The sequence below is a fragment of the Wolffia australiana genome, chromosome 2 (assembly GCF_029677425.1).
Source record: "Wolffia australiana isolate 7733 chromosome 2, ASM2967742v1".
Lineage (NCBI taxonomy): Eukaryota > Viridiplantae > Streptophyta > Magnoliopsida > Alismatales > Araceae > Wolffia > Wolffia australiana.
In genome coordinates, this window is record NC_135836.1 from 7,250,740 (window position 1) to 7,394,918 (window position 144,179).

The 144,179-nt window shown below is 42.8% G+C and overlaps 4 protein-coding genes across 7 annotated transcripts; 1 reads left to right on the top strand and 3 right to left on the bottom strand.

Annotated features, from left to right (window-relative positions):
* The first annotated feature begins 10,276 nt into the window (after positions 1 to 10,276).
* Positions 10,277 to 74,949, top strand: CPSF160 (cleavage and polyadenylation specificity factor 160). 3 transcript variants are annotated; one of them, XM_078591869.1, is made up of 27 exons: positions 10,277 to 10,810; positions 14,566 to 14,712; positions 15,010 to 15,163; positions 15,787 to 15,922; positions 18,089 to 18,234; positions 18,616 to 18,711; positions 18,822 to 18,874; positions 20,678 to 20,809; positions 20,891 to 20,942; positions 21,064 to 21,177; positions 48,099 to 48,224; positions 48,333 to 48,461; positions 52,979 to 53,056; positions 63,212 to 63,334; positions 63,573 to 63,667; positions 68,465 to 68,658; positions 68,905 to 69,647; positions 69,718 to 69,798; positions 69,885 to 69,950; positions 70,034 to 70,111; positions 70,440 to 70,670; positions 71,296 to 71,427; positions 71,516 to 71,692; positions 72,518 to 72,703; positions 73,214 to 73,599; positions 74,103 to 74,224; positions 74,390 to 74,643. In XM_078591869.1, the coding sequence occupies exons 1-26, from the start codon at positions 10,488 to 10,490 to the stop codon at positions 74,215 to 74,217; spliced, it is 4,293 nt and encodes a 1,430-aa protein (XP_078447995.1). In that variant the 5' UTR covers positions 10,277 to 10,487; the 3' UTR covers positions 74,218 to 74,224; positions 74,390 to 74,643. The 3 variants fall into 3 exon arrangements, with proteins under 3 accessions (XP_078447995.1, XP_078447996.1, XP_078447994.1); XM_078591868.1 differs by lacking the exon at positions 74,390 to 74,643 and adding an exon at positions 74,710 to 74,949 and having other exon boundaries at positions 10,278 to 10,810; XM_078591870.1 differs by lacking the exons at positions 70,034 to 70,111; positions 74,390 to 74,643 and adding an exon at positions 74,710 to 74,949.
* Positions 74,950 to 81,808: 6,859 nt separating this feature from the next.
* LOC144715988 (protein DETOXIFICATION 56-like) lies at positions 81,809 to 83,561 on the bottom strand. The gene is made up of 2 exons (XM_078590961.1): positions 82,645 to 83,561; positions 81,809 to 82,518 (listed from the first exon to the last, which is right to left on the bottom strand). Exons 1-2 carry the CDS (start codon positions 83,559 to 83,561, stop codon positions 82,131 to 82,133), a joined length of 1,305 nt encoding a protein of 434 aa, XP_078447087.1. The 3' UTR covers positions 81,809 to 82,130.
* A 17,365-nt stretch (positions 83,562 to 100,926) lies between these two features.
* On the bottom strand, positions 100,927 to 104,349 carry LOC144716669 (Cyclophilin-like peptidyl-prolyl cis-trans isomerase family protein). Of its 2 annotated transcripts, none has more exons than XM_078591872.1 (6): positions 104,262 to 104,349; positions 103,797 to 103,916; positions 103,596 to 103,670; positions 102,174 to 102,335; positions 101,946 to 102,104; positions 100,927 to 101,204 (listed from the first exon to the last, which is right to left on the bottom strand). In XM_078591872.1, the coding sequence occupies exons 2-6, from the start codon at positions 103,797 to 103,799 to the stop codon at positions 101,121 to 101,123; spliced, it is 483 nt and encodes a 160-aa protein (XP_078447998.1). In that variant the 5' UTR covers positions 103,800 to 103,916; positions 104,262 to 104,349; the 3' UTR covers positions 100,927 to 101,120. The 2 variants fall into 2 exon arrangements, with proteins under 2 accessions (XP_078447998.1, XP_078447997.1); XM_078591871.1 differs by having other exon boundaries at positions 104,251 to 104,338.
* Positions 104,350 to 113,624: 9,275 nt separating this feature from the next.
* Positions 113,625 to 114,558, bottom strand: LOC144715067 (AT-hook motif nuclear-localized protein 24-like). The gene has a single exon (XM_078589947.1). The coding sequence runs from the start codon at positions 114,291 to 114,293 to the stop codon at positions 113,649 to 113,651; it is 645 nt and encodes a 214-aa protein (XP_078446073.1). The 5' UTR covers positions 114,294 to 114,558; the 3' UTR covers positions 113,625 to 113,648.
* Between the last annotated feature and the right edge of the window lie 29,621 nt (positions 114,559 to 144,179).

Consider the following 144,179-nt stretch of genomic DNA (forward strand, 5'->3'; position numbering starts at 1 on the left):
AACTAATAAAGATGATATGAATTTTAGAAAGTGTGAAAAATTTTCCGTAGAAAGCTTAGACTGAGAATGATTTTTGAGAATTTTTTCAGAATTTTTTATCGTCTCTAGGGAGAGATAAAAAATTCTGAATTTAATTGAGTGAGAAAAGGAGAGTAAGAGAGAGATAGCGCACAATGTGGGCGCTTCCGCCGCTGAATGGGCGGGCTGAAGGGCCTCTTGTGCGCTGATACTTCAGCGCTCCGCCGCTGGTCGCGCGGGTGGAGGTCCTCTCATGTGTGGTGGACCAAAACGACGATATCTGGAGTTCCAGATATCGGTTTGACACGTGTGAGTAGGCGTTGGAAATCTTGAGACGTTGGCTATCTGCCTAAGGATAGCCAAGAAGCTTAGGAAAATTCCAGGAGGATATAGGATGAGAAGAAGCATGTAACCTTTTTTGTCACATCCGAAAGGGCCCAAGGTTGTTTCTCCAGCTCCCTACCAACTGGCTTGAGATCCAGGCAGCTCCTAGAAGACTCCTTGCACCTCCAGAATTAAGGTGGACCCAGGAACAAGCTCAGAAAAGAAAGAAAGTGAACAAAACAATACTGAATTCTTGGACGCCCTCGAGGAGGGCGAGGGGGGCCCTTTTATAGGGATACATGTGTTTGTTTCAGCCATGCTTGGTGGTTGGATTATGGATGAACGTCCATGATTGAGTTCTTGAGGCCTCAATCCAGGTGATCAGGCCCCAACCAACCAGATTACAACTGGCTATAGTTAGTTACAACTAACTCTAACCAATGGGAAGGGAAAAGAACAAGTTGGTTAGAGTTAGTTATAAGTCATCACTAGCCCTTGGATTCGGGCTGGAATGGATGGGTGGATGGGTTCCACCTCATGGATCCTGGGCTGGATCTCAACCCTGGGCTCTCCTCCAAACAGGAGATGCCAGCTGGAGTCACCCTCATGTGTCTTGATCAACCTGGAAGCCTCCAAGGACGTTCTAGAAGGTCTCCTTCAAGCTCCTTCATACCAAGCCTATCGATTGAGTCAACTCCACTAGTTAGCATTCATCTTTTTATTCATTGCTCCTTTTGACTTGAAATTTTGTTCCAAGCCTCAAGACTCCTGTCTTGACTTCCCCATAAAATTTTGTAATTTTATGACCATCCAAAGTCAACCTTGACCTGAAGAGTCAACACACTAGGGAAATCGCTAGATTCATATCCCACTTGACCCAATGAGTCAAGTGGGGGTTAGAAATATCCCTCAAATCCTCTTAAAGGTAAATCCCAAACTGTGTAACTTGTGAAATTCATGTCAAAGCATTGATGGAAATATTACGTAAGTAGAAAATGTAAGCTTTTTAATCATTGGGAAAGTGAAAAGGCATGATCTCATTACTATGCAAAATAAGCATTTTTGGCAATGTTGTACTTACTTTTACAAGATTTAAGATGAATAATACATGGAAATGACTACCCTTATTTGAGTTTATGAGATATTCATCATCAACATCAATGGTATCCCCCATCGATGATCCTTCTGTCAATGTTTTACTCATCAATGATGCTTTTGTGGTCATCTATGCCCATCGTTGTTGCTGTCGTCATAAGACTATTAATTGTACATTACACAAGTTTATATTTCAGTATATTAAATAAAATATTGATTAGGTATTCTAACTAAATTTTTTCCCTTCCTACAATATCCAAATCGTCATTAGTCATCATCCGTCATCTAATCCTCATTTCCGTCTTCAGCCATCCATTCATCATTTCCGTCATCAGTCACTCGTCATCTATACATCATTTCCGTCATCAGTCACTTGTCATCCGTTCATCATTTATGTCATCACTAATCTATCATCTCAAATAGATGACTGATGATGGAGACGATTCTGTCCATTCGACAATTCATTGGGAAAGACAATGGCGGATGATATATTTGGGACAGAACAAATGACAGTCTATCATTCGTCCGAATTAGATGACGGATGATGACTAAGGGGGGGTGAGAGAAAAACAGAGAGATAAGAGTGAGAGAGAGAGAAAAGTGTGTGTGTGTGAGAGAGAGAGAAAAGTATGTATGAGAGATAAGAGTGAGAGATAGAGTAGCTTGTGTGTGAGAGAGATAAGAGTGAGAGATAGAGAAGCGCGTGTGTGTGAAAGACAAGAGTGAGAGATAGAGAAGAGGGAGGAGTGCGAGAGAGAAAAGAAAAAAGAGTGCGAGAGAGAAAGAGAGAATAGAGAGAGAGAGAGAGAAAGAAGAGAGAAGAGGAAATAGTGATAGAGAGAAAGACAGAAGAGTGTGAGAGAGAAGAGAGAAGAGCAAGATATAGAAATAAAAGAGATTAGTGAGAGAGAGAAAAATAGAAGATAAAAGAGTGGGAGAGAAAGAAGAGAGAAGAGTGAGAGAGATAGGGAGTAGTTTCGCCCAACCAATATTTGTCCCATATCCGATATCGGACAGCCGATATCCGATATCGGGAATAAAATTGGGACGGTGCCTGTTATCGGATATCGGATATCGGTCGATATCCATCTTTAAAGTGTGGGCGGATATTGGTGATGGATACCGAAGATGTAGGGACGAGATGGATCTCGAATATCAGATATCGGTTTTGATATCCTTATATCGTTCACCGATATCCGGATATTTTTTTTCGAATCCGTCGCAATCTTATATTGTAGATTTCTAAAATGTTTTAAGGTTTAAAGTTAGTCCAGCCGTCTTTTATATAAAGCCTTCTATTAAGTTGTGCGCACAAAAGAATGATTCATGTCAGATTCTTAGAGAAATGCACTTATAACTTTATACTGTCCAAATTTGTATAGGAGAACTATACTACAATAAAAGTTTATACATAAAACCCATAAAAATAATTTATTTTTATCCTTTATCGGTCAACATTTAACCTATATTTTTTTATGGGGACTAAGGAATATCTAAAATGTTTGTCTTGAAATTTGAAAAGAAACTAGAAGCTAATTTATATTATAGTTTTAGCATGTATGTGGAAGATGTTTACTTATCCTCCACTAAAAACCTGATAAAATGAAGAAGCTTGTTGGCAAATGTTGAAATTTCCAAAATTAATGCCCACACTTGTTGAAATTTATACAATTAAATATTAAATATGTTGAAAATATGTATATTACTAATTTTGAAGTTCCCACGTTGGGTAAGTGTAAATTGTTAATGTTGGAAATTTCCAACATTAAACATGGTGAATTAATTGCAAATTTTTAACAAAAGTTGTTGCAAAATTTTTAACAAAAGATGCCCACACTATTTGGTTCTTTAACATGGTTTATATACCTAATAGTTATATTAGTGAATTAAGTGCAAATTTAAAATATGTATATTACTAATTGGGTAAGTGAATATTTTTAATGTTGGAAAATTCAAGAAATTTATAGGAAAATGTTTTAAATTTTATTGCAAAAGATGCGTGCAACAAAATTGACTCCTTATGTAATATTTAACCGTCAAAATACGTCCTTCGCCTGAGAATTTCCCCACAGCTCTGTCAAAGGTTTGTGCTTACTTTATCATCACTTGCATAGCGAAAGATAACAGATAAAACACGAGGATTATGTAAAATATGCATAAAAGGTAGTCAATGTAGGCGATGTGTACCTCGAGCAGATGCGACTAACCCATCTTGGCCATCTTCGCCATCCGAACCCAGTTCCACATTAGTGTACCATCAGTTGTTGTCCGTCCGCAGACAACACTTGACAGTGATGAAGGTTTCGATGGTTATCAACGACCAGCGTGATCTCTTGTATGTGACAATAGTGTTGCCCGCCGAGAACATGCGCTCAACACTGGCGCTTGTTGCACATACGGACAACAGCTTCCTTGTAATGGAGGCAAGTAAGGGGAAGCTCTTCGCCCCTGTGCTGGCCCACCAAGATAGTGGGGTGAACACTAACTCATTAGGCACGACCTCTGTTAGGTATTGGTTGAACTCATCCAATACCGACCTCGTTGACACTAATGCCGGTTGAACTTTTCGCATGGTGCTCTGTAGCCAAGTGTCCAGCTCTCTACCTTTTGAGTGTTCATGTGCAGTATGCCCACTCGTTTCATGCCTCGGCAAGTCACATGCTAACAAAGATCGTACATATGCAATGGTTGCTTCTCTGACGCCCTGACGGAGCATTGCCCGTTTGAGGAATGGGTCCATCAATGCCGCGCCGATGATTGCATCATTCACCCACAAGATTTTTGCATACTATGCTAGCTTGTGTTGCATCACCTTACACGCTTGTGCCTTGTTAGAACAATCTCCTTCATGCAACCGTCATACGCAGGTGAAGAAAGTGTCCTCTTCGATTTGCTAGACCACCTCCTTCATGTGGTGCATGAGGCCGTCCATGAGAAATAATACATCACTTATGGCCTGAATCACTATCTGGCAAACATGATCGGTGGATATAGTGAACTGCCCAAGGATGCGACAAAATTCTTTCACCAACTCCCACTCGTCCTTTGACATCTTCATCGCCTTCCCCTTTCGGCCAAAATTCTTCGACATTTGATCCACGACATCACATTTCTTCACGGCAGCAGATAACATAGCGTAAGTGATGTTCCAGTAGGTCAGATAGTCCAACATGACTATGTTAGAGTCCTCGACTTCGGGGTAGTCTTCACATGCCTTCGCATACTCCTCTCTCCGTTGCATAGAGCTCCGAATACTACACACTAGTGTCCACACCTTCGCAACTGCATCACCCAAACATAACAGCCGGCGTGCTCCGTCATTGTCGTAAAACGTTGAGAATATATCTCCAAGATCGTTGTCCTCATCACTGTCGTACTGGTGTGCTGTCCTGCTCACGTCGCCTTCGTTGGGCTCTAAAACGTGGGCCGAAGGAAAGTCGAAGCTTTTCATTTCCCCTTGGACGACAATGTTCAGAATGTGTGCAACGCATGGAACGTGCCTTCTAGCGCTAAACATCATGTTGACGCTCTTCATCTTCTTCGCAATCAATGACAACATTCTTTTATTCGCAGAGGCAATGTCAGTAGTCACAGCGTAAACTTGCACAAATAGGGTCATGTATAAAATCACATGTTTAATTACTAAGATAAGTTCAATGTTGAATGAAGACCTTTGGGCACAGATAGAATTTTTCTAGGACCTCGAGAACGATGGACGCCATGTTGTCCCCATCGTGGTTGCCGACGATCTTTCGGATGGCAAGGACCCGCTCTCTGTACACCCATTTCTCGTCCTCCCAATGAATGGTGATGCCTAGAAGTCTAGTACTGTTCTCTGCAGTCCACGCGTCTACAGTGACGAACACTCGGTCTTCATTCTCCCATAGCTTCTTCACCTCTTCTTTCATGCGTCCATGCATTTAGATCGTCCACTACTTCATACCTTCGCACTAGGGGCATCCAAGTCCAGCTGTGTCGCGTAGCGCCACAGCTCCTTGAATGCGACATTATAGACAATACTCCATGGTGAAGCAGCCATACATATAAACCGTGCAATGACATTCTTCGTCCCATATGGCATATGCCCTCTTATCACTCTTCATTGGCTTGGCTCTCCCTGATGTTTGCTTTGCATTGCTTCCGTTATACGCAACTTATAAGGGTCGTCCACCACCAAGCCCTTAAGCTCAGCATGACGCTTAAGATGAAATGATTGGAAATGTCTCCAAAATATGTTGGTGCTCTTGTCGGCCTGCCGCTTGATTGATTTCCTCTTATTGTGCGGATTATTCTCACGGCACAGTAAGCATGCATAGTACCCATCACTAATGTGTTCGAAGTAGTTAATGATGACTAAACGGTTCGAACGAGGGTGACTCTGTACGACACAAAATGTTCCCGCATCTGTACCTTCAGTACCTTCAAGAGAACTGGGTCCTGCCCCAGAGCAGTCATGGGGTGTGGCACTACCTCTAGGTGGGTTCATGGTTCTGAGAAGCATAGTATGGTTAGCATTAATTGTTTCATACATCAATGCATGTTGATGAGCTATGCTAAAACCTATAAAGAAGGTATGCTTAAAACAATTGTTTCGTTGTTTCTCCTGCATAAGAAGAGTTCGGAGATCTTTTTGAGAGAAATTGAGACTGAGAGAGAGTGAGAGAGTGAAAGAGTGAAAGAGTGAAAGAGATAGAGATAGAGAGAATGAGAGAAATACAGAGAGAAAGATATGCAGAGTGATAGAGAATGAGAGAGGGGGAGAATGAGAGAAATTGAGACTGACGTAGAGTGAGAGAAACAAGGAGTGAAAGAGTGACAGAGAGGGAGAACGAGAGAAATACAGATAGAAACAATCGCAAAGTGATAGAGAATGAGAGAAATGGAGACTCAGAGAGAGTGGGAGAGACAAGGAGTGAAAAAGTGAGAGAGGGAGAATGAGAGACATGGAGAAAGATAAAGAGTGAGAAAGAGGGAAAGATTAAGACAAAGAGTAAGAAATAGCGTGTGTTTCATTCTTTCAGATACAGAAAAGGAATATGAGACAGTGAGACAGAATGAAATACAAATAGAAAGATAAAGAGTGAGAAAGACAAAGAGAAGGTCAGAGACACAGGGAGAAACTGAAATACGAAATTAAGAAGCAACCCCATGTATAATTTATATACAACTATACATTATACAATTCTCTTCAACTAGAAGCTTAGTATAGTGGGCAATATCACAGATGAATTAAAATCACAAGATAGCAAAAAACGTAATGGAAAGAACTTGAATTGAGGAAGAAAAAAGAATTGAAGCTACTGAATACATATACTTTAATTTGAAATAAAATTCTTTGAATAAATGCAACCAGAATGGAAATCACAACATTTTAATTAGTAGGAAGAAGATGAGAATTGAGAATTGGCTGATGAAGAAGAATATGAGAAATAGTGGAAGAAGAAAAAGAAACATAAATTTCTAGGGCAAAGGAGAAGAACTAGAATAAGAACTTACCCCCGTCCGCCGTCCGTCGATTCTGCCTTTGTCGCCATCCGCCGATGCAGCCGTCTGCTGTCTGCCATCCACCGTACGCCAGACCTGTTGCCTTCGCTAGACCCTTCGTGTATTTTTTATTCAAACTTTTGAATCGAAAGAGATTCAAAAGTTTCGAATCGAAATATATGAAATACTGTTTTCGATGTTGGATATCAGAATTCGATATCCAACATCAAAAACTGATGTCATCATCCTACCCCCTGAGACAAAGGTGGATGATGACATCGAGACGGATATCGATATCCGATATCGGCACTATAGCAACAGATATCCGATACCTATATCTGATTTCCCTATATAAAAAAAATGGATACTGGAAATTCCCTGTCTGGTATCTGATTCAGCATCCGTCTCGATACCGTCATCTGCTACCGGTATAGGGACGGGCGAGCACTACTAGGGAGAGAGAGAGATAGAGAGATATACATAGAGATCGAGAGGGATAGAGAGAGATAGAAAGATATAGAGATGGAGATATATATATATATAGAGAGAGAGAGATATAGAGAGAGAATGATTCAGAGATATAGAGGGAAATAGAGAGATGGAGAGATAGAGAGATAAAGAGGGATAGAGAGAGATAGAGAGGGACATAGAGAGATAGAGAGGGATAGAGAGAGATAGAGAGGAATAGAGAGAGATTGAGAGGGATAGAGAGAGATGAGAGGGATAGAGAGAGATATACAGATAGAGAGGGATATAGAGAGATAGAGAGGGATAGAGAGAGATAGAGAGGGACATAGAGAGAGATAGAGAGGGATAGAGAGAGATAGAGAGATAGATAGGGATAGAGAGAGATAGGGGGATAGAGAGGGATAGAGTGAGACAGAGAGATAGAGAGGGATAGAGAGAGACATAGAGGGATAGAGAGGGATAGAGTGAGATAGGGAGGGATAGAGAGAGACATAGAGGGATAGAGAGGGATAGAGAGGGATAGAGAGAGATAGAGAGGGATAGAGACGGATAGCGAGGGATAGAGAGAGATAGTGTGAGGGATAGAGAAAGATAGAGAGAGAGAGATAGAGAGATAGAGAGATAGTGAGAGGGGTAGAGAGATGGAGAGGATAGAGAGAGACGGAGGGTGATGAACTCAAAATTTGCATTGATTTGTGTCGTTGTCATGTTTTGAATTCATGCAATAGATTTATATTTTCCTCACTAGTATAGAGACAAGGGTCGAATCCTCAGGGAGCCTACGTAATGAGGTTAGACGACTAATGAAGAGAAGAAGAGAAACTTGTAGGTAAGAAAATGGAGAGGTGTTCTATAGATTTAAGGAAGTTAAAACAAGATTAGTTGCCGTAGTAATATTGAAATGAGAGGAATAGGTTTTACAATTTTTAGGAGCTTCTTAGAGAAAACTTCCCATAGAGGAGTTCCGCAGAATACTTTATGGGCATGAATGGTGGACGATTTTGATGAAAATGGAGAGGAGAAATGATGGATATGGAAATAGAGACGAGGATAGATCTCTTTGTGGTAGAAATGGTAATGAATGAATGGTGGAATGATGGGATGGAGTGTGATATGGAGAGATAAGAGAGCTGGAATGGGTGGATGTGAAGGATGATGGAGATGATGCTTTTTTAGAGAATTTCGCAATGAAAATCAAACCAAACCTAAGATGAAAGAAAACAAACATAATACAATATCCTTGGAGGGGATTACAAGAAAATCTCTCGTCAGAATCCTCACACAAACCCCGTTTTTGATGCCATTCCTAGGCCGGGTGGTGATTGATCCGCTACGATGTCGAGCTCTACTTGATCTCCTTCCCCAGAGCAAACTTGAGCATCTAACAATGCCAAAGCTTGGGCCTATGCTTCTCCCCCTTTCCTGTTGGCGACCTGGAGTCAAAGGACTGCCAAAAGACGCAAATCGAAGAGGGAAGAAGGCTATTTTAAGAGTTAGGGGTTTCATCAACACAAATGGCATAAATTGCATTTATGCCTTTGCGATCTTAGAAGGATAGGAAAATTATACCTAACCCCCCCAACGAAAATAAAAAACTTAAAAATGATTTAAAATTTATTTAAATAATTTATAAAATCCAGAAAATTGTATTTTGTCTTTAAAAGTTCATTTCCTTATGATTTTTGAACCCGAAAAAATTACACAAATCAGGAAATGTCATAACATCATAAAATCACAACAAAGGCAAAATTAATCAATTTAATTCAATATAACATGCAAATGTAGTCATTTTGAGCCAAATATGTGTGTAAAATGGATGATTTTGTCATAAATTTGCACGTGGGATAGAGAGGGATAGCGAGGGATAGTGAAAGGGATGGAGAAAGATAGAGAGAGAGAGATAGAGAGATAGTGAGAGGGATAGAGAGATAGAGAGATGGAGAGGATAGAGAGAGATCGATATGATAGAGAGAGATGGAGGGATAAAGAGATAGAGAGACAGAGAGAGATACAGAGAGATAGAGATGGATAGAGAGATATAGAGGGAGATAGAGAAATGGAGAGATAGAGAGGGATAGAGAGATAGAAAGGGATAGAGAGAGATAGAGAGGGATGGAGAGAGATTGAGAGGGATAGAGAGAGATAGAGAGGGATAGAGAGAGATAGAGATAGAGATAGAGAGATAGTGAGAGGGGTAGAGAGATAGAGAGATAGATAGAGAGCGATATAGAGAGAAAGGAAGAGATAGAGAGGGACAAAGAGAGATAGAGAGTAATAGAGAGAGATAGGGAGGAATAGGGAGAGATAGAGAAAGGTAGAAAAGGATAGGGAGAGATAGAGAGATAGAGAGGGATCGAGAGCGATAGAGAGCAAAATAGAGAGGTAGAGATAGAATGGGATAGAGAGGGATAGAGAGCGAGATAAAGAGGGATAGAGAGAGCTAGAGAGGGATAGAGACACATAGAGAGATAGAGTGACACATAGAGAGATATTAGACACATAGAGAGATAGAGAGAGACAGAGAGACACATTGTGAGATAGAGACAGATAGAGAGACTCATTGCGAGATAGAGAGACATATAGAGATATAGAGAGACATATAGAGATATAGAGACACATAGAGCGACAGAGAGAGAGAGACACATAGAGAGATATAGAGATATAGAGTGACACATAAAGAGATAGAGAGGTAGAGAGAGATAGAGAGACACATAGAGAGATAGAGAGAGATAGAGAGAGTTGTAGAGACAGAGATATAGAGAGATAGAGAGACACATAGAGAGAGGTATAGAGAGATATAGAGAGAGAACGTCATCGTCATCTTCATAACTAACACGTCATCGTCGCTGGCCAGTGGCCACATCGAACAGTCCGATACTCCTAAGAAAGATGTTCTACACACTATACTCGGCTTACAAACCAGAATCCCGCCATAAACCTCGAAGCTTGCCGGGAAGGCGCTCTCCCCTTCTCCTCCTCTCTCTCTAGCCTCTCTCTCTATCCTCTTTCCAACCTCTCTCTAACCTCTCTCTAACCTCTCTCTAGCCTCTCTCTATACTTCACCCCTCGGCCGGCGGAGAAGCGGTCGTCGATCGAGAATGAGCTACGCGGCGTTCAAGATGATGCACTACGCGACGGGGATCGAGAACTGCGCGTCGGGCTATATAACCCACTTGCCGTCGGATTTTGCCGCTCGAATCCCTTCTGCGGTGGCCGACGATCTCGATGCGGACCTTCCCGTCTCCAGAATTGCTGGTCCTTTTCCGAATCTGGTGGTGACGGCCGGGAACGTTCTTGAGGTTTACGTTGTCAGGGTTCAGGAAGATGAGGGGAGGCTCGCCCGTGCTGGCGCCGATGCCCGTCGTGGTGGGGTTATGGACGGGATTGCGGGTGCCGGGCTCGAACTCGTTTGCCATTATAGGTGCGCTTTGTTTCGTGGAAATGTCTGTGTTTTTTCTTTTTTTTTTTGTTATTGGCCTCTGTTGAACGCGGATTAGATGTGTTTTGTTTAAGAGGCTTTGTTTGTTGTAGGATTTTTTATTTGGAGTTTGTAGTCGCTGTTTCATGGAAATGTCTGTGCTTTTTTTGTTTAAATGTTTTTGGAACATGAATTTGATAGAGACATTTGGTTACGAGCCTTTGTTTGTGCTGGAGTTTTTTATTTGGAGTTTGTAGTCACTGTTTCATGGAAATGTCTATGCTTTATTTGTTTTAATATCTTTGGAACATGAATTAGATAGAGGCATTTGATTATGAGCCTTTGTTTGCGGTAGAATTCTTTATTTGGAGTTTTTAGTCACTGTTTCATGGAAATGTCTGTGCTTTTTTTGTTTAAATATCTTTGAAACATGAATTAGATAGAGGCGTTTGATTAAGAGCCTTTATTTGTGCTAGAATTTTTTATTTGGAGTTTTTAGTCACTCTTTCATGGCAATGTCTGTGCTTTTTTTGTTTAAATGTCTTTGGAACATGAATTTGATGGAGACATTTGGTTAGGAGCCTTTGTTTGCGGTAGAATTCTTTAAGTGGAGTTTGTAGTCACTGTTTCATGGAAATGCCTGTGTTTTTTTTTGTTTTTTATCTCTGTGGAATTCGACAGATTCGAGGGATTTGACGAGCTTTTATTTCTGGCAGAATTTTTTTGTTTGGAGTTCTTAGTCTATGTCTCAAAGAAACGTCTGTCCTTTTTTTCGTTAAATATCTGTGGGACACGGAATTGAAGGATTTGACGATATTTTATTTCTGGAAAGAATTTTTATTCGGACGTTTTTCTTGGAAACGTCTTTCCCGTGTTCATTAAAAATCTCTGTGGAACACAAAATTAGAGTCAATTTTCTTTTGTAATATGGCGTACTACATGCGAGTTTTGGTTCTTCTACTGTCTTTTATTTGGACTTAGTAGTCAGTGTTTCATGGAAATGTCTGGGCACTTTTCATAAAAACTATGAACGGGTCACGAATTAGACAAGAGTTTATTTTGTGCTGTGGCGTACTACAGACGAGCTTTTGATTCACCTAGAATTGTTTATTTGGACTTCTCAGTCTACTCTACTGACTTTAAATAATGTTATCACTAATCCACTTTGTTTGTCATTCTGACGCAAACTTCCTCCTTTCCCGAGGATAGAAATTTGTACTGGGAACATTTAAAGAACATTCGAGTTCTGGATAAGCTTGGCCGTTTCCAAGCAAGTGAGTGATTGATAGAATTAATACCGTCACATACGTTAATTTTTTATACATTTCTTAGAGTATGAAGGGATAAACATCCAAAATCCGATTAATTATCAAACTCCATTCTCTATCAGATTGCATCAGTTACATAGGTTTGGTTTGGTACATTCGTTTATTTTTGTGTGGGGAAAGTTTCAGTAATATCCAGGTTTTGTACAGAATGAAGAGTAATGTAATGAGGTGAAAGGGGTTCCGTGAGAATCTATATTTCAAAGAAGGATGAGATGGTTCCCAGAAGCCACGGCAGAGTGTGTTCTGTGCGCATGGGGTGGAGAATAACGCTCCCATCTCTTCTTTAAAGCTGCATTTGCCTGCAAAGTGTGGACTTACCTGTCAACAAAAGGGTGGTTTTCTCCTCATAAAAAACCTTCTGGGACTCTACTGTGCAGTGCAGCCAGGGGGCAGGAGGAGCGAGGTCAGCCAGGCTGCATGGGACAACATGATTGTATCGAAATGAGGTTATTTCAAGGGAGGGGAGGTGTTGCAGGACAGCATCACATTAGCCGTGGAGAGTGTTCCCTCTTCTTTGTGAAGAGGGATGTGAACATAGGGTGTAAGGCCCTTCAGGTCTCGTTTGTATACATTGTCCAAATTTATAAATCTATCACATCAGGAGGATCAATGATCTCTGTTGATCTTCCCCTCATTATTAAATAAAAGGAGTTTCAGTCAATATACCTGTAACACTCTTATCTCCGAGTTTCTCAGGTCCTGTGCTTTAGAGTTTTAGCTCTTAGATTAAATACTATGAGATAATTAATTCAGGAAAGGAGTCTTTTTTTCCAAACTTTTTCTGGCAAAAACACTTTTTAGATCCAGCTTGTGATTTGCAATTGGGACGCCTTTCCTTTTATTTTGTGTTACCCATTTAGCTAAATTTTGTTCTATTTTGATGTCTAACCCATTGCAATAGTCTTTCCTCATGCTTGTTTGCATTTGGTTTTCCTTAAATAAATTAATGTCAAACATTTGTTTAACAAAGTGTCAAAGATCTGAGTTCTGAACGTTAGCCTGTTAACTTATTGATTTATTGTAAAGTTATCGTGTTACTTTCTACGTCTGGCATATATTTGCGTCTCAATACTTTATCTGCTGTCTCTTGGAGTAAACGAGGTTACATACCTGTCAGTCATCGCATAACACGAATTTTGTGCTATATCTGGTAGCATTTATCGTGTTTATCAATTTTTCCAAAACCAATTCATCATGTTTATCTCAAACATGAAACAGAAACTTAAAATGATCCATTGGCGACAATTCTTTAACTACCTTAAAGCGTTGTGAAAAATTTCCTGCTCAATTCATTTTGAGGACACCTTTGGTTGTAAACGCCAATGGGGAATAGCATGTTTCTATAATAAGGTTTTCATGGTCATTTGTACCTTGGGCACTCTTGATACAATCCCAACAAGAGAAGAAATGTCGTACGTTATTTTACGGGACTTTGCTAGTTATATGCTTTAATTTGTTTCTAGTTTATGGCAAAAGTTTTATTGTTACAAATGTTGTATATACTCTAGTATTCATGAACACGCAAGTATTGTCTATGGATGGGAAAAATTGTCACCGTCATCCAAAAACCTGTAATTTTCATCATCGTTGTCATTATGGGCAGCATTAACGGTGAAAATTTTGTTGTAGTCTGATGGATTCTTTTAAAAAACGTATCTTAAGAGACACATTAGGCAGGCTCGACAGCATGATACATGTGCGGGGAAGCTCGCACATGAGGAGAGCGTCGAGATCTTTTTTCAAAAATGTGGTCAGGTCGGGAGTGACGGAGTAGCTGGAGTGGGAGAGGCTGCAGTCGGGAGGGAGGCCTCCAGAGCGGAGATCCTCAGTTTGTCGTTTTTAGACTATTCTGCTCCTTTAGTGCGAGATACAATTGATTATACTGCTTGGACTTGAAGTCATTTTCCGCTCATTTGGTATTTCTTTTCAAGAAAGGTCACACCAAAGTTCTTGATACTGCCTTGGCGCATCATAGTCATCATCATCCTGCCGCCAACGAATGGCAACGGCAGTTTCACATATTGTCATCTGAGAGAGGTTTGCCAAGTGACGATGATGAGAGTCAATGATGAGGCAAAATCTTCATCGTCATTGTCATGCTATCATGGATAGGATACTAATGACGATGATGATGATGATTTGATCATTGTCATTGTCATCTTGGTGAGTATGAATGACTGGAAGGAGGATGACTCATTATCGTCCTCTCATATCATTACCGCCGATGGTGAACACCAATATTATCTTCTCGTTAACTTTTTGATATATATATATATATTTTTAATTTGAAAGATTGATATTTTCTTGTTATGTCCAGTTTTTTTTCTATGATTAGTCAATGTGCGCATTACAGGTCTTTTATTTCTCTTTATCCTACTAGAATACCCAACAAATCTGATAAATGTCACTGATGGCTCTTTGGGCCTCTAGGTTGCACGGAAATGTTGATTCAATGTCTATTCTATCCCCTGGGACAGACAATCGGTCCAAAGAAAGAGATTCAATTGTTCTCGCCTTCCAAGATGCAAAAATTTCTGTTTTGGAGTACAACGATGAAATCCATGGATTGTGTACGAGGTATGCCTAGAATTGTTGTATTAGTCTCTTTCATTTCTGTAGAATCCCATTTTCTAGAGGGATGGGTAAAGATGCTTCAAACCAGAATTACCTAAATTGTTTTATCCTCTTCTTACATTTGGATTTGATCAAACCTGGTGGCATAGTGATGTTAATGGTTTGACCACTTTTGAAAAAAAATGCCCACACGTCTTTCGTGGGCCTTCCTATTCCTGCTTTTTATTATGTTGTGGCTATTGATGGGATGTCCTTCTATTAAGATTTAATTTCTTAGTAGTAAGTTGTATTCTTTTGCAGTTCAATGCATTGTTTTGAGGGACCGGAGTGGAATTACCTGAAGAGAGGCAAAGAGTCATATGCTAGGGGTCCTGTAGTCAAGTCCGATCCCCAAGGACGGTGTGGTGGAGCTCTCATTTATGACCTGCAAATGGTTATCCTTAAGGCCGCTCAGGTGCAGTCATCTTCTACCAAGTTTTCCTACAAAAGTTCTCTCTTACCTTATTCTTAAGTTTCTTTTAGATCCTTTTCCTTCAACGATGAACTTTACTGACCATAACGTGAGATGAGTCTCAAAACTTGACGGTCTTCTTGTGGCCTTTTACATGACCAAACATCAAGTTTCATGATATATCCATCGTGTAATATCCATTGCTTTCGCATTATTGAGCCTGTTGGCATTGGCTCGACGAAATTTCCATCCTCTGTAGTTTCTCATTAAGTTTAAACGATCAGTTCTTGCTTAAGTTTTTTTTTAGTTTTCAAAAAAAAAAACTTTGAGTCTGGAGTCAGTTCGTGATAACTTTGATAACATGTCGGCTGCAGATTTCTATCTGTATACGATGACATTTATTTATTGCTTTGGATTTTCTTGTCATTGATTTGAATCTGTTGGCGTTGGTTAGTTGAATCACATTTCCCTTCTTCAATTGGTATTTCATTCAAATTAAGCAAACAGCTCTGGTGTTACATGACTGGCGTAGATTTCTATCTTCATGTGATCACATCCTTTTTATTGTTTTCGATTTGTATTCCATGGAGTTAATGCTAATTGGTTGTGACCTGCCTTCATCTTAGGTTGGCCACGGTCTAGGCGGAGAGGAAGAAGTTTCTGCATCTGGCTGGCCCTTCTCGGTTTCTTTTGAGTCTTCGTACATTATTAACTTGAGGGAGCTCGATATCAAGCATATTAAGGATTTCACATTTGTTCATGGTACTTGTGATTCACGCTTGATATTTTGTTAATTGAAATTATGTGTAGCTTCTATAGTTGGTGGTTACCCCCATAATTCATTGAATGCCCATTTGGTAAAGTTTTTATTTTCTTGTATTTTCCATTTTCATTCATAGAAAAATCTGCTGGACGGAATTCTGTGGATTCTTTTGACTTGAGAAGGAAGCAAATCGTCACTCACACGAAGTTAAAGAAATTGAAATTGAGTGGGAACCGGAATTTTGCTTTATATTCACTCTGTTGCATGTAGATTTTCTCTTGTGCCAATTGACCTTCTGTCACAAGGACAGGATGGCGGGAAGAAGACTCGTGAATGAACAAATGACAAAAAGGTTATCTATTACTCACAAAAGTGTAGAATATATACAACCAGAGATACGATGGGTAGCCATAAAAGCGATATATCTGCCAAGCGTTGATTCATGTTGATGTAGATGATCCCTTGAATCCAGGCCTCATGCTTTTCTTTGATTCATGGTAGTCAATCTCGAGATGCTGAACCTGATCATGTGGGAGACTACAGGCGGATATATATGTTTTCAAAAGTTATCTAAGGCGGTCACTCGACAAAGTGGTTCATGGAGGATATATTATCCTAGCCAAATTGTCTGGGCCTAATGAGGGGGATTCTAGTTCTTGAAGAATACCCCAAATCTAGAGAACTTCATATATGCCATGTGCAAGGGCTCTAAATTCAGTCTCTGTACTGGATTGAGAAACACCATTTTCAGAAAAAAACATTTGTTTCTTGCTGCACCAGGTATCGTGATTGCCATGCAAAAGTGAGCAATAGCCGGTAGGGGATCTGCAGTCAACCTTTGATCCAGCATGATCCGAATCAGCATAAATTTTTGAGAGTCGATGGTTTACGTTGCTGGAAATTAAGGTCAATCCCAACCGCCTCCGTCAAGTACCAATGCATTTGATGCGCAGCCTGCAAGTAAGACAGTTTTGGTTGATGGATTAATTGGTAAATAATATATATATTTTTGACGAAATTGGCAAAGAATATTGACAGAGTAGGAGACATTTGGCTGGGTGTGTGCGAAATAGATAAGTTTACCAATCATACTTTGATAGGAAAAATGTATCCATATCTGTGTCAGTGTCATCACATTTAAGTTAACAATATACGTCTATAGGGCTATATGTAGAGGTTGTCATTGGAGGTGTCCGGTGTCATCCAGTAAATCATAATTATATTTTTGTTTGGAGAGAGTGATATTGCTGGATATTCCTAGATGTCCGAAGAATGTAAAATGACCTTAGATTTTAATGTCAAAATGGAAATGAAGCTGCTGCCACAATTTGGTGATTCCAGAGGAATCATTCCTTGTGTAATAATGTCATCAACATAGAGGATCAAAATGACCACATTCCCAGATGAGGTATGTGGGCAAAAAAGGAGGATGATTGCCGTTGCATTGGCAATATATATGTTTTCTCTTGGCTTGAGTAAAACTCTCAAAGCAGGCTCGGGGATAATTTCAGACCATGTAGCACTTTTTTTAGACGACAATCTTGTCCTGTGGAGCTATAATTTTCAGAAGTTGGCTTCATTTAATCTTGTTTAATTCACGATGGAAAGAAAACATTTCTGACATTTAACGGGTGGAGATCCTAGTGTTGATTGGCCACAATGAAATGAGAATTCTGGCACTTTTTGTCTCGGCTACGAAGCCAAATGTTTCCACATAGTCAATGCCTTATTTTTGGGCATATCAGTGCGCAACCCATCTAGCTTTGTACCAGTTAAGTTGACCACTTGCAGTATATACTTCACGGTATAGAGCCAATTGGTATCGAATCGGAGTCTTCCTTGCAAGGAGAGGTAGTTAACGCCCAAGTGATACGGCAACACCACAATGAAGTTGTATTCAAGGGAGGGGCTGCCTCGATGAACAGTGATCTGCAGAATGTGGAAAGGTTTATTTCCTGCTGGTTTTCAATGGAGTTTAAGGTGGGAAGCGGACCAACCTGATCTTTCATGTATTTCACGTTCAAATATACTAGCTGAGGGTTGATCATTGATCTTGAGCGATCTTCCTCTTTTCTTAAAAAAATTCATTGCTCGAGTTAATTATGAATGGGTGAAAACCAGTTATTTGATAGCCCTTGAAACATCTGCTCCTTTTTTATGAATAGGATATATTGAACCGGTTATGGTGATTTTACATGAAAAAGAACTTACATGGGCTGGGCGTCTCTCATGGAAAAGACACACGTGCATGTTATCTGCGCTTAGCATCAATACGACTCTGAAACAACATCCTATTATTTGGTCTGCCGTGGTGAGTTTTAGCTTAATTATTTATTTATCGTTACGATATGCTTATGACGTTCTTATGTTTGTCATTGTTGTACCTTTTATGACAGAAGTTACTGTTTACGATAAAATTTGCTTGACGATGATAATTCTAATTTATCATGATCAAGTTTGTTCATCTCTATTTCTCTCATGATTCGAATCTGCATTTCTTGGCCACACAAATTTATTCATGAGCGTAGACTCCTTTCATTAAGGTTAATGACATAGGCCAGTTGTTTCTTGTTTTTCTTTATGGATGGACCTCCATAATTATCATTTCTTGAAAAGGTCTGCTTATCTTAAATCTTGAAAATCCAACAGAATATGCATTCATGTTAACTTTTATTTAATCTTGGCTTGCCAGAGTCTTCCTCATGATGCATACCAACTTCTACCGGTGCCTGCACCCATTGGCGGTGTTCTTGTAATTTGTGCAAATTCTATTATCTATCACAGTCAGGTCAGGTGATGAATAATATGTATATTCATCAAGTATATTGCCTCTGCAGTCCACTAGTCTTTTCTTTCCTATTGTCTTTTTTTGCTTCACATAATTTTTATTTTCTTCAGTCATCTTCCTGCGCACTGGGTCTGAACAGCTTCAATGTTCCTGCAGAAAACAGGTCTTCTCTTCTATTATTAGCTGCATACGGTTTTTTTTCTCTAATATTATATTTTGCCATTTTCCTCCATACCTTATCTCTGTTATTCTTAGCTGATCCAGAACAATTAATGCTAATGATATTGCTTTCCTTGGTTGAATATGATTTCATCCCTTTCTGATTCGATCCCTAATCCCCTAACCTCCTCTTAGGGGTTGTCGTGTCTTTTCCCTTATGCTTGTCTCCCTTTAAATAGGGTTCCCTCCCTTTTGGAGGACAGCACGAGAAGTGTATGTTATTGGAAGTACCTGTCCTTTCTCCCCTCTACGTCCAAACCTCATCCCTCCCCCTGTGATCCCTGTCCCTCGCGATTGTTCTCCTCTTCACCCCGTCTTCAGGCGGCTCGTCCTCGCCCAATCCCTATCCCTCTCCTCGACCATTCCCATTCTCCTCTTCATCCCGGGAAATCTCTTTATCATCGCATTACATTTGGGACCACATGTCCCGATTGGGATCATATCACTTTCCTATGTTTTAAGCGTTTTAGTAAAGTTTGGATGTGAACAAGATGCCTTGTTATAATTAATGATGAATAAGGTTTTCCCAGATGAGAGATATCAAACTAGATACTTTGTATTACGCAGGATCAATTCAACTTCAATTGATTTTTCCCATGTTGCATTTGCCTACAAAATTTTCTGATTAGGGCATGACGATCTTGGTTATCCTCAACTTTAGGTTTGGGAAAAAATTCCTTTGATTTTCTCCCACGTAGACTTGTATCGTGACTGATCATTTAACTGGCCCTGCAATTTTTACAAGTGGCATCAAATTTTTATTCAATGTTGCCCTGGTTATGTTCCATCCATTGCTCATTTTCAATGATGTCTGCCTAAAGCTTTGAGGGCATTAATAGAATACATCAAGGGAAGTGGTGAGTGTGCTGTAGCAAAGGAGCCTGTGACAAGAAATAAAGTTTTATTGGGGATTTAGTTTCATTTTAATTCACTTTGATTGCCATTCAATGGGATTGCCTTTCGATGGAACGTTGGAGATTTAGTGTAAGGTTTAGTTATTGTACAACTTTACAAATTTGTTTTTTACATTTCCTAACTTCAACATTGTCATATTGTATATATCCGCTTACTTTCTTTGCTGAAGATCACAAAGAGTAACAGTTGACAGGCCTCCAAAATCATAAGGGCTTCTTGTTAACCGCTGTATCATTGGTGCATCTCTAGTTGCCATTGACACTGTCTAAGGTTTGGAAAGGAAAACATCATCGTACCTCATATTAGGATTTGAGATAAGTACCAGTTACCAGATTGGGCCCATTATTACTAAATCATATGGTGCCGAGAATGAGGAAGACATGAAAAGAGGGCCATAATATTGAACATGAGTTCACGGATGACCCAATACTGGATCAGAAAGGAAAATATAAAGACAAAGAGATGTAATACAGATGCCTCTATCTAACACTTCTTAATGTAGCATCTTGTGCTATCATGATTTAAATAACGAAATGTTGTCTCCTAATCCTTCATTATAGTGACATCAATCAGAAAGGATGCCCAGATGTCGTGAACTATTTTCATGAGTTCTATCTAAATATGAATTAAGTATTTCATGTCTAGATGGCATGAATGTTTTCTAGTTATGCTATTGTCCTGATTTTCTTAAGTTTCCCAAGTGACCTTTTTCTTCTTTGCCATCATTGTTTGTGTTCAAGAATGCATATCATACAATGCGTCAAAGAATTTATTTACCCTTTTCTAATATACGAAAGGATTTCTTGTTATACATAACCTTGTTTCATTTCAGTTCTGACATGCCACGCACAAATTTTTCCGTGGAGCTAGATGCGGCAAGGGCAACATGGCTATCTCGTGATGTTGCGATATTGTCAGCAAAAAATGGTGAACTACTATTGCTTACGCTCATTTATGATGGAAGGTAGACCATTTTGTTCTGATGGGCTTTGATATGTTTCAATATTGTTACTATAACTCTAAACCTTTTTTTTATTTTGGGAAGAGTCGTCCAGAGACTTGATCTTGCGAAGTCCAAAGCCTCTGTACTAGCCTCAGTAAGTTAAAGAAAGACACATTTTTCAATTCACGAAGAGAAGCACTTTAGTCTTCGTATCACATAGTTTTACTTTTGTCTTGATGGGAATTTAGGCTCTAATTTTCTTTGTTTTTTCAAAGGGCATTGCCACAATTGGCGATGCATTTTTCTTCTTGGGCAGCCATTTGGGTGATAGCATTCTTGTGCAGTACACTTCTGGGACATCCTCGAGCTCTGTCAATGGAATGGATGAGGTTGTTCCTCCTATCTCTTCCAAAATTTCGCCCTCATTGAAATAATGCATAACAGATTCTGCGTCTTATTTAATTTGCTTTTCTTGTATGTTTTATATTTCTATCTCTTGCATTTTATAGTTGAAAGAATTCTTTTACTCCTTTTGAATAGTTATAGCCATCCTTTTAGGAGGGTAGACAAGAAGTAAATCTAAGTTGAGTTGTTCTCTTTGTCTCCTCCATGCGATGCCCATCCCGACAGTGACCCTTTCTCTGAGTGACATCCATTCAAGCAGCCCCTCTCGTCTCCTCTTGCCAGCATCCATCTGGACATTCCCTCCCGCTGCCAATGATCATTCTGGTGCCCTTTGCCTCTCTTCCCCTCTACCTGATAAGAACTTGTGGGTTCTTACCTCAGATTGTTCCATCATTGTAAATCAAGCTAGTTTTTTTTTTGAAGAAATGTAAATCAAGCTAGTGAAAGGTTAAATCAGGCTACAGCTACTTGCTTGTTTTTTCCTTCGAGAAACTTTTGTTTGCTGGCCTGAAAACAAATGCCATATTTGACAGCTTGGTTATGCCATGATAATTCGGTTATTGCATATTAAATAACAGCTTGGTGTAGCCCTCTTCTTGTGTCAGAATAGCTAAATCAGATTAAAGGGGCCTGCTTTGTGATGATAACGATTCTGGGACCACTAACCAATCCGCGTTGAAAGATTTGGACTTATGAATCAAGCAGCGAAGTCTGCTTATGTTGGAATCGTCATGGGAAGGACTAAGAATATTAAGGGCCAATTCACAAGCTGCAAATTGCTGATAAAATGTCCTCATTGTGGGGGCAGTGAGGACTTATCAAAGGAAGAGATCCAAGCATGCTGGGAAGACCTGAATGGGTGCTAATTAATGAGGGGCGTGTCAACCAGGCTATAAATAAGACAAAAAGAAGGGAATCCACAGATCAAAAATTCAAATTTCATGAAGCGTGGAGTAGGCAGCGGTGGCACAGCTGAGAACTGGATCAGCAGGGAGGAGTTCCTGGCTGCCAGAGGGAATGATATACCATCAGGTTCCCCCTGCCAATTTGTATCTTTTCCTATATTTCTTCTCTTACAGTTGATCCTCGTCTATTGGACGATGGATCATTAGTTTTCTTGTATTGATATTATCTATCTGTGAGAACTTATGTTGGAACTCAGATTGAGACCGCAAGGACTTTTCCCCTAATTGATCGAAATTCTCAGTGATATAGTTGGGGCAAGGGAACGGTCTGACCAAAGTTCAGTCAAACCAGACCATATTGAGACCGTCCTTTTTAGAGTAGACTGAACTTCTGGTCCGATCTGGCTTGTTTGTCAGACCGGCGAAAAGACTGAAAGAGAATTACTATTATCATTATTATTCTTTTTTGAACTATAACAAGGGATAAACACCCGACAAATCGGTGAACCTTCCATCAGGACCTTGCAGGCCCTTCACCCTCCGTTCAATCATCTTCAAAATCTCCCTTCACCTCCCATCGCTTGAGAGGACCATGCTGCCTTAAGTCCTTCCGCTTCATGTATAGCTCCATCTGTAGAAGCCCTTCTTCCTCTGAAAAACACCTCATTTCTATGCAACCAGATGGCCCACAACACGGCTTGTGCTCGGCCACCTTGTTTCCTATTCCCTCGCTATTCTGTGCCGAGTCCCAAAAAGCCAGTTCAGATGTCACCTTCATCCTTGAGAGTCTCTGGCTGGCCCAAACCGTGCGAGCAAAGGAGCATTCAAAGAAAAGATGGTTGCAATCTTCTTCCTCATTTAAGCATAGCACGCATTGCGACTTAGTATCTGGGTATAGCCTTTTGCGAAAGACTTTTGTCATTAATCTTTTTCTTGTTAGCAGCCATCCAAAAAACCTCACCTTCACTGGGTCTTTTTGGCGCCATATGAACCTGCATGCGCTGACTAATGCCATACCTTCCTCTTGCCCCTCCGGTATCATCACATAAGCCTTCTGGACCGAGAAGGGGCCATTTGTCCACGCCCAACTGTCTTGTTCCCCATCTTCTGGTAGTAACTGGAGTAGGGATACAGTCGGGGGAATATCTCACTAAAGTTGTCCCGTGGCGACCATGCATCTCTCCAGTATTGGAATGTCGCCCATCGCCTAACTTGGCCAAAAAAAAGCCTCGCCCTCTTGGAAAGACCTGTCTCAGCCCTTGTCTGAACGGCGATGCTCCATGATACGGATGTCTTTCTGTCCCAATTGAGTCCCCTACCATAGATGTCACACAATAAATTGATGACCAAAGCCTCTCGTGGATTCTTAATTCGCTCGACCCATTTGGTTTGTAGTGTCGTGTTCATACTCTGCATGTGTAGGACCCCCAGACCTCCCATCTTTATGGGACGACATACCTTATTCCATGCCACCATCGCAAGGATGGCCCAGATCCTCTCCATAGAAAGCGCCTCATCATGCCTTCTATTCTCTTCCCGGCTCCCATGGGCATCTTGAACACTGAGAGATAGAAAATCGGAATGGATGATAAGACTGACTTCAGCAGCGCCAATTGTTCCCCTCTCGATAACACTTTTGCTTGCCAGCCGTCGAGTCGTCTTTCCACCTTCTCAATGACCGGTTTCCAATCAGCTTTCGTCATCCTCTGTCTGTCAGTGATAGGCCCAGATATCTCATTGAAAGTCGCCCAATTGGTGTTCTCAGAATCTCCGCACACTGTGCCTCCTCTTCTGGCGATAGCCCATTGCACATAAAAGCTGATTTGCTCCTGTTTATTTGAAGTCCAGAGAAATCTGCAAAAAGATAAATTATTGTTAAGGAGGAAGAGAAGAAGATAATGACATAACCCCTAAGAGTGTACATAGGGTATATATACCCTAAGAGAGAGAGAGAGTGATAATAGGGAGTAGTATCTCACTAACACCCCCCCCCGCAAGTGAAGTATGGATGTCGTCCATGCCGAGCTTGGACACTGCATGCTGGAGAAGTGGTCGAGAAAGTCCCTTGGCCTACAACTTAGCCGAGCCGACACACAGCCCTTTCCACTGCGCATTTATCGAACAAAGGTTATCTTCAGATAAAGAATCCGTGGTGAACTGTCCCATACCTTCTGCGTGTCTCATGTGTGTGGAACCAGGTCTTTTTCGGTTCCAGCTTAACTGAAGTAGGTAGGGCCGCTCCCGCTTTCGCGCATGTGACCCTTACTTCGTAACTTTTGCCGGGGTCTTACGGTCTCTGAGAGAGAGGGGATAACCACCTAACTAAAGAAGAATAGTGCTCTTTATAAGAGTAGGCGTGGAGAGCTTTTTGCGGGGAAACTTGCAAGTAATGTTTGGGGGGAGGCGGGCGTCGACCCAACATTATGAGTATTCGGACTATAACAGTTCCGATGAACAGTCACTCACTTTTGACAGTTATACGATTCCAGAAGATGATCCAGAATTGGGTCAATCACGTTTATTAGAAGTGGACAATAGTGTGGTTGTACCAGCCAAAACTCATCTACGTATGATTGTAACACCTGCTGATGTACTTCATAGTTGGGCTGTACCTTCCTCAGGTGTCAAATGTGATGCTGTACCTGGTCATTCAAATCAGACCTCCATTTTGGTGAGGACATCGGCGGCTTGATCAGCTGAGGCAACAAATTCCAGATCAAAGATCCCCTCGTCCATGCGCTCCTTGAAGAAGTAGCGGTGGAGTTCCATGTGCTTGATCCGGCCCTGCTGACCAGGGTTCTTGGCCAGAGCAATTGCCGACTTGTTGTCGCAATAGAAGTGGATCGGGCCAGAATACTCCACACGAAGATCATGGAGGATCCCGTAAATCCACTGGCCTTCAGAGGCCCCATCGGCAAGTGCTCGGTACTCGGCTTCAGCACTGGAGCGGGACACTTTGTCCTGCTTGCTGCTCTTCCAACTGACGAGGCTGCCGAAGACAAATGTCCGCATCAGTGTAGACCTTCACGGTCCGTTCCATACTCCGAGGGAAGAGCAAGCCTTTCCTAGGGCAGCCCTTTAGGTACGCGAGTACCCGGTTGGCAGCCTGGCAATGGATCTCCCACGGAGAGTGCATGAACTGACTGAGGAGGTTGACAGCGAAGCTGATATCTGGCCGAGTGTGCGTCAAGTAGAGGAGTTTCCCCACCACCTGCTGGTACTGATAGGCGTTCACCGGGGCCGAGTCCTCCGCCTTACCCAACTTCACGTTAGGATCAATGGGAGTACTCACCGGCGCACACTTGGTCATGCCTGTCAAGGCCAGTAAGTCGACGGCATACTTCTGCTGCGACACAAAGATCCCCCGGGGGGAGTATGCCACCTCAAGGCTGAGGAAGTAGCGAATTCGCCCGAGGGCCTTGATCTCGAACTCCTTGGCCAACGCAGAGCTGAGGCGGCTGGCCTCGGCAGAATCGGACCCCGTAATGAGAATGTTGTCGACGTACACGGCCACAATAGAGACACCAGCAGGACTGTGACAGAAGAAGAGGGAGGCATCCCCATTGCTTTGAGTGTAACCCTCGGTCTTCATGACCGAAGAGAACTGGCCGAACCACATCCGCGGTGACTGCTTCAGTCCATAAAGGGACTTCCGCAGCCGGCAGACGGTACCCAGGGGGCCAAGGGAATACCCGGGGGGCTGCTGCATGTACACCTCCTCCGTCAAATCACCATGGAGAAAGGCGTTCTTCACATCGAACTGCCGGATCATCCACTGGAAATGAGCCGCAAGTGCCAAGAGAAGACGGACGGTCTCCATCTTCGCCACGGGAGAGAACGTCTCGAAGTAGTCCACGCCATAAGACTGAGTGAACCCCCGAGCCACAAGTCGAGGCTTGAGGCGTTCAAGAGTACCATCCGCATGATGCTTCTTGGCATGTATCCACTTACAATCCACCGCCCGCTTGCCAGGAGGGAGGGGAACGACATCCCAAGTGTGGTTCTTGAGCAAGGACTGCATCTCCTTGTGAAACCCTAGAAGGGTTGAGGGAGAGGAGAAGAAGGATGATCGATGAAGGAAGACTAACAGAATGACATGCGGACCCAAAGGGTTACATGGAGGGTATTTATACCCTAGGAGAGTAAGTAGGAGAGAGAGAGTGATAATAATAATAAGTCCACACTAACACCCCCCCGCAAGCGAAGTATGGATGTCGTCCATGCCGAGCTTGGACACTGCACGTTGAAGGAGAGGCCGGGACAGTCCCTTGGTGAGGACATCCGCGGCTTGATCGGCGGAAGCAACAAAGTCGAGGTCGAAGATCCCTTCGTCCATACGCTCCTTGAAAAAGTAGCGGTTGCGCTCCATGTGCTTGATCTTTCCCTGCTGGTCAGGGTTCTTGGCCAACGCAATCGCCGACTTGTTGTCGCAGTAGAAGTGGATCGGGCCGGAATACTCCACACGAAGGTCATGGAGAATCCCGTAAATCCACTGGCCCTCAGAGGCCCCATCGGCGAGTGCTCGGTACTCGGCTTCGGCACTAGAGCGGGACACCTTGTCCTGCTTGCTGCTATTCCACGTGACTAGACTGCCAAACAGAAACGTGCAGTACCCGGTAGTGGAACGATAATCCACAATCGATCCAGCAAAGTCAGCGTCGGTGTACACCTTCACTGTCCGATCCGTGCTGCAAGGAAATAACAACCCCTTGCCGGGGCAGCCTTTGAGGTACGCAAGTACCCGAAATGCTGCCTGGCGGTGGATCTCGCGTGGTGAGTGCATGAACTGGCTGAGGAGGTTGACGGCGAAGCTGATGTCGGGTCGGGTGTGCGTCAAATAGAGGAGTTTCCCCACCAGCTGCTGATACTGGAAGGAATTCACCGGTGGTGAGTCCTCCCCCGTGCCCAACTTCACGTTGGGGTCAATGGGAGTACTCACTGGCGCACACTCCGTCATGCCCGCCAGGGCCAGCAAGTCAACGGCATATTTCTGCTGAGACACGAAAATGCCCCGTGGGGCGTATGCCACCTCAAGGCCGAGGAAGTAGCGGAGAGGCCCAAGGGCCTTGATCTCGAACTCCTTGGCCAAGGCAACACCAAGGCGACCAGCCTCTGCAGAATCTGAGCCGGTGATAAGAATGTCGTCAACATAGACCGCCAGGATGGAGACACCAGCGGGAGTATGGCGGAAGAAGAGAGAAGCGTCGCCGTTGCTCTGGGTGTAGCCCTCGGCCTTCATCACAGAAGAAAAGCGGCCGAACCATATCCGCGGGGACTGCTTCAGTCCATAGAGGGACTTCCGCAGTCGGCAGACGGTGCCAGGAGGGCCGAGGGCATATCCCGGAGGCTGCTGCATGTACACTTCTTCCGTCAAGTCGCCATGAAGGAAGGCGTTCTTCACGTCGAACTGCCGGATGACCCAGTGAAGATGAGCGGCCATTGCCAAGAGGAGACGGACGGTGTCCATCTTCGCCACCGGAGAAAACGTCTCGAAGTAGTCCACGCCATAAGACTGAGTGAACCCCCGGGCCACAAGACGCGACTTGTAGCGCTCGAGGGTGCCATCGGCACGGTGCTTCTTGGTGTGGATCCACTTGCAATCCACCGCCTCTTGCCCGGAGGGGAACGAGATCCCAAGTGTGGTTCTTGAGCAGGGACTGCATCTCCTCGTCCATCGCCGCTTTCCAATGAGGAGAAGCAATAGCATCGGCTAGGCGGCGTGGGATAGGATCCGACTCGATGCGAGTGAGAAACAGCCGGTAGGGAGTACTCAGCCGGTCGAAGGAGATGTAGTGGGACAAGGGATACCGCGAGTGCGGGTGCACTCGCGGACCCCTGTCCGGCGGGGCGATAGGCCAACCCAACTGATCGTCATCATCGGGAGGGGGCTGGGAGGACTCGTCCGACGGAGGAGCGGAAGCATACGTGGGAAAAGAGGACCCCTCTCCGGGAGAGAGAGCGAGCTCACCGGGAGGGGAAGGAGAAGAAGCCGCAGATGGAGTGATGGAGGGTGTCTCCCCGAGAGGTGTGGATGACGACACACCGGGGAAAGAGGGAGACACGGGTGGAGGCAATGCGGGCGGTAGTGGCAGAACCGCCAAAGGGGTGGAGGAAGGTGGCAAGGCTGCCGGAAGGGGCAATGGGGTAGTGGAGGAGAGCTCCGAAGACCCCTCATGAGACGACGCCACTGGAGCCGGAGGTAGGTCAAGTGGAGGTGGAACATGAGTGGATGGTGAGGGAGCAGTGGGCTCCAGAACGGGAAAGGGCTCCAAGTGGGGAGCCACAGGAACCTCATCCAACGGGAGGCGGGAAGAGGTGTCACCGGCGAGGCTCATGTTCGGCAAAGGTGACGTTTGCCGAGATGAAATACCTGCGAGACGGCGGATGATAACACCGGTAGCCTTTCTGGAGGGAGGCATAACCCACGAACACGCACCGGAGGGCACGAGCGTCGAGCTTCGTGCGAGTGGGGGAGGTGTCGTGCACATAGGCGGTGCAGCCGAAGACCCGAGGAAGGAGGCCGGTCCGAAGAGGAACACCAGGAAATGCCGCGGTCAGCCGATCGATGGGACTCTGAAACCCAAGGACATCGGAGGGAATGCGGTTGACGAGTTGGGTACCCGTTAACACCGCGTCGCCCCAATATGGCCATGGCACGTGAGAGTTCACCAATAGAGTTCTGGCCGTCGAGGTGACATAGCCGATGCGACGTTCGGCCATGCCGTTCTGCTCCGGTGTCGCCACGCACGAGGATTCGTGAAGAATTCCCCGTTCGGCAAAGAAGGAGGTGAGATCGGCATTGATGAAGTCACGGGCGTTGTCCGACCGGAAGCGCTGGATGCCGCGTCCAAACTGGGTCTGGACCAAGGTGCAGAAATGCCGGACCGAGGCGGAAACTTCAGACTTCGCAGCCAACAGATACGTCCATGTGTAGCGGGTAGCCTCGTCAACAAGGATCAGAAACTATCGATGGCCTTTCAGACTCGCCTGCGGGGCTGGTCCCCAAACATCACTATGAACGCGAAACAACGGCGTCAAGGTGTGGGACGTAGATGGAGAAAACGTAGACTGGCGATGCTTGGCCAACTGACAAGCTTCGCAAACCACTGTCTGAAGATCTAGTCCAGTACACAACGAAGGAAAGAGTCGCTTCAAAGTAGAAAAGGGAGGATGGCCCAGGCGCTGGTGGGCCAAGTGAAGTCGGGCACGACGCTGCTCATCAACCGGACGGAGGCCACGAAGTACCAAGAAGCACTGCGAGCGACCCCCATCATCCAACAGCAGCAGCCCGTTCTCCCGTCTAATGGCTGTAGTCCGCCCCCCCTTGTCAGAAAGGAACATGCCGTCAGGTTGGAGATGGAACGAACAGAAGACATCATCAACCAGACGCTGTGGTGACATGAGGATAGCTCGCAGGTCGGGGACATGAAGGACGTTGCGGACGACACCGAGGCCATCTACATAGACTGCCCCGATACCAGCCACGCGAAGACGCCCGCCACCGGCCGTGAGAACTGTACGACGCCCACTGTGCCTCTCGTAGGATACAAACCGGTCATTGAACGGGGTCATGTGGTCGGTAGCCCCCGAATCAAGTACCCAGGTTGTATCCGAGACGATAGGTGAGTGAAGTGCCGTATGACCACAGTACCACTGATCAGACACCGGAGAGGAGAACGCACCGAAACCACCAAAGTGAGCGGAGGACTGGGACTGCATAGCGGCCAGCTGTTCCCGAAGAAGAGCCATGTCGGCCTGAAGCTGATCCATGGGAGACGGGGAGGTACTGCTGGCAGGAGCGGACGAGGTGGCGGCGACCATCGCCTTCGAGTCGGCTGCCTTCTTCTTCTCTTGATCTAGCTTGCGACGCCGGCAGAAACGACTGCGGTGACCGGGCTTGTTGCAGTAGTTGCACACCACTGCAGAGGCCGGCGGGTCGGAAGTAGAGGCGGAGGAGGAAGTAGACTGCCGAGTGAGAAGAGCCGTCGAATCAGGAGAAGGCTCGGCAGAGGAACCCTGCAGCTGGAAGTGGCTCTCCTCCTCCTGGAGTTCCTTGACGAGATCATCAATCGACGGGAGGCCTTCGCGTCGGTGGAGTGCTCGACGACGAATGTCATCGTATTCCTTGTTGAGGCCGTTCAGGAATCCCAGGAGCCGGAGACGAAGTGTGTTTTGATAGGACACGCAGGTCGGGTCGTCAGTCGGCAGGTAATAGTCGACCTCTTCCCACAGCTTCTTGTGGGCCAATGCGTAGTCCGAAATGGACAATTGTCCTTGACGGAGGCTGTTGGCGCGCTGAACGAGGCTGAAGAGACGCCAGTTGTCGCCATCACGACCACAATAGGCGGCGGCCTGGTCCCAAAATCCCTTCACAGTAGTCCGATGCGGGAACCGGTCACGGAATTCGGGAGCGAGGGTGTGAATGTACAGCCAGCCCATGATGAAGTTCTCTTCGGCTTCCCAGGCAGCGAAGTGCGGATGGGTCGGCGTGAGCGGTGCGGCAATGCAGCGTTTAAACAGTTGGCGGGCCTTGAGGGTTGTTTCGGCGAAACGGCGCCAGAGAGGATGTTCGGGCCGCGGCGTGTCGACTCCGGGACCATCGGAAGTGGATGAACCACTTTGTGAGACAGCGGCTCCCGCTGAAAGTCAACGTCCGAAAAATCAGTCGTCGACGTCGCTGGCGACAGGGGGTACTCGCGGCCCCTCTGTGGTGGAGTTGCCGGAGACGGGAGGAGTGTCGTCCGCGTCTGCCATGACAGAGTTGGCTGCTCGGTGGCTGGAGTGCGGACTGGCTGCTCGTGCGGCTGGTCCGCGCGCTGGCGGCGCGGGCGGCTGGTCTGCAGGCTAGTTGCTTGGCGGCTGGCGTGCGGGCTGGCTGCTCGGGCGGCTGGGCGCGTGCGGCTGCGCGAGCGGCTGGTCCGCTGGCTAGCTGCTCGGTGGCTGGCGGCGGGCTGGCTGCTCGTGCGGCTGGTCCAGGCTGGCTGCGCAGGCGGCTGGTCCGCGGGCTAGCTGCTCGGCGGCTGGCGTGCGGGCTGGCTGCTCGTGTGGCTGGTCCGCGCGCTGGCTGTGCGGGCGGCTGGTCCGCAGGCTGGCTGCTCGGCGGCTGGCGTGCAGGCCGGCTGTTCGTGCAGCAGGTCCGCGGGCTGGCTGCGCGGGCGGCTGGTCCGCGGGCTGTTTGCGCGGCGGCTGGCGTGCGGGCTGGCTGCTCGTGCGGCTAGTCCGCGTACTGGCTGCGCGCGCGGCTGGTCCGCGGGCTGTAGCTCGTGCAGCGGGTCCGCGGACTGGTTGTGCAGCGGCTGGCGGTCGTCGGCAGAAAGCTTCGTCGGAGAACCAGCAGTCGATCAAAATTGCAGTTAGGGTTTCCCCTTCCTGCAGGATCGAACAGATCCTTGGTTCACCGGAGTTCTGCCGGAACTAGGGCGATGTCAAACCCTAGTATCAGATGCCCAAGGGCTCTGATACCATGTGAAACCCTAGAAGGGTTGAGGGAGAGGAGAAGAAGGATGATCGATGAAGGAAGACTAACAGAATGACATGCGGACCCAAAGGGTTACATGGAGGGTATTTATACCCTAGGAGAGTAAGTAGGAGAGAGAGAGTGATAATAATAATAAGTCCACACTAACACTCCTCGTCCATCGCCGCTTTCCAATGAGGAGAAGCGACAACATCGGCTAGGCGGCGGGGAATGGAATCCGACTCGATGTGAGCAAGAAATAGCCGGTAGGGAGGACTCAGCCGGTCGAAGGAGATATAGTGAGATAAGGGGTAGAGGGGTGTGCGAGTACACTGACGAACCCCTTTTCAAAGGGCGATAGGCCATCCCAACTGAGCATCGTCACCAGTAGGTGGGTGGGATGGGTCGGCCGACGGAGGAGCGGAAGCAAGAGATGGGAAAGTGGCACCGGGAGGAGAGGATGACTCCCCAGGAGGGGAAGGGGACTCACCGGGGGAGGGAGATGATGCACCAGGGGAAGGAGATGATGCACCGGGAGAAGAAGTATTAGGAGAAGGAGTCTGCAAGGAGGCCGGAGGCGAAGGTGGAGAAGTGGAAGCTAACTCCAAAGACCCCTCAGGGGAGGACACGGGAGCAGATGAAGAAGTTCGGGGAGACGGATCCGGAGAGGTAGATGACGACGGGAGAGAAGTGGTCTCCACAAACGGGAAGGGTTCCAAGGAAGGAGTCGAGGAAACCTCATCCAACGGAAGGCGGAACGAGGTAGAGCCACCGAAATAAGACTCATGCTCGGCAAAGGTGACGTTTGCCGAGATGAAGAACTGCCTAGACGGGGGATGATAGCAACGATACCCTTTCTGGAGGGAGGCGTACCCCACAAAGACGCACCGAAGGGCCCGAGCATCGAGCTTCGTGCGAGATGAAGCCGTGTCGTGGACATACGCTGTGCAGCCGAAGACGTGAGGTAGAAGCCCAGTCCGCAACGAGAGTTGCGGAAAAGCCGCGGTCAGCCGATCCAAGGGGCTGCTGAACCCGAGGGGCTGGGAGGGGATACGGTTTACGAGATGGGTACTCGTCAAAACCGCCTCACCCCAATAAGCCCACGGGACACTATAATTCAGCAGAAGCGTACGAGCGGTCGACGTGACATACCCGATCCGACATTCTGCCATACCATTCTGTTCAGGTGTAGCCACACAAGAGGACTCGTGTAGAATCCCATGATCGGCGAAGTACGCGGCCAAATCAGCATTAAAGAAGTCCCGGGCGTTATCGGAGCGGAAGCGCTGGATACCCCCACCAAACTGTGTGTGAACCATGGCGCAGAAATGGCGTACTGTCAGGGTGACCTCAGACTTCGCAGTCAGCAAATATACCCAGGTGTAGCGGGTAGCCTCGTCAACAAAGATCTGAAAGTTGCGGTGGCCCTTTAGGCTGGCCTGCGGGGCTGGTCCCCAAACATCACTGTTGATGCGAAACAGCGGAGTCGATGAGTGAGACGTGGGCGGAGAGAAAGATGAACGGCGATGCTTGGCCAGCTGGCAAGCGTCACACACAATCGTCTGAAGGTCCAATCCTGTACACATCGAAGAAAAGAGACGCTGTAAAATGGGAAATGGCGGGTGACCCAGCCGCTGGTGAGCCAACTGAAGACGTCCTATGCGCTGCGCATCGACCGACCGGAGGGGCCGATGCACCAGAAAGCACTGAGAGCGACCCCCATCGTCCAACAACAGCAGCCCATTTTCCCGCCTAATCGGTGTAGTTCGGCCCACCTTGTCAGACAGAAACATCCCGTCAGGCTGAAGGTGAAGTGAACACAAAAGTGCATCAACCAAACGCTGAGGAGACATAAGTATAGCTCGCAAGGCAGGAACATGAAGAACGTTGCTGACCACACCGAGGCCATCTACAAAGACTGCCCCAATACCGGCCACACGCAGACGTCCACCTCCAGCGGTGAGAACTGTACGGTTCCCACTATGCCTCTCGTAGGATACAAATCGGTCATTGAACGGGGTCATGTGTTCGGTTGCCCCCAAATCAAGAACCCAGGTCGTATCCGTCACGAGAGGCGAGTGAAGAGCCGTATGACCACAATACCACTGATCATACGGAAAGGAATGAGACGCACCGAACCCGCCGAAATGTGCCGTGGATTGGGTCGGAGTCTGCATGGTAGCCATTTGGTCGCGGAGACGGGCCAAATCTGCCTGGAGCTGCTCTAGAGTCGTAGTAGAACCAGTGCTGTTGGAGCTGGAAGACGTGGACTGGGCGACCATAGCTTTACCTTCCTCGGCCTCCTTCTTCTTTCGGTTGTCGTACACCACTTGCAAAGATGTCCAGGCTTGCTGCAGTATGAGCAAACAATCCCGGAGGCAGCCGGCTCTGCAGTGGAGGCAGGGTTTGGAGAGGGAGGCCGAGTGAGAAGAGCTGTCGAGTCACGAGACGCCTCCGATGGGAGAGTGCCAAGGATCTGAAAGTGGCTCTCCTCCTGGAGTTCCTTCACCAGATCATCAATCGTGGGAAGTCCTTCCTTGCGGTGTAGGGCACGTCGACGAGTGTCATCGTACTCCTTGTTGAGACCGTGGAGGAACCCCAGAAGGCGAAGGACGTTCTGGAACGTCTTGCACGTCGGATCATCAGGCGGCAAATAGTAGTCCACCTCGTCCCAAAGTTTCTTGTGTTCCAATGCATAGTCCGAGATGGACATCGCCCCCTGGCGAAGGTTGGTGGCCCTGGCCACCAGCATAAAGAGCCGCCAATTGTCCCCCTCTCGTCCACAAAATGTGTTCGCCTGGTCCCAAAACCCTTTCACTGTCGAGCGGCGAGGGAAGCGTTCACGGAACGAGGGAGTCAGGGTGTTCGTGTAGAGCCATCCGAGGACAAAATGTTCTTCGGCTTCCCACGCAGCATAGTGCGGATGGGTCGGTAGAAGAGGATCCTCCGTACAATGCTTGAACAATTGGCGGGCTTTGAGAGTGGTTTCGACAAAATGACGCCACTGGAGCAGATTCGGTCCCTGGAGACACATTGAGTCAGGAACCAAGGGCAGTGGATGAGTGACCTTGTGTGACAATGGTTCCTTTTGGTAGTCTGCATCCGTGAAGCCCCTGGACATCAGCGAAGATGTGGAGGCTGGCTGACGTGTCTGACCCATGGAGTGGAGGTCATCCGACATCAGAACCGGTGCGGCTGCGGCTGGCTGCGGCTGCGGCTGCGGCTGCGACTGCGACTGCGACTGGCTGGCTGCGGCTGGCTGTGGCTGCGGCTGCAGCTGGCTGTCCGCGGCTGGCTGCGGCTGCGGCGGCCGCGGTTGACGTCTCCGGTAGCTCCGCGGGCTGGCTGCAGCTCGTCCTGCACAGGGTCGATGGTCTAGCCAAGCCTAGGGTTTGGCTGGTTCGTCGACCTGGCTGTGATCTGGTTGCAGCTGATCAGTCGGTCACGCCACGGGTTCGCTAGACAGCGAGAGGGTGATGTCAAACCCTAGGTTGAAGAGCTCTGGAGCTCTGATACCATGTTAAGGAGGAAGAGAAGAAGATAATGACATAACCCCTAAGAGTGTACATAGGGGGGTATATATGCCCTACGAGAGAGAGAGAGAGTGATAATAGGGAGTAGTATCTGTTGTGGAAGAGAAGAGGAAGATAATGACATACCCTGAAACAGAGTACATAGAAGGGTATGTATACCCTAGGAGGGAGAGAATGATAGTTGGGCTAATGGGCTTATAGAATAGGGCCCATTAGCCCATAGTAGCTAGTCTCTCACTAACACCCCCCCGCAAGCGAAGTATGGATATCTTCCATGCCGAGCTTGGAGACGGCACGTTGAAGAAGTGGGCGGGAGAGGCCCTTAGTGAGGACGTCCGCTGCCTGGTCGGCGGAGGCAACAAAATCAAGGTCAAAGATCCCTTCGTCGACTCGCTCCTTGAAGAAGTAGCGGTTGCGCTCCATGTGCTTGATACGTCCCTGTTGTCCAGGGTTCTTGGCCAACGCGATCGTCGACTTGTTGTCGCAGTAGAAGTGAATCGGGCTGGCGTACTCCACGCGGAGATCGTGAAGGATGCCATAGATCCACTGGCCCTCGGAGGCCCCATCGGCAAGTGCGCGGTACTCGGCTTCGGCACTAGAACGGGACACTTTGTCCTGCTTGCTGCTTTTCCAGCTGACAAGACTGCCAAAAACAAACGTGCAGTAGCCCGTGGTAGATCGATGATCCACAACGGAACCGGCGAAGTCAGCATCAGTGTATACTTTGACGGTCCGGTCAGTACTGCGAGGGAAGAGCAGGCCCTTGCCGGGGCAGCCCTTCAGGTACGCAAGAACTCGGTGGGCGGCCTGACAGTGCACCTCCCGGGGAGAATGCATAAACTGAAAGAGCAAGTTGACGGCGAAGGCGATGTCAGGCCGAGTGTGCGTCAAGTAGAGGAGTTTCCCCACCAGTTGCTGATACTGGTGGGAATTCGTCAGTGGTGAATCCTCCCCTTTGCCCAACTTGACGTTGGGATCAATGGGAGTGCTCACCGGTGCACAATCGGTCATCCCAGTCAGTGCTAGTAAGTCGACGGTGTATTTCTGCTGTGAGACGAATATCCCACGAGGAGAGTAGGCCACCTCGAGACCAAGGAAGTAGCGAAGAAGGCCGAGGGCCTTGATCTCAAACTCCTTAGCCAAGGCGGCGCTCAGGCGGACAGCTTCAGCAGCATCAGACCCCGTGATGAGGATGTCGTCGACGTACACGGCAAGAATGGAGATCCCGGTCGGGCTGTGACGGAAGAAGAGGGAGGCGTCTCCATTACTCTGAGTGTACCCTTCGGTCTTCAGAACGGAGGAGAACCGCCCAAACCACATGCGCGGAGACTGCTTGAGTCCATAGAGAGACTTCCGCAGGCGGCACACGTGACCGGGGGGGCCGAGAGAATAGCCCGGCGGCTGCTGCATGTACACCTCTTCCGTCAGATCGCCATGCAAGAAGGCATTCTTGACGTCGAACTGGCGGATGATCCAGTGGAAATGGGCCGCAAGAGCCAAAAGAAGACGGACAGTCTCCATCTTCGCCACTGGTGAGAACGTCTCGAAGTAGTCTACGCCATAGGACTGAGTGAACCCCCGAGCCACAAGCCGAGACTTGAGGCGTTCGAGAGTCCCGTCCGCATGATGCTTCTTGGCGTGGATCCACTTGCAGTCCACAGCCCTCTTGCCAGGGGGAAGTGGAACGACGTCCCACGTGTGTTTCTTGAGGAGAGACTGCATCTCCTCATCCATCGCTGCTTTCCAAGAAGGAGAGGCGAGAGCATCGGCTAAGCGACGAGGAACGGGATCGGACTCGATGCGGGAAAGAAATAACCGGTAGGGAGGACTCAACTGGTCAAAGGAGATAAAATGAGAGAGAGGGTATAGGGAGGCCTTAGTGCACTGACGGACCCCTTTCGGTAGAGCAATAGGCCATCCCAACTGATCGTCACCATCGACAGAAGGAGGAGCGGAAGCAAGGGGGAACTCCCCGGGAGGAGCAGGAGACGACACATCGGATGAGGAGTGTATGTCGGCGGTAGGAGGGGAAGAGGAGTTGGATGGAGACGAGGGCTGGTCACGGACGAGTGACAAGGGCGACTCACCGGGAGGGGACGAGGATGGTGAACCGGAGACCAATGGGAGAGGAGGAGTTGCCAAGGGGGGAGGGGCAGGAAACGAAGACGAAGTGGAGGACACGTCCAAGGACCCCGCAGGGGGAACTGAGGAAGAGGAGGCAAGGGGAGAGAGATCATGGAGGGAGGAGGGTGGAGTGGTGGTGGTAGACTCCACGATCAGACGGGGCCCCAAGGGAGGGGCCGAAGGAGCCTCATCCAGCGGAAGGCGTGATGAGGTAGAACAGTCCCCAAAGTAGGGTTCATGCTCGGCAAAGGTGACGTTTGCCGAGATGAAGAAACGCCGAGAGGGCGGATGGTAACACCGATACCCTTTTTGGAGGGAAGAGTAACCCACGAACACGCACCTGAGGGCGCGAGCAGCAAGCTTTGTGCGCGTCGGAGAAGAGTCATGGACGAGGCCGCAGCCGAAGATACGAGGCAAGAGCCCGTCCTCGTGGAAGCGCCCGGAAGGCCGCAGTCATCCGGTCAAGGAGCTGGAGAACTCCAGGAGCGGGTGGGGATACGGTTAACGAGATGAGTACTCGTCAAAACCGTGACGCCCCAAAACGCCTAGGCGCCGAGTCCAACAGCAACGCGGCGCGCTGTCGAGGTAACATAGCCGATCCGCCGCTCAGCCATGCCATTCTGCTCGGGGGTGGCCACACAGGAGGACTCGTGGAGAATGCCCCGGTCGGCAAAGAAAGAGTCGAGGTCAGCGTTGAAGAAGTCCCGAGCATTGTCGGACCTAAAACGCTGGATGCCGCGACCGAACTGCGTCTGGAGCATGGTGCAAAAATGTCGAACATTCTGCGCAACCTCCGACTTCGCAGTCAGAAGGTAAACCCACGTATAGCGGGTAGCTTCGTCCACAAAGAGTAGGAAGTAGCGATGCCCCTTCAGACTGGGCTGTGGGGCCGGCCCCCATACATCACTGTGGACGCGGAACAGCGGGGTCGTAGTGTGAGATGGAGAGGAAGCAAAAAGAGGATCTACGATGCTTGGCCAACTGACAAGCTTCACAAATCACAGTCTTGAGGTCCACGCCCAAACATAACGACGGAAACAAACGCTGTAAAGTAGAGAAAGGTGGGTGTCCAAGACGCTGATGCTCCATCAGAAGACGACCCCGACACTGCTCAGCCACCGAGAGTAGAGTCCGGTGCACCATGAAGCACTGGGAGCGGCCTCCGTCATCCAGCAGCAGCAGTCCATTCTCCCGCCTAATCGGTGTAGTCCGGCCCACCTTGTCAGACAGAAACATACCGTCAGGCCTGAGGTGGAATGAATAGGAGACGGCATCAACTAAACGCTGCGGAGACATAAGAACTGCCCGCAGGTCGGGAACATGCAGGACGTTGTGGACCACACCAAGACCGTCCACATAAACTGCCCCGATGCCGGCCACACGAAGACGTCCACCCCCTGCCGTGAGAACAGTATGGCCACCCTGATGCCGCTCGTAGGACACAAACCGGGGAAGGAGTGGAAACGACATATGTTCGGTGGCCCCCGAGTCAAGGACCCAAGTAGTATCGGAGACGACATGAGAGTGAAAAGCCGTATGACCACAGTACCATTCATCGGGAGGGGAAGGAGTGGAAGATGCACCAAAACCACCGAAGTAAGCCGTGGATGGATTCTGCAGGGCTGCCATCTGGTCACGAAGTCGGGCCAAATCTGCCTGGAGCTGATCCATGGTCACTGAGGAGGCGCTGGCGGAGGACGAGTCAGACTGGGCCACCATTGCCTTGCCGTCGGCGGCCTCTTTCTTCTTTCTCCAATCATTCAGGCGCTTCTTGCACTTGTTCTTCCCGTGGCCCAGTTTGCCGCAATATGAGCAAACCGCCGTCCCAGCTGGTGGAGCAGCGGATGTGGGCGTAGGGAGGATCGCCGGGGGCTTGCCGCCGGAAGAAAGTGCAGACGCGGTGGGGGCAGAAAGCAGGGCGGTCGACTCGCCCGGAGGACCGGAGGAGGGAGTCCCATGGAGGAGAAAGTGACTTTCCTCCTCTTGGAGCTCCTTCACCAATTCCTCAAGAGCAGATGGACCTTCTTTGCGGTGCAAAGCACGACGACAGACGTCATCATACTCGCGGTTCAGGCCGCTGAGGAAGCCCATGATCCGCAAGAGGAGCACATTCTGGTACGTCTTCGACGTCGGGTCGTCGGGTGGAAGATAATAGTCTACCTCATCCCACATCTTCTTGTGGGCAAGTGCATATTCAGAGATGGTCAGCGTCCCCTGACGGAGATTGCTGGCTTGACATGCAAGAGCATAAAGGCGCCACCAGTCGTTGTCCCGGCCACAGAAGGAGCGCGCCTGATCCCAGAATCCTTTGACCGTTTTCTGATGCGGAAACCGGTCGCGGAAGTCGGGAGCCAGGGTGTACGCATACAGCCAGCCGAGGACGAACTGCTCCTCAACGTCCCACGCCGCATGGTGTGGGTGGTCGACTGTAAGGGGCTCTTCAGTGCAGTGCTTGAAGAGCTGACGTGCTTTCAGGGCGGTTTCGACAAAGCGCATCCACTGAAGGAGATTCGGGCCCCGTAGGAGTGTCACCTCCGGGACCGATGGGAGCGGATGAGCCACCTTGTAGGACAAGGGCCTCTCGGCGAAGTCAGTCTCAGTGAACGGCATGTTGGTTTCGGTGGCGGCGTGCGGTGGCAGCTGGCTGCGGCGCGTGCACGCTGCTGCTGTTGCTGCGGCGTGCGACTGCTGATTACTGCTGCCCAGGCGCGCGGCGGTGGCGGTTGCGGCGCGGGCGCGCTGCGGCTAGGGCTGCGGCGTGTGCGCGCGGCGGCTGGCGGCTGCAGCTAGGGCGGCGGCGTGCGTGCAGCGGCTGGCGGCTGCGGCTCGGCGCTGCGGCTAGGGCTGCGGCGGGTGCGCAGCGGCTGGCGGCTGCGGCGTGGGCGCGCTGCGGCTAGGGCTGCGCGCGTCCGCAGTGGCTGGCGGCTGCGGCGCGGCGCGCTGCGGCTAGGGCTGCGCGGCGCGCGCGCGCGGCGCGCTGCGGCGCGGCGCGCGGCTGGCGGCTGCGGCTCGGGCGCCGCGCGGCAGCTGGCGGCCGCGCGCGCGCGCGGCGCGCGTCTGGCGGCTGCGGCTCGGTCACGCGTGGCGGCAAGCTGCGCGCGGCGGCGCGCGGCGGTTGCGGTTGCTGCGCGTGCGGCGCGGCGGCCGCGGGCAGCTGCGCTTGCGCGCGGCGGCCGCGGGCAGCTGCGCTTGCGCGCGGCTGTGGCTGGCTGCTGCGCTTGCGCACGACGGCGGCGGCTGCTGCTGCACGAGCGGTAGCGGCGATGTCAAACCCTAGGTGAGGAGCTCTGGAGCTCTGATACCATGTTGTGGAAGAGAAGAGGAAGATAATGACATACCCTGAAACAGAGTACATAGAAGGGTATGTATACCCTAGGAGGGAGAGAATGATAGTTGGACTAATGGGCTTATAGAATAGGGCCCATTAGCCCATAGTAGCTAGTCTCTCACTAACAGTATCTCACTAACAATTATTATGGATAAATTATTATTGATGAAGAAGGTGGAGTCATCAGCATACTGAAGCAGGGGAATTCCATTTGATTGCTCGGATAATTGATAGCCTCGCGGCAGGCCCTTTGTGCATGCTTGCTCAGTACAAACTGTGAGTGCACCCACTGCCAAGACAAACAAGAGCAGTGCCAATGGACAGCCTTGTCTCACGCCACGTTGTGGCTGTATTTGGCAGCCTCCTGGTCGCTCATTTACCAGCACCGTGCAAGAGCGCGATGTGATGCATCTCTTCACCCAGACTATCCATTCCTTGGGAAAGCCCCTCCTCTTCATGGAGGCCCATAGGAAATCCCAGTCTGAAGAGGCGTACGCCTTGGCAAAAAATCGACCTTCCACATGAACCCTCGTGTTCCCTTTGTCTTCCATGCGGCTAGTATTTCCCCGGATGTTACTGCACTATCCACCAGTAGCCTGCCAGGAATAAAGGCTGACTGAGCGGGTCCAACCAGTTCACCAATGCCAGCACCTCGGCAAAAATCGGATAGATATAATTTGACAACGAGATGGGTCTAAAATCTTCAATTTTTTCTGCCCCTTGACCTTTCAGCAGGAGAAATATATGTGATCTATTGATCTTCTCCATGCTTCCTCGTCCTTCTCCAAAGTCATCAAATGTGGCCATCACATCTGAACCAACCAGATTCCAGCATTGGCTGTAAAAGAACACTGGGATGCCATCTGGACCTGGAGCTCCCTCCCCATTCAACCCCTTAATTGCTGCCTTGACCTCCACTTCTGGAAATGGTTGGATCAGTTCCGCGTGCAATCAGAATTACTATTATTATATTTTACTAAGTCATATGGTGCTCACACTCTCTCTTGTTCTATCTCTACCTCTCTCTCTTACTGTCTCTCACATTATTGCTCCCTCTCTCTCTCTTCTTGTAGCACTTTCTCTCACTTTAATGGTCATTCTCTTGCTCTAGCACTTTCTCTCACTTTATTGCTCTCTTTCTTGCTCTAGAACTTTCTTTCACTTTATTGGTCCCTCTCTCTCTCTCTTGTTCTAGCACTTTCTCTTACTTTATTGCTGATACGTTCTTTTCAAAGACGTATAGAAGACATTTCAACAAACAAGTAAGATGAGTAACTCGCTCGTGTGAAGGAGGCACACGTGTGAGTTCAAAATCCAGAGACCTATAAATAAGAAGGAAATAGCAGGATGAGGACATTCTTTTTTGGTTCAAGAAATGGTTACGCCCTGCTGCTGAAGCAGAAGGCTGGAGCAGAAGGATCTGCGACCAGAAGAAGGGGGAAGGATTTTGTAAATCCTCCGCAACAAACTCTACACCATTCCCCATTACTGGCATTTTCTTTTCACCGTATTGAGGTTTCTTCCTTTTTTTCTGTTGGTTCGGAATTGTGGAGAACATTATTAGTGAAGGAATTTTCTGGTTATCTCTATTGAAGAATACGATCTACCAATCAGATCATATCAATTTCTCTCTCTGTCTCTCTTGTTCTAGGACTTCCTCTAATTTTATTGCTCTCTCTCTTTTGCTCTAGTGCTTTCTCTCATTTTATTGCTTTCTCTCTCCTTCTCTAGCACTTTCTCTCATTTTATTGCTCTCTCTTGCTCTAGCTCTCTCTCATTTTATTGCTCTCTTGCTCTAGCACTTTCTCTCCCCTGTTTTGCTTTCTCTCTCTCTCTCTCTCTCTCTCTCTTTCTCACTCTCTCCCTTGTGTGCTTGCTCCCCCGTAGCCCTTTCTTTCTCACTCTCTCTCACCCTCTCTCTTTCATTCGCTCTCTGACTCTCTCTCTCTCTCTTATACCGTCTCTTTCACTCTTTTTCTCTCTCTGGCTCCCTACCTCTTTTTCTGGCTCTCTCTCTTATACTCACTTTCATTCTTTCTCTCTCTTTCTGGCTCTCTATCTCTTTCTCTTGCTCTCTGGTTCTCTCTTGTTCTCTCCCTCACTTGTGCCCGTTTTCTCTTTCTCTCTCTCCTGCTCTCTCCCTCCTCACTCATGCTCTCTCCCTTGCTCTCTCTTTCGCTCTCTCTTCCTGACTCTTTCTCTCACTATATCTTACACACTCTCTATGGCTCTATCTCTCCTGTTCTCTCTCTCTCTCTCTCGCTGACTCTTTCTCTCACTATATCACACACGCTCTCTATGGCTCTATCTCTCCTGTTCTCTCTCTCTCTCATCGACTCTTTCTCTCACTCTATCACACACTCTCTTTATAGCTCCCTCTCTCTTGTTGCTCTCGCTCTCTCTCTCTCTCTCTCGCCGACTCTTTCTCTCACTCTATTACACTCTCTCTATAGCTCTCTCTGGTGCTCTCTCTCGCTCTCTCTCTCGGTCTCTTTCTCTCACTCCTTCACACTCTCTCTATGGCTTTCTCTCCTGTTCTCTCTCGCTCTCTCTCTCTCGGTCTCTTTCTCTCACTCCATCACACTCTCTCTATGGCTTTGTCTCCTGTTCTCTCTCACTCTCTCTCTCGGTCTATTTCTCTCACTCCATCACACTCTCTCTACGGCTTCGTCTCCTGTTCTCTCTCACTCTCTCTCTCGGTTTCTTTCTCTCACTCCATCTCACTCTCTCTATGGCTTTCTCTCCTGCTCTCTCTCTCTCTCTGACTCTCTCTCACTCTCTCGCTCTCTCTCTCTCTCTCTGACTCTTTCTCTCACTCTATCACACTCTTTCTCTATGGCCCTCTCTCTTGCCATCTCTTTCTCTCACTCCATCACTCTCTCTCTATGTCTCTCTCTCTCTTGTTCTCGCTCTCTCTCTCTCTCTCCGTCTCTTTCACTCCATCACACTTTTTCTATGGCTCTCTCTCTCTCTCTCTCTCTCTCGTTCGTGCTCACTCTCTCTCTCTCCGTCTCTTTCTCTCACTCCATCACTCTCTCTCTCTCTCTTGCTCTCTCTTGCTCTCTTTGTCTCATTGGCTTTATCTCTCTCTGTCTTGCTGTCTCTCACTCTCTCTCCGGCTCTTTCTTTCTCTCACTTTCTCTCTTGCTCTTTCTCTCTCTCTCACTAACTTCCCCTTTGGCTCTTTCACACACTCTCAGACTCTTGCTCTCTCTTTCTCTTGGGCTCTTTCTCTCTCTCTCTCTCTCAGTTGCTCTCTCTCGCACTCGCTCTTTCTCTTCCTCTCTCTCATACTCTCTCTCTCTTTCTCTCGGGCTCTTTCTCTCTCTCAGTTGCTCTCTCTCTCACTTGTTCTTTCTCTTCCCCTCTCTCATACTCTCTCTCTCTCTCTTGGGCTCTTTCTTTCTCTCTCAGTTGCTCTCTCTCTCTCTCTCACTCTTTCTCTTCCTCTCTCTCATACTCTCTCTCTCTTTCTCTCGGGCTCTTTCTCTCTCTCAGTTGCTCTCTCTCTCATTTGCTCTTTCTCTTCCCCTCTCTCATACTCTCTCTCTCTCTCTTGGGCTCTTTCTTTCTCTCTCAGTTGCTCTCTCTCTCACTCGCTCTTTCGCTTCTTCTCTCTCATACTCTCTCTCTCTTTCTCTCGGGCTCTTTCTCTCTCTCAGTTGCTCTCTCTCTCATTTGCTCTTTCTCTTCCCCTCTCTCATACTCTCTCTCTCTCTCTTGGGCTCTTTCTTTCTCTCTCAGTTGCTCTCTCTCTCACTCGCTCTTTCGCTTCTTCTCTCTCATACTCTCTCTCTCTCTCTCTTGTTCTCTCTCTTGCTCTCTTTGTCTCACTCGATTTATCTCTCTATCCTGTTGTCTCTTACTCTCTTTCTCTCTCACTCGCTTTATCTCTCTCCCTTGCTCTTTCTCTCTCTCTTACTGACTCCCCCTTTGGCTCTTTGTCACTCTCTCTCTCACTCGTTTTCTCTGGTTCTTTGTCTCTCTCTCTTGCTCTCTCTCACTCTTGGGATCTTTCTTTCCCTCTCAGGGGCTCTCTCTCACTCGCTCTTTCTCTTCCTCTCTCTCACTCATTCTCTCCCTCACTCTCTTGCTCAGTCTCTCTCTCTCTCTTCATATCCCTCTCTCTGTTTCCCTCTCCTTCTCTCTGTGTCTCTCTTTCCCTCTCACTGTCTCTCTCTCACTCCTCTGTCTCTCTCTCTGTTTTGGTCTCTCTTTTGCTCCCTCAATCTCACTCTCTTCCCTCTCGCCCTCTCACCATCTATACTGAATCTCTTTTCTTTCACTTTCTCCCTCTACCCTTCTCTCTCTAATTCCCTCTCACTATCTCCCTCTAACCACCTATCTCTCTTTCACTCTCCCTCTCTCAATCTCTCTTTCCCTCTCTTTCTCTCCTGCTACCCAACTCTCTCTCTTTCGTTCCCCTTTTTCTCATTCTCTTTCTCAAACTCTCCCTCTCATTCTTTCCATATCTCTTATTCAATCTCCCTCTCTCAGTCTCATTTTCCCTGTCATTTTCATTCCACCTTTTTATCTCTTATTCGATCTCCCTCTCTCAATCTCTCTTTCCCTCTCACTCCCTCCCTCCTCCCTTCTTCCTACTATATGTCATTCTGTCCCCCTCTCAAATTATATATCTATCTCTTCACCCCTCACTCTGTCTGCCTCCCTATCTCTCTCTTCCCCTCTTACTCTCTTCCACTCTCTACCTTTGTATCTTTCCCTCTGCTTCTCTCTCTCATCTCTCTCTTTCATTCACACTCTCCCTCTCTCAATCGTCCTCTTTCTTTTCTTGTGAGTCTCTCCCCTTCTCTAACTCTTTATTTTTCCTCCTTATCCTCCCCCCATCTCTAACTCTTTTCCTTTCCTTCCTGTCTCTCCTCCTCTCTAAGTCTATCTTTTTTCCCTCTCTCTCTATCTCCCTCTCTGATTCTATCCGCTGCCCTCACACTCTTCCCCCTCTCGAATTATCTCTTCCTCTATCCAAATCTATCTATTTCCTTTTACTGTCCCCCTTTCCCGCTCTTTTTAGAACCCAGGTTTCTAACGCCATTACAGTCCATTATCATATATTTTTTTTGTATCTTGCTTGAGAAATGTAATTAACTTGAAAGGAAGACAAGTTCAGTGGAATCCATTGAAAGGTGAATTTTATGTTTTTCAAGATTGACTTATGAGATTATTTTTGTATTGGAAATTCATGTCAATATTTTTTTATCGCATTGGTTACACGAGCATAACTGCATGTTTATCATTTTTTTTAATATTAAAAGGGACAATCAACCAACAAGTCGGTGACCCTCCCATTAGAACCTTACATGCCAATCTCAGTCTATCCAAACATGTTCAAACCCTCCTCTCTCCATTCACTACCCAAGGAAACCAGGCTGCCTTAAATCCCTCCAACTCATGGATTGCCCATCGGTGGAAGGTCCTTCTCCTGGACAACACCTTGTTTCTGTGCAACCATATGACTCAAAGTGCTGCCAGCACCCATCTTTATCTTTATCTCTATCTATATCTCTATCTCTATCTCTATCTCTATCTCTATCTCTATCTCTATCTCTATCTCTATCTCTATCTCTATCTCTATCTCTATCTCTATCTCTATCTCTATCTCTATCTCTATCTCTATCTCTATCTCTATCTCTATCTCTATCTCTATCTCTATCTCTATCTCTATCTCTATCTCTATCTCTATCTCTATCTCTATCTCTATCTGAACCTTGCTTTAGGGCTCTGTTGTGGGCACATTTAAGCAAGGAAATGCTTCACCCAACGTGCCTTGTGGCGACCATGCATCCAACCAAGCCATCACGTAACTTGGCACAGAAGAAGTTCCACAATTGGGGCAAGATATATCTAAGTCCTTGCCAAAAGGGCGACGCTACTTGGAATGGAGTTGCTTTTCTCTCCCAATTCAACCCCCTGCCATAGTTGTCCCTCAGTTTTTAAATGGTGAGGCCGTCTCAGAGATTCATAATCCTCTCCACCACTTTTTTAGCAGTGCTGTGTTCATACTTTGTATGTGTAACACCCCCAATCCTCCGGATTTGATAGGTCGACACTCAATGTCCCATACAACCATTGTGAGCCCACGGCTTTGTTCTGTCCCAGATCCTCTCCATAAGAAGTCTTATCATGCATTCTAGTCTTTTCCCAATTCCTGCTGGCATCTTGAATACTGAAAACTATGACATTTAATTTTTGTTTGTTAAATATTAACTTTGATCTCTTAATTTTTGTTCAAAACTATGGCATTGACTAGTCAACCCGACCAGACCAGACCAATCCTTGACTGGACCAGGACGGGAAGGAACTTCAGGTCTAGGTTTAGGTTTCTGTAAAATAGACTTAGATCAGACTGTGATGACCCTAGTGGGGCCATATCAGTGTATTCGAGATCAAAATCAAGGGTATGTCTTATTTAGGTGGTGCAAGGCAATTTATGCTTAATCCCAAATGTCCTGGAGGAAGCCCAATGAGTACTTGACAATTTATATGGTCTTGAACCTTTGGGGAATTGTGTTCACTGGATACCAAAAACCCTTAGGGTTGGATCACTCTCCTTTGCCTGGAAACATCGTTCCACCTGGTACTTTCCTTCCCTCTTCTGGGCGACTACCTTTCCACCTTCTTGGAAGGTCATGATCAGACAAACATTATATTTTCATTGGTGTCGGAGGCTGGGAGGAGCACCACTGGTGCAGGAACTTCAGCTACTTACTCATACATGTTGATTTGTGTATCCAGTGAACACATCACTTAACCACCAGCACTCTGCCTAGAAAAGAGCCCAGAGTGAGCGAGTAAACCTTGCTAGAATCCCAGGATATCACGTCAGATGTACCATCTGATGGATCTGCCAAAACGGGGCAATTGAGCTCAAAGGACATTCTTCATCCACTTACCCTAGACCTGTTCAGTGGAACCAACTTGTATCACTTGCAGTTTGTTGTACTGACCCCGACCAAAATGTATACATGGAAGGCAGTCCTAGATTGGGTCCCAATGACTTCAGCCCAGGCTGACCTGGTCCAGTCCAAAACCCTCCCTGATGTTGACTGAGCGTCAAGCTAAATAGTGGATTGGGGGGGGGAAGGGGTTTGACGGCAAAGCAATTTACTTGTTAAACTCTACACTTATCCATCCTATTAACTTCTGCTTCAACCTTAACACTACCTCATCCTTTCTTCACCAGCCAAAAGATGAGGGCCAGTGAAGGACCATGGCAGGATGTCAGATTTTCTTTAGTGATGATTTATCTTCCCATATTTCCTTCTATTTTCACTCCTTTACTCGGTTGTGAACGTTATTCTGGATCATGAACCATTTTGATAATATTTTGGGAAGTTTGCATCATGTTGGATTTTGGGGTTCTACCAAATAATGATGAGAAAAATAACATTTACTTTAGGCATCTTACCAGATTCTTTCATACGCTCATCTCATATCAAATTGCTACTAAACATCACTGCGTTTGTTTTTTTGTATTTTCTGTCATTGATCTTATATGAAATCGTATCTATCTAATTTTCATTCTCCGACCAATTTTCAGGCTGTTGACATTGATATGGATACTTTGCCTGCTAAACGACTGAGAAGAGTCCCATCTGATGGCCTTCAAGATAGTGAAGATATTTCGTTTTACAGCTCTGCTCCGAGGAGCTCAGAAGGATCACAGGTTCTTGTTTTTTAAGTGTTGTTGTAGGCTCCCATTAATTGCTTTCATAATTTTTTGGCTATCACAGTTTTGAAAATGCTATTGATTTGATGTCTGTTTTCCCTGCAGAAGAATTTTTCTTTTGCAGTTCGGGATTCCCTTGTCAATGTTGGTCCTTTCAAAGACTTTACTCAGAGTCTAAGGCTTAATGCTGACCGCAATGCAACAGGAATTGCAAAACAGAGCAATTTTGAGTTGGTTTATCTCTTTCTCATATTTTAATTTTTATTCCATGATGAATTTAAAAATGTCAATTTATTAAAGATATACGTTAACCCTTCTGAAATACCGTTGTATTCTTGAATCATCTACTCTTGATCTTTTCGTTGTACCAGACCCATCTGATCAGCTTTCTTTCTTCGCACGGAGGTTCTGGCATTGATAGCCAAGAATGATCACATAAGTTTCTGACGTCTTTTTGCTTGTCAGACGGTCAGTTTCTGATGATCTCAGACTCTCTATAGTTATTTTCGGGATCATTGGACAGTTCTTACAAACACAAATTTTCTGTGGGTCTACCCATAGAACGTTTTGATTCCTGAAGTGCCTTCGTGAGGGGCAGATCTTCCTGAGGGTGGTAATCCGTGGACTGCTTTCTCTCTTCGGGAAGTGCTTCAAGCGAGGATGTTATACCTTACAGGCCCAAGTCAATGGGAACTTTTTCTTCAACGCATACATTCAGTTATTGTGGTGAATAATTGTCGATGATGACTCATATATTCTTGGGCTATTTTCATCTATTTTCAATTCTCTCAATAAGGGGTTTGAAATGGCGTATAATGCTTGTGAAGAGTTGTCAACAATAGCATCTCTCTTAGATACACCAGCTGATCAGCAAGCTTTTCTCTATGATTGTCATGGACCTCAGGTTCTTCTCAAGTTTTGGTTCACTGGTAAAGATTTATTCCAGTATTAAGACTTGGGGACTGAATTATTCTCGAAGGCAAGTTAATGATACATATTCTCGAAGGCAAGACATTCACGACGGCTGGTGGACAACAGGATTGCATAAAGTTGTGAAGAGTTCATGTAACCTTGATACTGCAAAAGGGACTTGAAAAGCTAGATAACTCTGTTTTCTCTCTTCATTTTGAGGTCATGAATGTTGGGAGATAACTTATCTTATGTACCTGGACCTAGCCCCTGCATTCCTCATCTCTCTCTATTTCTCTGTTCTATCTCTTCAGGCCCATGTATTCCTTAGATTTTCTCGGTGGCAATTGGCGATGGCCAGCCTGATCTCAATAGTTTTATGGATCGCCTCATGTGAAGATAAGTTATTTTATTGTATGTAGTGTCAGCAGACGTCCACCTTTTTTTATTTTTCACTCTATCTCCTCATCGATCTCTTAAAGCCATGCATTTATTGTTACTGGATATTTACCCTTATGAATCTGATTATGTTGGATTCACCATATCAGGTCCAAGAGACCCGGTACGTGTAAAACCCAGTATAAGTACTGGGTTATGTTCTTTAACATAATGGTAACTCTTATTGGTTGAATCTCTTCTATTTCTGGCAACTACTGTTCGGACAAGTGGAGAAGAAGCTTCACCATTGCTTCTCTCCGAGATCAGCTGGAAGCTGACATGTTGTGGTGTGAACTATCGGGGAATAACCATGGAGATCATGATGAGTCTCTGTTGTGTGATTTTGATGGCACTCTAATTGTAATGTAACCCCCATTCCCTCAGCTACTGGAATCTCAACAGCATTGACCCCCATGGCCACGATCCTGTGCGGTAGTGTCACCTGAACTGTTATGATTCGCGGCCTAAGCAGTAACTCTTGTAGGTACTGAAGATGCAGGAGCCTCACTAGAGATGAAAGCTCAAGTAAAACATCTGAACTCTTAAGATTAAGAGAGGACAGAGCTCAATGCATACAAAGGCTGACTTGGGACTGCCTATATTCGGCCTTCACTCACAGAGAAAATAGGCCTATGTATGTTTTGGGTTGAGGTTGCTCTAACTGCAGTTTACTTGCAACTGCCTCGTGTTCCATCCCGGGAGCACCTCATACTCCTAGATAAGCTATCTCATCACTTGTCTTACATATCTTTGATGACCTACCTTTTACCTCGTGTCTTTGGGTGGCTATTTCCTCATGGCTAGAGAAAACTGAATCACAAAGGAGTCCACTGTCTACTTGTTGCTATTTGTCTATCCAGAAGGTTTACAAATGTAATTTTTTTTTTTTTTTGAAAACAAGGTTTACGAATGTAATCACCCCCACTCCCAGTAAATTTTCATCAATCAGGCTGTTTCCTTCTACAAAGCTTGTCTTACCCTGGTCCATCTGAAGCCTCGACACCCTCAAAGTTTCTTCTCCGAAGTCCAGTGAGTTTGTTATTTTGGCTCCTTCAGCTACTGTTTCTCCACTTCTCTGTGCTTCAGAATGACAAGCCTACTAACCATGGCCGTCCTCATTTTGTGCTCTCCATTACTGACCTCTGTGATGCGATTTATCCATGTATATTTTGGTTGCTGCTGCCTCCTTCTAATGCGTAAGGTCCAACAGTTTTGAGTTTCCATGACCCGTGTCCTTCTGGCTTGTCTCTCACGATCCAGCTCAATCCTTTTATCCTTTGGTTAATTACCTTTCCTTCCATCACCTGTCAAGCCTCTCCCTCCTATAATGTCCATCTGACTACCCTAGATTCTATTCCTGTTTGTCAGACTTAGTGACATCATGCCATATCTAACTTCAAGCTGTGGAGAAGAGCCAGACCTGGGAACTGACCTCTCCTCCCCATTTAGCCTGTGGTGGGTTTCGGATCAGGTTATATTTTGAAATATTACTCTGACAGCCCAACTGGTTACCAAGGGCTATACCGAACAGTTTGTCATCGACTCTCAACTTACATTTTCTCCGGTAGCTAAGATGAGCCCGTTCCTAACTTGGGGTTATTGGTGACATACTCCTCTGGGATCTTTGTGCAAGTAGAAATACATTTGATATGCTCTAGGACCTTGGCGAAATGGTTTCTTTGCCACTTTATGCTCCTATCGAGGACAACATTTGTTTTGTGAATCTTGAAGATGTTGAGTCTGTAGATCAAAAAGCCCATGAGAGATTGGTTGGGAAGCTTATCTTCTCCACACTAGAACTGGCACTGCCAGTGCAGTCAATGATCTGTGGCAGTTTATACATGCCCTTAAGATGCCTCCTCTTCATACGACTATCCTTATTTTCTGGTACAGTTAAGGGACAGTGGGACATGGGCTTCTCTTTTGGCAGGACAGTGGCCTTCATGTGTTCTATTTGGATATAGACAATGCTGGCTTTCAGGCCACTCATCAGTCCACCAACGGTTACTGATAGTTCGAATATAGGCCTGTTCTTCTCTGATGTTACTTGCTAGAGCTGAGGGGAGAACCCTGTGGCAGGCAGGGTTTTCTCAAATAAGCCAAAAGTCTTTTCTCTTTCAGTCCGAGCTGGGATAAATACTGGTCTGTAAAACTCACAGGAGGCCCCCGCTTAACTAATTCCTAATGTGGGAATAATTCAATTAAATACATCTCACATTAGGCACTTACAATCACATGCCCACTCACAAGACCTTTAGTAACAATGGACAGAGATCGCCACATACACCGTGGCCTGTTTACATCACTTAAGGAATTAAGAAAGGACGAACGTCTCCTGATCATCAGCTATTGCACTTTGGAGGAACTTGATTACCTGGTGCAGAAGCAGAATTTATGGTGTTGGCTGGAGGGATGTGTAAGGCTATATGGATCAAGCATATGCTGGCTGAACTTCTCTCCTGTGACTGCAAGGTGCAGTTTTGTGACAAGAAATCAGCTATCTGAAATATGTCCCACATAATCCTGTTCAACATGATCACACGAAGCATACCATTGTGGACCTGCAATTCCTTGATGAGAAGCTTAAGGGACGATTTCTGTACCCATTTATATTCCCCCTTATCAGCAGAGACAGAAAAAATGATGAAGGGCGTCTCTGCATCTCATTTCCATGATCTCTGTGGCAAGCTGGGGGATGGACTCATCTGTAGGGCAGATTTTGGGGGGGTCTTCTTCATCTTGTATTTCTCTCCCTTATTTCTTATTTTCCACTTTTTCCTATTGTACCCGTTCTCCACATTGTACGAATTCTAAGCCATTCTGGGTTCTCTAAAAGAGAGTGCTTCCCTTTCCTCATCTCTGGGATGTTTTATATCTCATCATCCGCTGCTTCTTGCCCTCTCACTCGCAAGATTTGGGCTACGAACTCAGACGATGGTGAACCCGACATCAGAAGAGGCCTTCTGGGACTCTCTGCAGAGACTCGGTTTCAGACAAAGAGAAGGGGGGGCAGAGCGTTGACAGTGTTTTGGGGAATATGACGCCACAGAAATGGAATATGACATGATCCTTTGTGGTGGGACGGCCTCTACGGATGGGCTAGCCCATGAGGTGGAGGGACAAATGGCATCATGGTTCCCTGAGTCCGGAAAAGAGAAGGGAGAGGATAAACCTCTTTGTAATAGAGCCTAAAGGCTCAAGGCATGTAATCGGTGGGTGGTTACAGACCCTTGTCAGGTGACCGCCTATTTTTTTTTATTAAAAAAATATCATCGGCAGCTTCTACAAATAGGGCCAACAACTTTCTCCATTCTGTTGTCAACGTTGAGAATACATTTCTGTGAGCTTTATTTTATCAAACCCTTTGCACAAATGTGGTGAAGTCATGTATTTTGATATTTCAGGTTTCTTGTGGTGGTCATGGGAAGAATGGTTCTTTATGTGTTCTTCAACGATCAATTCGACCTGAACTTATTACTGAGGTATGAGTCCTTCAATTCGTCAATTTCCATGATGCTTTTGCTTGTCAAGTGTCACGATTCTTGTTTCTCCTAAAAAGAAACCAGACTGCGCAATTGTCTATCTAGTGGGCATATATGAATTTATTTTTAATTTTATTTTGAAATTAAAAATTAATTTATTTTTGAAAAGAGAGAGAATATCATCCCCAAATGTTGATCAACCAGATATTACTATTTTATGAGCAGTAAATACTTAACCGATCAACCTGGTCCTTTTTCCATCCATTACTCCCTCCAAAACCAGTAGGAAAGAAATCCTCTACATAATGTAAGACAGTGTCCAATGAGGTGACCCTTCCCTTGAGCACAAATTTGATAGAGTGCAGCCACAACGCCCAAAGGACCGCGAGGAACCTGCAACACGCCGTGTGTCCCCTGCAAGCTCTGCCCCCAATAGATTGCCAGCGTGCTTCGTCAGATTTAATGTCCACTCCAGTGAGCGTCTGCGAGTTCCAAATTGCCTGGGTGAACAAACACTTGAAGAGCAGATGAGAGTGTTGATCGTCGATCTCCCTTGCTACACACTGGGGCGAGCTCAGATTCCAGGGTTACGGTGGAGAGAAAAAATAGAATGGAGAAACAATTCCTTCACACTGTCTTAGGTTTTCCCATACTTATGGGATTACAAGTGGGACCACATTATTGGCCCTATTGATATAAAACGAGTTAAGAAGGGCAAATAAGGAAGAATAATAAAAAACACGGTCGACTAAGAGCCATTCTCGTCTCCTTGTGTGCATACAGGACACTCTGGCGATGCGTTTAGGTACATGCGCTTCTGGAGGCCCCAAGTCATAACTTGCTTCTTGAGGAGTAACCATCCAAACATCTTCACTTTTAGGGGAACCTTCTGTTTCCATAAGCGTCTGCACATACTAGTGACTGACCCCTCTGGTGTGCTTGCGCTGAGCATCTTGTACACTTCCCTAGCCAAAAAAGATGGGCCGCTCCATACCCACCCGTTCGGTGTGCTGTCGTCGCCCTCAAGTGTAATATTGCCTGTCGCATGCTTGTCAGTGCCTCCACCCTCTGGTCCGACAGAACAACCTCAAAAATTGGATTCCATGGGCTGTCCCACCAGTCTCGTAGGAACACTTAAAGATTCTGGGTCTGGGATAATAGACATGGAAACTCCTACAACGTACCAGGGGCCAATCAGTCATCTGTCCAATAACAGAATAACGCTCCGTCCCCTCGTCTGGCTTCAAAAAACCTCTGAATTTATGGGAAGACCTGTCTAATACCTACCAGAAAGTGGAGTGTGCCTCTATGTAGAGCTGCCTGCCGTTCCCTGTTCATCAATGTGCCATAATTGTCCCTCACGACCTTGGTGACCATGTGTTCCACTGAACCCATAATCTGACGTGCCTATTTTGTCAGTGGACGTCTCTACTTGACCCTCCTTTGTGGGTTGATCCATCTGCACTATGGTTTCCCATCCACTACACTGAGAAAGAGTGAGAGGTCACTAATATTCTAAACTACTGCATTCATTCCCATGAGAACCCTCTTTTTTATCAAGGTCTGTAGGAATTTCCAATGAAGAGAGTCATACAACTTTGCAAAATCAGCCCACAAAATGGGGGAGCTGGGAGTATTGAAATTGCAAGATCTCAACCTAGCATTAGTGGCCAAGTGGGTATACAAAGTAATGGGACAGGATACAACTATGGGTCCACGAGTTTTGAAAGACATGTATGGCTCAAGCTTGGACTGGGAAGTTCATGGATATCCAGTCTGAGCAGCCCCTGCATTCTGGCAAGGGCTGAGCCATGTGTTTTCTCAAGTCCGTGAGTTCTTTTAAGCTAAGCTAGGAGATGACACAGCATTCCGGTTTTGGCTAGACGCATGGTCCCCCCAAGGCACATTGAAGATAGAAGTCCCGCGGCGGTACGCCCTTGATAGGACCCCCCAGGCCACAGTTAGAGAGTACTGGATGGCACATGGACCCCATGCCTAGGTGACACCCTATCTGACCAAAGGATGGAATATTATACGAGGTTGTAACAAACCCTAATCCACCAACGCCGTTGGGAGGGACACAGGATGGGTGGAAGTGGATAGACGCATTCTTCTCCGTTCGAGATGCTTATGGGAATCTCAGTTGCAGACAGACAGGGGAGGAACCGAGGATCCTCTATATGTGTCACATCATATAGCGACAAAGGTTCACACTTAAGGTGAAAATTTTCTGTTGGCTGCTCCTCTGACATAGGAGGTTCTGAAAGAAAGTCAGCAAGCTACCTTGCTTGCATTCTTTATCTTTTCTCCTTTTCTTTGAAGACTAGTGACGAAGGTGGTTTTTTTTTTGAAAGAGATGACTCCTGGAAGCTTCGGAGCTGTATGTGCGCAAATGGTAATGAAAATTGCTCTTACCTCTTTTTTGACTGCTCCTTTGCCCAAACTTTTAGGACCTGGGAGCCAATCATTTGGGGTGAATGTCTCATCAGAGGAGGCCTTTTGGGACCCTATACAGAGTGTATCACCCAGGGGGCGAGAGGGAAGAGTTTGACCCTTCGCAGAGCTATGGGCGCTATGGCTGCACAGGAACAAAGTCATCTTTAACGAGTAGGAAGCATCGACCGACGTTGTGGTAAAAACAGCTGCAGGTTTTACTGCTGTATGGTTGTGGTACATGTACGGCCAAGGCCCCGGCCTGCCTTTTAGGCCCTACATGTACTTAACACTAAGATATATTTTTTGGGGGAAGGGGAGGGAGGAAGACGAAGGTGACACGGAAGATCGATTGAAGAGGAGGGAAGGTCGAGGAGAGGGAAAGGGGAAGATGCAGCAGCATTCGCAGCGCCTCGTGCAGCAGCAAAGATCGGGAATTGGGGGAATCCTGGGAGGGGGCCCCCGCCGAGGGCGCTGCGAAGGAACCGCTATGGGATCGATCACGCTCGACCTCTGCCCTGGGCTCGGCCTTGGACCTTTTACTCTAGGAACTGCTAAAGTTGGACATTGTGATCAGCTTTCCAGATCACGGTTTTCACCTTCGCTTCGATCCCTGGTCCCAGAAGGGCAACGAGAGCGCGAGCGCCCGAGCTCGCAGATGACGGGGGAGCGAGAGCGATCGCGGACGACGCTGTAGTCGTCGCGGGGCTGCTTCAGAGGGAGAGGGGGAGTGCAACAAGGGAGTGGCGAGGCTCGTGGGTGAGCGATTGAACTCAGCGAGGGAGGAGCAAGATGGACAGAAGGGCAAAATGAAGAACGGGGAGAGCTGGGAAGAAGGGGAGAGGGGCAAAGAAGGCCACCTTATGAGTGGTCGAAAGGCGCGGGTGATCAGGGAGCTCGGTGGTCGGATGTCGTGCGGGGGTGGACCTGCCGCGCGGGTAATGAGGCTGCAAAAGATGACGGAGGAATCGAAGACCTACCCGGCGGAGGAAAGGGACGGAGGTGGTTGATACGGCCGATGGGAGAGGGGGAGGCAGTGGAATCGCCAGTGGCAAGCGATACCATCACCCAGGCCGGGCTGGGGTGACCTGGAACGAGCAGGTTGGACGGCAAGGAGGACAACCCAAACGATCCGGTGTCCTGTCGGCTGATCCACGGCAAGAACTCAAGAGAAGGTCATGGGAAAAAAGAGAGTCTGATAGGGGCTATCGAGGAAGCGGAAGGGAAGGAGTCCTAGAGGAAGGGGCAACTATAGACGAAGGCAGGAGAATACGTCAAATTGCTCTCCATGGGGGTGGCGGCGGAGTGAGAAGGCGAAACGATCAGGAACTGGAGCATAAAGGAGAAGATAGATGGAGGATCCTCGGCAGTGTCAGAGGAGAGAGAGGAAGTACGGAGAGGTGGAGACGATCGGGCCAGCTGTTGAAGGGCCCTTTTGTCAAGCCGAGGATAAACGTGCAAAAATTTTTGAGGGGCAGGAGAGAGGGAGACAGAGATCGCCGGGATGGTTGCCGTCAGCCAGATCAAGAAAATGGGAGAGGAAAAGGAAATGGGGGAGGAGGAAGCGGGTACCTCGACGAAGGAGAAAATAAAAAGCTATACCGTGAAGTAGAGGACGGTGAAAGGAGGCAGATGGATCGGAGAGGCGACAAGGGAGAAGACAAAATTTCTGAGTATTGTATTATGCCAATCATAAAGAGAACGCCGGAGTACACCAAGGCTGATCAGCACAAGGGGGTTGCAAGCGGAATACACAAGCATAAAAGGCAGTGGCGAGCGACAGATCTGGCAAGTGCTAAGAGATATGGAGGAAAAAACATGGCTTCCAACATACAAGGAAAACAAAACAGTGAAGGTTCAGAAGAGGACGAAGGTTGGGTGGTAGCCGACCGCCGCAGAAGGAGAAACAAGGAGGTACAAAAGGACGAAGTATGGAGGTTAAAAATATGCTTCAAGTGCCTAAGGCAAGGACACCACGCATGGGAGTGTCAAGGTCCTGTTGTCTGCAGGAACTGTCGAGAGGCAGGCCATAGGCAGGCTAACTGCAGAGAGAGAAACGGATATAAAATTCCCAGAAAGGACAACGGCGGTAACGAGACAAACTACAATCAGAATGATCAGCTAGAGAGTAGACGAAGCCTGGAAGTACATGACAGAGTTATCAGAGAATGCCTAATAGGAGTAGTCAAGAAAGGAACCCCGCATGTGGAGGAAGTAAGATGAGATCTCTGGGAGAAGTGGCCAAATCTTGAGAGAGCAGAACTCTGGGAGCTGGAAAACGGGCAATTCTTTATCCGTAGAGCCTCAATGGTGAATTACATCAAAATCAATGGGTGGAAACAACAGATTGGCAAAGATGTAGAGATACAATGGCGGAGAGTCCTCCGCAGGACGGAGCCCCAAAGGAGACACGAGAGACGTCTATACTAGAGGCACGGGACATTCCGGTGGGGTACAGAACCAGGCCGGTGCTGGGGACGATGATTAAACAGTTTAGCAAACTTCGCAATATCATCTGAACCGGACTTGTAGCCGGTGATCCAAATTGTGTGATAATGGATGTGGAAAGGTTCAAGGGGGCAGTGATTCCACCTGTGGTCAGATTATGGGGCCCTAGGGGGTCTTTTGAGATCAGGCTGGTTACGAGGTCGCCACCACCCCCACCAATTGCAGGACCAAGCAGGGAAGAGACTGGAGCTGACAAGGAGGAGCACACAGCACAGGAGAAGCAGGCCTCCGCAGTAGGTGAAGGGAGTATTAAAGAAAGCCGAGATCAAAACAAAACAACACACAACACTATTATGCCGCCACAAGGGGAAGAGGGGAGGCAAGGGGACAGTAATAGCGCAGGCCAAAGCGAACAGTCGGCAAAAGAGGTGGTAATACCAAGCCTGGAGCAGAGCGCAGAAAGAAAAACAATCAGGAGTCAGAGGCCTTCAGAAAAGAGTGCAGTAGTGAGAATGGAGGAACATGAAGTAGAGATGAACAAGGATAGTACAGAGATACAACCGACACAGACAAAAGAAGGGGGAAGCTCAGGAGCCAGTATGGTATATAGGCGGAAGAGGATAGAATTGAATCAGGATAAGGGGGTTGTGAGGTGGATGAAGGCCCGGAAAAAGTGGCTGGTGGGAATTAATGGCAGGGGAAATGATGAAGAACTCCATGAGCAAAGCACAAAGACTTACAACACTTTCGAGAGCACAAGATGTGGAAATGACTGAAACGATAATGACAGACTCCACCGACAGTACAATTGACGGAGAGGGGGACCCAGTATTGAATAAGCAGATAGAAGAGGTTGCGGTGGAAGTGGGACTGCAGCGTACCCGGGGGGGGGGAGAGGGGAACCCAACAGTCAGTCATGAAGTGTCTCTCATGGAACGTACGAGGGCTCCACGATGAGCGGAGAAGAGGGATAATCATAAGCTATATGATGGAGTGGGGGGTCACAATAGCCTGTTTGCAGGAAACAATGTTGGAAAGCTGCGAAGCAAGAGTGTGGAACACAGTAGGTCAAGGTTGTCTCGAGGGATTTCTGGCGATAAATGCTGTTGGAAGATGGGGGGTGGTGGTGGTAGCCTGGAATGATACAGTGTTCTCTAAAGTAGAGACATGGTCGGGGGAGGCGACGGCAGCAGTCAAACTAAGAAGGACAAGCGATGATTTTGAAATGGTAATAGCCTCAGTGTATGGGGCAGCAAATCCAGCAGGAAGAAGTGGGCTATGGGAGGAGCTGGCAGAGGTGAGCTCTAAATTTCAAGGACTGCCAATGCTGATCGGGGGAGATTTCAACGTGACATTAGAGGCAGGAGACAGACCAAATGGCAGGGGAGGCCTAGATTACGACTCATCAAATTTCTGGTCACTCATTGCAGAAGCACAGATGCAAGAAATGGGGCCCTTGACTGTACTTACACATGAAGGAGCATGGCAGGTGGAGGGAGAAATTCTAGACTTGACAGATTCCTATGCTCAGTAGAGTTGGCAGAAAAATTCCCAAACGTAGACGTAAGAGCGTTGCCAAGGCCGCTATCAGATCACACTCCCATGGTGTGGGCAACGAATGAAGGACACAGACGGGCCACATACTTTAAATTGGATAGATTGTGGTTTCATGAGGACAAGTTCAAAGAGACGATAAATGCATGGTTGGCAATTCACAAAGCAGGGTCGGACACAGAGACACTCGCTGAGAGAGTGAAAGGTCTTCGCCAACATTTGATGGGTTATCGCCACCAAGTTTAGGAAAATAGGAAGAAGAAGAGGAATGAGGCCCTGTCTAGGATACAACAACTGGATGAGTTGGAAGACACCAGAAACCTAGAGGGAGATGAGGCCCTAGAACGCAAGAAATGGCAGGGTGTGGTTGCTGAGGAAGACAGGAAATTGGAGATGGACTGGAGACAGAGATCAAGACAATGGTGGCTTCGTGAAGGCGATGCGAACACACGATTTTTTCACCTTGTGGCAAATGTCAGGAGACAAATTAATCAGATATTGAAGATAAAAGTGGGAAATCAGATACACACAGGAGCGCAGGCAGTGGGACGAGCCATTGCAGATCATTTCCGATCTTTCTACAAAAAATGGAAAAAGAGCAGATAGAAGTGGTGTGGAATGGGGGCACAAAAGGTGAGTCGGGAGCATCAAATGGAACTGATTCGACCCTTCTCTGAAGAGGAGGTGAAGGCAGCAATTACGGGGCTGAACGGAGAGGGAGCTCCAGGACCTGATGGCATCCCAGTGTTCTTTTATAAGGAATGCTGGGATTGGGTCGGGTCGGATGTGATGGCCATGATTGATGACTTCCGAGAAGGTCGAGGGAGCATGGAGAAGATCAACAGGTCCCATCTACTCCTGTCGAAATGTCAAGGGGCAGAAAAAATTGAAGACTTTCGGCCCATCTCTTTGTCAAACTCAATCTATCTGATTATTGCAAAGGTGCTCGCGAACAGACTCAGGGCAAGGATAGGAGAGTTGATTGAACCGGCACAATCAGCATTCATCTCCGGTAGGCTACTAATGGACAGTGCAGTAACAGCGGGAGAAATATTGGCAGCATGGAAGCGGAATGGAACCAAGGGATTCATGTGGAAGGTTGACTTTGCAAAGGCATATGACACAATCGATTGGGATTTCCTGTGGGCCTCCATGAAGAGAAGAGGGTTCCCTAAGGAATGGATAAGGTGGGTGAAAAGATGCATCACCTCACACTCTTGCACGGTGTTAGTAAACGGACGACCTGAAGGAGGTCGTATTCAACTACAAAGAGGTGTGAGACAAGGATGTCCACTGGCACCATTACTGTTCGTCCTGGCGGTGGACGCACTTGCAGTCTGTACCGACCAGGCATGCACAAAGGGACTGTTACGAGGGTACCAAATGTCGGAGCAAGAGCATAGAATCCCACTACTCCAATATGCTGATGACACCACCTTCTTCATCGAAGGGTCAGTGAGAGAAGCGAGAAATTTATCCATACTAATTGACCTGTTTGCAGATTTCTCAGGACTTCAAATAAAAAGAAGCAAATCCGCCTTGATGTGCAATGGGCTATCGTCGGAAGCGGAGGCACAATGCGCAATGATATTGAGAACGCCGCTCGGGAGTCTGCCGATGCGTTATCTGGGCCTACCATGGACGAAGGGTAGGCTGATGAAAGCAGATTGGCAACCGGTTATTGAAAAAGTGGAACGACGGCTAGAGGGGTGGCATACAAAAATGTTATCGAGAGGGGGCAGATTGGTGCTATTGAGGTCTGTATTATCATCCATTCCACTCTTTTATCTCTCAGTTTTCAAGATGCCAACTGGAGTCGGGAAGAGAATAGAAGGTATGTTGCGGCGGTTTCTATGGAAAGGCTCAGGAGCAGAACAAAGCAGGGGACTCGAGATGGTGGCTTGGGATAAAGTTTGCCGGCCCACCAAAATGGGAGGGCTGGGGGTCCTACATATGCAAAGTATGAATGTGGCTTTACTAACCAAATGGGTGGAGAGAATCATGAATCCCAGAGAGGATCTTGTCATCAAAGTACTCCTGGATAGCTATGGATAGGGGCTGAACTGGGGAAAAAAGGCAGAGCCGTTCCACGGAGCGTCGCCTTTCTGGCAAGGCCTTCGCCGGATCTTCCCAAGAGTACAAGGTTTTTTCTCTGCCAAGTTAGGCGATGGGGCGACTTTTCAATTCTGGAGTGATTCATGGTCGCCACGAGGAAACTTAAGCGAAACGTTCCCCCGACTATATGCTCTTGCACGTGATAAAAAAGCCCGGGTTAGAGATTGTTGGGATGGAACGTGGAACCCGATCATCCTGGGGGCTTTATCTGACCAGCGCACGGCTGAATTCATGAGCATGCAGCAATCTGTAATCCATCTACGAACTAAGGAGGGCGAACAGGATAGCTGGGCATGGGCAAAAGGCCCCTTCTCAGTCAAGCAGGCTTATTTGAAGATTCGGACGGGGCGAGAGGAAGACACGTCGCTGATCAGGTTATGCAGGTTCATATGGCAACAAAAAGTCCCCCTGAAGGTGAGGATTTTTGGATGGATCCTGGCACGGAAAAGACTCATGACAAGAGTCTTTCGCAGAAGACTATATCCAGATGCAGTGTCGCACTGCGTGCTCTGCTTGACTGGTGAAGAAGACTGCAACCACCTGTTCTTTGAGTGCACGTTTGCGCGCACGATTTGGGCCAGCCAGAGTCTGACAAGGATAAAGGTGACATCGGAAAGGGCTTTCTGGGAATCGGTACAGAAATTCAGAGGCAGAGGAAACGGGGAATGTAGTCGAGCAATGTCGGTTCTGTGGGCCATCTAGCTGCACAGAAATGATGTGGTGTTCAGGGGAAGAACGGTTTCTACGGCAGTAGCTATACATGAAGTGGAAGGAATTCAGGCAGCGTGGCTGCTGCGACTGCCAGGAGGAGGGGGGTGATTTTGTAGGGATCAAATCGTAAAGGGAGGGGGGTGTAAGGGGCCTTTGGGAAGTCCACCGAGTTCTTCGGGTGGTCATCCCTTTTTGTACTTCAAAAAAAAACACTAAGATATTTTTTATCTCATTGGGAGGGTCACCAAGTTTGTGTGATCTTTCCTATCTTTCTTTAAAAAAAGAACCAGCCCACAAAAGCGTTTAGTCCCATCTCTCTACCACACCGTTATAATTTCACCTGCTACTACTGCACCATTAACTAGTTGTCGGCCTGGGATGAATGCTGACTGAAATGGTCTGATGAGGTTTCCAATCATCATCCATAGACAGTTGGCCAAAACTTTCGACATGATGAGATATATGGATTTAATCAAATAGATAGGCTGAAAATTGCCTACTCCAGCAGTCCCTTGACATTCCGTTAGAAGAAAAGCAGTTATCTTGTTCAAAAACATTCTAGAAACTTGACAATCACGTCAAGCTATTTGATCTTCTCTTTTGAGTTCCATACATTGATTAATTTAATAAATTAATTTGACCTATCAAGGATAGAACCTATGATATACTAGAGCAGGAGGAAGTACCAAGATTTTTGTTGCTATGGTGTCTTTGCATACTTCATGATCACAAATGATATTGAAGAGTGTATATTTTTTGTTGCATGAATCTTGTTCAATGCACCATGAAATTCTTCATATTCTCTATATCTCTCTTATTTTTAGAAGTCGTATGAAAACTTCCTACTGTTGATCTCTTAGATCTATTTGATGCTTATTTATTGAAAGTTCGCAGGTTGAGTTGCCCGGCTGCAAAGGGATTTGGACTGTGTATCACAAGAGTTCCCGTGGACAAGTCTTGGCTGACGATAATGAATATCATGCCTATTTGATTATTAGCTTGGAATCCCGCACGATGGTAATTTTTATTTATCAGCTCTCGCAAAATTTTGTATATGCAATGAAATCTAACCATTTTCGCTTTAATCCAATTCAAAATTAGTTATCAATGAACTCTGTATTTCCAAGTGTATTCATCAATGAAGTTTTTAAAAGGTTTGGAGCTAATGCTATGGTTTAATTTATTACCAGTTTCATTTTCATGATTTTTTTTCTTTGTGGACTTGTTAACTGTTTATGATTTTGTGGCATTTTAGGTTCTCGAGACAGGTGAGATGCTGGGAGAAGTGACGGAAAGTGTCGACTACTATGTTCTGGGAAGCACAATTGCTGCTGGGAATATGTTTGGAAGGTAAGAATTGAAAGTTATTCTATAACTTTTCTTGTGTTTCATTCCTTTTAACTGCATTTATTATTTCCCATAATCGTGAAAAGTATAAGCGCTTCAAAATATTTATATAGATTTGAGCTTTAATCATGAGTCATACACTCCGTTGGTCAAAAGTGCTGAACAAATGTGAGGCCTTCTAGTGTCAAAGGATATCAAATATCTGTTCTCTGGAAATCAGTCAGGTATGGTGATATGCTCACTTGGAAGATATCGTTGAATTGCTAACAGAAGATGCCTTGAAGAACTTTGACCTCGCAAAGAAATCAAGAATTACCAGAAATAGCACGTGTTCTTCCAAATCACAGACGGGGTATAATATTTGGAGGTCAAGAGGGGACTGGAGAATGAGATGCAGAATGGGTTAAGAACAGGTGGAAGAGAAAAGAGTGGAAGATGGAAAAGCAAGTTGTGTCAGTCTTGCCACTTTCGGGAACTGAGAATTTCCAAGCTCCTGGCTGAGGTCGCCCTTCCCCGAGACTGCCTTCAAGAAATGTCTCTAGTCGCCTGTCATCCAGTTATTTAGAGTCCTGCCCATTCCCCCTCTCACACGTGGCTTTTAGAGCCACATGTAAAACGATGCTTTTTCTTCATCCTTTTCAAGTATGTCGGGGTGGAGGGGGGTGTTTTGCATCTCATGGTCTCCAGGAATTTGGAGATACTAGATAAAATTATTCAAGTTTTCCAATAAAATTAATTATGTATACTGGTTTAGTTGGAAGATGAAGTTAGCGGAGACAGTGAAAATGCAGGGGATCATTAGAGATAATGCCGTCTCTGACAGAAATATTTTTTAATAAAAAAGGACTACATTGTAATGATACAGATTCCAATCCAGATTGGCAGCCAAGGCAGTGAGGATACTCTCAGTATGAGTTTCACAACATGTGCCAATGCCATCTCATAATCAACTCCATTGGACTGCATTTAGCCCTTGGCTTTCTATACTTTATTTCTATCCAGGACTCGTCTGCTCTGGAATTAACTCTATAGACATATCCTGCATCCTATTGGTCTGTTACCATGTGGAACACTAACAACCTCCCAGGTACCATTCTTTATCAACGCTTCCATCTCCTCATCCTTTGTCTTCTTTCCATTTTTGTCTTTTTAGTGCACACTGCCTAGAGTTTGGTATTGCCACAAAGTAACGCATTGATACCTGATAAAGTTGGATAAGAGATACCTCTTTCTCTTAGTACAAACTCCTTTTCCTTTTTGCAGTGCAAGTATCCATCAATGATCATCTTCTTTTTTTTTTTGAAGAAAATAGGGCAGACCACCCGAAACCGGTGGCCCACCTGATACTTTAAAAAAACAAAGTCATGTACACATCATTGACAGATATGACCACACATCCTGCTTTTATCCCCCTACCCCCCAAAAAGATATTAGTGCCTCAACGTCAAATATGACACTCTCGACTGAAGCCTTTCCTCCCTTGAACACCACTTCATTTCGGTGCAACCATACCGCCCACAGTATTGCGAGAATTCTCCCCCACTCCATTCTGCTCCGGTATCCACCCGTCGTGACTGATGCCCAAAAATCGTTGTCTGAGGAGATATTCACCCCTGAAATCTGCTGCGAGGCCCATACTCCTTGAGCGAGGTGACAAGTGAAGAAAAGGTGTGAGCAGTCTTCCTCGCCCCCAGCACACAAGGGGCAGTCGACGGGCTCCGCTGGTGCCCACCTCAGCCAATAGACCCGTGTGACGATTTTCCGTCTCCTCAACAGCCAGCCGAAAATTCTCACTTTAAGAGGAATCTTTAGTTTCATCATTATGTGACCTGCCTGTCTGACTTCTGGGTCATCTCTCGCCACCGCTCGAATCTTCAGGTATGCATCCTTCACCGAGAAAGGTGGCCCTCACCATACCCATCCGTCTCGATAGTCTGCTGATGGGCTGAGAGGTAGGAGGATCTCTTGCATTCCCAACATCAATGATCATCTTCTACTCCATTTTCTGCTGGGATAACATTTTCTGATTCCTCCTCTCTGTTGTCAAGTTCTTATCTGTATTATTACTGGGTAGTAACAGAGCCAGATATTCAGCTTATAGTGAACTTTCTTCAGAGTCAACTGGGATTTCCACACTAGTTGTTTGTTGATCATTGAATTGCAAGACTAGGTCTTGAGTCTTGGTGGCTGAACTTTCCAGGGTAGGGAAAAATTTGTCCATGAAATGTGACATCATCAAAAATAAAAAAACGTTATTGGGTGAAAACACCTGTTGCCTTTCTCGGTTTGAGAAGAGCCTAAACCCACACACTTGACCGCCTCAGAACTGATTTTGTTGCCTGGATGGTGAATGTGGACTAACCTCATGCATCCAAATATTCTAGCAATCAGATTAGTCTTCAACAGAGTAAGGTGGCTTTCCAAATTTGTTTTTTTCTTGCAGCCTGATAATAATATGTACTGATGTAAACACTGCTTCCCCCCAAAGATATTTAGGGGCATTGTAATGTAGGACTAGGGCTCTTGTGGTTGTCATCACATGGTCAATTTTGCTTTCTGCAACCCCATTTTGTTGTGGTGTATTGTCCATGGGAGGATTCATGCATCTAGCTTCATTTAAGAAGTCCCTGCTAATCTTGGTTCTGAAACACTTAGCTAAAAGCTCATCATGACCTGTGTCACCTCCGACTTTGGCCTGAGCAGATGGACCTTAGCTATCTCTCACTTTTTCTCTTTCTCTCAGTCTCCTGCTCCCTCTCTTTCTCACTCTTTCTCCCACACACTGTTTCTCTCCTTCTCTCACTCGCTAGCTCTTCCACTTTTTGTCTTTCTGATCTCTCGCTCTAGTTCTGATCGACAAGTAATCACTGTTCTGATCGACAAATCAATACAGAGAAATTTTAAGGCATGAATGATAAGTGTTATCCGATAAACCTTTCCACTATTGGATATCAAAACATGAAATTCAGTAAAAATGTGGAACATCTGAGGATAACAGGCCCAACTGCAGATATCATAAGGAAATTTACTGTTATCTGTTATCGATATTCAATATCAGATATAGATAATATAAGCCCAGTCTACGAATGATGGTGGGACAAAACCCTTAACAATACCTTTATCTGACATCCATTTTCGTATATGTTACGAGAATGGTACAATCCTACTTGGGGGCACCAGGAACAAGTTGTAAATTTGAATCTCACAGGATAATATGAATATCCTTTTGAAGATCAGGAACGTTTTCATAATTATGGAGCTGGCTCCTCAGAGATTCATACTCAGTATTCAAACCCATCCAAAAAAAATCAGTTAAGGTACGCTTCCATGCCACAAGCTCATTCACACATTCTGGCATGGTCATTTAACCTTGCACCAGTTTGGTTGCCTGGGTCATAAGTTCATATACTCTCCAGTTATGATTTATGCTTGAGTAGTTATGCAAATGATCCCAGATTTTCATTGCTGTCTTCAGAAAGAGGAACTTCCAAAACAAATCTTTCACTCTGCCACCAAGCACCAAACTGATAAAAATTCCTCTCTTACAATGTAATGTTCTCAATTGACTGTTCCACCAAGGACTAACTCACAGAAAAGAAGGAAGACTGGAGTTGACTAGAAAGAGAGTGAGCTGAATCGATATCCTCTCATGATTGCTGAGATTGAGGGGGATCCGCCCTCTCTGGTCCTGAAACTGGAGTATTTCAAACCTTGACTCTGCCACGTACTTCTGGTCCCAACACCTCCCAATACAATCTTCCAACAATGTGGGCCTCATCATCACCAAAGTAGGTGTTCTGATACTATGTCCGCAGCTGGAGTTAAAATGTGGGCCACTCGTATTGGGCAGTCCTTACTGGGCCTATTGAAAAGACCCCTTTCAGGCGAGCCTCATAAAGGCATTTACACAGAAATACAAATTATATGGTATAATAAAACAGGAAAAACACACAAATACACTTGGCTGTGGACAAATCCTTTGACCAGAAAAGGCAACCGCTGAACTTCCTGACATAACAATTTTGTTCAGTGCCCTGTCAGAATTGGCATCCTTCAATCCCTTGACCACAAGAATCAGGCTTACAAGGGGACTGCTCGATTACTGAATATGCAAAAGGTGATTGATTTTCAAACTAATTTATTAATTTTAGTATCCTGGAAATGATTATATCTCTAGGACCTAGTATTAACTGATGCCATGTTGACGTCATTGGTCTACTCTGCATTTTGGAAAGAGAATTCAAGAAGTGCGAAAGAAAAAAATATTTGGAAGAAAGAAATACCCCGGTCAGCCAAGAGTGCTGTGGAGAGTTCCATAGAGTAGTTTTTTTATTTGAACTGGGCAGGGTTTCTACACTTATGGCTATGCACATATTTTAATTCATTATGTAGGTCCGTAGTGAACCTCTATTATTATCATCTTTTTTCTCGCATTCCCATATTTAATTTTTATTAAATATTTTTGTTCTTTTCTTATCTTATGAGATTACGTTACTCCTGTACTTTGGGTTGCCGGTTGACCGGATCTTAGAAAAATAATTGTTGCAGCTATGTTTCTTTATTGTTTTGCTCTTTCATATTTTGCAATTAAATTTACAAACAAAATATACTGTGATTACTGGCTTGTTCGTATTCATATATTGAAAGTAGTTAATAGAAAAACATATTACCATTAATTTTCTTGTTAGAGACAAGGATTTTAGGGACTCTGTATGTTCTGTCTGATACTCTTATACAATCTATTATTTCTTAATTAATTGTTGGATATGGTTTTTAATGTTGAATGTTCACTTGATGCAGGCGTCGAGTTATTCAAGTCTTTGCTCATGGGGTTCGAATCCTTGATGGTTCCTACATGACGCAGGAGTTGAACTTTGCTGGGCAAAAATCTGGATCCACTGCAAACCTTGAAGTGACAGTGGTTTCAGCTTCCATAGCTGACCCATATGTTCTGTTGACGATGTCGGACGGAACTATAGAACTACTTATTGGAGGTATTCAATTGGATATATTAACAGACTTGATGCCTAATAACTGCTTTGAACAAATGAAGGATATTTTCGACCTTTATAATATTATTGTATCGTCTTTCTATTCGCGTCCCAATAGTTTGGGCCAATTCTTGAGAAGGAAAACATTTATTTCCCTCTTCTGGCTCTAGATTTGTTCACTTCTGTTTGCCCTATTTTTTGCTGTTAAATTACTTTTAGTTTTCGATCTTCTGATTTTTTTTGTTGCAGATCCGGCCAACTGCACTGTCTCTATTCAAAGTCCGTCAAGGTTTCCAGTATCACAGGATTCGATTTGTGCATGTTCTCTTTATCATGATAAAGGGCCAGACCCATGGTTAAGGAAGGCAAGTACTGATGCATGGCTCTCTACTGGAGTATCCGAGGCCCTTGATAGCGCTGACGGGTCACACTATCAAGATGATACATACTGCTTAGTCTGCTATGAAAGTGGTGCTGTTGTGCTCTTTGATGTGCCCTATTTCAACTGTGTGTTCTCAGAAATCAATTTTTTATCAGGAAAGTCACATCTTATGGATACTTCCATTGATAAATCATCTAACAAGCTGAAGATTGAGGGTGGTGAAGATAATGGGAACCCAATGAGAAGAGAACTACTTGAGAGCATGAGGGTAGTCGAAATAGTTATGCACAGGTGGTCTGGTCAATATAGCCGCCCAATGCTTCTTGGCAGACTAAATGATGGGACTATACTTTGTTACCATGCCTACGTGTATGAGGGCCAGGATGGATCTCCTAAAGAGGACACATCTTTATCTTCTTCAAGACTTAGGAATCTAAGATTTGTCAGGGTTTCATTAGATTCATTTACACGGGAGGAGCCTGGAAGTTCCTTTGGAAGCCAAAGAATCAACATCTTCAAGAACGTTGGAGGCTATGAAGGCTTATTTCTATCCGGCGCCAGGCCACTTTGGTTTATGCTCTGTCGGGAACGTCTGCGATTGCATCCTCAGGTGATTTATTTAAGCCTATGTTCTTAAATAAAACTTAATGTCTAATGACCCAAGTTTAATTATATTTCAGCGCTGTGATGGATCTGTTGTGGCATTCTCTCCTCTTCATATTGTGAACTGTAATCATGGTCTTATATATGTCACGTCTCAGGTAATCTTGTTTTTAATATATATAAGAATATTAGTTTAGAGCACGTGCAGGTTAAGCCTCAATCGCTTCTTTTGGCTGTGGAACAGGGTTTACTAAAAATATGCCAATTGCCATCCGTACTGAACTATGACAATTATTGGCCAGTTCAAAAGGTAGACTTTCTGGCTCCGTTCTATGTTTTTTGTCTTACCGGACAAGAATATTTGATGGAGATGGCGATTCTTTTTTTCTTCAGATTCCACTAAGAGGAACTCCGCATCAGATAGCTTATTTTTCTGAGAAAAATATTTATTCACTCATAGTATCTGTTTCTGTAAGTGGCGGTTATCTCTTTTAGATGTTTCTTACTTGAAACATGATGAAATATCTGGTCATCTGATTTCTCAGTTGTCTTTTTTTCATTAATGAAAAACTAGTTATAGTATGGTACCTACGCTTCAACGGATTTTACTTGTTTAATAAAACGAGAAATTCTTGCATGTGAATAATTCACGTTTTCCCTCTTTCCAAACTTGGATATGATGGCAGAATGGGGAACTGTCGATGAATTGACCGTCCTATTTCATGACTTTTGATTTGTATGATGTCATTTCATGGACAACTTTTGATTTTGGATTCTTGGCTAAAATTTTTGTGGTCAGGTCATGCGGCCACTAAGCCAAGTTCTTTCTTCCGTCATGGATCAAGAAACTGCTCATCCTCTAGAGCATGAGCCCTTAGGCGTAGATGAGATGGCAAAAGGTTATACTATTGATGAATTCGAAGTCCGTGTCTTGGAACCAGATAAGTCTGGGGTTCACTGGGAGACTAAAGCTACAATCTCTATGCAACCGTCTGAAAATGCCCTCACTGCGCGCATGGTTACATTGCTTGTAAGTTTGCGTGGTTTTTTTCTTATCTTCATCTTTAGGTTTTTTTTTACAGTAAAGAAACCAGCAATAATCGCTGGAGTAATATGCGAAAAGAATCAACACATTGTATTTGAAAATTCCAGAGTTAGGTTATGATTTGGGTTTTCCTGTATGGCAATGACGGATGACGATCACAAGGTCCTATTGTCACTCTTACTCAGGTGGTTACAGACTCGACGGGTGACTGCCTTTTATTTGTTTCAAAAAAAAAACTGTTATCGTTATCATCATCACCATCCTTTCATTGTACTTGATATCCGCTATATCTCTCTATCTTGTGAAGGCCGTTGCTCTACCTTTCTCTCTCTCTCTCTCCCTCTCCCTCTCCCCTGAGTTTCTTTCCGATTTGTCTCGCTCTCTCTATCATTCTCCTGGGAGTAAGGCGCTCAAATAAAAACACAAATCTTTTCTCTTATTCCATCTCTCTTATGATATGCACTTCTACGTGTTCCACTTCAAGTTATATTTATTATACTTCTAATATGATGTTATTTTAGTTTACTGGTCATGAAGTTCAACTATTTTGAAAAGTGAGTTTGGTAATTGAAGGTTATACTTTTTTTAAGAAAAAAACTCCTGTGTTCAGAACTGCACAACGAAGGAAACTGAGGTTCTTCTGGCCATCGGCACAGCCTATGTTCAAGGAGAGGATGTTGCAGGGCGGGGACGAATTCTTCTCTTCTCCCTTGGAAAAGATATGGATAATCCTCAAAATTTGGTACCCTGATTTCTCGAGAGAGAATTAGCAAAATGGTACAACTTACTTAACATTGGAATTTGGTGACTAATTTTCGGTTTTGATGCAGGTTGTAGAAGTCTTCTCGAAAGAAATTAAGGGAGCAATCTCTTCATTAGCATCTCTCCAGGGGCATTTATTGGTTGCTTCTGGCCCCAAGGTCACGCTGTATAAGTGGACAGGCACAGAGCTGAACGGTGTAGCATTTTTTGATGCTCCGCCTCTTCACGCCGTGAGCATGAACATTGTATGTGAAACTATTGATTCCTTGGCATCCAAGTCAAAATATAATAAATATTGGTTACTATGGGAAGGCATTAGATGTGAAATAAACTCCTCTCTTTCATTTTTCATTTTGAGTTTGATTTTCGAGGAAAAAACTCTTAAATCATCACATGTTTTCCCAGGCTGTTAACCGGAGGATATAAATGGCTTAAATTCGATCCTAGATTGCTTTCTTGTGGATTTCAATCCTTTGTCGTCTTCCCTGGTAGTCTTTCTAGAAAGGGTGAAATCTAATCACTGACCTACGGCTTGCTTTTACCATGGATAAAGACGAGAGGACGGTGACAATTCATTGTCCTTGTTATTACTTTTCATTGAGAAGATGACGAGTTCATCATCCTCATCTTCCCTGGTCAAACTGTTGACCCGTGATGATGACGACTTGTCTCCGATCTCTCGCATATTTCTTTATTTTTATTTTTCCAGATGACAAGGATGTCACCTTTCTAAATTTCTTCGAAAGGTGATTTTTGCCTCAGTCACATCGTCCACAGGCAATCTGTCCGTCTTATATTGCCCCTATATTGCTCCTTGCAGATGATAAACTCGTCATTGTCAAATGGTAGGGCCCACAGTGAGTCCTCTCAGTTACCATGCAATGAGTCCGGTATTTTTGTCGAATATGACGCAAAACCTTCACTGACCTCTAGTTCCCTTCTGAAGTTTGTCATTTCTTTGGAGATTAGATGTTGTCTGTTATATTTCTTCTTCATTCTAGGTTAATCCGGCTTTATCTTATGCAAATTTCATCATATTCAGCATTAAGGAGGCTTTAATCTAATTTCAGGTGAAGAACTTTATCCTGCTGGGTGACATCCATAAGAGTGTATATTTCCTCAGTTGGAAAGAACAAGGCGCACAGTTGAACTTACTGGCGAAAGATTTTGGTTCTCTTAACTGCTGTGCTACCGAATTCTTGATCGATGGCAGCACTCTCAGCCTTGTTGTTTCTGATGATCAGAAAAATATCCAAGTAAGCATACTACTTTGTATATTTATGGGTATTGACAAGTTATTTATCTTCCCGGTCTAATATGCATGGACTGAATTTCTTACTCAAGTGATGATATTTTGTGGGAGAATATTATGAAATAGTAGACGTTTCTAGAAAGAGCCACTTAACAAGTGAGAATACCTTACTCTACCATGCTCATGGACAACATTTTTAGAACTCTTCATTCATTGTTTTAATTTAGACATTTATAGATGTGGAAGGAGGTTCCTGGAGGAATCCGAGCCGTTGGATAAATGAATAGAGAGAGAGGGGAGTGAGAATTTAAGTAAAGAATAACCACCTTACTCTACCATGCAATGAGTCCGGTATTTATACCAGACAGCTACAAGGATGGACTAAAGGAAAAAAAAAGAGAGAGAAGGATGAGATTAAGAGAAATGAAATATATGGCTTCTAACAGGAGTGCTGCAATTCTACTTATTTATTCAAAAAATGGCATTTGTTGATCATTAGTTTTCTTGTGTGCAGATATTCTACTATGCTCCAAAGATGTTGGAGAGCTGGAAAGGGCAGAAACTTCTTTCTAGGGCAGAATTCCACACTGGTTTGCACATCACCAAGTTCTTGCGCCTGCAGATGCTGCCCACTGTCCTTGACCAGTCTAATCCAGGCCCAGGATCCGATAAGACTAACCGATTTGCGCTATTATTTGGGACCCTCGATGGGAGTATCGGATGCATCTCTCCTCTTGAAGAGTTGACCTTCCGCCGACTCCAAACCCTCCAGAAGAAGCTCGTTGACTCAGTCTCCCATGCTTGCGGGCTAAATCCTAGATCTTTCCGCCAGTTTAAGTCAAATGGTAGGGCCCACCGGCCCGGCCCAGATAACGTTGTGGACTGCGAACTCCTCTCTCAGTAAGTTTTCTCTCTCTCTCTCTCTCTACTTGTGCTGAATAAGATACCTGAGTGGATGATTGTCTCATTCTATATTTATTCAACATAATCATTACTTATTCCAACTTGGAAACAGACTATCTTAAAAAAAATCGCTGGTTTCGATGTTCTATTTTATTGCATTAAAAATGGTATTACTTTGATTTGGAAAACTCATACTTCAGACTAAGGTTTGTGGACGGATGACCAACAGAACGGGGTGGAATCCAATCTGTGATCAGTCATCGGTCCCAACTTTGGAATGGAAACAGATTTAAACCCTGTACGAGCTCCTGTTCCATCCATCCCCTTGGACAGAAACAGAACGAAAAACAAGCCCTGTGATGGTTGAATGATATGAAGCCAGTTCAGTCTCGTCCCAAACAGTAGTTCGCCGTATTTCACAAGTCTTGCTTCAGACAACCTTTTTATAACGAATTTAGAAACAAAAAAAAGCTAAAGATCTAAGCTGGGAATTTTTGTAGCTACGAGATGCTTCCGCTTGAAGAACAGTTGGAGATCGCTCAACAGATTGGAACGACAAGGGCGCAGATCCTCAACAACCTGAACGATCTTCACATCGGTACAAGCTTTCTGTAGGATCACAGTATGTAATTCTTCACTCACAAGTCTATATTATTCTATCATTGGTGGCGGAATTTATCGGTTTTATAAACTTTTGCAACAGTGGGTTAGTCGCTTGGATGTCAGCCCATGTCAGAGTCTTAATCAGTATTTGTTAATTCCAGTGTTCATCCTTTTCTTCGCACAGGGGAGGAGTCTTTATGTGTAGACCTGCAGGGAATGGTCTGATGGTATCAGAATTTCGGAAGGAAATTTATGCAACATGTTTTGATACTAGCTGTTTAAGTTATGGTTTGATTGGGTTGTGGTTTAAGGCAAATTCTCTTTTTGAAAAAGAGGGAGAGACATAACTAGACCCCCAATTACAACTATTTCTGATGATTAGAACTTCATGTTAGTTATATCGGGGCTGGAAGATTTATATATAGTTTCATCCGCCAAGATCATGTTTTTTTTCCCTTAGCTTCTGATTTTGATCTTAATTGAATTTCCAAATGTTCATTTCAGGAGAAGTTTCATCATTGTCCAAATTTTGGACGTTTCGGAAAGTGGCTTTAGAGCTGTTGTATCAATTTTATTATGTTAGGCTTCTTAATTTGATAGATGAAGGTACATTCTCTCTTAAAAATCTTCTTATTGTGTTTGTTGTATCCCATGAATATTTGAATTTAGAACAGCGAACTATTTGAAGAAGGGACCGATAACTAAAGCTAATAGTTGATTGAATCTGAGCAACTGTTTATGCAAGATGTAGGTGAAGATCTTTCTAGTTTTGACTGTATAGATCTATGTATTATTTGGTTATGATTTAAGTTTTTTAAATCATACTGCCAATCTAAACACCATCCATCACACGTTGTATTGATATACTGTATTCGAATTGATAAATTGCATTGAAAATCTTGATTTAAAAAAAGTAATGGAGGTTTATGTTTCAGGAGCAGAAAATGGTAGAGTTAAAGTCAAATTTTAAAAATTTTCTAAGGGACTTTTTCATAAAAGTTGATATGAAATTGGACGTATTTGAGTTAGGATTTAATAAGAAATTTTGTTTCATGTGATCCACGTGTCTGAAGGGTGATAAAAATTCGAGGTTATAAATGTGATATATTTAGGAATGCCAAAATTCATCTTTGGGATACTTCCTATAATTCTCTAGACATTAATTTGAGAACTTAATTGCTAGTTTTTATAATTCTGAGAACCAAAGAATAAGTTTGCATTGATAAGAAAATTGATATCAGACGCTGAACCAGAAATTTTGATCACAAGTTATGGCCAACACATATAGGGATCTAGTAAAAAGCTTTGAATAAGATACTAAAAACAGTAAGTTATGTTTTATATCATGAAGATTCGCATCAATAGTCAGGTTGATCAAGGTTTCAGAATTGTTGAGCTTGTACACTATCCTTAAAATTTAATTATTGTTTAGCAGATATATTTGACCTAACACTACTTGCCAAAATATAATTTTCCTGAGAGTGCTGAGACTTGACAATGATCACGAAGACGAGGGATGTCAACAAATACAGTGAATCCATTGAAGATATGGTATATCATAGAGCCTGAATCACATTATCTGGCTCATTTCATCTCGCTGATATAAAATTTAAAAATCTATGAGACTTATATCTTAGAAACTAATTTACTAAAAGAAAAAGGCATAGATTAACATAGACTGCCTTTATGGTTGAGGTAGTACATTATTTCTTACCGAGGGTATAATAAAATAGATGTGAATACAAAATTTACTAATTAAGACATTGACTTGGAGCGATTTGTAAGGCAAAAACAAACTGCTATGTGACTAGACACTCAATTTCAATGATATACCAATTAAATAAAACCATGATTGGACTTAAGTAAGCTTCTAGTCAATGTTATCACAAATTTTAATCAAATTATCAATCATTTGGTTCTAAATTGAATCAATTAGATGAGTGTGTATGAAGTATGTCTGATAGGATACATTGCATTTTGCTTGTATAAGATAAGGATGACATAATTATCTAGTTGGAGGAATTATTTTATAATATTTATAATATTTATAAACAAGCACCCACATCATCACCTCCTATGGTGGAATAATTTAGATTATTTATGAGATATCAAATTATAGAAACTGGGAAACGAGATTCAGTTGAAAACCATTTTAGCTCCACAATGGCCATTAGTCTTATCAGTTTATTTTCTAAAAATAATATAAACTTAAAGAATTTTATTTATATAGATGTCAAGTTAATCTTGGGACACACTATATGTTAAAAGATATGATGTAAATATACATGTTTGACAACAAAATTTCATGGATATGTGCAATGATGAGTTGGTTATTATAAGATAATTGTATTGTGATCCCATATCTTTAAACACATATTCTAATCATCCGAATTCATACGATATTTAAGGGGATCAAAATATCCATATATAATAAAATTGTCTGTTCCTATTCATATGTGGACTACGATTGATATTGTTGCCATTAGAGTGGCGATAATAAGGAGAGATAGTGGTGCTCTTCAGAGGAAAAGTTCACAAGTTTTATTTACATGGGTACACCTAGAGTTTTTGCCTAACTGTCAACTAGATTGATTCAAGTCATTGTTGTGTAAGTGGTACTTAGACATGAAACATCAATGTCATACGGTGAATGGAAATCTATTTTGACTATTACCTAAGATCCTTGATCATGAGATTTCAAGAAGTTTTTGTAGGATGCAGCAACAAGTTCGCGAAGGTGATTGAGTGGTCAAGATGGAATCATGCGTCTTGGTATAATAGGATATTGACTTAAAGAAGATAATACAATGAATTCCTCAACCAAGATAGTAGAAATATTGGATAACCTTTTCCCCTTTGTAACATGTGATGTAGCTTGACCCCTTGTTTTGGCAACATGAATAATTGGTTGGTTTAAGTAAATATAAAATTACTTAGTCTATATGTTAAATATAGTTAACTAACTAAGCAAATTAAGGGTATTGGGTGTAGGAGGTTATTAAACAGATTGGTTGATCAAGTCAAACTTTTTATTGTATTTTGGTTCTTATGTTGATTCAAAATTAGAAAATAATATTTATAATAAATTTTCCGCTTAATTACTATATAGGAGCTGGTCCAGAAGGAGCTAGGAATTACTATCTTCTTTATATATTAAGAAATAACATAAATGAGTTTACAAGACAAAAATATGTGTTTTTGATTTTCTAGGATTTGGACTCTAGGGATTTTCATAGAATTAATGAAAATAAAATAAATCTATCAATTAGTAGTATCGTTTTTATATAAATTTATTATTTTTATTAAATTTTGAATGCGTAAATATACATCTTTCATTGAAATCAAAATCTAGGTGATGTTGGGTTGGGTGGCTCAGTTCAGCCAGTCCAGCAGTGAACCATCCTATTTTTAAATGGGGTTCCATCGAACCATTGGACGTGCCACTAACCCCTAAGTGGGTGTAAAGGTCTGTTTGCCGCTGAGTGAATTATAGTTTTATTGACTTTTATATATGTAGATGGGGTTTAGAGAGAGTAGGGACTGCTTATGGAAGATAAAATATGGGAAATGAATAGATAGATAGAAATAAATGAAATAAAAAAATATAATGTAGATAGAGTTTGAATATCCAAATGGTTGATTTTTTAATCAAAATTTAGCGGTATAACCTATAGATAGAGATTGTTATAGTGAGGAAAAAGGAGAAATATTTTTTAGACAGAAAATGACGTGATGAAAGGAGAAATGATGGAAAATAATACGAAAATGTGAATATAAGAATAGGAGGACATAATTAACATTTTTTAAACCTTGATCATCATCTCCTGAGTCCTCAATGGATATTCTAACGTTTAGATCCTTATATTCCACAAGGATCTGGTATTTTTGAATGCTTATAATAGAAGAGATTAAAATAAAATTTTATGAAACTTACATTAATAAGGTTGAAAACCTGGATCCTGGGGATCCTTGTCCTACTGGCTTAACTCTATTGGATCATGCCCTTAAAGAGTGTAAAATAAAGTAAAAGAGAGTATTTATGTATAGTATTTCATTATTTCAATACCTCTTCATGGTTTTTTATACTATTTTTTTTTCAAATTTCCCTCCTTTTCTTATTGGTTAATAGTTTCTCATTTTAAGTTTTGGTTTCTCTCTATTATGATGTCTTCCTGGGATAATTAGATGGATCTTTTTTGGCCCAGGTTCCTCTGATTGATACATTGAAATAAACCTTAATTTTAACCCGTTAAGCCCATTTCCAAATAACTTTGCTCCAAGAAATTATCTACCTCACTTCAAATTCACCATTTTATTCCTGTAAATTTCTACACAAGGCAGTATAAAATATCGATCTGCAATATAAATTCTTGACTTCACAAAATGAAGCATGATTAGTTAAATATGTCCATTATGTTCTGAAACTGAAATTTATAAGTGATGTAGGAATATTAAGTTAGTGCATGTATTAATATGATAAACTAAAGTTTAATGAGTCCTAAACTATATTAATTCATAAAAATTTCATCATTACCATGCCATTCTACAAAGTATTAACTTTTACATTAGTTTGAGGTTTATTATGTATGTTAACCTTTATCAAGGACAAAACATTTGAAATTGATCATATTTATTTATTTTAATTCTTTCAATATTTAAGTGATTGAAAAATGAAGCAAAGATGATAAAAAGATCAGAAGAATTGAATTCAACTTTTAAAATTTATCTAATTTGACTAATCAAGTCAAATAAATGGTTCTTATAAACTTACCAGTTTGGTACTAATTATTTATTTCAGGTGGAATGGATTTAAAGAAGATAAGATACCTTATAGAATATTGTGGAAAATTTTCATTTAAAAGTACCTTATAGATTTAAACATATGAAATATCAAAGTTATTGTAATTTTCTGATTTTAATGAATTTTCAGGAATTAAGAAGGTCAAAAAAGAAGAATTATTGACAAAGGTCCTCAGTTGCAGTAAAAAGAGGCTATTCTGCCAAGTGGCGGCATTCTTGTGAGCCAGCACAGCAGAATTGTGACATTAAGTGCCTAGGTGACATAAGGGTTGTCCATAGGTGGACGTCAATAATCAAGAGTAACAGATACTGGTTTGTGCATTAGGGAATTTCAAACCCCTATCAGCAGCACCAATTATATTCTTAATTTAAAAGGAAAAATTTCTCATGAGGGGTTAATTGTTTTAAACTTCGAAGTTGGTGCATGTGGATGAATGTGAAACATCAGATGAAAATATCCTATTCAAAGATTTTTCAAAGAGGAAAATATTGTGGAGCTCACAGCATGTGTGACTTGGCCACTCCTGTTGCATGACATGCCATCATCTTAACCATTTAGTTTCACTAAAAAAATCAGAAGGCTGATATCTCCCCAGTTTATATCAATGTATTTAACCCTCTATCCCTCCCTTTCTCTCTTAGACAAACTTATCTGAAAAATCTTCTATTGGTGGTGTGCCTATCCCAGCTTCTTTAATGAAAGTTAGACTCATTTGGAATTTTGAGTCAGAGATGGTTGTCTTGGAGCAAAAAGTTCATAAATCCATCAAAAGAGGAGAAATAATGGACACCAACACTCCGAAAGTCCCCAGAATGGAAGAATGAGGTAATTAACAAGCTTGTGATTTGATTTAAAGGCTATCTTTTAGGATTCTGGGCTGGGATGATTAAATCCTTGTGTATTTTGATCTAGATAATGTTTATTTTGCGGTAAGATTAATTTTTTTCTGTAATTTGGATAGTATCATCACCATTTTCCCCAAAATTTTCATGACTCTTCATGTCATGTGTGTCCAAGGGTTTCTCCCTTGTTTCGTAGTTTAACTTTATTATTTTGGTGGATATAGGTTTTTTCCTGAGTGATCTTTACGTGGATACAAAATTATGCATTTGTGATAACTGAATAATTTTTACTCCCCCAAATCTTTATTTTTCCATTCCAACCATACTTGAATTGTGATTTTTAGGCATTGAGTTTTGATTGTGATAACTCAATAATCGAACCTCTAATTTGAATGATTTTTAGTTCTTTCAAATTCTCTCTTCTCATTTTTACAATCTTACATTTCCGGTTCAATTCTGACATCATTTGCAAGGTTAAAAATTTGACTTGACTAGCCTTCATAAATAGGGTCCTTTTCTAATCATTAAATATAGAAATATATTAAAAATTCCAATTTTTTTTAATGAATTGTCATTTATATATGATCATTATTCTTTGTAGTTATAACCGCTGAAAATATAATTATCTTAACATTATATTTTCTTCCCTCATTTCACCCAAAGTCAATGGGTAGGTGAAAGTCAACAAATTGAATTTACCATTGATTATCTCCTTATTTAAAATATTAAAAACTAAGAAAAATGTATTCTACTGTATGTGGTATATAAATATACAAATTGTAAGCTTATCTTTGAAATTAGTGAGTTGACTTGGGCAGTGCAAGCACACAAGTTGATATTCTCACTAATTTTTTCCTTTTATTTTTAATCCTTTTTGCATATTTTGGTTAAATAGGATTACTATATGATATACTTATATTAGTAGTTTGATATTATGTATTTATCTAACTTGATATAGTTGACTGAGTCAACGGTTTGAAAATTTCAGCCCTTGCTGTGTGTGGATTTGACCCATACTCATCTTCATACAAGAGTTGACATTTCAAGGAAATTTTGAAATTTATACTTGGTTGAGGAATTATATGTTAAAAGAGCTGCCCAATTTTTCCTCATCCGTCCGTGGTCTTGAAGCCTCATTTCATGCTTGCCCCATGCATGCCCCATTGTTTACATGCTATGTGCCCAACTGTTTCTTATGCACCCCTGCACACATGCTGTTTGTGCACTTGCGTGTGACCAAGTATCTCTGTCCTCAAAGAGAGTGTGATTGATTGGCAGTTTTCATGAAGCCACTCTCATTCTCAAGTTGGAATGTTTGATGCTCGCTTCATGCTTGAGGGGGAGTGTGAGAAGCCCTCTAGGTCCACTAATTAGAGCTATCCCTACCTCTCTTAATACATATGTTTCTTTTGTCCTAAATGGGGTATTTTCTATACAAAGGCATACAATCTCTCATTTAAAACTTATCCAGTCTGTTGCAATGGTGATTCTCCTCTTGGACGCACTCTCCTCCTGGGCAGCAGGGATGCTCCTCTCGCCCAACCGCCGTCTCTGCTATTCCCGGACTGTGTTTTTTTCTATTTTCCAACGATAATTTTGATGTCTTGAGTTTAAACCTAATTTATTTTGCATCTCCTATATTATCAACCCCATTAAATTTACTTCTTTATGATACTAAAGGGGATTATCATATTTATTTATGACATCTCTTCAAGCACACTTCTCGCATTGTTACTTTTTGAATGCTATGATAGGAACAAGCCCATTAATCTATCTTTTTATTGTTTTCTTTGTCCTTTTGAAATACTTTTTATTGTGTTTTCCCTGTTTAACTTAAAAGGGGACGTCACAGATAGGCTATGTAAAGCCCTCCTGTGACACCCTCATGGAGAAGTTTTTAGAGAAGAAATATTTTGTTACAAAAGACAAAAGGGAGAAGAAATGTTTTATTGCCTCGTGGTAACACTATCTCTGCTTGCACGTACTAGCATGTAGCTAGTGCATCATCCTTCTTGCCCTGTCTTCATCTTTGACGTCTTTGGCAACGTCTCCATCACCTACATAACTTTCCTGGGCATCCCATTTCTCAGTGATTCAGGAGTCATAAAAAATTGGTAAAAAAAACTCCCTTCACAGCTTCAAGGACTCACAGTCAGCTACATATTTCAGCAAATTTCCTTAACCATCACAGCAGAATCACAAAGTTCCCATCAGGGTCACCGGAATTTATAACCTCTCCATCTCTCAAAACCCAGCAGGGAACTTCACTAACAGGCTCAGCTTCAACCTCCAACACCCAAAGACCTGCCATCTTCTTCCTCTTCTCTCCTCCTCCTGACCAGCTCCTGCGCCTTCCTAGCCTGCTCCTCCCAATCACTACCCAAAACCAAACCCCCCAGCAAACACACAGCCACAACAGCCCCCACCAGAGCCCCCACCAGCAGCCCTGCAACTCCTAACCTAACCCTAATCCCCAGAACTCCTCCCAAGGGCAACCCAACCAAGTAAAACCCACAAACGTTCGCCCACACACCAAGCCAAGGCCTTCCCATCCCTCTCCCAATCCCTGCCAATACCACCAAAGGAAAGCTGACTGCATCCACCGCCGCGGCCACCTTCACAGCCTTCTTCACTCCCACCGCTACTTCCGCACTCTTCACACCGAAAACCCTTCCCCACCGCTCTCCGGCCAAGCCCATGCACGCGCCGCCCACGGCACCGGCGGCGGCGCCCGCCGCCGCGCCGACCCGCGCCGCGCGGCGCGCGCCGGCGCCGCCGGCGCCGCCGAGCTCGTACGCCACCCGCGCGCCGGCGCCGCCGAGCTCGTACGCCACCCGCGCGCCGGCGCTGCTTCCCAGCGCCATCATCCCCGCGTAAAAAAGATAGTCTAAATTCAGCACCAACCCCAGCACGGCGATAGCTGTGCTTGCCCTCGGCAGCTTCCCCGCCATCAAGATTAGGGTTTCGTAGCACCACCACTCGAGACACGTGGCGAGACAGCAGGGCCCCCCCAGCTTCGCTAACCTCAGCCATAGCTTCTCTACCTTTGCTCTCTCTTCCTTATCCTTCTTCTTCTTTGAGTTGTTTATAACTACGTAGAAGAGGAGGAGGAGGGCCATGCAGAGATCGCTCAGCCAGAAGGCCACGGCGACGCCACGGAGGCGGAAGGAGAGGGAGAGACGCCACGTGGCGGCGACGTGGACTGCCAGCGCGGCGAGGGAGCTGAGTAGGACGGGGAGGGTGTCGCCCTGGAAGGTGAGGTAGGCTCTGAGAGGGGCTAAGAGCGCGGTGACGGGGAGGGCGGGGAGGAGGTGCGCCACGTATGCCCTAGCGACGTGGCAGAGGGGTTTCTCGTTGGGGAAGAGGAGGAGGAGGAGGGGGTCGGCGGCGAGCCAGAGGAGAGAGAGGGGGGCGGCGGCGCAGAGGAGGAGAGCGACGGCGGTGGTTAGGGTTTGAAGGAGGAGGGGGCGGTTCGCGGCGCCGTGGGCTTGGCCGTAGACCGGTTCGACCGCGCCGGCGAGCCCGGTTAAGACCGAGAAGCCCGTAACGTTGGCGAAGGAGGAGCCGAGAAGGCCGCCGGCGAGCTCGGCGTCGCCGAGCCGGCTCAGGAACAGCGTGGTGATCGCCGTTCTCGCGAACCAGGCCAGGTTCGTTAACGCCAGCGGAAGGGCCGTCGCGAACTGCCTCTGTAGCTCTCTCGCTATCTCCTTCATCTTCTCTCTCTAGATTTCTCCGTTTCGGTCGTTTTTTTATGGTGTTGGGGTCGGGAGGAGCTTGTTTGTTTATTACATGGAATTCCACTTAAGCGATGCTCTCTTTGGGGGTTTATCTCTCTAGATTTCCTCAGTTTTGGTCGTTTTTTTATGGTGCTGGGATTGGGAGGATCTTGGTTATTTATTACATGGAATCCCACTTAAGCGTAGCTTTCTTTGGGGGTTTCTCTCTCTAGATTTCCTCAGTTTTGGTCGGTTTTTAATGGTGCTGGGGTCGGGAGGAGCTTGGTTATTACATGGAACTCCACTTAAGCGTAGCTCTCTTTGGGGGTTTCTCTCTCTAGATCTCTGTGGAACGGAGGCAGAGAACGCATGTAGTAACGTAGAAGGAAGTTGATTGTTCTTATTTGGGTCTTCGGTTGGGGAGTGGCTCTCTTATGACGTGGAACTCCACTGAGCCAGAGATCACTCGTCATCCTCTCTCTCTCTCTAACAGAAGAAGAGCCCATGAACTAAGGTAAAGAAGCCTCTAAATTTTTTTTGGAATCGAGAAATTCACAATCCATGAAGGGTTACTCCACTCAGCGACCTCTCCTTCCACCAACTTCATCGTCTCTCTCTCTCGAGAATTGTTTCTTTGATAGAAGGAGAAACCATGAAGTCACGTTGATTAAGTTGGTTATTCTTTTGTTTGGCTTGGATTCGGGAGAACCACCGCCATCGCTGTTAACTCCACTGAACCTCAGCTATCCTCTCTCTCTCTCTCTAGATTTTTTTGGTATCTCTTTTTCTGTCTCTCTCGTTACTGTAACAGAAACGAGGCGGTGAACCAATGAAGTGACGTAGAAAGAAACTTTGTCACACTTCTTTTGCTATCGTATTCGAACCACCTCATAACCATAACCATCACCATCATCATCATCATCTATCTCTCTATCTCCTAGATAAAATATGAGCTGAACCCATGAAGTGACATAGGGAAGACATCAGATCAGAAGGTTGTCCAACGATCGGATGATTCGATCGTCTTGTAATCTATGAAAGAAACACAAATCGACGAAGAAATGTAGAAGGATGATCATTACGAACAAATTTTCGTTTTTTGTTCAAAGTTCGTTCTGTTTTTCCCCTTTTTATGAGCTCAGATGATCACACGTTACGTGATTCATACTGGCTAGCAGTTAAATGGTCTGCCAGCTAATGATAATAAAGAACGATAAGTATTTTTTCTTTTTTCCACTATGTCAGTCTAACTTTATTCTTCTGCGTGAACTAGAGACGTGATAGAAATCGATATTCTCCAAGGAGAGATGGAGGAACAAGATGAATGAAGAAGAAAATGAATTAACAGCAGGATAGAAGAGTATAGCCGTTAGGCTGTTCGAAGTGAGTTTGCGATACAGATCGTCTCCTTTTATAGAGGACTCATGGGGCCTTAGGGCGGTTGATGTATAAATGTTTTCTCGATATGGGACGGAGCCATCATTGTCTCTGTCTTGGAACACTGTGAGATATCTCCTTTGGCGGCTGGAGATCTTCTTGGTTTGGTCGAGGGGGTTCTTCTCGAGCCTTCTTGTGTGTCAGCACACAGTGAGTCATCGTCTGAGTTGGCACGTGGGCTGGATTCCTTGACACTCCCCGACAAGCTCATCAGAGGGACGAGGTTGAACTTGGAGCCCAGCCAGAGGAACGATTGCTTCGGAAGGCTCTTGGTCAGGATGTCGGCTTGTTGGTTATGACTGGATGTGAACATGATTTTCAGTTGTTTGGCGGCCACTCTTTCTCGAACGAAGTGGAAGTCAATTTCCACGTGCTTCATGCGAGCGTGGAACACCAGGTTTCGGGCGAGGTACGTAGCTCCGAGGTTATCACATCACAATGTGGGAGTGCCAACAATTGGGAGCTGCAATTCCTGCATAAGTGAAGAGATCCAAATGAATTCCGAGGTAACGTTAGCCATGGATTTGTATTCTGCTTCCGTGCTTGATTGTGAGACAGTGGATTGTTTCTTGGAGCTCCAAGATACCAAATTTGGCCCGGGGTAAATGAGGTAGCCGCTGGTGGATCGCAGATCTTCGGTGTCACCTGCCCAGTCGGTATCGCTGAACATACTTAAAAAAGAGTTAGAATTTTTTATAAGAAAACAATCCAAGATTACCGCTGCCTTTGAGATACGTAAGAGATGTTTAACAGATTTACAGTGTTCAGGACGCGGTTGATGCATGTGCTGGCAAGCTTTGTTGACTACGTAGAAGATATCTGGTTGCGTGAGCGTAAGGTATTGAAGAGCCCCCACAATTTGACTGTAGAGGGTGGCGTCGCATGTGCCTTCACTAGGTTTGCTTAGCGATGTGGGGGCAGGAGTAACCGTTGCATTACAGTGACTCATGTTGGCACGGCTAAGGATAGTGGATAAATAGTGCGATTGAGAGAGAGCAAGACCAAGTGGGTGAGGAGTGAGTTGAATGCCCAGAAAAGTTTGAGCTGGGCCGAGGTCACGGATAGCAAAAGCTTTGTGAAGAGAGAGGAGAAGAGAAGTCACCCCCTGCCGATCTGAGCCGAGGACCAGAAAATCATCGATGTAAATAAGAAGATAGATGCGAGAGGAGGGTGATTTTGAAAAAGAGAGAAGGGTCAGTACGAGATCCCTAAAAGCCGATGCGAAGAAGAAATTGAGAGATTTTAAAAAACCATGCGCGAGGGGCCTGTTTGAGGCCGTAAAGAGATTTAGGAAGGAAAAAAACGTGTGAAGGGAAGCGAGGATGCGCAAAACCTGGCGGTTGGCGCATGTAGACAGTTCTGTGAAGGTTTCCGTGAAGGAAAGCGTTGGAGACGTCCAACTGGCGAATGCACCATCCGTGGGAGATGGCTGTCGCGAGGAGAAGACAAATGAACGTGATCTTGATGACAGGGCTGAAAGATTCAGCGAAGTCAACCGCGAGAGTTTGACAAAAACCCTGAGCGACGAGACGTGCTTTATGGCGTTCAATTGAGCCGTCGGGGTGACGCTTGAGATGATAGATCCTCTTGCAGCCGAGGATGCGTGCTCTGGGAGGCGGTGGAACTAGAGTCCAAGTGCCATTTTGGATTAAGGCCTGATATTCAGAATTCATGGCTTGACGCCATGCCGGGTGTTTGACGGCTTCATCGTATGAGGTAGGTTCAGGAGCGGAAGTGGCGATGGTGTGGCATTCGGGAGATAAGGTAGTGATGTTCATTGGTTGGGTGTGGGCGTAGATGTCTTGCAAGGACTGATGAGGTCGAGAGGGGGAATCATCGCTGGAAAGTGAAGCTGTGGAACGAAGGGAGCTGGTGCCGTGGGGAGAGTGGCGAGGGTTCGAAGTTCGAAGTAGTTCGGGATGTGCGTGGCGTGGTAGGTTGTGTGACGACAGGGGATATTTGAGGGATCAGTAGAGGTACAGGATGGGGTGCAGGTCCAAGGATGCTGGGTGAGTTTGATTTGGTCGAATTTGGAAGACCAGGGAAGGTGGGTTCATCAAATTGAACATCTCAAGAGATGTATAGTTTACCGGATGCAATGGAGAGGCACCAATAACCCAAATGATGTGCATTGTAGCCCAAGAAGATGCACCGTTTGGACTGAGGAGAGAGTTTATTATCTGCATAAGAGCGTAAGTGAGGGAAGCATAGACATCCAAAGGTTTTGAGAAAACGGTAATTAGGCTTATGTTTATGTAGGAGTTCGAATGGCGACTTGTGGGTGAGTAGTGGAGAAGGAAGCCGGTTGATCAAATAGGTGGCAGTTGCCGCAGCTTCATCCCAATAGTTGTAAGGTAAGGAGGTATGGTTAAGCAGCGTGAGAGCTGTTTCGACGATGTGCCTATGCTTCCGCTGGGCAGTGCCATTTTGTTGCGATGTGTAAGGGCACAAAATGCGGTGGTGAATGCCATGTTGCTTGAAATGAGAGTTGAGGGCTTGAAATTCGCCCCCCCAGTCTGATTGGAAGGCGAGGATTTTGGAAGAAAATTATTGTTCAACCAAAGATTGAAAAGCGATAAATGTGGAATGTACATCACATTTGGATTTTAATGGAAAAAACCAAGTGTAGCGACTGAAGTCATCGATGAAAATTACGTAGTAAGGAAAATTTAAATGCGAGTGGACAAGTGTCGGTCCCCACAAATCCAAATGGATGAGTTTCAATGGTTTGAGAGAGCGAGAATAGGAAGATATATATGGAAGCCTATTGATGACTCTAAAATATGTCATCAAATAATCAAGTTCTCAAGTTTAAATTCATTACAATTATCTTGTGAATTCATGCTAAGTTCATGCATATGTATTGTTTTATGAAATCACTAACCCCACTTGATTCTTTGAATCAAGTGGAATATATTTAACGTTTTATGGCTAGTGAACATTCAGAAACAGGTTAAGAAGATCAAGGAAGAGAGGAGGATCAACAGAAGTGGGCAAAAATTCGAAGTGGCAAAAATTACGAAAATGCCCCTGGGCATGACTTAAGAGAAAACCTATAAATACTCTCTTGAGAGAGGAGTTTAGGTGTTCAGAATTTTCTCTAAGGAAACTAGGGCTTGGAGAAGAGGATTTCTGCACCCTCCAGGAGCTGATGAGCTTTTGGAGTTGGAGAGGAAGAACAGACTGAAGATAGCTTGGATTGAAGAACCACGCCTCGCCGCAAGGACGTGACACCCGACGTGGGGAAATCGCAAGCTTCAGCCCTGTAATCCCTCTCTTCTCAGACAATTTTGGTTGGGTTGGAAGAGTCACAAGATCTTCCAATGTTTCCCAACTGAGGATTGTTTCGTTTAGATTTGATTTCAGTTTAAACTTTGTTCCTTTGTTGTTCAAATCGTCTTCCCCAAATCTTCCAAAAGAACAGAACTCCTCCGCATCTCCACCACGCCGTGTGCAGCAAAGCCGCCGCGCTCAGCCGTGCACAGCCGCACGCAGCACGCAGCCGCGTGCACCCGCGTGCAACTGTACGCAGCACACAGCCGCGCACAGCCGCGCGCAGCCGCGTGCAGCCGCGCACAGCCGCGTGCAGCCGCGCACAGCCGCGCGCAGCCGCGTGCAGCCGCGTGCAGCCGCGCACAGCCGCGCGCAGCCGCGTGCAGCCGCGCGCAGCACAGCTGCGCACAGCCGCACGCAGCACGCAGCCGCGCGCAGCACGCAGCAGCGCACTGCTGCGCACAGCCGCACGCAGCACGCAACCGCGCGCAGCACGCAGCCGCGCGCAGCACGCTGTTGCGTGCAGGCATTCCGTGCATAGGCAGCCGCCGCGCGCTGCATAGTCAGCGCCAGAGGCCAAGCCGCGCACACCTCGCGCAGGTTATCCCTGCACGCAAGGTGTTCGATCCTTTGCCCCAAAGGGCAAAGGATCTGTCTACAGAGAAATTCTCTATAGACGGCTTGATTAAGTTGCACTTTAACGTACTGAAAAGGAATTTCCTGCTGTTTTCTTTTGCTCCCTGTGGATCGACCCTCACTCGCCCTAACTTGTGAGGTTTATAAATTCGTTGAATAAGCTTAATCCTCACACATGTTACTGATAAATAACCAGTAAAAAAACACAGTAAAATTGAGCTTATCACTTATCGCTTTTTGACAATGCACAGGCAGGATAAACGTAATGTTTAGAGAGTTGAGAGAAGGGTAAACCAAACCGTCTAATAATTTTTTGGAGGATGCTGAATGAAGGATGACCGAGGAGTGGTGCCATGTATGGGGTGAACCGTGTTCGCCGACGAGGGCTGCTGAAGATAAAAATGGCGTAAGCTGATACATGCCGTCTTCAACGCAACCCTTGAGTAGAACCTGTCCGTTAGAGCTGTCTTTTACAAGATAGTGTGTGGGATGAAACTCGAAAAACACATTATTGTCCTCGGTGAATCGACGCACAGAAAGGAGATTACGTGTTTAAGATTTAAATTACGAAGATGAGTGGGTATAATTGTGTGACCTGAATGATAAATTTGGAAACCTGATCCGTCTCCAATGTAGATTTTGTCTTGTCCTGAGTAGACTTGAGGTTCGAGAAGCAGGTTTGGGCCGACGACGACGTGGTGTGTGACACCGCTGTCTAGGTACCAATGGGATGATGGTGCGACCGAGGATGAAGTGCTATAGGCTTGTGGCAGTGGATGGAGATGTTGTTCATATTGGGGAGGAGTGCATATATATTTCCTTCGTGTGTCTGGAGAGGTGACTTGGTTCACATGAGGATCTTGGGGAATGTACATTCGGTTAAACCGTTCGTAGCATTCCAAGGCTCGGTGTCCGGTCCGTGAGCAAATTTGGCATTTTGGAATGAATCGTCCATCCGTATTAGTGCGCCCTGCTCCTCTTCCGTTTCCCCTACCAAAGCCTCCACGGTTACTATTTGAATTTTCGGTTGGCTTACCTTTGCCTTGACCGGTGTTTCCTGGGTTTGCTTGAGTAAGGTTGACAGTTGGAGGGGACTAGATTGATTCTTTGACAGCTTGGTGACATGCGAGCATCGCTTCATGGTCACTAAGGTGAGAGATGACCATGTTCAATGACATGGGTTCTGCTGCTGCTCGAACCGAGGCAATGACCAGAGCATATTGAGTGCTAATTCTTGAAGGAGAGCTCGGACCATCGTGCATTGGTCGACCCTTTCCCCAGATGCTGAGAGGGCGCTGCCGATGTAACGAAACTGGGAGATGTAATCTTCAAGGCTTAGGCTTCCTTTGGTTTGGGTGTGCAGCTTCCTGAGTAGCTATTGCAGTCGTGCTTCAGCGGAGGAGACGAAGTCCTTCCCCAATGTGTCCTAGATGGCTTTTGCCGTGGGAGCTTCGGTTACGCACCCAATGACATTTTCTGTCATTGATGCGAGAAGAAACCCCATGACATGCTGGTTGTAGTAACCACCAGTCGTCTTCTTCATCCTCGGCATGGGGGGGCGGTTATGCTTCGATGTGAGAACTGAGTCGATGAAACTTTAGTGTAGGTATTACCTGTGTTTTCCACACTATGGAGTTCTCTCTTGTGAGATTGACTGAAGGTACCATTGCATTTGAGATCCTTGTTGGACCTTTGCAAGAGGAGTTCGTTCTCCGAGCTGTTGAGGACTCATCTAGAGACGATGAATCTGAAGCGCTTTCATCGTTCAGGTGCAGTGCTTCAAAAGTGGACTCCGGCACTGGCTCTGATACCATGATAGAAATTGATATTCTCCAAGGAGCGATTGAGGAACAGGATGAATGAAGAAGAAAATGAATTAACAGCAGGATAGAAGAATATAGCCGTTAGGCTGTTCGAAGTGAGTTTGCAATACAGATCGTCCCCTTTTATAGAGGACTCATGGGGCCTTAGGGCGGTTGATGAATAAATGTTTTCTCGATATGGGACAGAGTCATCATTGTCTCTGTCTTGGAACACTAGGAGATATCTCCTTTGGCAGCTGGAGATCTTCTTGGTTTGGTCGAGGAGATTCTTCTTAAACCTTCTTGTGCGTGAGCACACAATGCGTCATCGTCTGAGTTGGCACGTGGGCTGGATTCCTTGACAAGACATTCTTGCGATCTTCCCTTCTATTCTTTCCATCAGAAAGTGGTCTTATCATCCTACCCATCCAATTTCTTCATCGGTCATCGTCTGGAGAGATGGACCGATGACTGAACAATTACATTCAGTCATCAGTCATCTGTCACAAATGAATGAACGTCACAAATTAACAAAAATGAGGGGGATGACTGATGAAACCAAGGATGTCGTAACTGTGAAATTTGAAAAGACCTTCGTATACAGAGAAGTAGACGATTATCATTGATGACGCAGATGACGAACGTGGATGATGCGGAGAAAGATCATCAACGACATGGGGACAACGACTGTCAACGACTGTCAAATGATGGGGACAACGACCATCAACGACATGGATGACGCCCCACGACGCGGGACGACTGCCTAGGAATTAGGGATCGTCAAACGTCATCTGTCACGTCACACGTCACCGTAATGGAAACGTGACGGTGACGGTGACAAATTGGATGAGGCGTGACGGTGATGGCGACGCGTGACACGCTGAACATAATGGTGACGTGATAGTGGCGGGATACTCCGGACGCGTAATGTGACGAAAGTTCTGTCACGGTTGACGACCGTGATGGGATTTTAATGCATTTGAATAATGAATTTAGGGACAGAAAAAGATTAATTTTTATTGTTTTATAAAATACAATTCAATAATTAATTTGTTGCCAGGAAATGTGTATAAAAATGAAGGATTTTGTGACTTATGGTTTAATATGTTGTGATAATCAAATTATTGACGTAAAATTGGGAATAATAAATAATTTAATAATTAAGTTCTTGGTTGAAAATTTTAATACTTAGTGAGTTTTTCTTGAAAAGAATTTAATAATTATTTTATGAATGTGAAGTTATGACTGTAATAATTAATTTGTTCACAGAAAAGGTAAGACATTCATTTTTTTTTAAATACATTTAAGTAATTAATTTGTTGCTGGGGAATGCTAGAAATTATTCAAGTAATTAATTTATTGATGGAGAAATTAAGGATTTATTGATGCAGTCTTTAATAGAATTGAATAATTTGTTTAGGGATTAAAATTTTATATTTACATTTTAATAATGTAAATTATGAATATAAGAATTTAATAAATTAATATATTGTTGGAAAAATGTAGTATTTACTGACTTATGGTTTAATATGTTGTCATAAAATTGGGAATCTAAGTAATTTAATATTTAAGTTATTGATTGAAATTTTTAATATTTAGTGATGTTTTTCGTGAAAAAAATTTAATAAATATTTTTAAGAATGTGAAATTATGAATTTAATAATTAATTTGTTGGTGCAGTCTTTAATAGAATTGAATAATTTGTTCATGGATCAAAAAGTCATAGTTACATTTAATAATGAATAATAATATAATAATAATATAATAAATTAATATATTTATGGAAAAGTGAAGGATTTTGTGACTCACCAGTCACCAAATGACTTTCATTTCCTTTACTAGTCTTGACTTTCATCAATATAATAATACTGATGACAAACCAAAATGAATGCTCACGTTGACAAAGCAAAATGAAGATTTACTGTCTAACAGAAAATAAAAAAAATGTTCAACAAGTTTGCAAACCGTTACAACCTTTGAATGTTTACAGCTCGCCGTTAAAAAAAATCAAGAGCCAGTAAATGCTCCTTCATCCACAAAGATTCCTGGGGACTTTTGCAGCATTGGGGCAGTAGTTTTCTCTTTCAGTGCTTTCTGTCTCTCCCAAACAACGAAGAGATTGAGAGAAAGCACGAGAATTGGAAGGCCGGCTTTGTGGGGAAGTTGTGACAATGGCTTTGTGGGGTAGAAGGTACAGCTGAACGCTTGCCATCCTACAAGAGAAGATCCACAGTCCAATAAGCAATTAGGAACCAAATAGTCAGACGCATTCATCCAAATTTAATCGTCTTAATTCGGGACACAATGATCTCAACTAAAATTTAAACTTAACTATTTCCAATGATAAATAAGACATCGAATCACATTATCACATACAGGGTAGATTTATATGTAGTAGGCTAACGAGTTAGGAGGAGAAATGAATAAATAAAATTGAATGAGCTGGCTGGAGAGTGGCTGGTAATGAGCTGTCAGTGACTTGGTTGATAGAAAACGATGAAAAGAGTATATTATATTATACTCTTCTCCCCGATCTTTATGATCGTGTCTGACTTTTCGTAAAGCGACGCACACACGATTTTATTTATGGCCTTTAACGTCTCTCCTCAGCTCCCTCTGCACATGATAACTACTTTAAACCAAAACCTCTCTTCGTTTCAAAATTATTCTAGAAAAAATTGTGTTAGCTAAGAGAGATATGCAGACACAGAGTCATTGAGAAAATAAAAGTGAAAATATTTTTTTTCAAAAAAGAAAATTCACTGGCCGGACAGCGATTGTCTAGCCAAGTGCTCGCTGTAGGAGGCCTGCCAACTCACCAGTGGTGTCTCTTCTATATTCAATACAGACTTGGAAAAGTCTTCAACGTAGATGACTCTAGCAGTCCAGCTTGCCTTCGTATGATGCAATGAACCCTAATGTCGTTTTCGAAGAATCCATGTTTGCTCGATATGCATACTTTGGGGGGATTAAATTACTTAGCAGGTTTAACCCTAGTGCCATATAGAAACATAAGTCAGAGTCGATGTTGGGTCGCACTTGTGTTGTTATCCTTGTATTCCTTCAGAGTTGATGGTCGGCTTTTCCACAGGCAGGCTTGAAGCCCTCTAAATTATTTAATTCAGCAGATAATGATGATTTTGTGGAAACATCTTTTACAGAAACCTAATAGTTTCCATGTAGAACTCTCACTGACAAACCTCCACTCAACATTTTGTGCCTAATGTTAGATTGGGGTGAGTAATTGGCAAATGCCCAACCTAGAGACTCGTTAGCCTATTAGAGATAAATCGATGTCTTATTTGGAGGAGATTTCTTTCACCTGCCTTTTCCTTAACATGAAGGAATACATACAGGCCAGAGACATACAGTGGAATTAGGAGGAGAATTATTTCACCTGCCTTTTCCTAGCATGAAGGAACACATACAGGGCAGAGACACCCACAAATAAATAAATAAATTGAATATCTTGGCATGAAAAAATGATAACATAACACAGCAACACCTCAAAATGGATTTAAATATATTGATTGAGAACTCAAAATGGATTGCGAGTTAGTTTAGTTCTCCAAAAAATGTACCTACGCTCTAGGAAGATATCGGTCGGGGAAGAAGAATGGACGAGTCAATTTTCCCAACCATGATTGTCGCTGCTGCAAAAAAATTGTTCAGTAAAATTACATTAGAAGATTGGATCGATAGAAGTAAATTATTTATATTAGATTTAGACTAGTCTTTGTCGTCAAAAAAGTCATTCACATTGTCTCCATCGCACATCTGAGCATTCTCGACACGTAACCAACACTTGACTGTGACTAGGGGTTCGATGCTTTCAGCAGTAAGACGTGGGTGCTTGAAAGTGACGATTGCAAGCCACAGGTAGGTTCATGCACCTATGCGTGCCCACTATCCCAATGCTGTTTCGTTGTCCTTCCTCTCCATTGATTGTAGATACGCCTCCAATTCCTCGGCTGGAGTTGGTACTCGTCGTTCCTTCTCCCTAGCTGGCGCTATGCCATCAATAAGTTCTGCGAGCCAGTCCTCATCCTTGAGGTCGCTACAAATTATGTCTTCCTCACCATGTTTGGGCATAAGTCGGCGGACAAATGCCAATGCATCCTGAATGCTCCCTTGTTGAAAGGGTCAAGAATTGCAGCTGTTGTCATCGCTCAGTTTTTTGAAATCATCTTCACATACTTCAACATCTTCGACTTCATGCTCTGACAAGCTTTGCGGATGGAAGCAATTTGAGCAGCGGTCATCCTTCTTCCCGATGCGAATATCATAGACGTATCAAACTTGAGCAAGATTGTGTCGATATGTCGCATCAGCGCCTTCAAGATGTGGATCACTTCCACGACTCTCACTGTCTTCGAGCCACTAACATATTTAGTCATCCTATAAAAGGCCCTAGAATGTTGCGGAAGTCTCCCAACATTTTCCACTCTTCACGTGAGATTCTCATGTCCTTATCTGTCACCGACATGATTTTTAACGTGATAAAATCCACGACTTCTCGCTTCTCCAACGCGGCATGCAACATGTCATGCGCACTATTCCACCGCGTTGGGCAATCTAATGGGAGTTGGTTGTGATTCTTCAAAATGTCATTGCACGTCTTTACGTACCGGTGTCGTCGTTGTGTCAATGTTCTGATGCTTATCACTAATTGCCAAGCACGGGAAATCGTGTCCCCCAGGACGAGGCCACTATCATGAATGACCATTTCTACATGACTTGCCACAGCCTCGCGCACGACGTCCAAATCGTCTGTATCAGCATTGTAATCAGGTTCATATGATGCATCTACTGCGCTGTTGTCAGCAGTCCTTGGAGGAGGTGTAGTTACTGATACACGTAATGATTGCAACGCAGCCTGGATGATGATGTTCAACACGTGGGCAGCATAGGGGACATGTCGGTCCTTAGTGAAACGGTCATCAATCGGCTTGAGTTCCTCTGAGAGTAGTGCTATCATCTGCCCGTTACTTGATGCATTGTCCGTAGTGATAGATCCAACCTGCATGCTAAAAACGTTAGTTTTGCAATAAGGTAGTACAAACATAAAATGAAGCCATACTAGAAGTTATCAATGTCAGCGAAGGTCAATGACGTTGACATTGCCAATTATAATAAAAGCTTCCAAAAAAATTATCAATTGAAATTCAAAGGTTCACAGCCATATAAGATAAGTAATGAGACTTTGAACTCATTTATTTTGATACTTAATACAGTTTCAGTGAGCATAATTATCACTATTTGAGACTGAAATATAAAATTGTACATAAAAACAAGAAGCCAAATACCTACGTTGCCAAGACGAGTAGATTCCTGTTGTGTCTTGATCCTGAATTCCTGCCTCTCGACTTTTGAAACATCTATCAGTAGATTAGACAGCACTTCTATGCACTGCACAAATATACAGAAAGAAGAAATTCAACAGCATGAGTACTTTGGTAGTATCAATTTTAAAAAGTGACAGGGCACCATACAAACAATACATTGACAATTGCAATTTATTTAAAAATTAAGAAATGAGAAATAGAAATCTAGAAATTGAGAAGTACAATCAATTTCTTTGAATTGAAGAAATCGAAATATGGGGATATCAGAGAATCGGAGATAGAGAGATAGAAAGAGAGAGAATTTGAGATGGAGGAATTGAAAGATAGAGAATAGGAGATAGGGGGAATTGGGGATGGAGAAATAAGGAGATCGGAGAGGGGTTCCAAAATAAGGAGATACCAACACTTTCTGCAAATATGTCTGAAATCGAAGGTACTACGGAACGAATGCATCTCTAAATACGATATTATACTTCCATTTTTCTGATATTGAACGACATCTATCGACCAAAATTGAAATGATCTGGCAATAACTTCTGCAGTTAGAGGCACTTGGATTAATACGATATCAACATCCATTTCTCTCATATCAAAAGACATTTATCGATCAAAACTGAAGTAACCCGGCATAATTTCTGAAAAGAAGGCACTACGCCAATAATGCATCTATAAATACGACATCATCCATTAATTTGTCTCGTATTGAAGGGCATCCATAAATCAAAACTGAATTTATTTAAATACAATATCAGACATCCCTATATCTCTTTCCCTTTATCTCAAATTTCATGAAAAACAAAAAGTTTTGCACAACTCACCGTTAGAGAGCGAAGAATTGCAACTTACCTGAGAAGATCAACATGATCTTTGACGGTCGAAGTTCCGACTTCGAGTTCGACTTCGACGGGCTTCCGACTTGGAGTTCCAACTTCCGAATTGGCAAGTTCTGACTTCGAGTTCGAGTTCCGACTTCTGACTTGGCGAGTGGTAACTTCTACTTCAACTTGACCTAAGTGGACTTCGACTGTTCGACGCAGAGAAGTAGAATTATTTTACTATGATTATTAACATAGTAAAATAAATAACATTGTTTCCGTCACTGGTGACGGTTACACGTCACGGTGATGGTGACGTGACGGAACGAGGATCAAGGGAGGAGTGACGAGATGGTGACGTGACGAAAATTTCATCACATCACCGTTTGTCACGAATCGTCATCCATTCCGTCACGTCTGAGGCGTCACGTCCGGGACGTGCCGTTCCCTGCCCAGGATATGGACCATAAACGATGATGACGGGAAGTATTGTCGATCACGCTAACAATGAGGGTAAGACAACTGTTGGGGAAAAGGATGTGGATGAATACCATCAATGACTCATACAACGACCATGGAGGACAGGGATGATGACTGTGAATGAGGGGTGCAACAATTATTGATGACCCTGATGGAGTTGTGATGATAATGACCAACGTTGACATGGACAACTACTGGCAATGACAGGGACAACTACTGTCGATGATGATGACACTGACTGATGAGGACAGGGATGATGATTGTCCACAGTGTGATGACAATCACTGCTGATGACGACCACAAATGATGACAGTAGGATGGTGACCAATGACAGCGAGGACGATGATCATCAGTGACGGAGATGACCATTGATGACAACAGGGACCACGGCCATCAATGTGGGGGGCGAGACCGTCCTTGATGGAGATGGTAATTATTGTCAATGATGGGGATGATGACCATCATGAACGGGGGACAAAAGCACCAGGGATAGGGATGATAATGTATTCAATTGAGATGAGGACCATCATGGATAGGGACGATCACTGTTAAGGGAGATACTGATCATTGTTGACCGAGAAGATTGGGGCAATGGCCTTTGACGACATGGACTGTCATGTCAGTCATCAACTTAGATGGTGATGGTCATTGATGGAGACTGCGACTGTCATCAAACTGTTGTCCACATCGAGCCCTCTCACTATCTCTTGCAAGCTCTCTCTCTCTCTCCCTTTCCTTGGCTCTCTCGTTCATTGTCTCTTTTTTATTTGCCTTCTTTTTCTCACTTCATCTCTCTCTATCTTCTCGCTGTCACTTTCTCTCCCTCTCTTGATTGGTTATACTCCCTCACTCTCAATCTACCCAATTTTTTGTTGTTCTCTTATGCATGCTCCCTCCTCATTCGTTCTCTCACTTTCTCTTTCTTGCTCACCCTCTTTCTCTTTTTCTACCTCTCTTTTTGTTTCTCTCTCTGTCTCTCTTAATCCTTTTCTTGCTCTATTTCTCTTCCTCTCTGTCTCTCTTTCTTGATCTCTTGCTTGCTCTCTTTCTATTTCTCTCTCTCTCTCTCAGTTGATCTCACTCTCTTTCTCTCTCTATATATCTCTATCACTTTCACTCTCTATATATCTCTATCACTTTCACTCTCTCCATCTGTCTGTCTCTCTCTCACACACACTGTCTCTATCTATTGCTCTCTCTCTCTCTTGATAGTTCTCTCTCACCCTCTCTTTGTATATTTAGTACATTTCATCATCCCTCTCTCTTTCATCCATTCTGTTTTTTATCATGGATGAAGGATGATACAATAATGATGACAGAAGTGTGATGATGAAATAAAAGGAACTGATGATGATTCAAACAAAACAAAATACCGTGGTTGGACGATTGAACGGATATCAGTCCAGTCCCATTTCATTCATCTGAAATTGCGATCCGTCTTTCATCCAACAAGTATAATGTTGTTAAGTCTCTCATCATTCTAGACATTTATGGAGGAGTGGGGGCTCAAGAAGTGGGTTTGCACAGGGAAAAACTTTCATGGGTATTTCTCACTAAGGACTTTGGATCCTTTTATACTTAACGTAGTTTTTCATAAAAATCCTTATAATTGTATATCATGCTTCATCCAAGAAAACTTATGCATGTGGCCCTATAAGTCCATTGACTAGTCAAGTTTATGACTGCCCATTAGCTCTATAATGATAAACCCGAACAGTAACTATATGTGACATACTAATTAATTAATATTCGATAGAGGCCTTTTCAACACTTGCATTTAGTACCATGGAGTTCACAAATACCTATCATGACACTGAGGATGTACTTGCACTGGAGACTCCTTCAACATCACTGCTTGGATGGATCATGGGTTATGTGTCACAATTTTTCAGCTTTATTAGAAACTCATAACCATGAGTGAGGAAGTACAGTAATAATAAGATAAACTTAGTAAACCTAACAGGAATGCCCTCCCCCTCAGACTGCCCAACTCAATGTGATTCCATGTTTGGCATGCAGGTGGATGTGGTATAAAGTGAGAGGTGTTGGGCAACTCAGACCTCATCATGCACAAAAACTTGTGCCCGCTCAATATTTTAGGCAAGAAGTAGGATGCCCTAGCAAAGTTCTCAGATTGCTTTAACTATTCAACACCATCACTAACACAGCTAGAAGGACCAAGACTTTGATGGTGATCAAGGTATTTGATAATATGTGCTTCTAGAAGGCGCATTTGTTCAACACCAAGGAACTTTACTCAGGTGGGAGAGGGACTTGCAGCAATCCTGATATTTTGATTGTACAGTATTTACCCCTCTTGGTTGCATGCTGTGAAATGGAGTAGAATCTAAAGAAGTATATGAAAATCATGATACAAAACCTGCCATTTGAAACTTATGTGTTGCTTAACTCCCACTCAAAGTTGGAATCCGTCAATATTGGCTTTAAAATTTTAGTGATGATGTACATGTAGTTACTCCATGACGTACCTTGTGTTGACAAATGGGACAAAAATAGGACCAAAGATGGAGAGGTTCAAAAGATTGATGTAGAGGCCCCCAAAGAGAGTCAAATAGATATTTTGAAGATTATAGTAAGATGCCCAAGTGTGAATCGAGATGTTGCTGACATGCAGGGCATGTGTTGGTATAAAACTGCATCCCCCTTCATGCTTGGAGATGATGCAATCCATGCTTCTGTTACATGTGATACATCCAAAGAGTAAGCACTCCTTCCAACTTTAACATGACCTTGAAAATTGTGTCCGTAAAGGTTATCAAACCTTCCATTGATCACCACTTATCTGACCTATGCATCACACACAAGCACCTTTCATAATGTTTTGATTTTTGCCACTGGATATTGCTTCTCTCTACAACATTTACACAAATATTTTGTGTTCTAACTTGATTTCTAATTTTAAATTCAGAATTTTTTATTTCATTCATCAGTCTTTGATAAAAAATAGCATTTTAATTTTTTTAAAAATAAAATTAGTTCCCCCATAAATTTTACAAGTTTTTCATCAGCATGGTGTATTTAATTCATCATAATATTTAATACATATTTAAAATGCAGAACGAGCTCAGGTATAATGGTTTGTCTCACTTGATTTTAGTGGGGGTTGTGGGTTGTGGGTTCTGGCACTTGATGTAAATCAAGTTTTTTTTGAAATCACATAAATTACCAAAATTGGATGATTAATGACTCAATTAAGATTTAAATCAGACCAGATCAGCAGCAGATCATAATACAAATATGCACAAGATTCAAAGTGATCAAGGAGGCATTATCTGATCATGATCAGGGAACCATGATCATTCAAGTTCCCAGATCAGGGAATCTGTTATCATAGATTGTGTAGATATGATCTGATTGCTACACCCAAGATTAAAGAAAGAGGACAAGTGGAGAGAAAAGAGGAGAGAGATGAACTTGGATCATATATTTTTTAATCAGTCGTTAAGCATTAAATGGGCACAGTCAAGTGGATTGAGATTGTAGATTGATCCTGTGGGTCCGATCTAGGATCACATCATTTGTTATATAATTTAATATATTTTATCATGATCCAGAATAAACTTATCTCTATATTCTAAACACGGGAAGAAGTACAAAATATTCAGTGAAGTTGGAAGATTCCATGTTTCTAGTCACCGTATTAGGCTTGCTTGACCAAGTGGATGATTCCAAGTAAAATGCATCTTCTTTCTAATCTTCAGGAATCAAAAATGATAGCTGAGAGTCTCGAGTTGAGGATCACCCACACTACCCAGCAAGCGGGTTTGCATGGATCGTCACACGATTTAACCTGATCTCTGCCAGAGGACGATCACCGGGGCCAGTTTGTGTCTTCAAGATCAGAAAACAAAATTAAGATTAGTAAACGAAAATCACATGGAAATTAGAAATACACCACAGAAGATAGCAGCTGAGAGAGAGAATTGGAGAGTGTGAGAGAGAATGTGTGTGATAGAGAGTTTGTCAGAGAGAGTGGATGTCTGAGAGAGAGAGAGTGTGTGAGAGAGAGGGGAGGCAGGAAAAATGAGATACCTAAGAGATTTAGTGGAGAAAGACAGAGAAATATAAAGACAGAAAGATAGATGTGGCAGGAACTGGAGAAGAGTGAGGGATGGAGAGAGACAGGTTAAAAGAGTAAGCGAGAGATGGGAATAGATGCATAAAAAAGAGATATGTAGAAAGAAAGAGGGAAAAGAGAGAGGGAGATATACATATATATGACGACAGAAAATTTAGAGAGACTGGAGGAGAGAAATATATGAAACTGATAAAGATAGAGAGGGAGAAGAAGGAGAAAGATAGAGGACTGGAGGAGAGAAAGAGATAAAAATGACAGAGAAAAGGAGGGAGGGAGAAAAAGGAGAAAGATAGAGAACTGTAGGAGAGAAACAGATAAAAATGAGAGAGAAAAGGAGGGAGGGAGAAGGAGAAAGATGACTAGAAGAGAGAAATAGATACAAAATGACAGTGACAAGGATTGAATGGAAGAAGAGGGAGAGATGGAAAGGTAGATAGATAGATAAATAAATATATATATAGAGAGAGAAGAGAGAGAGAGAGAGAGAGAGAGACCTTCTCCATCAAGTCAAGAACTTCAAACCCGTGAATTACTCTTCCAAACACTGTGTACAGTCCGTTCAGATGCGGTTGCTTCGCGTATGTAATAAAAAACTGGCTCCCGTTGGTGTTGGGCCCACTATTTGCCATAGAAAGTATCCCTCTTGCATTGTGCTGACTCGAAATTTTCCTCCGACACTCAATACAAGCTCAGGCAATCAAATTAACGCAATAAAATTGTACCTTGAGAGACTCCCGGATCTCATCGTTGAACTTCTTTCCCCAAATGCTGGTGCCACCTTTTCCCGTCCCGGTCGGATCTCCACCCTGGATCATGAACCCTTTGATATTTCGATGGAATATGGTGCAATCATAATAACCGCTTGCACACAGAGCCAAGAAATTCTGCGAAGCATAAAAAATCTATTAGTGGGAAACAGGAGGTTAAAAAAGACAAGGGAGGTAGAGGCCATGGGACGAATTTACTTTTTAAAAGTCCAAGGGTGAAATGCCTCAATCTGTTGTTGAAGAAACATTAGCGAAGCGTTCAGACTAGCACTCATTATCATGTAGGGGTCGGAAATCTTTATCCGAGTCCCGATCAAAATTTTTATCGCTCGGATGGCCCAGACTGTGGTATGATCAGTCGATCAGAATGTCTGGACCATGAACAGCCCATCAATCATACCCAATCAAGAGGGCCAACCAATAGTAGATAGTCAGATCAATCCAATAAGTGGAACGGATGGGTTGGTCCAATTGAACTCTGCCAGGGGGCAGACCCAATAAGTGGAACGATGCAGCTGTTTTTTTCAATGCAATGAGCTGGCAGTGGTGTGTCAATGCTCCAGCAGAGTACTGCACTGTTGCCTGCTCCTTCCATTTGAAAAAAAAGCCGCAGCATAAAGCGACGGGCTTGAGAAGACACAGAGAGAGAGAGATAGTGCATTTTTTATATTCATCAGATCATGACCGATCACGATTAAAGCAATCAACCGATTGTTCACAGACAGTAAAAATTCTTGATCATCAAGATAGCTAGATTCTGATCTGTTAAAAAAATTAGATAGATTGAACATCCCCGGATCATGATCTGATCCTCGGCAGATACAGTCAATTGTGAACTCATATTATCGTCGGAGAGATCTTGGTGGTAATAATTACATTGGAGCAGAAATGAAGATTGAGAGGTGATTCAAGAGTCATTGATCCAAAAGCTTCTAGATAATATCATATGATGACCAAAATCCTTTCTTGGTGATTCTCTGTGCACAAATTATCTAGAAAATTAGATAATTTTCTATGAACATTATATAATTTTCAAGCCATGGCCTCCCCGTACAAAGGGACGTGCAGGCGCAAAAATTGGGTTCCTGATAGATTTCTTCAGCGTAAAAAGAGATCGATAAATGGATAAATAGAGATATATAGATAGATATGGAGAGAGCACGAGAGAAAGAGAGAGGAAGTGTCTCTGGCATTCGTAGACTTCAATACTTTGTGTCGTTCTACCCATATTAAGCAGAAAAAATGACTCACACTTATCGAAAATAATAACAGATGGAAAATTAAAATGATATGAAGGTCGAATTAAATTACAATATCTGACTCAATCATATGAAATTTAAGCAATCACGAGTTAGCACTAGGAAGAAAGGCCGACACCTCTGCTGCCTTTGGAACCTCATCGCAAGCAATCTCACACTTGATATCTCCAAGATTTGTGTGCAGGGTGACTGACTGCAATCATTATAGCGACATTAATTAGAGAAAATAGGTCAATCAAATGGCAAATTTGAGCAAAATAAAAAGCAGAATGCAAGAAAAATAAGAGGGACAAGAAATGCTAAGGGTTCAGAGTTCGACCATGTCTCCTCAACTACACCTTCAAGCTGATCTCTTTCACAATCACGCTAAAGGAGAACAACAATCTTAAACCCCTAGTCGCAGGTAGCAATTTTTTTCTTCTCAAGTTTCACAACCAACCTGCAATATTTTAGCAGAATTAAAATCAGTCAAGGCTCAACCGTTAACTAAGCTATTCAGGAAACTGTGGAAACCTAACCACAAGTTCCCTTGATTGAAATGAACATTCTACTCAGGGACGGATACAATTGATAAAAATCACCGTAGTCAGTAATCAAAAATAAAATTTTTATAACATGAAATCAAAAGAAAACAAGATATATAAAGTGGGTCCTTCCGAGATAATCAAACGCCATTTACACAACGGGATGAAACACCAATTTCAGAAACCGAAAAAATTGGGTCGAAAAAGGTGCCATATGCGTTTAAATCGCGGACAAGAAGTCATAATTACTTCAATACTACCCCCATTTCCACCAGAACTCTCTGCTTCCAATCAAAAGCTCTGCTTGCGACCGAATTAAGAACACGAATAACCCAACGTGAAAACCTAATTTATACTTCAAAGGGAGAGTGAGAATTTGAGAGTTGTGTACTGGACAATATTAGGGCCCAATAGGCCACTAAACTACATGGGCCCAATGGGCAGTAGTTCAGCCCAAATATACTGCAACTATTAGGAAGTATCATGATAATACAATGAGAAAGGGTTTAAAATTTATTGAAATGAACAGTTTGAATACCTATAGACTCAGACAACTAATTCCATAATTCAGTTATCCATTTTTTTACTTGGACGGGATGCACCTTTCAATTATTTTTTTAATTTGTAGGAGTTATAATTAATTCCAGTTTTTTTATGATGCGGGAGTTCGTTCGGCCCAAATTTACTGTTTGCTTTTGGGAAGTATCTTGATCGTACAATGAGAAAGGGTTTAAAATGTATTAAATGAACCGTTTGAATACTTGTGAACTGAGACAACTGATTCCAGAATTCAGTTATCCATTTCTTTACTTGGACTGGATGCACCTTTTTTTTTAATATGTGAAAGTTAGAACTAATTCCAGTTTTTTTACAGTTCGGCCCAAATTTACTGTTTGCTCTTGGGAAGTATCATGATCATACAATGAGAAAGCGTTTAAAATTTGTATTAATGAACAGTTGGAATACTTATTGGACTGAGACAGCTGATTCCAGAATTCAGTTGGAATACTTTTTTACTTGGACGGGATGCACCTTTCAATTTTTTTTAAAATATGTGGGAGTTAGAATTAATTCCAGTTTCTTATGATGCGGGAGTTTGTTCGGCCCAAATTTACTGTTTGCTCTTGGGAAGTATCATGATCATACAATGAGAAAGGGGTTTAAAGTTTATTAGATGAACAATGTGAATACTTATGGACTGAGATAACTGATTCCAGAATTCAGTTATCCATTTTTTTACTTATTAGACCGGATACACCTTCTACTTTTTTATGATGTGGGAGTTAGTTTGGCCCAAATTTACTGTTCTGCTATTGGGAAGTATCATGATCATAATACCAGAATTTGTTTCATATTTATTCAAATGAACAATTAAAATACTCATAGACTCAGACAACTGACTCCAGAATTCAGTTATCCATTTTTTACTTGGACAGGATGCGCCTTTTACTTTTTTATGATTTGGGAGTTAGTTCAGCCCAAATTTACTGTGTGCTATTGGGAAGTATCATGATCATACAACCAGAATGAGTTTCATACTTATTCAAATGAACAATTGGAATACTTATAAGGATGAGTATAGGTATACCTTGATAATGTAAGCTTTGATAAGTTAAGATGCAAGAAAATTCTCTTGATGGAACTTTTTTGTTTTATTTAGTTTTATTGACTACTATGGTTGGATCTTAGGATCTTTTGGCCTACAAATTTGATAGTTCATAATGAGAGTGATACTTTGGGGAAACCATGGTACGTATTTTAAGAATAGGGTTTGGCACAGACCTGTACATGTCCTTAAAATGCATATCATCGATGTCCATGTCCTATTTACGAACATACTTGGTAGGTACAGTTGAGGAGGATGAAAAATAATAGTTTTTCTTATGGTGTTTGGATCCTATCAAGTTATATATTTTTTTAGAACATGAAAAGAATACACCAGGGGCCATTTTTATGTCATTGAAGGTATTAGTTGAGGTATTGATGAAGAGGGTAAGAAAGACTAACATTTTCATTCGGGAGCTAAAAACATCACATGCTATAGCATGAGTCCTGCCATGCATGACATTTTGCAACTACATGATAAAAACATTATTTTAGGTATCATTGAAGGTAGTTATTAAAGATGGGAGTAGAGTTACCGAGGAGGAGGATGAAAAGGAATAACCTTTTCACGTGAAATATGTGAGCATTATGTGCTGAACAGATCCATCCAATAATTAAAAAATTCATCTGTCATCACATAACAATAGATGTAGGAAAATACATGAACCATAAATGAGGGAAACTTAACTATAAACTTATATAGTCTCAGTAGTTTCATAACATTCAGTTCAAAATTTTGAGGTACAAAGAAGGTGATCAATGTCTGGGAGATTTGATGATGATATATGAACATAATTTCATGTTTTAGTTTAATAAATATTTTCAATTTTATTTTATATCCATAGAGTATGTAGGCATCACATATTGATAATCCAACTTATCTAACACTTGAATGGATAATCATATGGTTCACTAGTAATGCACCATACTAAAGGAGAGAAATAAGGAGTTATCTTAAAAATAATGAAGTAGAAGAAAAATAACATATATTTAAGTAAAAACAACTCTCTATTTATGAAAAAATTATTTATGAAAAAAACAGCTATCCTAGAACGAAATAAAAGTGATAAAAAAGAATGGGAAATATAGAAGTGAAATTATGAAAAATCATATGAGAGCATAAAAAGGCTCTCTAGCCTAGAATGATATGAAGGGTCCTGAACGAGTGAATAGTAAAATTATAAGTGAAAAATTACTACCTTCTTATTTATGAAAAATTTAGCCTCACATGAGTCTATTCTTCCTCATACATAAGATTGCACATTATTGGTGATGAAGATGTTATAATTTCCATTCAGGAGATCTTGACAAGAATATATTTGGGCTCATCAGAAAAGGAAACTAAAAATCTCTAAAGCTCATAGAGTTTTGTCTTTCAAAACATAAAAAAAGTTATTGTCAAAATTTTTTGAAGCTAACTATCCTTAGAAACTACATAGTAATGGATACTTATCTTCCACTGTAAGCATGAGTTAAAAGAGGAAATAGTTAGATATAAAACCATAATAAATGGTTATAAACTTAAAATTGTGATTTTATATATCAAAAAAATATTAATACTTAATATAAAGTATAGAATTAACTTTATATAGAACCGAAGTATGCTGAATATTTTAAGGGTAATATGCTGAATATTTTAACTATCCTTAGATAGTTGTAATACATTAAATGATGCTTGGATTTCTTACCAATTCATTGATAATTAAATCATTAGTGTCTAATCCTTCAAAAGGATTTTAAATCTAAGGAGGTTACCACAATATCAAAGGATATTAACGGTATTTAGATAAGACCATCCCATCAATAAAGAAAAAGTATGAGTCCTCAGTTAAGATGGGCTCTAATACGCCAATACACGGAATACCAAGATTTAAGAGTCCAATAATAACCAATGAATCTCATAGACCATTTATACAAATTGATGTGATGGTAATATCTAGGTGCTTTACCCATCACTTCTTCTCCATATATCATTATTTTTTCATACTGTTGAGGAGCCAGTTTGGCCATTTTGACATATATATGATCATAAGATTATGCACTAATATAGTTCTTCATATATAAATGACTTAGGATATCTATAGATATAGGCATACTCAAACAAAGCGTATGAGATTTGATGATTATGACTTTCAAACTATATTTGAGCGTAAAGGTTTCCATTTCAGTGGAAATTGATTTGCCATAAGTCTTTGAGAAATGTTTTCATTAGATTTATTCATCTGCACCTAGTTATTATATAAATCAATTATCTTGTACATATATAATGTTTTATCAAAACTATTTAGGTTATTATAATTTCAATAACATCTAATTACCCATAAGGAAACATTAATTTGATGATAGGTCTTAAATAATCAAATCAGTAGTTGAATCTCAGTATAGAATTCACATTTTAACAATTCCAGCTAAATATATGAATACATAACCCAATTTTTTCATACAGTAGAGTACAACAAAAAAATATAAATTTGATATTTAACTCCGAATGATTATTTATGATATCTGACTCCGAATGATTTCATTTCCATGATGTACCTCATCTGCAACAAGAAATCATGTTCCATTTTAAACTAAATTAATTATTATAAAGTTTATGTCTTAATTATTATTGGGACAATATCTTTGAGATTTATATTTTGCTAAGCATTTTTGGGCTCATATTAAATAGATTGAATAAATATTTATGGAAATTTAAATATATCTCTATAAAAAAATCCACAAAAAACTCTCCATACATGCATTCATTAATGTTACAATTATGAACTGTGTATGAAAAATCATGTAATTAAAATACCACTAAATATATTGTATCATCATAAAAAATTAACACAATTTCCGATGAAATTATTTATTCGCGGATCAGTTTAAATGACATTTTTTCTTGAATTAGACATTCACAACCATCAAATATTAAATATTAAATGGAATTTATTTCGTAACATCATAGTCTAGTACACATACTTCCTCAACTTAAAAAATAAATCCATGAATGTTTTATGAAATTAGACACTCAACTATTCCATACGAACTATAACAATTGATCCAACTTTTGGAAAAGAAGTTACATTTTGTTCTACTCATTACTTCTTAAGTAAATCAAATTCCTTAAAATGAATGAAACAGTATCAAAGTTTGGAATATCAAGGCTTCTAACTACGTTTCAGCTGAGACAGAAAAAAAATGAGAATGATATGTCATATATGTAATGTCCATAAGAACCTGGGTTAAAATGTTTTATTATTGAGGCAGATTTCAAAATCCAACATTTATATTCTTGCATCTCTCTGAAAGTTCTGATATTACTGTCTTTTGGTCCTGGGAGTCTTCAATTTTGTAGAAAGAGGATAAAAAAGAATTAGTCAATTGTTATATAGCATCTTAAAGATATTCTATGATAATTCTGATCCTTATCTTTGCAAACTTTAGAACGCTTCTTTCACCAAGTTTTTTGCCTCTTTTTAAATGATTAGCATACCATCTAATCCTCTAATTTTAATACTGATTTCCTATTAGCCTTGAAATTCTTGATCTTTTGCCTGAATTTTTATTGAATATTTTTAATGGAAAATAAATTTCAGTATAAAAGTTTATTCAAGTCATCATTAGTTTTTTATCATAAAATATATTAAATAGGATAAAGGAAATTTTTATAATAAAAACTAATTAGTATATAACAAATGGTACAAATAATTGGAAACAGGATATTTATATTTTTTCATATTTCAAGATATATTAATCAGTAATTAGAATTCTGACGAATTAGAAAATGAAAATGAATTAACCAATAAATTTATTTCTATCATAGAAAAGTATATCATTTTGATCAAATTTATAAAATCACCGTTGAAACTTATGAAAAAAATCAAACTTTATTTGAAAAAATAGGAACATATTTTAATCAAGTCTCCAAGTTATATCAGGAGTAGCTCCTTATCAATGATTCTGACATTGTGGGTTTTTGTAATATTTTTCCACATTGCCTTTTGCATGAATACCCTCTTGATGTCTGAAACAAATTCATATTTTTTGGAAAATGTATTGAAGGTAATTTTACTATCGCATATTGAAGGTAATGTGGAACGTGCTTCTCTCCGGATATGATATTTTTAGGGCAAGGTATTTTTTCTCATTTTAGTTTGGCCTTTAACTACTTTCCCCAGATCCCTTTCAAGTGATATCCTAAAAAAGTGTTTCCTCCCCTTCTTAAGCCATCGATGGGAAAGTGTTGCCTCCTTATGATTGTGCAGGAATGGAGTAAGGGAGAAAAAAACTAATCCTTATGCGGATACACATTGTGTTGAACGTTATATTACGTTCAATATTAATGATCTACATTAAGATTTAATCTTATAAGTGGAGAATGAGAAACGACGATGGACGGTTATGGAACGTTCACTGTAAGGTCTATTCCTCTGGGCTTCATCCGAATAGAGTCATACAAATATTGATGTTCAGATTGTTGCAGTGGCAATTTCCATATCAATAGCTCCTTCACGTTAGTCTGAATCCATCACAATGAACTTCCCCGTTTTCAGTTTGTTGTCCTGTTTTCTTTCTGTTTTTTTCTTGAGAATCCCATTAGTTTAAACCGTTTCTTTAACAAGATTCTCAATTATCACCCTCCAGGTGGAAGAACTTCATACACTTTGGCTATAAATCAGGACAAATAATAATGAGTTTTCCGCACAAGCCTCTTACTTGGTCCTTTCCATCTAGGTTGTTATTTCTTTAATTATTTTAAGCTCATCAGTATTCTCTCCCTCACTTATCCCAATTATCCAACTAGGTTGTTATGAGTCCTTTTCCAATGGAATAGGGTGCATAAAGAATTTTGGCAATTATTCAAATGTTTCAAAAAATTATGGTGTTAGTTGGATCATTTTCGTCAAACCCAATAACACATGACCGTTCTTGTGTTTCGATACGAGAATGAATTGTTCAAGCTTAATACCATCACAATTGGAAAATTCCTCGCTTCTCCAATCTCCTGCAGTAGACCTTTTCTGCATTTCCTTTGGTAATCGTCAAGCCATTGCTTGATATTATATTGTTATACCGTTAGAGACTTGTTCATCTTGTTTGTTCTCCTTCAAAATCATTTAGATGGCGCTTACAACTCCCGAGTGAGTTGAACCCTTTCAAGTGCTTAATGAACGGCAGCTTCAATTGAAAAAAGTTTAACGAAGCCATTAAAACTGCTAAAATTATTCAAGATCTAACTTGTTGCTGGCATCCCACAGAATTCAGTGCAAATATTTATGTAGAGTGAGAATGGGCATGTAGGTCCTTACATTGGCTCCAAGGGGGAGGATTTTTGATAGATGAGGAAATCAAACAAGCTAGTTCTGACTAAAAAAATGAGAATTTTAGTATTCTGATGATGAAGAAAAGGGAAATAACATCTTTAGCGTCCTGTAAGAACGTTACAACAACTTGAGCCAGTTCTGAAGGATGAAGAATTATGAAATATATAACATACCTGAGTCCATCAGTTCTTCAATATAACCTGAAGCTTCCTAAAGAGGCCTTTTGAGTTAACAGGGGGTGATAACCATTACTCTTTCTGCGTAATACAATGATCTGGAGAATGATAAATCACATAGGACACAATATTAAGTGGTAAACCTAATTCTCTTCCGTATGAAATTTACTGATTAAGAGAGACTGTCTCTACACTTTTACGTTTAACTCCCCCATTCTATTCAGACTTCAAAATTTCATCAACTATATTGAGATCTGATGATAGCTTATTATCTAAAATGACACGGATTAATCTCCACTGTACGAGACTTAAACCTAACATCCCCGAGCGTCCAGCTGATTGAAAATGAGCAGAATCAGTTATGAAAGGCAAGCTTAAGCTAATGCAGAAAACAGAGAAGAGGGGAGAGAGAGGCGGGAGAGAAAGGGAGAGAGAGAGAGAGAGAGAGAGACGAGAGACAGAGGGAGAGAGAGAGAGAGAGAGAGACGAGAGAGAACGAGGAGGGAGAGAGAGGGAGAGGGAGAGGGAGGGAGAGAGAGAGAAAGAGAAAGAGAGAGAGAGGGAGAGAGAGAGAGAGAGAGAGAGAGAGAGAGAGAGAGAGAGAGAGAGAGGGAACGAGGAGGGAGAGGCAGAGGAAGAGAGAGAGAGGGAACGAGAGGAGGGAGAGAGAGGGAGATGAAGAGAGAAAGAGAAGAGGGAGATGAAGAGAGAAAGAGAAGAGGGAGATGAAGAGAGAAAGAGAAGAGGGAGATGAAGAGAGAGAGGAAGAGAGAGAGAGAAAGAGAGGAGGGAGAGAGAGGGAGAGAAGAAAGAGAGAGAGAGAAGGCATAGACAGGGAGAGGAAGAAAGAGAGAGATGGCAGAGAGAGGGAGAAGGCAGAGAGAGAGGGAGAGGAATAGAGAGAGAGCAGATAGAGAGAAAAAAAGAGAAAGGAGGAAGAGGAAGAGAGAGATTGAGAGAGTAACAAATATGTGGGCAGAGAGAGAGAGAGTAAAGGAGAGGTGGACAAAGAGAGAAAGAGAAGGAGAGAGTAAAATAGAGGTGGACAGAGAGAGAAAGAGAGGTAGAGAGTAAAAGAGAGGTGGACAGAGAGAGAAAGTGAGGAGGAGAGTAAAAGAGAGCTGGACAGAGAGAGAAAGAGAGGTAGAGAGTAAAAGAGACGTGGACAGAGAGAGAACGAGAGAAACAGAGTAAAAGAGAGGTGGACAGAACGAGAAAGAGAGGCAGCAGTAAAAGAGAGTTGCACAAAGAGAGAAAGAGAAGCAGTGAGAAAAAGAGAGTTGCACAAAGAGAAAGAGAAGCAGAGAGTAAAAGAGAGTTGCACAAAGAGAGAAAGAGAAGCAAAGAGTAAAAGAGCGGTGGACAGAGATAGGAAGGAGAGAGAATGAGGGGCAGAGAGAGAGAGAAAGATAGGGAGAGTGCAAGAGGGGGAGACAAAGGGAGAGTGAGAGAGGCAGAGAGAGAGAAAGATAGGGAGAGTGCGAGAGGGAGACAAAGGGAGAGAGAGTGGGAGAGGCAGAGAGAGAGAAAGATAGAGAGAGTGCAAGAGAGGGAGACAAAGGGAGAGAGAGTAAGAGAGGCAGAGAGAGAAAGATAGGGAGAGTGCGAGAGAGGGAGACAAAGGGAGAGAGAGAGTGAGAGAGGCAGAGAGAGAGAAAGATAGAGAGTGCAAGAGAGGGAGCAAGGGGAGAGAGAGTGGGAGAGGCAGAGAGAGAGAAAGATAGAGAGAGTGCAAGAGAGGGAGACAAAGGGAGAGAGAGTAAGAGAAGCAGAGAGAGAGAGATAGGGAGAGTGCGAGAGAGGGAGACAAAGGGAGAGAGAGTGGGAGAGGCACAGAGAGAGAAAGATAGGGAGAGTGCAAGAGAGGGAGACAAAAGGAGAGAGAGTGGGAGAGGCACAGAGAGAGAAAGATAGGGAGAGTGCAAGAGAGGGAGACAAAAGGAGAGAGAGTGGGAGAGGCACAGAGAGAGAAAGAGAGGGAGAGGGCAAGAGAGGGAGACAAAAGGAGAGAGAGTGGGAGAGGCACAGAGAGAGAAAGATAGGGAGAGTGCAAGAGAGGGAGCCAAAGAGAGAGAGAGAGAGAGATGAAGAGCGGGAGAGAGAGAGAGATAGGCATATAGAGAGAAAGATAGACACAGAGAGGGACACAGAGAGATAGAGACAGAGAGACAGAGAGAGAGAAAGATAGACATAGAGAGAGACACAGAGATAGAGAGATAGACACAGAGATAGAGAGATAGACACAGAGAGAGAGAGATAGACATAGAGAGAGACACAGAGATAGAGAGATAGACACAGAGATAGAGAGAGAGAGAGATAGACAGAGAGAGAGAAAGATAGACATAGAGAGAGACACAGAGATAGAGAGATAGACACAGAGAGAGAGATAGACACAGAGAGAGAGAGAGAGATAGACATAGAGAGAGACACAGAGATAGAGAGATAGACACAGATAGAGAGATAGACAGAGAGAGAGAGAGATAGAGAGTGAGAGAGAGAGAGAGAGAGAGAGAAAGAGAAAGAGATAACCCCCGAAAATGGTCTAGAATAGGGCGTTTCAGCCAGAGGCCCAGCCGTAGGACTCGGGCGAGGGGGGAAGGCCATGAAGCAGAAGCTCACTCGAGCCCCCCAACAGCCGCTGGTCCGGGGCCACAAACGCACCCCCCATCGTCTCTTCTTCCTCCAGCGGAAGCCTCTCATACGCCGCGTGCTCGAACGACGCCGCCATCACCACCACCGGCCCAAACGCCACCAACGCCCCCGCCGCGCTCCCCCCCACCACCTGCCCCTGCCCCGCCGCCAAGTACACCGCCAGCCCGCTCGCCTCCGCCGGCGCCGGCGCCGGCAGAAACGACCCCGAAAGAGACAGAATATCGAACCGCCCGTGCAGACTGATCACCGCCCCCCCCGCCGAGGGCTGACGTAGACTCACGCTGCTGACCTGGCCGCTGCCACGGAGGATACAAACGCCACGCTGGCGACGCCTCGCGAACGCCGCGATGCTCTCGCAGATGTCGTATCCGTTGGCTATCTCCATGAAGTGGGTGCGCAGCGCGTCTGGGCTCTCTCGCGCGATGATTACCGGCGGCTTCGGCTTGTTCGTCGAACCCGCCGGCCGCCCACGCGGGCGTTGATTCCTGCTGCCGTTGCTGTTCTCGCTACTGTTGGTCGTCACTTCTTCTCTCCTCTCCTGACTGTCCATCCCTTTGATTTCTCTTCGTTTCAGAGTTTCACTGTGTCAAATGGGCGAGTAAGCCGGCTGTGGGAGATCCGGGCTTCTCTCTCCGAGCGCGAACATTCCCTTCTTTTTATCTCCCTCTGTCCTTCACTCACGACGAAGAAGTTATATATGGGATGGAGAAGATCAACAAGGAGGACGATTGAGAGAGAGGAAGGCGGTCTAGAAGGAAGAAGACGAGAGAGAGAGAGGGAGGAAGGGAGTGAGAGGAGCTTAAGAAGGGAAGAGGGGAGGGTCCGGGGTGAAGAACTCTTGGGGGGTTATTTAAGTTAGGGTTTGGTCAGCCGTCGAGAATAGTCGACTGATGGGGTTTGGTTGAGGACATAACTCCAGTTCCCTCTTTCTCTGTATGGCCATCTCTCTCTAGCTATCAAAACGACAAATTATCTCCCACTCCCCACCAGAACCTATTTCAGTCCTCTCTCTCTCTCTCTATCTCTATCTCTATCTCTATCTCTATCTCTTTCTCTCTACCTATCTATCTGTCATGGGCAGAAACAACAACTCATCACCCGCATTCAACCGAAACCCGCCACCACTGAATCACCACCTGATGACAGCAGATCGCCTTAACACGGTTGACATCAGAGTGCAGTGTCTTTTCCGTGTTTTCCTGAGAGGATCCCGTCCATCCGGGGATGTAAATAGAGTTACAGACTTAAACAAATGAAGAGAGCGAGCGAGCGAGCGAGAGATAGAGATAGAGAGAGAGAGAGAGAGAGAGAGAGAGAGAAACATAGCCACATGTCACAGTCAGGGGGTAACGTCAATTTCCAACGCGCTCTCATGCATGCCTGGTCATGTCTGACGTAAACCATCACGTCGATCAGGGCTGTTCCCCGCGATCACCTCGGTGTCTGATCCTCTCTACCGCATGAATCCATGTCTACTTCTGTAGCTGACTCGACGGATGGTGAGCTACGACGGACGACGGATTCAAACGGAAGACGGAGCAGGATGGCAATTAGGTCATTCGTCCATCACAGAGTCTGCAGTTTTGTTCTGTCTCCGATAAGAATTAGGTTTTCATTTAATTTTGGGATTTAGATTGCTGACTATGGATTTAGATGGACAACAAATGATAGATTTTAACGGACCACAGACTTGGATGGACGGAACGGGCCAGGATGGCAATTAGGTCATTCATCCGTCATAGAGTCTGCAGTTTTATTCTGTTTTGGGTTGATGGGCTGGAAGCAAACTGATGACGGAATGGACGGTAATAAGGTTTTTGTTTTATTTAGTTCCGAGGTCAGCATGGATGACAGACAGTGGATTTGGAAGGATGACGGGCTTTGATGGGCGGAACAGCCCAGGATGATAAGTTGGTCATTCGTCCATCACACAGTCTGCAGTTTTGTTCTGTTTCGAATTGATGGGATGGAAGCAAAGGGATGACGGGACGAGCGGCAAGACAGTTTTCATTTAATTGTAGTATGAGGTCAGGACTTGGATAGACTGATGACCTTGAAATTTTCATTCAATTGTAGTCAGAACCCAACTTGCCAACCATCTTTAGAAGTCAGATTAATTTCTTAATTTATGCACAATTATACACATAATTTCTTGTGATTAAGGTATATTTACGGATCCTAATTAATGTAATCCACTTATAATAATGATAAATTAAGATATTTATAGGTATAGTTATAAAAATTAAATGTGAACATGTTTTCTATCTTAATTTTAATGATGGGATAAATTAAGATAATATTAAATAGGATTAAGTTTTTCCTCTACCTTTAAATAGGGGCCAGGTCCTTGAATCATAAGGCTCATCATCTGTCTTACCCTCGTCTGTCTTCCTTACGATCCAACATTAGACTCATCTGTCTGACCCTAACGGGTAATCCTACAGTTGGGCGGTATTCTCATCGTTCAAATTGAAAGAGGAAGATAGAAAAGTTGGTGGTTTTTTATGTGAACTTATAATGCAAAAACATTTCGAAGAGTAGAACCAAAGGCAAAAAAATGGTAATCAGGAATCAAAATACTATTTTACAGGAATATCACTTAGATAACCCTTAATCACGAGATACATAGAGAATGCACGGGGGAGTCCGTACATTGCCAGGGGCGCCTTCGAGATGAGTTTTTAACGCGGTCTCTATGATCTGTCAGTCGGTCTGGAAAGAGGTAGATTTGGACATGTACATAAAGAAATACAAGGAAACAGACGAAGTAGATTATTTTTTACCGCCGACGAAGGAAAGGTTGCAGGTCCAGGTTTATCCAACGCTTATTGATTGGCTGCTATCTCACCTAAATATGATGAACCCACCGCCGTAAACGAATGTACAACGTGGTCGTACACCTCTCTCTCTCACTGTCGCTCTGTCTCTCTCCCTCTGTCTTTTCTCTCTCGATCTCTCTCTCGTTTATTTATCTATGAGTATAAAGACATATTTACGAATTAGCTCTGGGCTTTTTGGATGGCCGATCAGTAAACGGACGCATAGAGATTGACGCCATGTACGAGATATTCCAGATCTGTAGCGAGAGACTTATTTAGTTACTGCGAGAGAGAGAGAGAGAGAGAGATAGAGAGAGCGAGATAGATAGTCAAGGAGATAGAGAGATAAATATCGATAGATAGCTAAATAGATATATAGAGAGAGATGGTTAGATACATAGATAGATAGCGCGAGATGGATAGATAGATGGATAGATAGATAGATAGATAGATAGATAATAGATCGATAGATAGATATATCGAAAGAGAGAGAGATAGATGAATAAATGGATAGAGAGAGACAAAGGGATTGTGTGAGAGAGAAAAAAGGATTGAGAGAGAGACAAAGCGAGAGAGAAAAGGGAGAGAGAGACAAAGGGATTGTGAGAGAGAGACAAAGAGAGAGAGAGAAAAGGATTGAGAGAGAGACAAAGAGAGAAAGAGAGAGAGAAAAAGATTGAGAGAGAGACAAAGAGAGAGAGAAGGGAGAGAGAGAGAGACAAAGGGATTGTGAGAGAGAGAGAGAGAGAAAAGGGGGAGAGAGACAAAGAGGGAGAGAGAGAGACAAGGGGAGAGACAAAACGAGAAAGAGAAGGGAGAGAGAGAGAGACAAGGGGAGAGAGACAAAGCGAGAAAGAGAGGGGAGAGAGAGACAAGGGGGAGAGAGACAAAGCGAGAAAGAGAAGGGAGAGAGAGACAAGGGGGAGAGAGACAAAGAGAGAGAGAGAGAGACAAAGCGAGAAAGAGAAGGGAGAGAGAGAAAAGGGAGAGAGAGACAAAGAGAGAGAGAGAGAGAGACAAGGGGAGAGAGAGACAAAGCGAGAAAGAGAAGGGAGAGAGAGAGACAAGGGGGAGAGAGATAAAGAGAGAGAGAGAGAGAGACAAGGTGAGAGAGGCAAAGCGAGAAAGAGAAGGGAGAGAGAGAGACAAGGGGGAGAGAGACAGAGAGAGAGAGAGAGACAAGGGGAGACAGAGACAAAGCGAGAAAGAGAAGGGAGAGAGAGAGAGACAAGGGGGAGAGAGAGAGAGAAGGGAGAGAGAGGGGGGAGAGAGAGAGAGAAGGGAGAGACAAGGGGGAGAGAGAGAGACAAGGGGAAGAGAGAGAGAAGGGAGGGAGAGAGAGACAAGGGGGAGAGAGAGAGAGAGAAGGGAGAGACAAGGGGGAGAGAGAGAGACAAGGGGGAGAGAGAGAGACAAGGGGAAGAGAGAGAGAAGGGAGGGAGAGAGAGACACACACAAGGGAGAGACAAAGAAAAAAAGAGAGAGAGACACACACACACAAGGGAGAGAGAAAGAAACAAAGAGACAGAGAGAGAGACACACACAAGGGAGAGAAAGAAACAAAGAGACAGAGAGAGACACACACACAAGGGAGAGAGAAAGAAACAAAGAGAGAGAGAATCATACAGAAAGGGAGAGAGAGTGTGTGTGTGTGTGTGTGTTTTGTGCAGAAAAAAGGAAAATGGGAAAAAGAGGAGTTAGCTCTCTCTTCCTTAAGAACCCATACAGAAAAGGAATGAAGAGACTCTCACTCTCTGCAGAACTAACAAACATATGGAAGAATGAACTCTCAATCTCTTGTTCTCATACTGAAAAGAGAAGAAGAAACAACAACAAAGCACACTTTGAGAGAGGAGGGAAGAAAATGATCAACTTGTACACCTCTCCGAAGACTGTGCATAGGCACAAACTAAGCATGACCACACACCACTCCGAAGACTTTGCACTCCAAAGACACCTAGACCAACTTCTAAAAACTAGCTTAACCTCCATATGTCCCTAGAGACCACTGATCCCAGTTGATTTTATTTATTCCATGATTCTTTCAAAAGCTAACCACCTATAATAATTACTCAAGATTAACTACCCAATAACATATGCACCTTTCCTGTGAGGCATGATCATTTAAGCTGTAGCAGACCGGCTTGGAGGATGGATGAAAGGAAGAAGTCATTTTTCCATCGGAAATGATGGGTGCTGATGATGGAAATGACAGATGGGCATTCGACAATGACTGTTGATGGAAGAAGAACTAAGCTCTAGTAAGTACATTCCGAATCGATACTTCTGTATTCTATAATTAATAAAGACAGACAAATTCCATGAAAGCCATGTCAATAGCTATGTCGATAGCTACGATTATATCACAGAAATGACTGTTTGACGATCATGGCAATAATAAATTTCCCTGCAATTAAGACATACAACGTCAACAGGGACAAGCACTATGATGGTCAGTAACAACGTTCTTTTTTGATGAACATGTATCTCGATGAGGATGATGACATTAATGATGACATATCCTCGGCTTACTGATGAAGATAACTATCACTACAACAATGATGTATAATGTTGATGCTATTGATCAGGATAATGATTTTCATCGATGTTGATGATGAGGAATGTTTGTCGACGAGGATGATGTCAATTCTTACTACAAGAAAGATGGACACCCTCAACAGAAGCACCATAGATGAAGATGATGACTGTTGTTGATGAGAACTATAGCTGTTGTTGGCCATTATGTTTGCTGAGGACGATGAAGTTAGCCGCATTGATGAAAGATAGTATCAATGAAAATACCGATGACACCAATGTCATCGTCGGCGACGATTTTTCAAGGACAATGATGATGATTCTCTATATGATTATGACTAACAACATAGATAAAAGTATCAATGATGAGAACTACTGTAGTGGTTGACAACAATGATTGCCATTGTGGATGATGACTATTTCTCTATGAAAAACTGTTTCTACATCAATAGAGGCTTCATTCATGACAAAGGCTGATTGTTGTTGATCACGATGACTACTGTCACTGCAACAATGAAATCATCAACAGCAACGATAATTGATAAAAAAAATTTCATTTTTAGTTTAACCTCGTAATTTTGTATTATTATTTAAATGAAAATAATAAGATACCCATGTAAACATACCTAAAATGATGACACCTATTTGTACTTTATATTTCACGTAATTTTATGACATCATATTTGTAAATAAAATATTGTTTCAGTGAGGATCTATTTTGATAATTTTCTGATGTTAGTCTTTTAGAGCCATTAATTTTTAAAAGTCAGAATACATTCTATTGGAATTAGTTAAAGTTTTTTTATTTTAAATAGAATTCTATGCTATTAATATCTTTCTATCATGTGTCTTCGTCTGATTTATTTGAGTGATCAACAATCCTTATCTAAACTAATCTTTACAGAATGGTGAAGAATCGGTCAATTAGATGCTAATGCTTGCCTTTTAAATAAATGATGATTCATATCGTTTGAAAAATGTCATTTTTATTTGAAATAAGTCTAATGGACACATCAGACCTGGGTCCACACTACAGAATCTTATAGTTAAACTTTTTTGAATGTGACGAGAAAGCAATAATGTATATTGGCATTATAACGGCATGAAAGGAAGTTTCAAATGCCAAAAAAATATGGACACATGGTAAAACAAGAGAGGTCAATGCTGAAAAACATGGATACTTTGAGGGAATAAAAATATGGGTCAGACTGGCATTAAAATATCAAAAAATGTTTGGCAAAATATGAGGATTCCACTGACAGGTGAATCAAGGGTGAGAGCAAAAAATTAACAGCTCATAATGATCCAACTTTAGAAGCTGATACCTTATCATCATGGAGTTGGGGTTAAAAATTTTGGGCAGCTTCAACTCTATTTCTTTATCAATCTAAAATCTGGATCCAAAAATAGACCTCACATTTACATAAAAATCATCTTGAAATTGGCAGACAGAGTGGAAGAAAGTAATTTCATGATCCAACAAGATATCTCATTGCAAATTATTGATTGACCAGTAAAAGCTAAAGAGAAGTAGACGGGCTTGCCCGTAGTAAAAAATCCCCTTGATCATATTATAATATAAATATCTACAGTGAGTTTCTTTCACTTACATTGTGGAATTGCTCTCAAGACCCGTCATGCATAACGAGCTATCTAGATCCATTCATTCACATCCCTGTCCATATTATTCATACACATTCATCCACATCCATCCACACCCAGTTCATCCATCGTCATCCACCTTGCTTTTTATTACATAAATAATTTTTTATTCTTGCATATATATAAACTTAATTATCAGCCTTCACATATCTCCATATTTATTATGTATTAAAGCATCATATCATCCCTAGTCACCGTTTCAATTTCATTAATACTCTAATCATCATTCCCTTAGGAGACAAACTCTTTTCATCAGTATCTAATTATACTTTTTGGGTCTAGCTCTCATATAAACTTTTCTGAATTATGAACAACAAATTAACACCCCAAAAATTACTTCATCTACCTCCTTGAGGACAACAATTCAGAGGTTTTCCTTTGAGCCTCCAGTGGGCTCAAGAAGCACCACATTGGCAAGAAGCTGCACTTTCATTGGGTTGACATGATTTGGGGGTATTTTTGAAGCAGTAAGGTGTAGACCTATTCAAGAAGATATTATAAGGAGATCATTAATGGAAATATATGTGGCCTGCAAGCTAGTAAGACATTCCATTTCTCACTCAATATTCATTGACGTCATACATTCACTATAATGAAGTCCATAAATATATGTTATGACTAAGTGAATTATGGTTAGACTAGTCTTAAATAAGAATTATAAATAATCCTATTTAAAGGACATCAAAATCTCTGAACAGAATCACACCCATGTGTTGAGTTTGGGAAATCCCATAACATTAGTACGGAGACACTAAGGACATATAATATGTCCAATTTAGGGAAAGAGTTTAGCAGATAAATTTTCATGAATTCCTAAATGCATTTATACCAAAACTTGAATCATGTAGATTGATGTCATAGTTCTATAAGTTGATTAAATCTGAGGCACAAAAGATGATGAGTTGATGGATGATTGTACTTTGACTATGATCTATTAGTTTATAATAAGTGAATTCCAAAATATGTTAGCTTGGGTAAAATAACAAGTTCATGGAGATGATCAGGTAGTTAAGATCAGATCATCTACTCTCACTATAAGAGGAGACACCGAAAGGAAGGTGATGTAATTTCCTCAAGGTAGTGGAATATCATAGAACTTTTCCAATGATTTCTGAGCACATCAGTACTACCTTAAATGACTGATAAGGGTTTGACATTGATCAAATGCCAAATAATCCTAAGAGTGTGAATCAAATGAGGGACTAAACGTGCATGATAACTGATGAAAGAAAGTTTTCATAAGAGAGTCATACTCTATTGTTATCTAGGGAGCTCGGGGTGCAGTTGGGTAACCCACAATCTAGATATTTAACCTATTGATTTGGTAAATTAAATCCTTGATCAATTAATCAATATATTTTCATATACATAGTTAATAAGGTTGTCCAATAAAGGCTATTGAAACATTCAAGCTGTTAACTAGACTGAGACATGACCATAAAAGATTGCACGTGAATGGTATGTTGGAATTTGGAAGACATACTTAAAACTTAGGGATTTTTGTAAAAGAAATCTATTACATCTAAAAAGGGAAACATTTACTTGTGCCAAAGTTTGCTAGGTTCCCAACATTCATCTCCCTTCTTCCCTAAGCTCCAGTCCCCTTCCAATATTCTCCGAATGACATGATGACAGTGTTTAGATCGATAATGGGGTTCATCGTCACAACGAAAGCAATGTGACATGGTGAAATGGTGTGGATACGTTGAGTGGTAGGACAACTGAACATGAACATCTCGACATGCCTCATTGGAGATACCAAGAAATTAGGGATCTAATATGTTTCAAGCTTATTAGTGTTGGATTCTAGGGCTTTGATGTGGATGAAAAATATTGGATTCCAACACCAAAAGATCGAAGAATGATAACAAAATTAAAAATATCATCAATAAAACTAATGATTGAACCACCTGGGAACAGATTGAGATAACACCCTAAATTTGTTGTCCAATTCAAGTAATTAGCACATAGCTATCCATTTAAAGAGTTTAAAATAGCATTTTTCTCATATATTTACATTTTAATTACTATTCCAAATTAATTCTGATTTTTATCCTAATTTCTATTAATTTATGAATTTTATGGAATTTATTTAAGCTTGGAATAGCTCTATTTAAATGGAAATGGCAGGTTGAAAAACTAAATTTAATGTTAATTAATTTTAGGATAAATTTATGAATTTTCCAGATTTTTAGCATTTTATTAAATTTTTGGGAATTTATTTGAGAAATAAATGAATTTTTAATTAGAAAAGGGTATAATTATAAAGAAAATAGGAGTTTTAAGCAATTTCTAAAGTTGGAGGGACTTTTTTATAATTTGGTTGCAGATAATCCCTTAAAACAGCTCTTTGTAAGCGTTGTAGGCATTAATATCCAATAAAAGATAATTTTAAAGTTTTATTGAACCAATGTGTGTCTTTTTATGGGCTGTTTTTACAATTTTCAGGGCACTATGGAGGAGAGAGAGCGGAGGGACAAACTGACAATTATTTTGTGGAGGCGTTGGTTTGGACACGTGATTAAAAGAAAGGACTTTTGTGCAAAATTTCATGAAAGTGAGATCGTTGCGCCACGGGGCAAGATCTTGTCCGTTAGAAGAGAATCCGACGGATTAAATGCGGTTGGCAGTCGCTCAACTGGAGGGTGGTAAGTGCACCGCTTGTGTTGTGCATACAAATATGCACGCATGGGAGATGACGTGTCAACACCTTAGTGGGCATCGCTGGTAAAAAAACACAGGTAAGTGCAAATCTAAATGTATTTCTTATTCTCTTATTTCCAGGAGGGGGTTTGTGGCACACCGAGAGAGAAGCTGCCAGAACTCTATACAAATGGTGCCTGTCGACCAGAATTTGATCGATGGAGGACCATCTAGAATATCAAGCCCAGACTCGTCAACAGCCACATCGCATAGCTTGAGCGGACGTGAAGAACCTGAGTTTACGATATCATGTTTGGAGGGTGGTAAGTGCACCGCTTGTGTTGTGCATACAAATATGCATGCATGGGAGGTAACGTGCCAACACCTTAGTGGGCATCGCTGGTAAAAAAACACAGGTAAGTGCAAATCTAAATGTATTTCTTATTCTCTTATTTCCAGGAGGGGGTATGTGGCACGCCGAGAGAGAAGCTGCCAGAACTCTATACAAATGGTGCATGTCGACCAGAATTTGATTGATGGAGGACCATCTAGAATATCAAGCCCATACTCATCAACAGCCACATCGCATAGCTTGAGCGGACGTGAAGAACCCGAGTTTACGATATCATGTTTGATGACAACTTCCTTAGCATTATTTTATTTTCTCTTTTTATTCCTTTGTCATTATGGAGCCCAACCCCCCCCCCCCCTGTGTACGCGCCTCCTCTGCATCCGACGTTTATGTCTTTTATTTTTCTTTGTTTTGATCCTTAGGGGAGACACCTTTTGTGGACTTCTCCCCTAAGTTGCCCATTAGGGCAACCACACCGCTCTCCTCCTATATAAGGTGAAGGGAGGTGGATGTTGTTCAGAGAGATCTTTTGGAACAAAGTTGAAATTGTTGTGTTCTGGAGGGTCTCTGTCTTCCTCGCCAAGGCGCCTGTTCTTATCTTTTTTTTCTAGGTCACATTGGAGAAGAGAATTCACTGAAGTTTCTGCAACCACCAGGGTCGACATCTCTATCTATCTTCTATTCAATCCCTGTTGGGATCACCAACAAGATGACTGCTACTATCTTCTCCACTACTGGTCACTGTGTTAAACCCTAAACGGGAAGAGAAGAACCAAAAACTACTGTGGTACACGTTGTGCCCAAGACGGCCTCAATCGCTAACGTCGTTTGCCAGAATAAGATGCTGAATTATCGAGCTCCTTTCACGATGCCCACCACACGCAGCGGCCACTCTCTCTTCTCCCACGCGGTTGGCCACTATGCATGTAGTGTTTACCGTCGTCGACTGAGATCCTCTTGGCACCATGACGTGCACCAAGCCACTCAGTCCACCCTGGGCGGCATCGCAGGCTTTGCTCATGAACCCTAAGCCTCAACCACCGCCCCCGACATGTGGTTCCTATTTCTCACATGGTCAACGAGCATACCAGTCGCACTCTTGTAGTGGACCAGTACCCCCCCTCAGCGTTATGACGACCTCTCCACTGTCGGTATCCCTCACTTTCTGCTTGCATCATTGCATCCACGGAGACTTGGGCGCGGCCTTCCCCCATTATCTGTGGTTCTCATAGTGCATCTCAATGGTCCCCGCCCCTCATGACCTGTGGCCGCGCTTGGTCGCTAGAGATTCCCCCCCACTTATGCTACATACGTCACCACAAGCTATCCCAAGTGTTATTCAGTCGTGCCCTCGACGGCCGCAACCACCCTACACGCATTCTCTAACATCATTTGAAACCGTCGTCATGACTGCACCTAGTCCTCTGCTTGTGGATCACGTTTTGGACCTCCTTGTCGATCGGTGACGGATGCGACTCGTCAGGCTCGCTCGGCCTTGAACCTGCAGGTCATGCTCTCTTTTTCTTCTTGCTTTGCAATATTATTATGTCCCCCAGTATCATCCTCGTCTGTTCTGCACCTAGACCTTTCGTATCTTAGAACTAGCCACCGAAATCCGAGTTAGGGATTTTCTTCTTTTGGTGTCAGATTCTCATCGCTCTCGTCGACACCTGAGACGCTAACATATAGTCATTGTCTGCCATCTTCTTGGACTTTTGAGTCGATCATCCGGATCATTGGGAGCTTGTCCGAATTACAAAATCTCGTGTCGTTTACCTGGACTCTCGTCCCAGATCAGTAGGTTTGTCGTCGTACTCTCTTTGGGTTTTAAAATCACGCATAATCTATCCACGTTTGCATCATGGCCTTTTTGTGATTAATGATGGCTACACCTTATGCCCTAGAGCATACAAATGATTCCTCATATGATTTAACATGTCTGCCATAATTTATATCGTAGATATAATTCCTCATATGATTTAGACTCCTAGGATGACTTACAATATGTGAAATTTCAAACCTTAATTATTGATCCAAATTTTTACTGATGGGTTTGGAAATTATCTAAGGACTCTTCTTTGATATTCTACTGCCTTGGCGAAGGGTTCATCATATCATCTTCCTTTAGATGTCTCCTCATATATTGAGGACATTGAATCCCATCTTGATCAATTAATGATATTAGTGAACTTCTTGATGCACCCAAACTAAGACTCTTCAGAATCCTATGATTAGGAACTCATAGGTCATAACTGAAGTACAACTGTCTGTCCATAATATGTCTTTGGTGTCTCAGGTCTACATACCACTTACACTATCCTCATCTGAATCAACCTGGTTGACAATTTGGTATAATGTCATTTTGGGTTTTTTATGTATCAATTCAATGAATATTTTCTGCCATAGAGCACCCACTATCTCTTCTTACTCATCATATGAGTGAGACTAGATAATAATATTCTATTCAGATAATTTGATGTCCTTTGCGAGCATCATTTGAATGTAAATATTTAGAAGAAATGTAAAAAGACGTGATCTCCATATTATGATCTCATCATAATTCACTAAGACAGATCATGCGTAGATTTACTTCATCATAAATATCACACATTCACTATAATGACTACATTGTATTAACGAACATGGAATGAGATATGGAATGTGTGACTGGCTTACAATCCATGTATATTTGAATCAATTTTATCCTCAAGTGTAAAAGTTCACTATGTTTTTTTATTCTTCTCATGTTTTTTTGTAAAAGTCTATACAAATCATTATAGTCTCATGTCAACAAGGACCATATAACCTGAAAACATATTCATAATATTACTCAAATAAGAACAGGTAGCCCCATCTATCACAGAGGCCATAAATCACTTTCACGAATCAAAATATATAATCCTAAATCAAGTTATAGTTATAATACTACTTATAAGATATGAGAAAAAACATACTGTTACAGTTATATGATATGGCTTATCTAATAAGTTAATCAACCTAATCCCATGCTTATATCTAGTAGAATAACTTTTCCCAATTGGTGAATGAAATATCCACTTTATTCTTCATGGCCACATAAGGTATGACAAGGAGATCCTAAATCACCTTTTGTGTTCGGTGCCTTGGTTCGTCCATGGAAAAGACGTTTCCATGGATGCGGATGTGTGTCGATCAATTCATAATGGATCTTTAAAATAAACACTGAATGTACCTTTTGGGGAACTTGTTCCACCCTTGATTTTGCCACTTCAAGATTGTTCTGAAGTCGTTCACATGTCTGACCTATAGAAGTATCCATACGATCACTCAGCGCTTGGATCTCCACGTCTTCTTCTTCAACTCTTCTTGAAAATCTAGAAGACCTTCTCACCATGAAGACGTTCTCCTTGGATGAGTGGAGAAGAGAGTGGAGAAAGGGAGGGGTTGTCAAATCAGGCTTGCATGGGTGTTTAAAATCAGAGCCCTTTCCCTTTTATATTTTACTTAAGATTTTTCTCACAAACCCTAAAATTAAAATATATCCACCAATGCCCTTGTGACCTGATGTGTGTGACTCTCTAGTCCCATGTATCGTTCTAGTTAATAACTTTAGTGGCCCAATAAAAATTATTGACCAACCTTATTAATTAACTATATCAACATATAAATTAATTAAATAAGGATCAATTTGACCCAATCGATAGGTTACGTTTCCAACCTGTGGGGCGCCAAGCTATGCCTCGTGCACTAGGAGATACCGAGTAGTGTGGAACTCTCTCATGGAACCTTTACCATCATCATTTATCGTATATGTATAATCCATCATTCGTGCGAGACTCTCGAATGACTTAGGGTATGTTTTATCATCAAACCCTAATCCAGCATTCGATTAGTAGTGATACTTAACATAGATCATTGGAGAACGTCTTCTCCAATATCCTCACTACCCTTGCAAGGGATTTTTCTCAATCATTTTCCTTGAGTCGATCTCCTCTTATACCGAGGGCGGATGATCCCATCTTTACCACTCAATCGTCTACGTGAACTTCTTACTACATCAAAAAAATAACTTATTTGAATCCCATGATTAGAGGCTCGTAAGTCATAGTCAAAATATAGTCATCCATTCACGAGATGTCCTTGGTGTCTCAGGTCAGTGGATCACTTATACAACCGTGACATGAATCAACATGATTGATGTTTAGGTATAATCCTATTCATGAATTTGTACGGATCAATTCAATGAAATCTTTCTCCAAAGAACACCCACTATGTGTCCTTAGTGTCCCCACACTAATATCCACATGATCATCTATACTTATAGTATAAGTAGGATCAACTAGTGCTATTATATTTATAATTTGATGTTCATCTTAAATATCCATCGAATAGGATATTTAGAATACACGTTTAAAGACTAGTGATCATTGTATTATGATCTCATCATAATTCACTAAGTCATTACACATATTCATGAACTTCAGTATAATCATCACACGGAATAATAATGAACGTAAATATTTTATTCAATGAGCTTAAATAAAGATGATAGTGTGATTGGCTTGACAGCCACATAATATCAATCATCACCAAACCTTTTCATCTTAGTTGAAGAATTCTCTAGTTAGTCCATCTCACAATTTTTCACTCATGGCCTTATTCACCTCTACTAGATGGGTCTCACCTCTACAGGCTAAAACAAAGGATAAGTAGCCTGACATGCATGAGCAGCGATATGTTGCAGATTTAGGCTATGAGGAGATTTTTTTGGCTCAAGGCAATCCTGATGGGACAAAAAAGAAGATATACAGCTGTGAAAAGTTAGGCTAGCCTAACAGGCCGCGGGAGTGGTGAGGATGCTGCAAAAGCATCAAGGGCGAATGTGGGAGTGACGAGGGTGGCCGCGGGCGATCGCAAGAGCGGTACGGGCGACCAATGGTGGCTGTAGAGTGACAAGGGCTACCGTGGGAGGTCACGAGAGAGTGCGGCGACGGTGGGTGGCGCGGGCTGGCGTGCGAGGCGACTGCGGGCGGCGTGGTGCGGCTACAGGCGGTGCGTGGCGGCCAATTTTGTTTTTCAAAATCCTTAACAAATCACATTTTTTTTCAAAATTCTTCCCTCCCTCTTCCTATGGGTGCCCCTGCCCCCCCTCTCATAGGGGTAAATATGGCCTTCCTCCTTAGAAATAAAGGGGAGAATGCCCAATTAAAAGAACATGGGGCCCCCTAATAGGAGAGATACAAACTAACATGCCCACACACATGCTGATACAGACACAAACGTGTAGGTCTGTACATCGGCCCAAACATGTGCGAACAAACAAAAAAACAACACATACGGGGCTGACATACAGGGCCCACTAAACAAGGAAAATATAAGGAAAGATAATGTCAAACCTCTGTGCCCCGTTGACTAGGCTGGATGGTCTGAAGGCTGGGTCTCGCGCGTTAGCCCTCGCTCGACAAACCTATGCGACTAGGTCTTTGAAGCTGGATGGTCCCCCATCAATACCTTCCCACCTTGCGGTCTATCATGTTGTCATGTCATAACACGCTACCCCACATTATCTAGCTGACCTCCCACGCCATCATTGTGCACTGTGTCGAGTCATGCATACTCTTATTGCTCTTTTTTGGTAACTTAAAACCCATTTCATTGGTTAAGTTGCTGGCACGTGGGGTGCTAGTTGTGCCTTATACCCTAGAAGACAAGAAGGAATATGCCAACCCTCTCATGGAACCTTAGAATAGGATCATTTAAAGCATAGTCATATCTCTCTTGCTTCCCATCCTTCAATGTCATTACATTTCATGAGCGTTAATTTCTGAATCAATTAGTGTTTCTTATACCAATAAATATACTTTTAAAAATAAATAGTAGGATTATTCCAAGGGGAATTCCAAATGATAAAATAAAATCAAGCTCTTAGCTGATTATCTTCGGTTCTAACAAGTCAATGGGATACTTTTTATGTCCAAATGTCACTCTTATGTAGCATTAGGTGTTTCTCCATTTTCACATCACAGGTCTCCCAATCAGAAGGCCAGCCATGGGATTTATTATGGCTTGAAAGAATGACAATTCCTTAGATATGTTTATATCACTTGAGAAGTACAGAAATAGAGCTTAAATTTAGTTTTCTATACAACATCAATGACTTGCACTACTATTAGTCACACCCCTCGTGGAATAAAAGAAAACATAAGTATAATATGCAAATATCCAAGCGCCAACTACTAGTATATAGATTGATAACATATAAATTTAATAACTATTTCTATGAAATTTACACATATTAATACATTAAAATAATTATAGATGCATGTTATCAAGCTTTAAGTTATCAAATCTATTTTCTAGACTGGCATCCTGATTTTTAAAGATTGAATAGTATTTTAAAGGATTTTTCTAACATCATATTCTTAAAGAAATTAATTTCCAATTTCAGAATATATATTTTTTGAAATTATTTAACCTTATATTTATTGAGACATGAAATTTCTATTTCAATATATATTTATTATAGTTTTGACTTAATATTAGGTTTATATAAATTACTAATGTATTTTTACTACAAAGAGGTGCCCCACCTCAAGTCATAGTTGTACTCATCAAATGGCGACCAATCATAACGGTCTACAATAAGTAGATATGATAATCATTTCAAAATGTGTAATTATGGCATTGTGAATCACTATGTCATAATGGCCCAACAATTAACTCACGAATTTAATTTTTTACTCTCAAACACGACGTGGACTAACGAGAAAAGGAAGGATTTAAATCACAAAAATATGATTCTAGGATTGAGAAGAAAAATAATAAAAGAAAGTAGAATCAAAAGTCAAAAGTTGCAGCAGTACATGTGGTGTGCATGTGGACCACTACAATTGATTAGAAAGAGAGAAAAATGCTGACGACAGGCAAAAATAGTTGCCAATGTCAATAAATCATAGGGGATTCTTTCTTATTTTATGATGTGACTGATATGTGTCATTCAGTAGGAATCAGCCAGAAACAGGAATATTGTGATGCACCACCTGATAATCACAGATAACGTGCTAATTGTCAAAGTAATTTCATACACTTTATGTGTTTATTCTGCTTGAAATTATCATAAATCCATGCATTAGATTTTGAAATGATTTATTTCACTTTTATAATTAATTTCTCATTTTTCTTTGTATCATGGTATTTTAACATAATTTTCAGACATATATTCTCTGAATAAAATACTTTCATCAGTCATAAAATATATATTTAAATATATCAAAATATTTAAAATGGTTTATTATATTTTTTTGGATTTTCTAGTATTTTTATGGAACTTTATGAAGTTATATTCATAAATGAAATAATTTTATAATTAAAAAATATATATTTAAATGAATTTAATTATTTTGAATTTGACTTTTCCCATCCTAGAAGTTTGTGCTCAGCTGGCAGTCTGCCATAAAATTGGGGGAGAGAGAATATCGGTTGATAGAGAGAATTGGATGGCTCAAATCACTCCAAATCGAAAAGACGATAGCTAATAATCCAATAGAAGTTTTGAGCTGAAATTTTGTTGGTAGTTCCACATTTCCCTCCTCTATCCATGCACCATATTGGATATATAAACAGAGCCCCCCATCACTGTAAAAAAGACACCCTTAGATTTTGTTCCTAATTATGGTTAGCAGAATGATTTTCTCATTAAAATTGTTGCAAAGGTCCATTCTTTATTCCAATATGGAAGTATTAAAGGAGCAACATTCAGATCAAGACAGGTGAGGCAAAAGTATCACTCGGCGTGTGACAATGAGGTTAGTTTGATTTGCATCTTTTCTTGACTTACATCTTCATCTTTTTTCCTATTTTATCATTGTCGATAGCCTAGGTTTCCACTTTCACGCACACCATGCTATTCATCTGTACGTATTCGCATCCAACTCTGTCGCACCAGAGACTATAAAATCATCTTCACTCATCCCCCCTTCGTCGTTTGTCGGTCCGTATCCACTATCATCTGCATTGCAATTAGCATAACATCTCTTTCAGCCATTTCACTCTACTCACATCCATCACCCGATGCTCCCAAAGTGTGGGCTAAGGTATTTTAGAATTAGTAATTTTCTACTATAAAGTCATATTAACATTTGAAAAATTTTCTATAAAATCTGAATTAATTAGGTTAAGTGCGATTTATATTTTCTGACCTTTCTAAAATTATTTTAAATTTCTTTTCTCTAGTTTGGTTTCGTTAAATTATATTTGTTTCCCAATATCAAAATTCTTAACAAAAAGTGATGGGGGACCATCGCGCCTTAAGGAAATACCTTCCTGGTTTTTTTTTTGTTGTTGTTTGTTTTGTTGGTTTGTTTCCTGTTTTATGTTTTGCCTTTTCACCTTAACTGATATGGACCCTCCCTATAAAGAGAAGGGAACCCGTTGTATTAAGGAGAGGAAGAAAGACTCAAAAATGTGATTTTTACCTTTTTTTCTGATTTTTAGTGTTATTTTTAGTTTTGGAGTTATTTCCAAAAATGCCACTACGAAGTTAGGAGAGAGAGAGGGAACCCTAAAGTTCGCCGGGAACTGCTGCCGTCATCGCCGGAAACCGCCACCGTCGCCTGTAAACGCCACCCTCGCCGGAGCTCCGTCGCCCGCTGCTCAGGCCCCTCAGCGCCGCCATTGGCGCCGGGCCACGGCAAGCCGCCGCTAGCCACCAGCTGCCCAGCCGCCACCGCGGCCGCGGCCGCAGCGCGGCCGCACGCGCCGCCAGCGCGCCACGGCCGCCGACCGCCACGGTCGCGCAGCGCCACGGCCGCCAGTGACGCCACGGTCGCCAGCCGCCACGGCCGCCAGCGCGCCACGGCGCCAGCAGCGCCACGGCCGCCAGCAATCGGCGACCGCCGCCAGCCACCGCGGCGACCACCCATGGCCGCTAGCAACCGCCAGCAGCCGCCACGGCCGCCGCGGCGCCGCGGCAGCCGACGGCCGCCAGCGCCCGCTGCCGCCAGCCGCCACGGCCGCCGCCACCCACGGCCGCCAACGGCCGCACGCCGCCGCCAGCGGCGCAGCGTCGCCAGCGGCGCTAGCGACGCCACGGCCGCCAGCGACGCCACGGCCGCCAGCGACGCCAACAACCGCCCACGGTCGCCAGGCGCCACGGCCGCCAGCGCCGCCACATGCCGCAACCGCCGCGGCGCCTACGGCCGCCAACGACCACCGCGACCACAGCGCGCATCGCAGCCGCAGGCCTGCCGAAATCGCTGCGTTGTCCGACCGATCGCGCTGCCTGCCGCCCGCCTCGCCAAGGCCGACCGGGACGCCATCACTAAGACGCCCGTCCGCAAACCCCATCGCCTTCCGGCCTGTTCTCGGGACGCTGTCCCTCACGGTGCCGCTTAGTTCCCCTCTGGACGCCTTGCACCCGCCCGCGGCCGCACTTCGGCCATCACCTGCATCCTGTCCCAGCTGATCGTGATACTGCTGCCGCACCGTGTCGCTCGCCTTCTACGGGTCGAAGACGATACCCCAAGCCTATCATTCCTGGTACGCTCTCTGATTTTTCCCATCGGCGTTATATTATTTCTTTCAGTACCTCCGAACGTTTTCTCCACCGCCGGGGTTAGAATAGTGATAGATAGGAATCACATTCTGAGGGTTAGGATTTCCTTCGGGACGACCTTGGTAGGGACTGTCGAGGGTGTGTGCAAAAGCGGCAGTAGCCGAGCTCGCACCGTCGGCCTTCGACCTGACAACCGGATCATCGGGAGCCTAGTGGCATTCCTAAGTCCTGCTTGCCGTAGCCTAGTGGGTGTTGGTACGTGACGACACCGAATTCATACTTGTCATAGATTTTATTGTCGCATCATCATTACATGACATCGTCATTACTCGTCCCCGATCTATGATATGACAGCATTAGCCCCTCCTTTGGTGTAACACGAGTCGTTCTATCTGAGAACCCGATCGTGTTACATCAAAAAGAAATCAAATATAAAAATTCATCGATTCAATACTTGCTCTCTATGGATTCGGTCCTTACTATCTCTATGCTTGGAAGGAAATTATAAATATTGTTGTTTAAACCATAAGCCTTAAATGACATACTTAACCATAATTCTGGTTCATCACCACCACATCACAAGGAGTAAATAAATATGGTATTTACTATTTTTTCTCATCTTCTTCTACATGTACACATGGCATCCTAGGAGTTGATGTTCGTGGAAGACAAAGAGATTCTGCCAATAAGAAATAAGGAATATTTCGGGACTTTAACCACCAATGTAAAATGAGGCAGTGTCAGTGTTGATGATGAGGAGAGAGAGAAAATGGACTGCTACGATTGTTCCAACTTCGAAGCTTGATATCTGATGATCTAAAGGTACAATTGAGCCGAAATATACAGGGATACTTTGCCTTCACCCCCTCATGTTGGCTGATTAAAAGATAGTAAAATTGTAAAATATATCAATCAAGTTTTTGGTGTACTTGGTGTATGAGAAGGAGCAATAAAGAAGAGGGGAAGCTTACCTGCACATGCAAATTGTTGTGATCCTGGCATAACTTTTGGATCTATGGTAAGCATCCTCACATTATGTTGTTTCTTCTTGACCTTGTCATTAGCTTAGATTGATTTCACTGTTATGTCTCGCCATTGAATTGCTACCATACACTCTCTAATCACATCTTGCCATCTTTATGTCACTTTCTTGTCATTAACTTATAATAAGACTAGCTCTTTACCTTACTCCCATCATTCTGATGGATATTATGTGGACCTCAATCCAATTACACCACCTTAATTAATGCAATGTGATGATTATAGTGAAGCCCATGTGCAATGACATAGTGAATTATGATGAGATCAAAATGACATAGTGATGAATATGTGTTTTTATGATTTATTTTAATATTTATATTTTTAATATGCATAAATATTTCACTTATTTATGTTGAAAATAAAATTAAAACTCAGTTTTTAAATTGGTCCTAACAAACGAGGTTTAATGGTTTATGAACTAACCCCACTTGATTCTCTTGAATCAAGTGGTTTATTTTTCTCATGATTTCCTTGCAGTTTCATTCCATGAAAGGACTTAGGTTATTAGAATATTAATGATATATCAATGATGAGGTGAGAGGGAGCTAAAGTACAATGGTGCCCACTGTCGACCAGGCCCAATCTGGGTCCCAAAAGGTTCGTAAGCCCAGACAAAGAAGGGGGCTATTTTTAAGGAGAAAATCAAGTGGGTGGTTTTTGTTTCTTCCCTATAAAGGGGGAATGAAATTGACTGGCCAGATTTTGTACGCAAATTCAAGGTTTCTGACATTCAGAATTTTGGATCCTTATTTATACCCCATTTCTCCAACATTGTAAAGATCCTTGAATTTATGTCCTAAACTCTGTTTTCGCAGCCTTAAGTACATCAATGTATCCAGGATCCACTCTGTTTGGAGTGTCAGTTGTAGTGAAGAAGGGAACCAGATTATCATATTTGGAGAGGCCCCATTGGTTTGTGCATTCTCAAAGGTTTCTAACTTTGACGCTTGATTTTTCTGGCTTGATTATAAGACTTGATAGATAATATCCAGGGTTTTAAAACTCTGAAAATAGGGCTAAAATTCATCCTCCAGCTCAAGTTATTGCATTTTTACTGAACCTGAAAACCAGAGATCTACCACACATTTTTTGACACTACCATACATTTGTTGGCTCTACAATGTCAAATTTGGGTTGCTCCTGCAGGCAAACCCTTGTGCACTCTCCCAACAATTACTGTAAGGTAATTTTAAGTAGTTATTGTGTGATTTTTATCATTACAATATTCAAAATATTTCTTAAAAATATCTTTGAAACTATTCTCAATATAATTTAGGTTTTTCCTATTCTATTTACGTCAAAAGAAAATAGTGTTCTTCTCATAGTTTTTTTTATCTATCAAAACTTTATTGATAATCACATAGAAAAATATTCTAATTGATCTCGGTGGTTCGATCCTTACTCACACTATACTTAGTAAGAAAACATTACAATTTATTGTTTACTCCAGGAACTAACGATGAGTTATACCATTTTCTGGCTTATCAGGCTTCAAAGAAGCACTTAGAGATGTCTAGGCCACATCATGGTTCCCTTGATAACTCCCTCTAACCTACCTTACAATCAGGAGCATGGAATTCAAATGGAGGAGTTCCTGAACTTCAAATTTAATCAATGGGAGAAGAGGAAAAAATGGCAAGGAGAAAAAATAGATAAATATAAAAGGGCATTGTAAATCATTCCCTATGTACAAAAATTCAGTGATTTGACCTTCCAAATTTGCATCCCATTTCACCTATCTTTTTCTAGGGTACCCATCTCATTCCATTGCCTCGACTTGGCCCAATTTCGGCTAAGTCTGGATCACCCTGGGCGTGCCTAAGTCAAGGACATGCCTTTGAGTGGGGCCCATTCTGAAACTCAATTTTTGGTTATTCAATTTTTAGCATTCAAATTAAATAGACAAAATCTTAAAATCATATTTATTAGTTTTTGTAATTTTAACCTTCAATTAAATTCTTTAAAAATCCATAAAACTATTAATTATCACTTTTAATCATTTTTCCTTTGAATATAATGGCAGGAAATTTTTTAATAATCCAAAAATAATATGTTTCCTCTTTCAAAGTTATAAAATTTAGTATAAATTGTACATAATACTTTTGGTCATTTTCTTACCTGTCTGATCAAATATAAATTTTATAAAATCCCAAAAAAGTCCTAAAATATAGTTTTGATATTTTTCCTTTCATTTTGAAAATTATAAAAATTCTGAAATTGAATAACTGCCTCCATGTGGATGCACTCTGTACTTACTTTATATTGTTGATAGGGGATTACACGAAAATAATTATTATAATTTTTTTTCTTGAGTCTACATTAAATTAAAATGGTAAACTTCTAAATTTCAACTTATAACTGATGACATTAAATTAAGTTTTATCAACAAATTAATTTTCCAAATGATTGTTTGAATTAATAGACAACATGTTTCATATAAACTTCACAAGTTGTAATCATCTTTATATAATTTGTGAATATATGTAGAATTAATTTTTTTTAATATATAAATATATCCATTAAAAAGCTTGGCAATAAATCTTGAGTAAGACCATAATGATCGATATTTAATAATTATTGGAATCAGATGGATTTGGATCAATCAACTTATAAGCTGAATCAGAAAATCATAGTTTAACAGCTGGCGATGGATTATAATGTTTTTTCAAAGTTATTCTCCACTATCATGTTTGTAAATTTACTTACAAATTGTTAGCATAGCATGCATGTGTTTAATAGAAGTTAAACTCACAGATATATTAGTATATAAATAATTTCTATAGACCTTCTCATAACATACATCTGATTCAATGATAAGGAAAGGCCCATTAGATAAAAACTAAATTGTTGGAGTATTTGACGATTGAGGATATAACTAGTTGAAAAAAACTAAAGAGTTAAAATTCAACCCTATAAAGGAAATGAAGGTTCTCTTAATATCAACTAATGCTGACTGAAGGGAAATATAGAGGGTGATAATGAAACAAAGGCAAAGAAAAATAATTTACCAGAGAACCATGTTGCATTGTTAAATTTGTACCTTAATCATAATTCGATAGTGTCATCCACACATCATATATCCAAAGGAAAGGTTGGCTGATAGATGCCATAACACTTAAGATGTTTATGAATTCTTACTTATTAACTTCCTGTAGTATGTGATCTCGTGCTTTGGTGACTGATGAAGGCCAATTGTGTGTTGATTTTAAATTTATCATTGTAAATTTACTTTGTCGACAATCAAATAACTTTGATAAAGTATAGAGCTTACTCAAATGTAAAGTTGGAGTAAGGTCGTCTCCACAGGGACTGGCCTTTAGGTTTATATCCAATAATTGAGTTGTTATTTATTAAGATACAGTAATAATACTAAAGATAATAAGTATAAGAAGAGATAAGTAATTAATAAGTAGAGGGGATATTAGTTTAATAAGATAAATCTAGATGAGAAAACATCTAAGATTATATATCTATACTAGAGATACTAAGAATAATAAAGAATTGAAGACGTTAGATATTATATTTAAGAAAGATAATAACATAGTAAAAAGATAGATAAGTATTTGTATATGTCATGAAGGTAGACAGGAAGAGAGTGAATATAAGTAATTATCTAACTAAAATATAATAAGTATAAGTATAGAGAGATATTAGTGAGTAAAGAGGTATTAAGAGAAATTAGGAAGTATTTATATAACTATAAGATAGATTTTAATTATAGACCACTACTTATATAGGTAAGATATTTGTTATAGGATTATTGTATAGCTTTATATATGATTTTTATATAGTTTTTATATTTATTTATATTTGATTTGTTGAAGTAATGGGTCAAATTAGTGGAACTCCCGAGAGGTGTTCGACCAAATGCCCAATAGGGGGTCAAAAACTTAAGATAGATGTGTATTATTTAATTAATAGTATGTTATATATCTATTATAAGTTTTAGATAAAACCGAAGGTAAGGGGCTATTCCTGTCAAACGACTGCGAGTTGTTTGACAGAATGCCTGATAGAAGTCGAGTAATAAGGATATGTTTATATTTTTTATCTATAAGATTGGGAAGTATGAACTTAGGCAAATCCAAATATATCCATCGAGCACACTAGGTGTTCGATGAAATGTTGAAACAACTTTACGTTAACAATTCTTCGATCAAAGTGGATTGAATCCATGAACTAACTTGAGACAATATTAAACCATAAAAATGTTGAAATTAAACAAAGAAGAGCTCCGATTACTTGATTCCACCTTGAATCGAAGTAAGGGGGTGGCGGTGCCGATTGCTGCTGCCTAGCTTCGGTATGCAGTGTGCCCCTTCCTTCTCTCTCCTGCTGGTGCAGAATCGAGCTCCCCTAGCTCTTCCTTGAAGCCTCTCGGAGCTTCTCGAATGGGCAGGAGGTTGTCACGACCCTCCTGCCACTCTCGCCGCTGTCAGACGGGTCCTCCATCGTTTGTAAATATCGGTCCAAAGATGGGATGAATTGGGGCCTTCAAGGCCCTTTTAATGGCTTGGGAGGGATCCCTTAGGCTGTCTGATGGAGGGGAACAGCCCTGGTGGCCCTCTCCGACTGTTGGATCACCGCTGGTCCCCCCTCGCCGGCCAAAAATGCCCTCTGGCCAGCGGCGTCGATAGCCTAGGTCAAAATTGGATGGAAATACCCCTGGTCGTCTGATCATCCTTATAAAACTCCAACAACTGCGATTCAATTGCAGCCGTGGACCCATCTTATGGTGCACCCACGAGCCACGTCATCCAGCCTCGTCAGTATATGCCTCATCAGCATGTCTTGTCAGCCTCGTTTTCTTTTGATTCGTCCACTGATGGGCCTGCGATCCGCGTCAGCGTCGAACACCCAATCAGGACACCCTGCAATAGAAATAAAAGACATTAAATAGAATGGTCAGATATCACCGCCTGATCTTCTTTAAGAAGATCAGACAGACGAGATCATGTCCCTCTTTTTAAATAAGCCCGAAAAGACACGGGGTTTCGGGCCGGACTGGCTCGAAGCCCGGTCTTAATTTTCTTCTTGTTTTCTTTAGATCGTGGCCCAACTATTGTGCTCGGGCCCGCTGCGACAAAAAAAATAAGTGAGTTTTTATCCCATATGGAGAAATTCTAAAGCATGACACAGTATATAAATTTTGGCAAAAATTATATTTGAATTGAAATAACATACCTCTCTAGTGTGCGCTTGAAATCTCCATAGACCTCCCTATTGGCCTGTTATCCTTAAAGCCGGCCGGAAGTTGCCTGGTGGGTGCACAGGCCCTTGCCGACTGTGAGCTGCCTGAGTCCTAAGCTTGCTGGCTCGCGACTGGCTTGGGCTCTAAGCGCCAGGACAGCTCTTCAGCCAGCCCAATAAGGCCCTTTTTTATATGTTTATTATTCATTCTTCTTTCTTTCTTTGTTCAATCACTCTTTCTTTTACTTTGACTTCTTCTCCGCTGAAAAATATGGACTGAAATGCTAGATAGAGCATTAGAATAAAAATGTCTTAACATATTTTTGCTAAGAAATTCTTGAGTATGTTAAACATGTATAAAAATGACATTAAAAAGGCATTATTGTATCATTTGCTATATTTAGTGCATGAAATGTAAAATCCTATAAATTTTGATAAAATACACATTATATGTACCCAAAATGGCTTTAAATGTGCACATTTACATGCTACATTTTGGGTCTATCAGTGACTTGTTTTAATGGTCACTAGATGGCGTTATAAAATACAAGCTCCCACTTACTGAATTTTCCTATATGCAGTTTCTATTATTTGGTAGGGGTTTTTACAATAATGCAAGGGATACATGATGTAGCACCTGACCATGCTCTACCATCTGATGCAACACCACCACCTAAGGAAGATATGATATAAGTTATGACACACCATCATCGTCAACCTTGGGTCAAGGATCTGGATTTTATTTATTACTTAACTTATAACTAGGGTTACATTCTCTCTTGTTGGAGACCTATATATAGGTATTTTGTGTTTAAAAGGGGTTTTTTAATCATAAGTAAGAATTTCTCCTCGAAAAATATCCTTAAAACCACGTCTGATGCCCCTGCTACCACATGAAGCGACGACATCCATCCACGACACTATTGTCTGCCCGCGCCGCCATCTACCCACACTATTTCCATGTTTTCGCGATGACACCATGCACCTGCACCGCTGCGTGCACCCATGCCTCCAACATCCACCCATGCCAATGACATCCGCCCATGCAACCACCATCTGCCCAAGGTGCCACCACCTATGTCACTGTCTGCCCACATCATCATGGTGCACACAATTGTCATATGAGTTGTCGTCCCTTTTGTACCTTCTGCACTATGACCAGCCGCCCTACGCTGCTTCACCTCATCTATCATCCCTACATTTACCCCTGTTGAAGCTCACACAATCAACCCTCACCACCAATCCCGCTTCGCATGACTGAACAATTGAGATTTTGATTTTAGAACTTTTTTTTCACTATAGTGGTTCTAAGACAGTTTTCTCAGTCTTCACCAGAAAAAGGATGTACCATTATCATCTTCTCTAGATTTAAATGCTCAAATCAATCTTGTTGATTTGTGGTATGTTTTACCCATCCTTAGGTGACCTTTAGCTGTCCCACCAGCGTTAGTCCTAGTCATCATGCATCAATCATTATACTCTAGAATAATTGAGGGAATCTTACAATGATTAGGTAAACTTTATTTGGTTTGAATAGGCTGTTGAGAAATTTAAAGGCTATGAATTCTATCACAAAACAATATTTCTGTATGAAAATACGAAAATCTTGAAAGTATGGAAGTTTCATATAAAATTAAGTGTAACTGAACTAGCAAATACCTGACTCCAAAGCTATACTGACATCATCAGATTTAATATATATTTTAAATATTACAATGGGGATAAACTTAAACTATATAAATGAAGTTTTTATGAAATGAATGTAGACAAAGGTTACTAATTATAAATTATGAACGATATATAAAGATATGCCCAGGTGAAACGTGCAATATAATTTATGATAAAGATCCCTTACAGAACAGAGCAACTTTCTTCCAACTTAGTCATGGTTTAATTGGTTGGTTTAATGTCAATAAAATAAACTTAGAGATATCTCATGAACACACATTCTTTCCCCATATTTTAGGTGTGGTTTGTGTATACTGGAGTTCACGTTCAGTTAATTTTTATTTCAAGAACCATCTTATTACTTATCCAATAGTAGCTTCCAAAGTCAATCTAGAGATGGTGCGCAGTTGATTGGCTACTGATGTGAACGGCAGTAAAATTCAATGTTATAAAGATCAGTATAGGTCTTATAATTTGATTTAGCTTTGATTAGATGATCTAGAGCAATTCAACACATCACACTTCGTGAATTGGTTTCCTAGCGTTTCTTTAGCAGACCTAGATTTATTATGATTTAGTGATCATATTATGGAAAGAATATAACTCTGAGTTTTCCTGGTTTCAGTAACACATTAACAGTCAAGATTTTTCGATAAGTCGTCTGAATCTCAAAAAATGTAAGTAGGACAATTAGATTGACGCAACCTTAGAATACAAAACTTAACATTTATATCTTCAGAGCACTAACGAGTAGATTTGAAATTCATATTATATAAGGACATCTTATCTCTCTAATCTGGACTCAATTTCTTAAGGCCGGATTTGTCACATGCGTCTCTCTTGTTATAGTCATCATCTTATATGTTTTTGCCTTCTAAAACTGAAGTTAGTGAGTTTTCGTTTGATTATAGCTCGCAATATTCACAGTCAAGCTTCATTCTAGTTGTCTTCGGGATCGTTTCTCCAGGCTTGATAAACGCAGCTCCTGTGAGTCGAGCTTCTCGTTATCTTTGGGATGCATTCTCCAGGCTTATTTTAGTACTTTACCTTGAACAGGGAAAATAAGACGATGACTAATGACTTTTTTTCACGTTTATTCGTTTGGTCATACGAGGGGCGTAGCTCTGGTGACTCGTCTTCATTCGTCTCTCTCTCTCTCTCTCTCTCTCTCTCTCTCTCTCTCTCTCTCTCTCTCTCTCTCTCTCTCTCGCGCTCTCTGTTTGTGTCTCTCTCTCTGTCTCTTTGTCTCCCTCTTTCTCTCTCTCTCTGTGTCTCTCTTTCTCTCTCTCTATCGATCTCTCTATCCGTCTCTCTCTTTCTCTCTTTCTCTCTCTCTATCGATCTCTCTATCCGTCTCTCTCTATCGATCTCTCTATCCGTCTTTCTATCCATCTCTCTCTCTTTCTCTCTCGATCTCTCTATCCATCTCTCTTTCTTTCTCTCTCGATCTCTCTATCCACCTCTATCTCTTTCTCTCATCGATCTCACTTCCCATCTCTCTCTCTTTCTGTATCTTTACCCATCTCTCTCTCTATCCATATTTCTTTCTTTCTCTCTCTCTCTCTCTCTCTCTCTCTCTCTATCGATCTATCTTTCTCTCTCCCTGTCCATCTTCTGTGTCTATCTCTCTCTCTCTATGGGGTTTCATCCACAAATAACACAGGAAGGTCCTATGCCCAGTTATCACCGATTATTACATTCAAACCAGGGAACCAAGATAGGTTCCTGGACATGCTGTAAGATGAAATAGAACTCTAGATAACGAATAGAGCCGGTAAACATCGCCGGCTACGTTGGCGGACACGTTGACAAGCCAGTTAGTAAACTATTTTGCTCATCAAGTTGGCTCTTCTGTTGGAGCTGAGTGAGAAGGATTTCATTCTCTTGGCGGAGAAAGGATGCTCTCTCTCTCAGCCTTTTGTTCTCCTCCATGATGCAGCGGTTTTGCAAGAAAAGTTTCACATTCACAGCCTCCATCCTCTTCTCTTCATCAACCATTCCCCCCTCTCGTGTTCTTAAGCCCCGTCCCCTCACTAAACGGAACATCGTCCTGCTCCGTCCGGATGACCCAACAGTTAGTACAAGTATATGAAGTAAAATGAGGATAATGATCACGGATAAGATGAACACAAACGATTAATAAGTTCATGTTAACGAAGAAAAAAAAGAAAATAATGATGTTGATGATGATATGACGAAGACGAAGAAGAAGATGATGATGATGATGACGACGACGACGATGATAAGCAAGACGAAGACAATGATGATGAAGAAGAGGACACAGATGATGTTAAAGATGATGATGAGGATAAATAATAAGAAGAATAATTACAAGAAGAAAAATAAGACGAGAGAGGGAGAAAGAAGAAGAAGAAGAAGACGGAGATGAAGATGAATAGAAAAATAATAAATAATAGTAATAAGAAAAAGAAGTGGAAAAAGATGAGGATGATGAAGAACAGGAAGGAGAAGACGATGCAGAACAAGAAGAAGAACCTTCGCTTTGGTATACGCCAGCAGCGGAATCGGGACCGAGAATTATGTGTCTTCTTGTGTCCACGGCCCTGCATGGCAGACGGTCGAGCAGTTAAGCTCTTGTTCGCGATCGGCATGTAACACCTTCGGCGAATCAAAAAAGCGATGGCGGAACGTGTGTAAACAGTTCACACGACGAAGAAGGAAGTTCGCGATAACTCAATACTCTTTCGGTGAATGATACAGAAGAGAAATCTTCCATATAAATAGAGACAGATAGGCATGATTCATGTCGCAGAGAAGAGAATGATGACTATGGTAGCATTCACACTCTCTTTCTCTCTCTTTGTTATGCCGTACAGCGTTATGATGGTGCTGGGCCCCAAGCTTGTGGGAGAGAGGATGAAGTCGAACAACGAAATCGTAACGCGTGAAGGTTATTCAGCATCGGTAACGGTGAGCAAGTCTCAGATCTGGATGGAAAATCGAGGATCATTCAGAACTTAGTCACAGCATCCT

Coding starts and splice junctions, on each gene's coding strand:
- CPSF160 (XM_078591869.1), top strand. CDS start 10,488: ATGAGCTACGCGGCGTTCAAGATGATGCACTACGCGACGGGGATCGAG. Junction 10,811..14,565: donor GAACTCGTTTGCCATTATAG/GTGCGCTTTGTT, acceptor TTGGGCCTCTAG/GTTGCACGGAAATGTTGATT. Junction 20,943..21,063: donor AAGCCTCTGTACTAGCCTCA/GTAAGTTAAAGA, acceptor GTTTTTTCAAAG/GGCATTGCCACAATTGGCGA.
- LOC144715988 (XM_078590961.1), bottom strand. CDS start 83,561: ATGAAGGAGATAGCGAGAGAGCTACAGAGGCAGTTCGCGACGGCCCTT. Junction 82,519..82,644: donor GGCGCCGGCGCGCGGGTGGC/GTACGAGCTCGG, acceptor GCGGTGGGGAAG/GGTTTTCGGTGTGAAGAGTG.
- LOC144716669 (XM_078591872.1), bottom strand. Junction 102,105..102,173: donor AGATCCGGGAGTCTCTCAAG/GTACAATTTTAT, acceptor ATTTCGAGTCAG/CACAATGCAAGAGGGATACT. Junction 101,205..101,945: donor TTCTTGACTTGATGGAGAAG/GTCTCTCTCTCT, acceptor CTGATCTTGAAG/ACACAAACTGGCCCCGGTGA.
- LOC144715067 (XM_078589947.1), bottom strand. CDS start 114,293: ATGGACAGTCAGGAGAGGAGAGAAGAAGTGACGACCAACAGTAGCGAG.